This window comes from Moschus berezovskii, chromosome 10 (assembly GCF_049115385.1).
Source record: "Moschus berezovskii isolate FMDL1 chromosome 10, NW_MosBer_1.0, whole genome shotgun sequence".
Lineage (NCBI taxonomy): Eukaryota > Metazoa > Chordata > Mammalia > Artiodactyla > Moschidae > Moschus > Moschus berezovskii.
Window position 1 is genome coordinate 102,956,211 of NC_142469.1, and position 102,198 is coordinate 103,058,408.

A 102,198-nucleotide genomic window follows, 5' to 3' on the forward strand; every position below is an offset into this window, starting at 1 on the left:
GCTGTTTAGGGTGCATAAGCTTGGTTGCCAGCACTCAAAACATAGACAGAGAACGTTCTAGGGCATCTCACTGTGCAGCATGTAGCCCCCAGCCTTAACTGTGTCTGGCGTCCCTGAGTCCAGAGCATGTGTGATGAAACATCTGGTGGACTGTGGCTACCATACTGCTCAGCTGTCAGACGACCAGCAGTCTGAGCACAAGATGGTAACTGGCCTGGGCGTCACGGCTGATCGGGTGAAAGGAGGGGAGAGAGTTTCCATGCTCACCAGCAGAACTAAACAGCCTTCCTGCAAGAAAATAAACAATCCAACTTTTTCCATGTGTAGAAAAGAGCAAAGATGGCTTTGTCAGTCTGCGGTATTGAGTATGCCGGTCTCCTGTGAAAATTACCTCACTGACCCACCCTCAGTACAGCTGAAAGTTGGAGATGTGCCCCGGTCGGGAAGCAGGCCAGGGCCAACGTACCCACACCCGTACCCCCACCCCAGCCCCTGGTGTGGCTTGATGTGGGTGTGGGGTGGAACAGAGCCCTCGATCCTGGCCTCACCCGTGCCCACCATGGTCCCTGGAGCCCACCAGCTCAGGCAGAGCACAGTTTCAAGGAGAAAGGTGTCAACACATGGTCATCCTGTGATTGCAACACCAGGCTCCAAAAGCAAATCCTCGGGCACTCACCGCTGTCAAACAGATCGTCTCTAAGCACTGGTTTAACACATTTATTGAGGCCAACATTGAGTGATTGTCTATCATCGTAAGTGTATATGTAAACAAGCTCATGACTAGTTCATTTCCATAGACCAACACAGAGTCAGTGTTTTGGGGGGAATTTGGCAAGTTTCTCACTTTTCTGCAGTTCTTTTCTTAAGTTTTTTGGGGGACTTTCAGAATTACATGATTGCAGAGGCAAATAAAAGGGTCTTGATTTAGGATAACTTAATAAGAAGAGATAAGAAAGCCTTCCTCAGCAATCAATGCAAAGAAATAGAGGAAAACAACAGAGTAGGAAAAACAAGAGATCTCTTCAAGAAAATTAGAGATTCCAAGGGAACATTTCATGCAAAGATGGGCTCGATAAAGGACAGAAATGGTATGGACCTAACAGAAGCAGAAGATATTAAGAAGAGGTGGCAAGACTACACAGAAGAACTGTACAAAAAAGATCTTCACAACCAAGATAATCATGATAACGTGATCACTGACCTAGAGCCAGATATCTTGGAATGTGAAGTCAAGTGGGCCTTGGAAAGCATCACTACAAACAAAGTTAGTAGAGGTGATGGAATTCCAGTTGAGCTATTTCAAATCTTGAAAGATGATGCTGTGAAAGTGCTGCACTCAATATGCCAGCAAATTTGGAAAACTCAGCAGAGGCCACAGGACTGGAAAAGGTCAGTCTTCATTCCAATCCCAAAGAATGCTCAAACTACCGCACAATTGCACTCATCTCACATGCTAGTAAAGTCATGCTCAAAATTCTCCAAGCCAGGCTTCAGCAATATGTGAACTGTGAACTCCCAGATGTTCAAGCAGGCTTTAGAAAATGCAGAGGCACCAGAGATCAAATTGCCAACATCCGCTGGATCATGGAGAAAGCAAGAGAGTTCCAGAAAAACATCTATTTCTACTTCATTGACTATGCCAAAGCCTTTGACTGTGTGGATCACAATAAACTGTGGAAAATTCTGAAAGAGATGGGAATACCAGACCACCTGACCTGCCTCTTGAGAAACCTGTATGCAGGTCAGAAAGCAACAGTTAGAACTGGACATGGAACAACAGACTGGTTCCAAATAGGAAAAGGAGTACGTCAAGGCTGTATATTGTCACCTTACTTATTTAACTTATATGAAGAGTATATCATGAGGAACGCTGGGCTGGAAGAAGCACAAGCTGGAATCAAGATTGCCGGGAGAAATATCAATAACCTCAGATATGCAGATGACACCACCCTTAAGGCAGAAAGTGAAGAGGAACTCAAAAGCCTCTTGAGGAAAGTGAAAGAGGAGAGTGAAAAGGTTGGCTTGAAGCTCAACATTCAGAAAACAAAGATCGTGGCATCTGGTCCCATCACTTCATGGGAAATAGATGGGGAAACAGTGGAAACAGTGTCAGACTTTATTTTTGGGGGCTCCAAAATCACTGCAGATGCTGATTGCAGCCATGAAATTAAAAGAAGCTTACTCCTTGGAAGGAAAGTTATGACCAATCTTGATAGCATATTAAAAAGCAGAGACATTACTTTGCCAACAAAGGTCCGTCTAGTCAAGGCTATGGTTTTTCCCATGGTCATGTATGGATGTGAGTGTTGGACTGTGAAGAAAGCTGATCGCCGAAGAATTGATGCTTTTGAACTGTGATGCTGGAGAAGACTCTTGAGAGTCCCTTGGACTGCAAGGAGATCCAACCAGTCCATTCTAAAGGAGATCAGCCCTGGGTGTTCATTGGAAGGACTGATGCTAAAACTGAAACTGCAATACTTTGGCCACCTCATGCGACGAGTTGACTCACTGGAAAAGACTCTGACTCACTGGAAGGATTGGGGGAGGGAGGAGAAGGGGACGACAGAGAATGAGATGGCTGGATGGCATCACCGACTCTGTGGACATGAGTTTGAGTGAACTCTGAGCATTTGTGATGGACAGAGAGGCCTGGCGTGCTGTGATTCATGGGGTCGCAAAGAATCGGACACAACTGAGCGACTGAACTGAACCAATTCTCAGGGCTTCCCAGGTGGCGCTAGTGGTAAAGAATCTGTCTGCCAATGCAGGAGATGCAGAAGACTTGGGTTTGGTCCCTGGGTCAGGAAGACCCTCAGGGCACCCCCAACTCATTTTATAATTTTTCAGTTTTTTTTTTTTTTGGCCATGTGGCCTGCAGGATCCTAGTTCCCCAACCGGAGGTTGAACCTGCACCCCTAAATTGGAAGCATGGAGTCCGAACCACTGGACCACCAGGGAAATCCCTCAACTCTTATTTTAGTCTGGACCTTCCAACCTCACCAGCTCAGGGTCAACCTCACCAAGCAGAATGGCTGGAACGAGGACTTCGGGGAGCACAGAAGCCGCCGTGTGCAAAGTTAAAAGGTGGGTGCACAAGGCTCAGGGCCAGACCCTCTGAGAGGCTGACCTCAGGATGGCTTCCCCCCTGAACTGGACACCTTTGACCCATGCAGAAAAGGTCACCATTTTCCAGGGTATGTCTGGCCAGAATCCCCCTTCCTTGGCTTCAAAACCATCTATTAATTAGCCCAGTTTTTCTTAACCTTCTTATCATTACCATCCTTCTCCCAAGAAGCCTTTTCAGATTTTTTCCCCCCAATCACCCCCTCCTATAACATTTTCATACTGCAGATATACTGTCCATCTATGTGTGGATGAATCCCTTTGGAAGGCCATAAACCACTGTAACACTCTAAGGTGTTTTGCTTCCTGAGAACAAGTTTTTGTGATTTCTCTGCATTGAGAATACATGTACTAACTGTTACTGCCATACATTTTGTCTTCTATCATCAGAGGAATCCACCTGCCCAGAGAGGGCAGAACCAACTCACAAATAGCACCAAGATGATGGGCTCCTCACACTAGTCCCAAGGACTCTCCCTGCCAGGCTGTGCTGGACAGGGCGTTGGCCCCCGCCCCGTGCCCACTTCCCAAGCCTTTCTGCCCTCACTAACCTCCTTCTTCCCCTGGTTTCTTCCTCCTCCCCAGGGTTTTCTGGTATGCAAGAGAGACTCAGCTCACAAGGAAATCTCATAAATTTTGAACACTTCGTGAAACAAAACCTCATAAGTCTCTACGTTAGCAAGTCGATAAAGTCGTATATTTATTCATTTATTTATTAACTGGTTCGGTTAATCAACCAACAAACGTAAGAAGGTGATTCTGGGACTTCCCTGGTGGTCCAGTGGCTAAGACTCCGCACTCCCAGTGCAGGGACCCAGGTTCAATTCCTGGTCAGGGAACTAGATCCCACATTGCCACAACTAAAAGATTTCGCAAGCCACAACAAACACCCAGCACAGCCAAATAAATCAATAAATATGTTTAAAAAGAAGATGATTCTGTGTGCAGGATGAACGAGATATAGCCTTTAAGCGCAGGACGTGGGGGTTGAAGGGTGTAGAGTGACCTCCACACAGAGCTGGTGCTTGACCAGGTCTCAAGGAGCAAACATGACCTGCTTCAGAGAATTGAAGAGACTTCTGTGGGAAGACCAGGGGGATAGATGGACAGTGACCACTGGTTTTGGGAAACTGCACCAGAGTCCAGCATGTTGTGTGCAGGGTGAGTGCAAGACAGCTGGGGCCTTTCTTTGTCTTTTATTAGAGACTTTGTTTTAGAGTCTACTTTGCATGAGATGAGTATTGCTACCCCAGCTTTCTCATTTGTATTTGCATAGAGTATCTTTTTTTCCATTCTCTCATTTTCAGTCACTGTGTGTCTTTAGCTCTGAAGTGACTCACTTGTAGACAGCAAATAGACGAGTCTTGTCTTTTTATCCAATCAGCCACCTTATGTTCTTTTATTGGAGCACACAGTCCACTCACTTTTAAAGTAATTATTGATAGATATATGCTTATCGCCATTTTATTACTTGTTTTCCAGTTGTTTTTGTAGTTCTTCCCTGTTATTTTCTTTTTCTTTTAGCCTTCTCCCTTGTGATTTATTTCCTTTAGTACTATGTTTGGGTCCTTTCTCCTTAATTTCTATGAATCTATTGTAGATTTTTTATTTACGGTTACCGTGAAGTTTATATATGTTGACCTACACTGTATCTAGTTGTTTTAAACTGATAGTCATTTAAGTTCTAACACATTCTAGAAGGTCTACATTTTTACTTTCCTGTCTCACATGTTTGGTGGTTTTGATCTCATATTTTACATCTTCATGTCTATCCTTAAATGCTTATTGTAGTTATTATTGATTTTGCAATGTTTGTGTTTCACTCTTAATACTTACTTATTTGACTGGTTGATCCACTGCCTTTACTATATATTTGCCTTTACCATTGAGATTTTTTTCCTTTGTATATTTTCTTACTTTTTGTTATGTTGCTGTTCATCGCTCAGTCATGACTTTGCAACCCCATGGACTGCAGCACCCCAGGCTTTCCTGTCTTTCACCATCTCCCAGAGTTTGCTCAAACTCACGTCCATTGAGTTGATGCTGTCATCCAACCATCTCATCCTCTGTCCTCCCCTTCTCACCTTGCCTTCAGTCTTTCCCAGGACCAGGGTCTTTTCCAATGAGTCAGGTCTTCACATCAGATGGCCCAAGTATTGAAGCTTTAGCTTCAGCATCAGTCCTTCCAATGAATATCAGGGTTAATTTCCCTTAGGAATGACTGGTTTGATCTCCTTGCTGTCCAAGGGACTCTCAAGAGTCTTCTCCAGCACCACAGTTCAAAGGCATCATTTCTTCAGCATTCAACCTTCTTTATGGTCCAATTCTCACATCCATACATGACTACTGGGAAAACCATAGCTTTGACTATATGGACTTCTGTTGGCAAAGTAATGTTTCTGCTTTTTAAAACACTGTCTAGGCTTGGAGAAGGAAATGGCAACCCACTCCAGAGTCCTTGCCTGGAGAATCCCAGGGATGGGGGAGCCTGGTGGGCTTCCGTCTGTGGGCTCGCACAGAGTCGGACACGACTGAAACGACTTAGCAGCAGCAGCAGCAGCTAGGCTTGTCATAGGTTTTCTTCCAAGGAGCAAGCATCTTTCAATTTCATGGCTGCAGTCACCATCTGCAGTGATTTTGGAGCCCAAGAAAATAAAGTCTGTCACTATTTCCATTGTTTCCCCATCTATTTGCCATGAAGTGATGGGACCAGATGCTGTGATCTTTGTTTTTGAATGTTGAGTGTCAAGCCAGCTTTTTCACTCTTTTTCACTTTCATTAAGAGGTTCTTTAATTCCTCTTCATTTTCTGCCATTAGAGTGGTGTCATCTGCATGTCTGAGGTTATTGATATTTCTCCCCTCAATCTTGATTCCAGCTTGTTCTTCATCCAGCAGGGCATTTCGCATGATATACTCTGCATATAATTTTAAAAAGCAGGGTGACAATATGTAGCCTTGATGTACTTCTTTCCCAATTTGGAATCAGTCTGTTGTTCCATGTCTGGTTCTAACTGTTGCTTCTTAACCTGCATACGTGTTTCACAGGAGGCAGGTAAGGTGGCCTGGTATTCCCATCTCTTCAAGAATTTTCCACTGTTTGTTGTGATCCACACAGTCAAAAGCTTTAACGTACTCAGTGAAGCAGGTGCTTTTCTAGAATTCTCTTGCTTTTCCTATGATCCAACAGATGTTGGCAATTTGATCTCTGGTTCCTCTGCCTTTTCTAAATCCAGCTTGTATTTCTGGAAGTTCATGTACTGCTGAAGTCTAGCTTGAAGGATTTTGAGCATTACCTTGCTAGCATGTGAAATGAGCACAGTTGTGCAGTAGTTTGAACGTTCTTTGGCATTGCCCTTCTTTGGGACTGAAGTGAAAACTGACCTTTTCCAGTCCTGTTTTCCAAATGTGCTTGCATATTGAGTACAGCACTTCCAGAGCATCACTTTTTAAGATTTGAAATAGTTCTTTTTCACTTGAAGCAGACTCTCTAACATTTTTTGCAAGGTTGGTTTAATGGTGATGAACTCTTTCAGTTTTTGCTTGTCTGGGAAACTATCTCTCCTTCAATTCTGCATGACAATCTTGCTGGGTAGAGTATCCTAGTTTGTAGGTTTTCCCTTCCAGCACTTTAAATATATCATGCCACTCCCCTCTGGCCTGCAAAGCTTCTGCTGAGAAATCAGTTGATAACCTGATAGGGGTTTCTTGGTATGTGACTCTTTGTCTCTTGCTACCTTCAAATTTTTCTGTTTACCTTTAACTTTTGCCATTTTAATTATGATATGTCTTGGTGTGGGTCTCTTTGAGTTCTTGTTTGGTGTGCTTTCTGGACCTAGACATCTGCTTCCTTCTTCAGGTTAGGGATATTGTCAGCCATGGTGTGTTAGTCACTCATTTGTGTCTGACTCTTTGACACCATGGTCTGCAGCCCACCAGGGTCCTCTGTCCATGGGATTCTCCAGGCAAGAGTACTAGAGTGAGTTGCCATTCCCTTCTCCAGGGGATCTCCCCGACCCAGGGATGAAACCCGGGTCTCCTGCATCGCAGGCGGGTTCTTTATCGTCTGAGGCGCCAGATACATTTTCTGTATCTCTCCCCTTTTTACCTTTTCGGATCCCCAGTAATGCAGTTAGTACCCTTGATATTGTCCTAGACTCTAGGACCTCTAGTAGAGGTTCCTTAAACTATTCTCATTTTGTTTAATTTGCTTTTCTGTTTACTTTTCTGATTCTGTGATTTCTACTAATCTATCTTACGAGTCACTGTGCATTTTTCTGAACCACCTAATCTGGTCTTAATTCCTTCCAGTGTCGTTTTCATTTCCATTACTGTATTCTTCAGCCTTTGTTGGAAACGTGGTCTTTTGTTTGAAACACAGTCCTCTGTCTTCTCATTTCGTTTAAGTTTCTGCATCCGTGTCTATGAAATTAGACTCAATAGTGGCATATCTAGGTCTTGAAGATGTGTCCTTGTGTGAGAGCATCCCTGTACAGTCTCTGTGTGCCCAGTGGCTTTGATGGGAGGGCTGGAGCTGAAATGAGCACAGGCTCTGTCTTCTCCCTGGGTGCTTGGGCAGCTTCCACTCTGGAGGAGGGTACAGGCTGGAGTTGGAGGGGCTTAGAACTGGAGCCAGGTGTGAGCGGGAGCCTTCCCTATTGGCAGGGTGGGTCCAGGGCCCAAGGAGCTCGAGCAGGAGCCCTGAGGTAGCTGGGCTTCTCCCTGGTGAGCTGCAGGCTCCACCCTGGTTGGGGACCTGGCTGGGGCGTTCAGGGGTTGAAACTGCACTTCTGAGCGCCCTCGGGGTGTCCCAGCCGACCAGAGGCAAGGCCCACGCCGAGGGGACACGGCTTCCTCCCTGGTGTGCGGGCCAGTTGGCAATGGCGGTGTCTGCCTTAGCGGAGGGCAGAGGGGCTGGGAGACGTTCTGGGGCAGACTGGGCAAGCTGGCCAGAGCACCGGGCAGTTTCCAAGCCACTGCCTCCATGCCAGGACTGGGAGCAAAGACGTCTGTGCACGCTTTTTTTATTATTATTTATTTATTTTAGTTGGAGGCTAATTACTTTACAATATTGCAGTGGTTTTTGCCATACATTGACATGAATCAACCATGGGTGTACATGAGTTCCCCATCGTGAACCTCCCTCCCCCTTCCCTCCCCATCCCATCCCTCAGGGTCATCCCAGTGCACCAGCCCTGAGCACCCTGCCTCATGCATCGAACCTGGACCGGCGATCTGTTTCACATATGATAATATACACGTTTCAATGCTGTTCTCTCAGATCATGCCACCCTCGCCTTCTCTTTAAGAGAAGGCTTTTCATTTCTCACAGCCCTCTGGGGCCTCCCACTGGTTTGCAAACCAAATAAGGCGACTCAGCTTCCTGGTGTCAGGCCCCAGGGCTGCGGGGTCTAACACAGAGCATGAGCCCCTCACTCCTTAGGGAGGACCCCCCAGCCTGTGATGTCCCCCTCCTCTCCTGGGTCACCGCTGGGGGTGACGGTCCTAACTAGACTGCCTCTCCTCCCCTCCTGCCAGACTCCACCTGGCTCCTCCTCTCCAGCCTCAGTTGTAGGAGACCCACCCGCTGGTCTTCAGGAGGTTCTCAGGAAGAGCTGCTCTGTATGTAGCTGTGGTTTTGAGGTGTTCATGGGGGCGGGGGTCATGAGTTCAGGGTCTTCCTAGTCCTCCATTTTGATCCTTCTCAAATAACATAATATTGTGAATTTGTACTTTTGTACTCTACAATATGTCAGCCAGTTAAATAGTGATATTCACAATAAACATTGTATAACTGCAAATACACACACACAAACACACAGAGACCACCTACTTACCATAATTTTAACCAGCAGGGAAAAGATCAGTGTTTGGGGAACGACGCATGTGTGTTCAGTTGCCAAGTTGTGTCTGACTCTTCTGTGACCCCCCATGGACTGTAACCCACCAGGCTCCTCTGTCCATGAAATTCTCCAGGCAAGAATACTGGAGTGGGTTGCCACTTCCTTCTCCAGGGGATCTTCCCAACCCAGGGATCAAACCCAAGTCTCCTACGTTGGCAGGCAGATTCTTTACCACGGAGCCTCCAGGGAAGGTTGTGGAATTATGACACGTTACCAAAGTTACTTTAACAGTACCTCCCTGCAGCAGTGAAGTTTAAATGCTCTGGGGTTAAGTTATAGGATGAGATTTTAAACCATTGTAATAGCTGTTGCTGCTGCTGCTGCTAAGTCACTTCAGTCGTGTCCGACTCTGTGTGACCCCATAGACGGCAGTCCACCAGGCTCCCCCGTCCCTGGGATTCTCCAGGCAAGAACACTGGAAGAATGAGCAAACCCTGTGAAAGACACAGGCATTACACTGAGGATATCACGTGGCAAACACTCCACGTGAATAAGTATGGCCATTAGCTATGTTGCAGTGCAGCTAGGAAGACATAATACAAACATCTGGCTGAACACTACAAGTGATCACATAATAATGGGTGTCTCCAAACAGCCATGGATGCGGAACATGAAATAGGATTTCATATGTTAAGGTTTTTATTCCATGGTTTTTCTGTAGTACAGCTTTTCTCTTTATCAAAGTCAGAATTAAAAGCTAAAATTTAACATCCATGTATTTAGCTAATTAAAAGCTAACGTATTTTATTTGTAAACCACTAGAATTGCTCTATAAGTAGAACTAGAAAATAAAACACAGAATTGAATTTGAAGTCCCTACGCTTTTGTTAATATGGGCATCCAAATATTGAGGCTGTCATACATTTTCAAGATATAGATTCCATGTTAATTTCAAAATTTGATTTAGAAACATAAATGCATTTCAAATGGTCACAGATGTGAGAGTTCAAAAACTCAAATTTAAGACATACACATTCTCTGGCAGTAGTAAAGTATATATTGTATTTTTGAAGAATTCGCAGAACCCTTCAGAAAATGCATGAGTAAAGTCAAGAAAAAAAAGTTAATTTGACACTGTAACTGAAGTCTGCCTCGTGACAATCACAAAAGACAAAAACCAGATAACTATCCTGTTTATTATAATCTAAATAAACACCAGGATGTCTTAGATATACTGTCTGATAAATAGTCCAGGATATAACAAAATGATAAACACCATCTCCAAACAAAATTTCAAAGTATTTGACGTTAATGGAAAATAAAAGACAATAGTCCTGGCATTTGCCCAGGACATGCATTCTCAAATTCTTGTATTTGTTTACTAGAACTGAAGAGTAGCTTTCATCTCAAGAATTCCAGTGTATATGTTAAAAATCTTGAAAATAACCAGAAGTAAACATTCTGCCTGATTCTCTTCAAATATCTCTGTAAGAGGTTATGTACCCATCAATATTTAAAAACCAGCTTAAACAATTATACTTAAAAAATAAATCTTCTCAAACTTCCCAGGTAGTCCAGTGGTTAAGACTGAGCTTCCACTAAAGGCGATGCAGTTTTTCAATCCCTGGTCAGGGAAGTTCCACATACTGGGAAGTGTGGCCCCCCTCCAAAAAAAAAAAATCTTCTCTTTTTTCACACACACACACACACACCACACACCTCCCCACCCAACACACACAAATAAAGAAAAAACACCAAATCAATTTTGGGGTCTAAATAAATAGGCAGTATGCAACTAGTTAGCCTAACGTTCTTAAGCTCTAATCCTGTGATACATTTTTGGATATGCTCAAAGTTTTTTCATTTCAGTAGTAATGCAAAATTTTTAACGTAAGTGTGCTTCCTGGGCCATTTGGATGTCTGCTTTATGTCTGAGAATGCAAGGATGGCATTGTGTCTATTGATCACATGGTCACCAGGCACCAACGCTTTAAGTTTGGTGAGCTTAGCAGAAATGGACTTAAGAGATAAAAGAGGCATTGTTAAGACAGTAAAGGTAAAAAGCAAATTGCATGGCAGATGGCAGAAGGAATATATATTTTTCCAATACGGTGAGTAAAGGAGAGTGCTGGGAGAATTGCATTACCTCAAGGAATGGTGCGGAAGTGGGGAAAGGAAACACCTGAGCGGGAGGCAGGCAATGAGATGTTCACACAAGGAGGTGTGACCCAAAATCACTGATGCTGCCCACTGGAATCGCATTTGCCTCATAACTGTGTTTGGAGAAGGCAATGGCACCCCACTCCAGTACTCTTGCCTGAAAAATCCCATGGATGGAGGAGCCTGGTAGGCTACAGTCCATGGGGTCGCAAAGAGTTGGACATGACTGAGGGACTTCACTTTCTTTCTGTCTTTCATAATTGTGTTGATACTAAATGATATATTTATTTGATTTTATAGCTGTATACAATCTGTAAAAAAAATGAGCTGTTTATAAAGGCTTATATTTTTATATATACATATTAAATATAAAAATTTTAAATGTTAAAAACTGAGTCTCCTGAATTATTTCATTAACTCACAGAAAAATGGGTTTTCTTATCAAACCTTACATTCCTCTGAAATGTCCTCATCTCACGTCTATGGCCCTACCACCCTGAACGTGCCCAATCTCATCTGAAATGTTCTCATCTGACTTTTCAATAAATTGTCAGAGTGGGAACATTTCTGACAAGTGCTAAATTATGGGCAGAGCTGGGCCCCAAGGTTCACATCGTGCTGGCAGAAAATGCAGTCTTGCAATGTATTCTTAAACAGATGGATTTTTATCCAACAATATAATTGCCTATGGCTCTCCAAACAGAGGTTTCACAATGCTTGACTCCAGCATCATAGCAATAGAGAAAATAAAAATTATCATACTGATTTCATGTATTCATTCATTCAACTACTTATTAAGTCTATCTACAGGGCAGTGTCATGGGTTCTGGGGACTCCGTGCTGAATTTTAAAGCAGCACCATGGCCTCTGCCTTCGTGGAGCTTATGGTCTAGTGGAGAAAATCACTGGTAACCGAACAATCCTGCAGCCTAGGAAGTAATAACCAGTGATGGAATGTGTTCTCAAGTCACCCACCATCGTGAGGATGTTGTAACAGATGACCAAATCGGGTCTCAACCCAATACTCTATTGTCAAAAGGGGGCCTTGATCAGAAAGTTGATCAGCTTTCTGGCTGTCAACACAAAGCGCACAGCCTGAAAAGTCACACTTTCCCTAATCATTCTGAAACCCACTGGCTGTTCAGGGACAGAGTTGACCTGCTACTGCAGGTTGAACGGAAGTTTTCTGTTGATCCAGCAAAAGGAAGAGGAGGAGGAGGAAAGAGAAGAAGAAGGGAAAAGAGAGGAAGAAGGCATGGGAGAGAGGGAGGGAGGGGGGAAGAAAGAGAGAAGAAAACCGTGAGATGTGGCTGAACAGCACCTTCCATGCCCACACCCTCCATTTGCTCCCACCTCATTCAAAGCAAAAGCCAATGTCCCCCCAGAGACCACAGGCCTCAGTGAGCTACCCCCTCCCAGACCCCAACCCCTGCCTTCCAGCCACACGGGTCCCCTTGACCACAGAGCCACCAGGGAAGCCCACAAGGAGTCAGGCACTGTGCTAAAAGAAGCACCTGAATTATTTAATTGGTGCCACACCCTGTCAAGGGTGTTCTCACCCTTTGTTACAGATGCGGAAATGGATTCTTAGAAAGATCAGATAAAGATCAGCAGTCACAAAGGTGGCAAGGGGAATGGCCAGGATTAGGGCAGGATTCAAATCAGGAACGTCTGTTTCTGAAGGTCAGGCTCTCAACCATTATCTTACACCTGTTCGAGAAACAGAGGTCTGCAAAACGCCAAGTGAATGTGGTGTGGGTAGATGGCACTCCAGTGGCCTGCGTAGTCCAAAAATGATTGCCAGAGTATCTAGCAAAATCTAAAGAACAAGTGGACTGCATCAGCTCTACCATAATAACAAGGACGAGGAAGCAGATGAGAAGGGTGGCAAGAGAGCAAAACCTATCACTTATGAACTCACTTATGAATCTCCATGGGATGTGCCGAGCAGGTATGGTCAAACAAATTTCTATCGGTATTATTTCTTGGTTTTTATAAATATTGATCAGCAGAGAGTTTGGGGGTCTATTCTGACAACTATCTGAAGTACAGTTTATATATCACAAATTACAGGCAGACCCATACCACTTCATGGGCTTCCCAGGTGGTTCAGTGGTAAAGAACCACCTGCCAGGCAGGCGATGCGGGTTTGATCCCTGGGTCAGGAAGATCCCCTGGAGAAAGCAATAGCAACCCACTCCAGTATTCTTGCCTGGAGAATCCCATGGACAGAGGAGCCTGGCGGGCTACAGTCTATTGGGTAGGAAAGAGTCAGATGTGACTTAGTGACTAAGCAACAACCTTTACCTCGTCAGTTGAGTTGAGTTGAGGGGAGGGGGCTGCAGAATAAACTACAATGTGCATGAACAGAAGGTGGTTTGCTCCACAGGGAGGCAGCCCAGGAGGCATGGTCTCCCCAGAGGAGGGCTCTAAACTGGCTTCAGCACACAAACAAATGGACTCTTGAAGGCAGGTGTAGGCCAGGGACACCCTCGATTACTCTCACTGGGCAAGTGTTTATAATGAATCTTACCAAACGTTATTTATAACTATTTTTTTTTAACCTCAGTAAAAAGCCAGAAATGTCTTGAAACACTTTAACTTTCGAAAAATTTAAAGCAATTGAGCTACCTAGAGTGGTTAGCAACAAGCCTTTAAAATGAGGTTTAGATTTTCAGAGACTAACTTCTGTTCTTTGACAATAATTTGACGTCAGTTCAGACAGCTCCTAGATATTGATAATAAACTATGTCATCTGTCTATGGGATAAAGCTTTCTATTCCACTTTCCAGAACTAAGAACAGACGCCATCTGGGACTTCCCTGGTGGTCCAGTGGCTAGGACTCCAAGCTCCCAATGCAGGGGGCCCAGGTTCAATCCTTGGTCAGGGAGCTAGATCCCAAATGTCACAACTAAAACAAGTAAACAAATACACTAATATATATATATATATATATACCATCTAAATTGAGAAAAATGTTGGACTAAAGTCTGAGAAGAAATGTATAAAGGAAGGAGCAGGGGACTTCTCTGGTAGTCTAGTGGCTGAGACTTTGCACCCTAATGTAGGGGACCTGAGTTCAATCCCTGCTCAAGGAACTAGATCCCACATGCTTCGACTAAAGATCTACATGCCACAGTGAAGACTGACGATCCCACTTGCCACAGTGAAGACCTGACACAGCCAAATAAATGGATAAGAACATTTTTTTTTAAAGTGTTAAAAAGTAAAAGTAAAGAGCAGTTGAAGTTGACGGGCGCCTGGTGTGAAGCCCTGTGGTAAGTGTTAGGAATACAAAAGGAATAGAGACCCATCCCCACCATGGATTAACCCCAAGCTCACAGAGAGCAGAAATCTAGAAACAAATTGTTACAACATAAACCAGTGAGTTCCAGCACACTCAGTGGGCAGAGCGCAGGGAAGGGACCGATTTGGCCTAAGGTGTCCAAAACAGGCAAATCTCAGAGAACGGTGGATTTTTCCCAAGAAGAGAAACAGACAGAGGGAAGGAGTGAAATATTTAAGGAAATAAGAATTGAGACACAGAACCTACACAAATCGGATTACACGAATCGGATCACCTTCTTGTGGAAAGAAACTCCTTAGCAGGAAGTGGAGGCAATCAGATCTGAAAAGCCACAGCACTATTGACACCCCCACTCCACGCAGTCCTCAACTGCGGTTGGTAAAAATGTCTGAAAACTGAATATGGCATCTCAGTAACCAAAATAAATCAGAACAGAGAATTTGGGCAGGGGGAGAAGGAAGATAAGGAACACGGAGCCTGAGCTCTTGCCTAAAGGGAACAATTTTTTAGGTGAATAAGAAAGAGAACTGCTAATAGTGATTGAAATTGGCATACCGTAGAAATTCGCCTCTGGCAAATTTAGAAGCTTCCTGTTTGGAGCCCTTACAAGACTCTGCATGTAGCTAAATACTCTATCCAGATGGATCAGACGCACAAAACAAAGAGAGGAGTGTTCTTTCCCCCTGTCACATTTCTGCAGGATCCTCAATGCAGGGAACTTCTAGCTACCACTGTGGCAGCTTCTAAGGCAGCGAACAGGATTGCTAACTACAGTGGTGACTCTGAACTGGATCCTTTTGCTGCAAAGGGCATTATTGGGACACCAAATGAAACTCAAATGGTATCTGAGGATGACGGGGTAGGAAAGGACAACTGTTAATGTTCTGACTTTGAGGGCTGTCTAGTGGCTTTGGAAGAGAATGCCCTGTTTGCAGGAAACACAGACCAAGAACTTGGTGGTGATAAGGCCTCCCATCAGCAACTACCTCTCAGAATATTCTGAAAATTCCAAGGTTCCTATTCTGTAATTTCAACTTTTATGTAAATTTGAGATGGCTTAAAAATAAAAGGAATTTAAAGGTATAAAATTTTGCAAAGTAAAAGATGATCTGTTCTCAAATGAACAAAACTGACAAGCTAATGTACTCCTTTGGCAGGGGTAGGGGACCTTCTTGAATACCGTTCCAAACCACTCTTCTTTCAGTAAATCACTTTTTTAGCAGAGAATGCAGGGGAGAAAAGTGTAGCAATACTGCCATCTACTGATTTAGAGCAAATGTATTCAGGGTGAAGTGAAGTGAAAGTCTCTTGGTCCCTACGACTCTCTGCGACCCCGTGGACTTTTCAGTCCATGGAACTCTCCAGGCCAGAATACTGGAGTGGGTAGCCTTTCCCTTCTCCAGGGGATCTTCCCAACCCAGGGACAGAACCCAAGTCTCCTGCACTGCAGGCAGATTCTTTACCAGCTGAGCCACAGGGGAAGCCCCGGAGGTTTCTTCCAGTCAATGAAAGAAGAAAGATTTTTATGGGGATTGACTTTTAAAGGCTGTTGGAGAGCGAGGCAAACAGGCCCCTTAACCTTGAGACCACTGTTAGATTTAAATCTGAGACTCAGAGCAGATGGCACATGGCTTTTTGGGTTTCAGATGAGCCCTGGTCAAATGACGAGTTGAAGAGATACATTTAAGGGGTCCAATAGAGACACAACATTTCCCTGGTGGCTCAGATGGTAAAGAATCTGCCTGCAGTGCAGGAGACCTGGGTTCGATCCCTGGGTTTGGAAGGTCACCTGGAGAAGGAAATGTCAACTCACTCCAGTATTCTTGCCTGGAGAATCCCATGGACAGAGGAGACTGGCAGGCTACAGTCCATGGGGTTGCAAAGAGCCGGACACAACTGAAGCGACTAAACACGCAGGCATAGAGACACAAAATTTTCTTTCCTCATCCCACCCCTACCAACTTTGGAGAAGATGCATCCTCTAGGAAAGAGAAGGAATTCCTGGCTCTTGGAAGAGGATATCAGGCCAGGCCCCAAGGAGGGAAAAAAAGAACAAAGAAAAACCGCTAACAAGATCATAGTCAGCTCACAGGGCAGCTTTGTGAGAACTGAACAGATACAGCTTCTCGAACAGCAGAGGAGGCTGGACTCCATCCTAGTTTGCCCCTTCTGGCCTGATACCCTAGTAGACATACCTTCTGGTGGGTGAACATTTAACTATCCAAAAGTTAATAATTTTTCTTTTTAGTTTTTATTTTTTAGTTGAAGAATAATTGCTTTACACAATTTTGTTGTTTTCTGTTAAATATCAACATGAATCAATGTGAATTTAACCCCATTCCTACAAAACTAAAATATACTCTGACTGTATGATCCAGCCATCACTCCCCTTGTTATTTACCTAATGAGTTAAAAATCCACAAAGAAAACTGCACCAAGATGTTCATAGCAGCTCTATTTGCAATCGCCGAAACTCAGAAGCATTCAGTTGGTGAAGAAATAAGTAAACTGTGGTATATCCAGATAGGAATATTATTCAGTGCTAAAAAGATTTGAGCTACGAAAAGACATGGAGGAAGCTTAAATGCATTTTACTAAGTGAAAGAAGCTAATCTGAAAAGTCTAAATACTCATGATTCCAGCTCTGTGACATTCTGAAAAAGGCAAAACCATGGAGACAATTGAAAAAAAAATCAGTGGTTGCCAGCAATTTGGAGGAAGAAGATAAAAAAGTAGAGCAAAGAGGATGTTTAGGGTAGTGATTCTATTTTGAATGATTCTGTAATGGTGAGTTCACGGCATACGTTTGTCCAAACACATAGATCATATAAAACTGAGTGAACCCTAATGTAAGCTATGGACTTCCGGTGATGATTTCTCAATGTAGGTTCATCAATTGCAGTAAGTTCAGCTCAGTTCAGTCACTCAGTCATGTCTGACTTTTGCGACCCCATGAACTGTAGCACGCCAGGCCTCCCTGTCCATCACCAACTCCCAGAGTCCACCCAAAGCCATGTCCATTGAGTCAGTGATGCCATCCAACCATCTCATCCTCTGTCATCCCCTACTCCTGCCCTCAATCTTTCCCAGCATCAGGGGCTTTGAGTCAGCTCTTCGTATCAGGTAACCAAAGTATTAGAGTTTCAGATCTTTGGGGGCATGTTAACAGTAAGGGAGGCTGAGGTGGAAAGGCAGGAGGTATATGGGAAATCTTTGTACTTTCAACTTAGTTTTGCTGCTCATCTAAAGCTACTCTAAAAAAATTAAGTCTGTTTTTTTAAATTCCATCTTTATTTCACAAATAACCATAATGATAATTGAATATAACCAAACCAGAAAGAATAAGGGACAATTGAGCATATAGTTGACCACAACTTTTCAGTGTTACAAATTTGGGACTTCCCTGGAGTCCAGTGGTTAAGGCTCTGCCCTTCCAATGCAGGGGGCTCGGGTCTGATCCCTGGTAGGGGAACTAAGGGGCTTCCCTGGTGGCTCAGATGGTAAAGAATCTGCCTGCAATGCAGGAGACCTGGGTTTGATTCCTGGGTTGGAAAGATCACCTGGAGAAGGAAATGGCAACCCTCTCTAGTATTCTTGCCTACAATTCACATAAGATTCAACATGACATGTGGCACGTCAAATAAAAATATATTAAAAAAAAATAATAAAATTGTTTAAATAAAATAAAAATAATAAAGAGTTACAAATTCATGTGTTTTGAGTTCAGTTTTAATGTGGGTGGGAAGGGGAGCTCCGTGCAAGTGTTCAATGAAAACAAAATTGAAATATTGATTTCTTCTATTTCGTACCTTTCTAATCAGGAAATACAGAAATCTTACATTCAGTATTTAAAAATATAGAAAAACAATGTTTGTGCTTAGTTTAAAGCCTCAAAAAGTTGGAAATTCTCCTTAAAATTTTCTCTAAGTGCACATGTTCCTTACACAGAGACCAGGTGTTTGAGTACATGAGAACGTTTTGTACGGTTGTTTTACTGATGTAAATTTATTTCTCTTGTCATATTTCTTGAATCATTAGGACTTGACCTGTTTCAACTAATTCTATGATTTACACAAAGATCCATTACTCGTGTGTAATGCCAAGGTACTGGAAAACAATGAGTGAGAGAAGTGCTTACAGAGATTATGGACTGCTGTGAACTGAACTGGGCTCCCTCGGGAGTAACAGTGATCTTTGAGCCAAGTCTTGTCATTGTTCAGTGGCCAAGTGGTGTCTGACTCTTCTCGACTCTTTCTGACCCCTTTGCAACCCCATAGATTGCATCACCCCAGGTTTCCCTGTCCTTTACCATCTCCGAGACTTTGCTCAAACTCATGTCCAGAGTTGGTGATGCCATCCAACCATCTCCTCCTCTGTCGTCCCCTTCTCCTCCTGCCTTCAATCTTTCCCAGCATCAGGGTCTTTTCCAACGAGTTGGCTCTTTGCATCATGTGATCAAAGTATTGGAGCTTCAGTTTTAGCATCAGGCCTTCCAGTGAGTAGTCAGGGTTGATTTCCTTTAGGATTGATGGTTTGATCTCCTTGCAGTCCAAGAGCTGAGTCTAGGGTATTTTGTTAAGCCGGCCAAACAGAGTGTTAACTTCCTAGTGGAAGACTTATTCCATGAAGACAGCTACAACACTAAATTACCTGGCTCTGTGTCCCTGTGTCACTCCAACCTAATAAACATTCATCAAGGTATTCTATTTGAGGGACTTGCCTGGTGGTCGAGTGGTTAAGACTCTGCACTTCCACTGCAAGGGGCTCAGGTTCCATCCCTGGTCAGGGAACTAAGATCCTACATGTCTTGAAGTGTGGCCAAAAAAAAAAAACAAAAACAAGAAAATCCCTTGAAAGAACAAAAAATGAACTTTTTTTTGAGCTCATCAATCTATTAGAACCTGAGTTCCAAAAAATTTAACAAACTTCTAGCCATACTTATCAAGAAGAATTTTCTAAACAAATAAAAACTAAAGGTTAAAAATAAAGTTAGAAAAATATCAACATAATATCTCCAAATTAAACAAAAGCTGTTAAATAATAGCAACAACAAAAACAAAAGATATTGGCATCCCAGTTAGCACTGGTGGTAAAGAACCCACTTGCCAATGCAGGAGATATAAGGGACTTGGGTTCGATCCCTGGGTGGGAAGACCCCCTGGAGAAGGGAATGGCAACCCACCCTAATATTCTTGCCTGGAGAATTCCATGGACATAAGAGCCTGGCCGGGATACAGTCCATGGGGTCGCAAAGGGTCAGACACATGGAAGCAGTTTAGCATGCACACACACATGGAAGGACCACAAACTCTGGAACCAATAGGAACCACTGGGAATTTCTAGTCTGGGGGGTTTCAAACTGCATATTGAAGACCCACTTAGGGCCTGCTGCATGAACAGGAGGGTTGTTCATTGATCATCAGCTAGACTCAGGCCCCGAGAGTTAGCTATGAAGGGCCTTGAAGACACTTACATGCTGATGGGAAAGCTCAAGTAGTAAACAAGCAAAGGAGTGAGTTTCCGAGAGAACTGCAGACGGCCCGGGAAGGAAATACCACGGTTTACAGCGGATGGCCTGGGAGGGCCCAGTGCGGAAGGGTAGCCTTGGGAAGAGAAGAGCAGTTTCCCAGAGGGTGCGAACAGCTGGTGCAAAGGTACAAAGGAACTGAGAGGGGTCTTGGAAATGCAAAGTCCAGGCCCCTGGAGCCTGAGGGGTGAGGAGGATGTCATGGGAGATGAGATAAAAGCAGGAAAGAAACAGACCATGCAAGACCTTGAAGGTCTTGGGAAAGAATTCTGGGAACTTTGCTGGTGGTCCAGTGGCTAAGACTCTGCACTTTCAATGCAGGGGGCTGGGTTTGATCCCTGATCAGGGAATTAGATCCCACACGCCACAGCTAAAGATCCCTAGGGCCACAACTAAGGCCCAGGGCAGCCAAATATATATATATGTAAATTTTTTAAAAAAGAATTCTGCATTTTTTTCTAAGGGTAAAGAAAGGTCGCTGCTGAGTTTTCAACAGAAGAGTGGACACTTCCTGGATTATTCCAGTCGCTACAGAAAAATGAGGTTCTAGAGAGGCAAGATGGAAGCTGCAAACTCACTTGGATGAAATACAGGTAAGAGACTACAGGGTGAGAAGGTTATGTTTTGAAAGCAGAAGTGGCAAAGAGTTGCTGCTAAATTGGATATAAGAGTGAGAAAAACAAAAGACAAGAGCAACCTGGGCTCTGGGTTCAAGCTATTAGGGGCTACCATTTACTGAGATGTACATAGGTGTTCTGATTTATTCTATCCCATTATAGTTTATTATAAGATGTTGAATATAGTTCCAAGAGCAATCCATAAATCTATGTTGTTTATCTATTTTATTTACAATAGTGTGCATCTGTAAATCTCAGTCCAGTCAGTTCAGTTCAGTCGCTCAGTCGTGTCTGAATCTTTTTTTTTTTAATTTTTATTTAATAAATGGTACAAAGCACAATGCCAAAAACATTAGTGTCTGAATCTTTGCGACCCCCATGGATTGCAGCACAACAGGCCTCCCTGTCCATCACCAACTCCTGGAGTTTACTCAAACCCATGGCCCTTGAGTCGGTGATGCCATCCAACCATCTCATCCTCTGTCGTCCCCTTCTCCTCCCACCTTCAATCTTTCCCAGCATCAGGGTCTTTTCCAATGACTCAGTTCACCGCCCGCCTCAGCTCCCCATTTGTTTTCCATAAGTTTGTTTTCTATGCCTGTAAGTCTCTTTCTGTTTTGCAAATAAATTCATTTGCACTACTTTTTAAATTACACACATAAAGGGACACGACTGAGCGACTAAGCACCCAAGCACACACAAATGACATCACAGAATATTTCTCTTTCTCTATAGGTCCATCCATATTGCTTCAAATAGCATCACTCCATTCAAAAAGAGAATGGCTGAGTCATATTCCATTCCATATACACACATCTCCTTCACCCATTCATCTGTCGATGAACATCTAGGCTGCTCCCGTGTCCTGGCGGTTACAAATAGTGCTGCAACAGGACATGGGTTCAACCTCTGGTCCAGGAAAACCCCACAGGCCTTGGAGCAACTAAGCCCAAGAGCTACAACGATTGAGTCTGTGCTCTAGAGCCTGGAAGCCACAGCTACCGAAACCTGTGCACCTGGAGCCTGTGCTCTGCAACAAGAGAAGCCGCCGCAGTGAGAAACCTAGGCACCGCCACGGGAGTAGCCCCCACTCGCCACGAGAGAAAAGCGCGTGCGGCAACGGAGACCCAGCACAACCAAGAAAACAAATAAATAAAGGGTTTAATTATTAAAAATAAAACTCCTGCCAGGGAGCAGAATCGAGGTCTCATCACGGGACTTCTCGCCGTTCCCCGGGCCAGCGAGTGCTGAGCATCTCATCTCTGGTAACAGGACTGTTTATCTCAGCAGACACCTTGACCTTTTGGTTCACAGGTCACCCAACCACACAAGGCCACAAATAAATCTAATGGAAAGGACTGTCTTATATGGGGTTGGGACTTTGGGGCTATCTCTCTTGGAGAATGGGGAAGTGTTCCCAGGAGGAGAATGAAACAGACGCTGTGTCCAGGAAGGCACACCGTGCTGAGCCTAGAGTCCTGCTCATACCTCTGGGTTCTCTCTCCTGAGCATACGTGCTTCGCTTCCCAGCAGCACCCCTGGCCTGGTATTGCTGCATGGCTAACTTCTAGCCAGCGACGTGGGAGCAGAGTGATGCGTGCCAGGCCATAAAGCTTCCCGTGAGCAGCTCCCCGTGCCTTCTCCCAGGCTGCCAGCTTGCTCCTCACATGCACAGGAACCGTGGAAGCCATGCAGTTAAAGTGGCGGGGCCTCAGTAGAAGCCTGTATGTGAATTTCTAGTAAGAGAGCAGACCGTCAACCAGATCAAATGCTTGGAGCTTAATAGTAGAGAGAAACAATGTCTAGAATTTATTCATTCAGAGGCTCTCAATATAGCAACTAGCATGTACCTCAAAAACACAGTGATGGAACAAAGACACACCCAGGCAGCCTGGCTCCACACCTGTGCTGTGCCGCTCCCTACAAACATGAGGTGTTATCATGAACCACGGCTTCCGACATGCATGATGAGGGCTAGGAGCTAAAGATTCAGTTGGTTTTCTTCCTCCTGGTTTCCTCCTGGAGCCCCAGTGAAAGATGGAAGACAGTACTACCAGCAAATATGCTGGTTGGAGAATCTTTGTTTAAAGGATATAAACTTAATAGCTTTTGTAAATGCCATGACCATCCAGCATCATCAGTATGCGTTTGGCTATAATGATTTTAGTTAATCCACAAATAAATCCATAAAATGCTAGAGTTGGCACCTAAGATCATCTTTCCAAATCCATCTTACATGAAAGGGAAAGGACCAGAATCAGGTACACTGACCAGCATCACACAGGTCATGAAAGCATCAGGACTGGGGCCCAGGCCTCCCAGTACCACCCATTGCTCTTTTGAGTCGTGTGCAAAGGCCCTGTGGTCACAGACGCTCTGTGGGGCTGCTTTGTGGGCTTTAGTAACTTCTGAGCCTGGAGGATACATGTATTTACAATATAATGTTGCTGTTGTTCAGTCACTGTCATGTCCAACTCTGACCCCCATGGCCTGCAGCACACCAGGCCTCCCTGTCCCTTACTATCTCCCAAAGTTTGTCCAAGTTCCTGTCCACTGAGTTGGTTATGCCAACCATCTCATCTTCTGCCACCCTCTTCTCCTCCTGCCCTCAATCTTTCCCAGCATCAATGCGTTAACTGCTTGGTTGTATCCAACTCTTTGTGACCCCATGGACGGTAGCCCACCAGGCTCCTCTGTCCATGGAATTCTCCAGACAAGAATACTAAAGTGGGCTGCCATTCCCTTCTCCAGGGGATCTTCCTGACACAGGGTCTTTTCCACTGAGTCAGTTCTTCACATCAGGTGGCCAAAGTATTGGAGCTTCAGCTTCAGCATCCGTCCTTCCAATGAGTATTCGGGGGTGATTTCCATGATGGTCTATCAAATCACATCATTTAATAAAAAATGTTAATGTGGGCCCAGAATTGTGTGCCCCATACCAAAGACACACAAATGATAAGGGACTTTCTGCCCTGGGCCTTCCTGGAGCTCACGTTTTCATGGGAGCAGACAAAACATGACATGACAGCCACACTGCGTGGAGGTGCAGGATGCAGCCGGGACACTCGGGGGACAATCGTGAGCAGACAGAAGAGACGAGCCATTTGTTCTTTCCTTTCAAACTAAAGTTGAGATGCCTTATTTTTTCAAAGTGTCTTCCAGAAGCTGCTCAAGAGAAGCGTTCATTACTAATACAAGCACAAGTGGAACAGCACATGTGGCTTCCCGAAACACAGGCAAACCTCACTTTGCTTCCCAAGAATATACAGCTGACCTGTGTTTGAACTGCACAGGTCCACTGACACACACATCTTTTCCAATAAACACGTAAAGTACAAGATCCGAGGTTGGTCAGAGGCCAACTCTATATTATATGTGGATTTTTGACTGTGTGAAGTGTCTGTGCTCCTAAGGCCCCGAGTTGCTCAAGAGTAAAGTGGACTAACAGTCCAGGGAGAGCTTCACTACTCTCATACCTTCCAAAACCCAAGTGAATAAAATATAATCACTCAAGATGTGAGATGATGTTAGTTGCCCAGTGATGTCTGACTCTTTGCGACCCCACGGACTGCAGCCTGCCAGGCTCCTCTGTCCTTGTGATAAAAATCTTTTTTCCTAGAGTTAAGACAAGATTCTGTGTTTGGGTAATGTTCTAAGACGTTATGATTGGGACTTCCCTGGTGTCCAGGGGTTAAGACCACACTCCCAATGCAGGGGGCACAGGTTCAATCTCTGGTCAGGAAACAGATCCCACATGCCGCATAGCACGACCAAAAAAAAGATGCTTTAATGTTATAATTTATCATATAAAATGCTCTATAACTGGAGATAGAATTCATGTCTTCAGGGTTTTTAGAGTAAAATTTCAACTACGTATCATTTATTATTCCTTTCCTACCGTAAAAATGATACAGCATTGTAGGATTATAAACACTTTGGCACACCTATTTAATGAAGATCTCTTTCGATGGTGAACAGATGCTTTTATTGGCAATCAAAAAACTTCACACTTACAATGTGAAAATAAATCCTCCTTTAATGAATAATTAAATGAAAACTTTCCAGGACCTCACAGGATTTTTAGCAGGTACACGTACCTTAGAACACAGAACGTGAGCTTGATGGGACTGTGAGAGCACGACTGAAAACGAGACGTCATTTACAAAGCAGCTGCCTCACAGCTGTCCCAAAGAGGAGCAATTAAAGCAAGACACAAAATTCGTACTTCTACCTAGTTTTAAGATGTGACTGAGAGCATACGTCAGCCTTAAATTTTTTGATTTCGATGTTACTTTTTCAAGGCACTCAACAGAAACTCAAATCTCATTTTAGAATCACGGACCTGAGATTTGCAGGTCAAAGCTATAATTTCTCAGTGTCAAAGTTTCATTATTACACAACAGTTCTGCTTCACAAACACCCTTCGTCCTTCATCCTGCTCCCCTGTGGCACCGACCACGCTAAGTAAGGTTTCTGCAGCTCGTCTGACACTAGAGCGGGCTCTGCTGCTTCGGTCACAAGACCCTTCCTGGGTGAACAGTACTTGCACTTTCCAGAAGAAATGCTGTTTTTACCTTTTCTGTTTCTTTTCTGCTATGAAAAACAGGGCTAAACAGAATCTTAGAATCTTATTTTCTGCTGGGTGATTAAAATCTGTATTGCATATGTCATCTTAAGTCTCTTAAAATCCAAAACTTTAGTGGAGGACAGTATGCTTTCCCTTGTTGTCACTTGATACAATCAAAGCAAAAATAGAGCCCCATAGAAATTTCAACATTGAATTTTTTTGAGTCGTAAAGCTTAGTAAGAGTGCAACAGCTTGATGTCGGTAGACTCTGCATTATCTTTGATAGTTCATGATTTAGAAGACTGCTTGTAGACAAAAGCCCATCTTTCAAAAAGGTCCTGTTTCCTCAATAGTCTGTTAACAGAGTTCACTGCCTTGTTTATATATATAGGCATGTATATCTATACAGGATACATATAACCAGTGGTCACACAACTGCCTTTATATATACAGGCATATATATGTGTATGTAAGATCTATGTTAGCAGCAGTCACTCAGCTCTTAGCTGTGCTCCATGAAAGCCACTTTACTTGATATATAAAGGATGGCAATCATAGTCTCTGAGTCATTTTCAATCCACAAGCACACACATACACAGTTAACACTAGTCTCATAAATGCTGTTGACAATTCAGAAAGACTGCTTTTTAATTGAACTCTAAAAGAAAAGTTCCTTGAATTTAAATTTTTGAAAATACTTCAGTCTTCAATATTGAAACTGCTAAGTCACTCCATTTTTCCATGAAAAAAAAAAAAAACCCACAGATAATAGAGTAAGGGGGGAAAACTTTTTAAATGAAAAAATAAATTTGAGAAAACACCCTGTTACTAAATAGTTTAAGAAAGAAAACCTACAGAGAGAAAATATTCCAATAGAAAGGTAAAAAGCTATGTGGACTGCCACAAATAATAGCATTATTTGTAATAACCATTAGAAATAAATGAAATCTTCAGTAACTGGATTGTAAAATATATTAGGAAGTGTCCAATAGATAAAGTATTATACAGCCATTAACGATGAGGAGGGATATGATGAAGAACATGGAACACCTGAAGCCAAATACAAAAAGGATCCTGCTGCACTGAACAGCTCCAATCAAAAAACTAAGCAGGAACGTAATTTCCTGTGTCACTCAATTAGGGGTAGTCTTCCTTTTATTAGAAAAACCAATAAAGCAATATAAAGCTTCTTGATTGATTGTACCTTTTCTAAAAGAAAACAAACAAAAAAAAAACCCTCAAAATGGATGAAATTACTGAAAAACAAGTCTTTGCAAATAAATGTTCCGGAGCGGGGCGTGCGTCTCACTGCATCCAGAAACCAACATGTCTTTCATCACTTGGGAGGCAGGACCTGACCCAGTCTGGTTCTCCCGAGAGGGAGGTGTCATGAACAGACCCAGAAGAGGGGCAAGTGCCCAGCCAGAAGTTCTGTGGCCACAGCCCTATCACTGATTTTACTAACCAGGTCGTAATCTGTCCCTTTTAAGCGCTTAGACAACACACATTCCTATGTTTCAAGACAAAATTTCACAAAAGTCTTTATTTTTCTTGCTACAGAAAAATTCAGAGGCGCTACTATTTCCTTCTCATAATAAAGCAAATCTCAGCAATCAAGTCATATATATTTTTAATGACAAAATGGTTAGTGTTAACCCTATGCAACATGTGATCAGAAAATAATTAAAGACCATGGGGTGATAACTATAAGAAATAATACTGGACAGAGGATTACTAACAGAGCAATTTTCAATAGAAAACTGAGCATTTCCCTTGGAAAATAAATTTAATATTCTATTATTAAGCAACTGGGGCAAAAAAGATTAGATTTTCTGTAACTGCGATTGAACAGGACAGGCTTCACGAGGATGAAGTTTTTTGGATGGTTTTATGATGACAACTACCACCTCCTAGCTAGTTTAGCTCTCCAAAGAAAATGTTCAATCAAAAGGCTAAATCATATAAAGCACTTAACATTTTCAAACAGTTGCCTAATAACAAACTTTTAAAAGAGATTATCCATAGCAGTGAATTATTTTTATCAAATATTTGAACAAGCCACATTCAGAAACACTACAATGGAGCAGCTTACTGGTTTATCTGGTTCTCTGCACTACTACAAAAATAGTCAGAAAGAGCTTGGTGTACTCAATGTAAGGCTGACGGTTTACTTGCTGCAAGCCGTGTATCTTGCAGTTACATTCTCCCAGTTGATCACATTCCAAATGGCCTTCAGATAATCGGGCCTGACATTTTTATACTGAAGGTAATAAGCATGCTCCCACACGTCAATCCCCAGCAGGGGGATAAGACCTGTTGGAAAGAAGGGGAAAGAAACAAAAACCACGAGATTCAATCTACAACACTGCATCTTCTCGCTTTAACTGTTCTACGCACACAAAATTACCCTTTACCACATTCTCATCCACTTTTCAGTTTCTTTTATAGGATATATATAGGAAATCTGCCTAAGAATAAATATCCTAAAAGATTTTAAACTTTACTCTTTGGAAGAAGACAATGTGATAAATAGGAAAAACAATTAAAACAGACTTGGGAAAAATCAGCTAACCACAGTATTTAACAGGTGTTCTTAAAATCAACAGATTTATCCAAGAGCCAATTCTCAGTGGTCCTTACTAGGGGTCTCAAAAAGGGTATGATTCGTTTACAGGGGTGGCTATGTGTATGCTAAGTCACTCAGCTGTATTGACTCTTTGTGACCCCATGGACTGTAGCCCGCCAGGCTCCTCTGTCCATGGGGATTCTCCCAGCAAGATTACTGCAGTGGGTTGCCATGCCCTCCTCCAGAGGATCCTCCCGACCCAAGGATCAAACCCAGGTCTCCAGCGTGCCTAAGTACCTTCCAAAGATGCTATGCATTTGTGGGGGGCTATGAAAAACCTGCTCTGCTCCCCTGGGCTAAGGTTAGTCACAGAGAGCACAAAGCATTTATGATGTATACGTATGTAATAAATAATAAAAGGGAGTCACTTTTCCTGTACAACGGAAATTAACACAACATTGTAAACCAACTATATTTCAAAAAATATATAAAGTGTTTATATGAGATATTAATACAAGAAAAAGTTAACATGAAAAACTGAGTAAGACTTAAAGAAAAGATGCACATTTCAGAAATTAAGTAATTTAGATGAAAAACTAGTTAAATCTACAAAACATTCATTTAAGAAATCTCTCTAGGGACTTCCCTGGAGGTCCAGTGGTTAAGAATCCACACTTCCACTGCAGCGGGCATGGGTTTGATTCCTGGTCAGGGAACTAAAATCCCACAGTACAGCAAAAAAAAAAAGAAACCTCTCCAACTGTAAGCACTCCTCTAAGAAAACAGTCATCAACCAATGTGTCTAAATCTGTCGTGAGGTGTGCCACTAATCATTTATAATTAAGGCAACAAAATTCATATATGACTTGTCCCATAAATAAACTGCCATGACTTTCATTTATCTTTATTCCTATTGGCTTTCTTCAAGTGGGGAGAAGGCACTAGGATTCACCAATCCCAGCCTTCCGGGTCAGGTACCTGACTCTAGAGCACTCAGGGCTCACAAATCTTTGCTTTCCCAATTCTATGGCTCCCAAAAGAACAGCTTAGCTTCTGGCTAAATCTGGACAGATCCGGAGCAGTGAGTCACGGAAGGAAGTCTCCTGACATGTACAAAGGCAGAAAATATAGCTGAGACCCACTGCTGACCGATGCGATCACCTTTCATCAGAGTTCCAGCTGACTGCTGGATCCTTAGGACTACTCCCTAAAGAGCTGCTACTTCCATCTGGTTCAACATGAAAAAGGATTTCGAAGCCCAGCCTCTTCCTGCGCCAAAGCCCTCAGCAAGGCAGACTCTGGAAACCTAAGCTTTGGTCACAGTTTAGCCACAAGTGCTCAGCAGAGGGGATAAGAGTCCAAGGTTTGAAGTCAGACCCAGCCTGTGTCTCTTTTCCTCCTTCGTGCTATTTATCTAATCTTAGGCTTTTATTCTAGTGCATATAATTATTCTGTAGACTGATACGAATTCTCTATCAAATGAAGCAGAACTTATGTTTAAAATCTTTTTTGTTAACATATCTGTAAAATTACACGTGCTAATTTTATAAAATATCAAGGACCTGGAAAGCATTTTTGCTCACACAAAACTCTGGGTATCAGCTCCTAAGATCTGCTCAAAACGTATTCAGGAAGGTTTAAACTCTGCTAGTCTTCAGTTCACGATAAATGCTTTATAACGAACCATCTCTCAAGAATAAAGAATTCTAACCTGTTGTTCCTTGCAGGGGATCCTGGTTAGAACAAGCAGCAATCTGTAAGCGTCCCTGCTCCTTATTAAAGCCGAGCCAACCCCAACCGGAGCCTTGGACACCAACAGATACAGCAGTCAACTTTTCCTTAAATTTGGCAAAGGAACCAAAGTCACGTTTGATGGCTTCCAGCAATTCCCCTATTAAAAACAGAAACAAAAAAGTTTACAAAAACCACCCATGAATGAATTGATTACAACAATTACAATAAAATATTTTAGTACATATATCAAGTATTATTGTCATACGGCCCAAGACACAACTAGACAACACAGAAAACACTACATAACCCAGTGAGCCTAGAAAACACATTGTCATTCCTGCCCTGACACGATAGTCATCAGATCTCAGAATTTTAATTCACGTGTGTGTTACTGAAACACGTGAGAGGGATTTTTTTCACTCACAGTGCTATTTCCACAAGGAAAGAAACAGTATTTTCCACTAGCTTGCTTTCTTCCCCTCAACAGAAGATTTTATTTGGAATCCTACCCTACCTACTCAGTTTCAATTTGGGAATAGAATGTTATGGCTGAGATTTTCTTCTCTAAGGCAGCCTAGATCTTTCCTATCTTAATTACTACATCATTTTAAAAACAGTGATGTTGCCTCTTAAAATGAACCAAGGGTACACTTTAAGGGTTATCACCCTTTTTATTCTGTAGCAATACAGAATACAATTCTAGACTGAGCACATCAACGAAATCAACCAGGCCAAAAATATTACTTCTCATATTTTAATGGCCTAAAAGTAATCATCTAGGGACTTCCCTGGTGGTCCAGTGGCTAAGACTCCGTGCTCCCAATGCCAAGGTTTGCTGCCTGGCAGGGAACTAGATCCTGCATGCCACAGCTAAGACCCAGCCAAGCCAAAAAAATAAATATTCAATTTCTTTTCAATTTTTAAAGTAATCATCTATTATAAGCACAAGTGATGAGATAAAGGGGCACAGATAACACAAAAATGGGAGAGTGCCAAAACCTGTTGGATGAACACAGGTGTATCTGATATTCTGGTAACTCTCAACACCTCAAAAGTATTAAGTCACGGTCTGAAGATCTACCTCAGAAAAAATAAATTCTCCAGCTCCCCATACTTACTCCCCCAATCATCTTTACTTCCAAATGAAATTGCTTATTTCAAGTGCATAAGGTGCCTTCTAGAATATGATTAAAAATGCCTCAGAACCTTAAGGTAGATGCCAGAAGACCAGAGACAAAGGTGGAGAGCTCTGTTGATGCCCCATACCTTCCCTGGGATGCGAAGGATAAAGTTATGGGACTCCATGCACCATCCAGGAAGTCAAGTGAACAAGCAGAGCGAACAAGCCCATCGTCTCTGGACTCCCTTGTTACCTGCAGCTGTCCTGGAAAACCTATTTTTCTGGGACAATTTACTTTTTTGTCAGTTAGAAAGAGTAGTAAAATAATAGCAAAAGGCACTATTCTATAAAGGCCTAATGTTTAAAACAACCCTATAATTATCCCCATATCATACAGGTGAAGAAAAGTAAGATACGGAATGGTTAATATCTTATCCCAGGACCTAGAGCCAGTAAATGAAAATTCACCTTTCCTAAAAAACTCAGTCCTCCCCTAACACACAGTGCATTTCGACCAGGAGACGACACCACGCGAGGTATTACGTGTGCGCGTATGCATAATTCCCTGGGTGTATTCTGCATTCTCACACGTGCCCCTCTGAAAGTTACAGCTCTGTCGTACTCTCTGCCATGAAAGAGATGCCGTCATGACACCTCAAGGAGAATGAAGGCAACTTAAGAAAGTCAAGTCATTCCTACTGTGCACAAAATGGAGCCGAGGCTGCCCCAGTTTAAACCAACCTTTGGGTTCTCCACCGCCCTGAGGGCTCAGATTTGTCCAGAAGATGCTGTGATTGATGTGGCCCCCACCATTGAACTTTAATGCAGGCTGCAGAGCTATCTGAGCTGTAACATCACCTGAAAGGTTAAAATACAAACACATTTTCTTTAAATTCTTGCTCTTTATGGCAACCCACTCCAGTATTCTTGCCTGGAGAATCCCACAGACAAAGAAGCCTGGTGGGCTACAATCCATGGGATCACAAAGAGTCGGACATGACCGAGTGACTGAGCAAGTGGTCCCAAAACTTCACCATTTCAGTACTTTACCAAAAAAAAAAAAAAAGCCTTCCCCAAATTATGTGTCCCAGAGGATTTTCAGTTCAATCAATAATGCAGCAAACATCGAGTGAGCAAGAGTGGCAAAGCTAGTAGAAAATTCACTCCTGGGCTTCAAAGAACTCCGTTTTCTCGGATAGAAAAGATTTCAGTAAACGACCTAACAAAGAAAACAAGGACAGAAAACAGTGGAGTGCTATAAACTAAATGGTTCCATATACAGGCTATATGGAAAATGTTCAACTCTCCTTCTCTAGACACACAGCCACCTACTAGCATGGTTATACTACCAAAAAACTCAACTTATTCAAAACTGAACCGCTGATCTTCAACCCCAAACTCTTTCATCCAAAGGCCTCCCCCATCTCAGTGAGTGCCAGCTGTTTGCTCAGGGCATTTAGATAACATGGTGATTTGTAACTCCTTTCCTCTCACAGCCCACATCCTAACCAGAAGCAAAGCCAGAGAACATCCAGAGAATATCCAGTGCCAGAGAACACCCAGAACCTCATCCCTTCCTCCAGCCTCCGTGTCCCCGTCTCCCACTGTCTCCTGCTTCCACACCCACCCCTACCGGTCTATTCTCAACACAGTGGTCAGAGGGATTTTCTAAACCTCAAACTGATCATGGCACACCTGGGGTCAAACCCCTCCGCAGGCTGCTCTTCTCAGAGTGAACCCCAAGTCCTTACAATTGGTACAGGGGTGCGTGTCATACAGCCCTCTGTATCTCCCTGCTGGCCCAGCTCAGGCCACAGCGGCCTCTCCTGGCACTTAGATAGCCACCTGGCATGCGGCCAGCTTAGGGCTTCCACTGACCACTGCAGCCTTTGCTGGAGCACTCTTCCTGGAGACAGCCTCCGGATTCACCCCCAATTCCCTCTCAAGTCTCCACTGAAGCATCAACCACATCAGAAGGCTTCTCTAACCACAATATGAAATGGGCAATGCCCACCCGCCTCCAGACCACTTCCCGTACTCTGTTTTCCTCGATAGGACTTCAGCCCCTGACATACTACACATTTTCTTATTCACGTCTCTACATGGAAGGAAAGCTCCAATGAAGACATGGACTTCTGTGCACTGCTGTGTCTCTGAGGCTCAGCGTATTATTGCCTTACAATATAGCAGGCACTCATGATACTAAATGGAGTTTCCACAGAAAAAGAATTCTGACCTCTGTACTTTAAAAAGAATGGCATATTTGGAGCTCTTTTTTCTACCTTGCCAAACATGGAGGCAAAATAAAATATTTTTTTTCTATGCCTTGAAGAAGGTACAGACTAGCAAAACTATTAGGAAAGATGGGAATTTCCTAATTCAATATTAAGTTCTTATGACTCACAAGATCCCAAAGTAAAGGACACAGATAACCAAGCAGAACTCTGCCCTTGGGGAGCTTACATAACAGAAAAAGCTTTCTATTTCTGTTGTGAGGGTACATTCTAAGAACACACATAAGAAATGGCACTGTCTGAAACAATAAAGCCTCCAGTTTTTAGCAATTCAAAAAGGAGAAGGCCAATGATACCTAAATACACAGATAACCTTTGAGAGTTCTGTTTAAGATGCCAATTTTCATCGCTATGTTTACAAAATAATTTTCTGACAGATCAGTGCTTCCCTTACTAATTTTTCTTGGAGAATCACTCTAAAAATAAATACAGAATTTATATATATATTTTTAAATGCCAACAGTAACTACTTCTAATGGAAAAGAAACTTGCTTACTGAGAACTAGTTTCATCACAATCTCCTAAAATTTACATAATCATTTTTTAAATTTTAATAGAAATTTGGGGGGGCTTAATATCTTAACCTCAGATATGCAGATGACACCACCCTTATGGCAGAAAGTGAAGAACTAAAGAGCCTCTTGATGAAAGTGAAAGAGGAGAGTGAAAAAGTTGGCTTAAAGCTCAACATTCAGAAAACTAAAATCATGGCATCCGGTCCCATCACTTCACAGCAAATAGATGGGGAAACAGTGGAAGCAGTGGCTGACTTTATTTTTGGGGGCTCCAAAATAACTGCAGATGGTGATTGCAGTCATGAAATTAAAAGACACTTACTCCTTAGAAGGAAAGTTATGACCAACCTAGACAGCATATTAAAAAGCAGAGACATTACTTTGCCAACAAAGGTCCGTCTAGTCAAGGCCCTGGTGTTTCCAGTAGTGATGTATGGATATGAGAACTGGACTACAAAGAAAGCTGAGCACTGTAGAACTGATGCTTTGAACTGTGGCGTTGGAGAAGACTCTTGAGAGTCCCTTGGACTGCAAGGAGATCCAACCAATCCATCCTAAAGGAGATCAGTCCTGGGTATTCACTGGAAGGACTGATATTGAAGCTGAAACTCCAATATTTTGGCCACCTGATGTGCAGAGCTGACTCATTTGAAAAGACCCTGACGTTGTGAAAGATTGAAGGCAGGAGAAGGGAACGACAGAGGATGAGATGGTTGGATGGCATCACCGACTCAATGGACATGAGTTTGGATAAACTCTGGGAGTTGGTGATGGACAGGGAGGCCTGGCGTGCTGTGGTTCATGGGGTCACCAAGAGTCAGACACGACTGAGCAACTGAACTGAACTGAATATCTGCTTTTAAGAACATTTTCCTGAAGCTCAATGTTTTCTTTGGCTTCATAGTAGTTTTTTTCCTCTGTTGACTGCAATAAAAGTCAAGTATATACTTTTGTTTGAAAACAATTTATGATACTTACCTGTGATAAAATTGATGATGTTATTTTCCTTACACATTTTTCCCAAATTTTCAAACATGAAAATGTAACTCCATAATCGTTTTCAAAATTTAATTGTTTAAATAAACAAAAGTGCCACAGATACTTATAGGCAACACAGTAGAATATATTGTGATAAAGTAAAGCTTCTTCCCCAGAGGCTTTCACTAAACTAGCAAAGCTTCTACTGCACAAGGACTGACATTTAAGCTGCTTTTAAAATACTGAAGAGGCACTCACAGGTGTCATGTGTTGTCTTGCAGGAATAAGTTTCACAACTGGGATTTACCCAAGCCTCTCCCCATTACCACATTCTTCCCGAAGTTGTTTTTTCCCTAAATCGTAGAACCTCTTCCCATACTCAGAACCTTTTTCTTTCCTCTGACCATCCCTCTGATCGTCACAAGTAAATTTTCCAGAATGTGGTAACTTCCTCTTCTTTTTGTTTACCTAATAATCTCACACAGGACCAGACTGAAATGCTGCCTTTTCCCACTAGATGTCCCCAGTCAACAAGCTGCTGCTGCTGCTGCTAAGTCACTTCAGTCATGACAACCAACAAATTTCTCAGGACTGAAATTCAATTCGCAGATTTTTGAAATCTAGAAAACTGGTACTGATGAACCATGGGCAGGGCAAGAATAGAGACACAGATGTAGAGAAGGAATGGACTCCTGGACAGGACGGGTGGGAAGGAGAGCGGGGGAAGAATTGAGAGAGTAGCACTGAGGTACATACACTGCTGCTGCTGCTGCTAAGTCGCTTCAGTCGTGTCCGACTCTGTGTAACCCCATAGATGGCAGACCAGCAGGCGCCGCCGTACCTGGGATTCTCCAGGCAAGAACACTGGAGTGGGTTGCCATTTCCTTCTCCTACCATATGTGAAATAGCTAGCTAGTGGGAAGCTCCCTGCATTGCACAAGGAGCTCAGCTGGGTGCTCTGTGATGACCTACAGTGGTGGGTTGAGGGGGCGGATGGGGGAGGCTCAAGAGAGAGGGGATATATGTATCAGTTCAGTTCAGTCACTCAGTCCTGTCCGACTATTTGCGACCCCATGAATCACAGCACGCCAGGACTCCCTGTCCATCACCAACTCCCAGAGTTCACTCAAACTCATGTCCATCGAGTCGGTGATGCCATCCAGCCATCTCATTCTCTGTTGTCCCCTTCTCCTTCTGCCCCAAATCCCTCCCAGCATCATAGTCTTTTCCAGTGAGTCAACTCTTCGCATGAGGTGCCCAAAGTATTGGTGTTTCAGCTTTAGCATCAGTCCTTCCAATGAACACTCAGGACTGATCTCCTTTAGAATGGACTGGTTGGATCTCCTTGCGGTCCAAGGGACTCTCAACAGTCTTCTCCAGCACCACAGTTCAAAAGCATCAATTCTTCGGCGATCAGCTTTCTTCACAGTCAACTCTCACATCCACACATGACCACTGGAAAAACCATAACCTTGACTAGACAGACCTTTGTTGGCAAAGTAATGTCTCTGCCTTTTAATATACTATCTAAGTTGGTCATAACCTTTAGCTGATTCATGGAGAAGGAAATGGCAACCCACTGCAGTATTCTCGCCTGGAGAATCCCAGGGACAGAGGAGCCTGGCAGGCTACAGTCCATGGAGTCACAAAGAGTCGGACACGACTGTGTGACTAACAACACAACACAGCTGATTCATGTCCTTGCACAGCAGAAACTAACACAACATCGTAAAGCAATTATACTCCAAATTAAAATAAATAAAATGGGAGGGGGGGGCATTTAGGGAAAAAATGCACTTTTAACTGTGTTGCTTCAGCCACACGTACAGCCTGGAAAAAACAGTTTCCCTCATGCAAAAATGTAATAACTATTCTGTACAGAAACGTTAAGACATCGTATTCCCATAGACGGCCCCAGACGCAAAACACAAAATAAAGTTCACGCACGACGGGTTTTTATCAACTGAGCTCCTCTAAAAAAGAAAAACATCAACTCCGTATTATATTTTCACTCAATTCAAAAGAGTGGCATATAAAAGAAAATAAAGAGTGGCATACAAATGCAAGCCTGGGTTCCCCACGAAACGGCTGTTCTCCCTGTGAATTCTGCCCCCAGGTCCACGCGCCAGCGCGCGCATTGGTTCTGCCAGGCGCCGGGTGGGGGCACTGGTCTTTACCAGGCACTCCTCGCAGCGTAGCGCCCCGCCACCCGCTTCCCAAAGCGCGGCCGCCCGGCACCCACCCTTCTCCAGCGCCTCCCGGTACTTCTCCTCGGCGACGTTGAGGTTGCTCACGTAGGCCGCGTGGTGCTTGCTGTGGTGCAGCTGCATGATCTGCGCGTTGATGTGCGGCTCCAGGGCGCCGTAGTCGTACGGCAGGTCGGGGAGGCTGTGCTTCTGCCGGGAGCCCAGCGCGCCCAGGGCCGGCACCAGTCTCCTGCTCGTGCTGCAGAGAGAGCACACCCAGCGCGATCGGGCTCCGCGCGCAGCCACCTACCCCCAGCGAGCGCGTCTCCGCAGCCCGGCGAGAGGGCCCGCGCGCCGGGGAGGAGGAGGAGCCGGGGCGGCAGGGGGCCTTGGGACCGTCGGCCAGCCGGCCGTCCACTCTCTGGCCTGACACTGAAGCTGCGGTCCAGCGGACCCGGCGGCACCTGGACGCGCTCGGCCCACCCCCTGCCCGCAGGCCGGTGCCCTGGATCCCGAAGGTGTCCTGGAGCCTGCGGGGCCGGCGCGAGCGGGCCAGTGGGGGGCTGCAGCGCCAAGCCACCGAGGCCCCCGCCGGGGCCGCGCCCGGCCGCCGCGCCCGCCCTCCGGAGCCTCACCTGCACGCCGCCCGGGACAACATGGTGGACGCCGCCCGTGAGCCTCTCGGAGCTCGAGTCGCCGCGCCGCGCTGACCTGCGACGATGAGCTCGTGTCCCGGGCTGTGCCGCAAGGACACCGCCGCCGCGGCCCCGCCCCCCGCGCGCCTCGCGGCCCCGCCCCCCGCGCGCCCCGCGGCCCCGCCCCACGGCGCTCGGCTCGACCCGCCCCGCTGAGCGCGCCCCGCGGCCCAGACCCGGCGCGCCTCGGCCCCCGCGACCCCGCCCCGCTGCGCTCGCCTCGGCCCCGCCCCCCTGCGCGCCCCGCGGCCCCGCCCCCGCGCGCCCCGCCCCCCTGCGCGCGCCACTCCCATCTCGGGGGACGTGGGGTGCCGGGCCCTGGGGTCGGCCCCGCCGGCGCCTCGGGCCCAGTGCACGCGAGAAAGACAGGCCCGGAAGTCTCCCCGGCGGCTGCTCGAGCCGCGGGGGCCCCCACTGCGACCGCGCGCCTCCGGGCGCGTCTCCAAAGGGAGGGCCGCTGCTTTCCCCCCACCCGGGCCCCCCGAAGGAGATGGTACTGCTCTGGGCTCCGCCCCGTAAAGGCACCGCCCGGCGCGGCCCGCGGGCGGGGAAACCGGTCCCCGCGGGCGTGCCGGGGAATTGCCCGGGGCGGTGTGCCCGCTCCTTCCCGGACGCCGCCGCCGGGGTGGGGTAGCCTCGGGGTCCCGGCACCCCGCTGCCCGGAGGAAAGACTAGTGTTTCTGGGAGCCGCGTCGGAGCGCAGCCGTGAGCCGACGCGGTCTCGCCGGAAAGCGGGCCTTGGCCCTGGGACGGTGTAGGGCCGGTGCCTCTCCAACCACTGCCCGGAGTGAGCGTCTTTCCGAGTGAACCGACCTTGGGAACTCGGCCAGGCCTGATAATGGTGTTACTGTGCACCCGCCACGTGCCAGGGACTGCGCTGCAGAGTTTACATACATTTATCTTTGTTTCACCCCTAGGATAGGCATCATTGATTCCAGCTTAATGAGCCGGTTGCCCTGGTCACACCGTTAATAAGTGAAAGATCAGGATTAGAACCCAGAATTCATGCTTTGATTACCAGGCCTTAGCAGTGAAGTCTTGAGTGTTTGCTGGGAGAATATAAAAGAAGTACAACAGAGGATTCTTTCCTGCAGTGTCCTATTTCTAATGAGCTGTATCAGGTACTTTCTCGACAACTGGGGAAAAAAAAACAAACACCAATCCTGAATTCTATAAAGAAGTTAGAAAGTTTTACACTGTTATTGGCCTGAGTTGGGCCTTTCCTGAATAGAATAATATGTAATAAGCAGACACAGATAATAGGTGCTGAATAGTGTTTCAGTTACTTTCCTCCACCCCCTTCACAATTTTCACCCCACCTCTGTGCCGAGGACGACTAGGGGAACCGAAACGGGAACCACTGAGCCCGGCTTCACAGAAAGGGTAGGGCTTGCTGGCAGTCAAGGTGAATGTGAGGGCATGCTACCCGAGGGAGGAAATTCAAGTTGGAACCAGGTGATGGATGTCCTTAAAACTCAAACATGCAATTGGTAACAGGAAACTGAAAGGCATTTTAGCTGACATGAGGCATATTTAAAGTAGTTTTCCAGGCAAGGGAGTCTGCCGTTGATTTAAGGGGCAGGCTAGTTTAAAAACTGTTGTATAAATTCTAATATGAGATACTAAGAGCTGTTTTTAGGGTACAGCTATGGGAACTGGAGTAAAAGCATTTGGGAGAATGAAATAACAGAATTCAGTGATAAGTCAGTCGCTAATAAAAAGGCTTGTTCTAGTGAGAACAAAATATCACTATAAGGAGACTGAGCCCAGTCAGGCCAAATCAATGTACTTCTTTTTTGTACAAGTGATACTTTGATATTTAAATTTAATTCCCACCCCACCCCCCTCAGGGGGGACATGCCCTTTTGAGCAAGCGACAAAGGCTGGGGTGTGGGGAAGTGAGATTAGTGTCTCTAACATCACATCTGCCATCAGCTACATCCTTCCAGAACTCACCCCAACTACGAGAGTGACCAGGATTGAGACCACGGCTCGGGGGCTGCAGGAAGTAATGAAAATGTCTTACATCCAGTAAACAGGCCTCTTTTTCTTTTATAGTTGACAATTATCAGTTCAGTTCAGTTGCTCAGTCATGTCCGACTCTTTGCAACCCCATGGACTGCAGCACACCAGGCCTCTCTGTCCATCACAAACTCCCAGAGCTTGCTCAAACTCATGACCATCCAGTCAGTGATGCCATCCAACCATCTCATCCTCTGTCATCCCCTTCTCTTCCTGCCTTCAATCTTTCCCAGCATCAGGGGCTTTTCCAATGAGTCAGTTCTTTGCATCAGGTGACCAAAGTATTGGAGTTTCAGCTTTAGCATCAGTCCTTCCAATGAACCCAGGACTGATCTCCTTTAGGATTGACTAGTTGGATCTCCTTGCAGTCCAATGGACTCTCAAGAGTCTTCTCCAACACCGCAGTTCAAAAGCATCAATTATTCAATGCTCAGCTTTCTTTAAGGTCTAGCTCTCACATCCGTACATGACTACTGGAAAAGCCATAGCTTTTACTAGACGGACCTTTATCAGCAAACTAATGTCTCTGCTTTTTAATATGCCATCAAGGTTGGTCATAACTTTTCTTCCAAGGAGCAAGCATCTTTTAATTTCATGGCTGCAGTCACCACTATAAGACGTACTCATTCAACCGGCCTAAGAAGTTAGATTACAGTTGACTGGAGTCTGTCCCAGATTCCTCCAGGCAGCTCAGGATGTGATTTGCCACATCAGGGACCATAATTGTGGGTTTCCCTTCAACAAACTTCCTGAGACTACTTCACAGACATTTCAGACCCACCAGAGTCTAAACCAACATATTGGCTGAAGGAGGAAAAATGTAGGTTGAGATGAAACCCTTTGGAGTCAGTTATTAAGCAGATCCAGCCACAGTGTCTCAACCCCAGAAGTGTGTATTCCCTCCTGTAAAAGAGATTTGGAGTGGGTAGTCCAGGGCTGGGATGACAGTGCCTGCATGAAGTCCTCAAGGAACCAGGTTCCTCTGTCCTCAGAGTTGCCTTGTGATCCATGATAGCTTCTAGAGCACCAGCCATCTCACCTCTTCTCCATAAAGAGAGAGGGACAAAAGGTTGGCCCCAGCTGTCTCCTTTCGAGGATTCTACGTGGTAGATTCACCTGACAAATTCCAATTAGAATTTAGGTAGAAGGCTGCACCTAACTACAGAGGAGGCTGGGAAACAGTTGTTTAGCTATGGCCGTTCCCAATCTTAAAGAATGTGGAATTCGGATTGGAAATTAACAGTCTCTGCCACATATCCTTCTACAAGACATATTTTCACATGCTAAGTAAGGAATTCAGACCATTTATGGAATGACTTTAGCTACATTCTCTCCTTTTTCTCTCTCACTCTTCCTTTTCACCCCTTCTACCACAAACCTTACCCAGGCAGGAATCTCAGTGAGAACTGCTCCACCAACTTTCCTTTTGCGTAAATGAGGTTGCTAATAGGACCAAGTTGTTGTCGTTTTATTGTTATTTAGTCCCTCAGTCATGTCCAATTCTTTGCGACCCCATGGACTGTAGCCCACCAGGCTCCTCTGTCCCTGGGATTCTCCAGGCAAGAATACTGGAGTGGGTTGCCATTTCCTTCTCCAGGAATAGGACCAAGAATAGTACTTAAATTGCTAAAATGAAACCAGTGATCTATGCAAAGAGAGAAAATGATGGGAAAGATAGACTATCATTAACAAAGGCTTCAAAGTGAGCTCCCCACCCCCACAACATCAGGTTAATTATAATTAAATTGCATCTTCCAAGAATGTATTAACTCCTGGAAAGGAAAGGGGAAGGTTGGCTCAGAAAAGAAGTGTTTTATTGAATAAGACAGGTAGTCAGAGACCCCAGTTCAATTCCTGGGTCGGGAAGATCCACTGGAAAAGGGATAGGCTACCCACTTCAGTATTCTTGGCCTTCCCTGTGGCTCAGCTGGTAACGAATTCACCTGCAATGCAGGAGACCTGGGTTCAATCCCTAGGTTGGGAAGATCCCCTGGATGAAGGGAAAGTCTACCCACTCCAGTGTTCTGGCCTGGAGAATTCCATGAACTGTATAGTCCATGGGGTCCCAAAGAGTCGACACAACTGAGCAACTTTCACTTACAGTTTTGGGCTTCCCTGGTGGCTCAGATGTTAAAGCATCCACCTGCAACGCAGGAGAACTGGGTTCGATCCCTGGGTCAGGAAGATCCCCTGGAGAAGGGAATGGCAACCCACTCCAGTATTCTTGCCTGGAAAATCCCATGGGCGGAGGAGCCTGGTGGGCTACAGTCCACGGGGTATCAAAGAGTTGGACACGACAGAGCAAACAACATAAAGGAAGAAAGGAACTGACGTAATTGAGCAGATCCTCAGTTCTGACTGTCAGACCCTGTTCTGGTGCCGGGTCTGACACTGCACATCATGTCTTAATTCACAGCATCTCTATAAAGTGGCTTGCTGCTGCTGCTACTGCTAAGTCACTTCAGTCATGTCTGACTCTGTGTGACCCGTGGCTTACTACTTCTCTTTTGCACAAAGGTAGTAGTGACTTCGGCTTCCCTGGTGGCTCACCGGTAAAGACTCTGCCTGCAATACAGCAGACGCAGGTTCAATCCCTGGGCTGGGAGGATCGCCTGGAGGAGGGCCTGGCAACCCACCTCAGTAATCACGCCTGGAGAATCCCCATGGACAGAGGAGCCTGGCGGGCTACAGTCTATGGGGTCGCACAGAGTCAGACATGACTGAAGCCACTTAGCACAGACACACAGTAAGTGACTTGACCAAGGTCACACAGAGCCAGTAGACAGAGCTCAGCTTTTAATGTACTGCTCTCCCTGTTAACCCTAACATCACTGTGCCTTTAAACAGCCGCCACACCCCCTGCCCACCACACACATTCCTTGCACCCAATAAAACTCAGCTCAACCCTATTTTGTTTGTAGTTCACTGATTGAAACTTGGCCCTTCTGTGCTGTGTCCCAGCTTACTCCTGTCTTCTCAGCTCCTGACCGATCTCCAGCCTCCCCTCTTGCGTATGCGCCAGGTCCTGGCTCTTGAACCTGCAGCTGGAACTGGGCCTCTGTTCTCCCTTGCCACCTCTCGGTTGCCCCTTGGATCACGTTTGCTCCTTAGTCTCAGTGAAGACCCAGCTTCCTGGAGCCTCCCTTTGACCCTGGCCCACCTGGCTGACTTTCCCACCCTTGTCTATGGAATTAGACTCACAAGCCAGGCACCTGGGAAAGCAGGACAGAATAGGGGAAGGCTGAAGAGAAAAGTGGCCCCACATTCAGAATCCAGGTGGCGCCTCCATAAGATCCCTCCGTGAGAACTAGGCAACATCTGCCCCTTTAGGGGCATCAACAACCCACCATCAGCACCACTCCCAGTGTGTACTCCAGAGAAACAGGGCTACTAAGGTGAGCATATGCAGAGAGAACGAGATGTATTACAAGGAATTGGCTCATACGATTATGGAGGCTGGATATCCAAAATCTGTAGTCTGAACTGGCAGGCTTGAGACCCAGGCAAGCCAGTGGTGCAGTCCCAGTGTGAAGGCAATCTGAAAGAGGATTCCCTATCACTTAAGGGAAGTCAGTTTTTGTTTTACTTAGGCCTTCACCTGATTGGATGAGGCCCACGCACATTGTAGAGGACAGTCTGCTTTACCCAGAAATGCACCAACTTAAATGTTAATCTCATGCAAAGCATCCTCCAGGTTAACACCTAAAACTAACCACCACACAGGTAAAACACAGGGTGGGCAATGCATTCTATGTAAGCGGTGGGGAGATTTGTTAGTCATTACACCACAGAATTCCAGTTAACAGCCCAGGATTTATCATGGAGTGAGGCTGAATTCATGGCATAGTTCTAAGGATAACTCTCAAGAGCTACTCACAATGAATTGAGCCTGACCACAGAGGGCAATGACCAAGCAGAAGGAGCTCAGGCTGGCCACATCCCCTGGCCAGCGTTTGTTAGGAGCCGCCCTCCCACCACAGGTCCACTCTGGAGAAGCAGAGGGGGTATGCAGGAGGCGTGGCCTCATATACCATGGAGGTTTGTTCCAGAACTTGGTCCATGAGAACAGGATGGACCCTGGGTCCCGTCTTAGGCGTGTCCCAGAATACTCTCCATCCTGGTCTGCATCACCCTACCCCAGGGCCCGCTTACATCTGCGCTGGCCCTTTGGCGGGAAACTGGATAAAATCCTGTCAAATAAGCCTAGAGGGATCTTTAACCTTTGATTTAGTGTCAGAAATTAGTCAGCTATGTGTTGGGATAAGATGCCCTGTTTATGAAAGACGGCTGATCAGTTACTCTTGTAAGGAGTCTGAAGAACAGCCTCTCAGTGATGGACAAACCAGTAGCTCTCTTTTGTTCCACGTTCCCCCTAAACATTCCAGTCCCCCCTGAGCAGACATCTGAGTCCTGTCCCAGACCAGTTTAACACTTAATCCAGTTGTCAAGGATTGTACCCCTGAAACTAATGCAATACTGTAAATCCACTATCGTTGCTGTTGTTTAGTTGCCAAGTCACGTCTGATTCTTTGCGACCCCATGGACTGCAGCATGCCAGTGATTCAGTTATACATATATGTTTATCCATTCTTTGTCAGGTTCTTTTTCTGTATTACTGAGTATTCTGTAATAAGCACACACCCTGTGCTCTCCAGTACACCCTTGTTGTTTAGTTTAGCTACAGTAGTGTATATATATTAACCCCAAACTCCTAATTTATCCCTCCCCGCACCATAGTAAGTCAGACGAGGAAAGACAAACATCATATGATTCTGCTTATATGTGGAATTTTAAAAAATGAGACAAATGAATTTATTGACAAAAATAGAAGCAGACTCACAGACTCTAAGAAAATAAACCTATGGAGACAGAGCCTTTTAAAAGATAATTAAGGTACAATGAGAGCACTAAACCCCCTTTTAGAAAGGGGGTAAGGACAGGGGCACACACAGGCCAAGGGGTGCCTGTGTGAGGACATGGGGCATCGGGGAGCCCAGGAGACAGACCCAAGCAGAGGCCAACCTTATCCACACCTGCCCTCAGACTCCTAGGGGCAAGGGGCGAGCGGAATGGAGGAGAACCAACCCCAACACGCTGTCAAAGCCCGAGACAGCTCCGATATCTCCCAGTGCCGCCCCACACACACCTGATGGGAAAAGCTGCCAAACCTGTGCAGCCTGCCCGCAACAGGAGCCTCCCCAGCTCTGGTCCAGGCTCGGAGGTTTCATAATCTTGCTTTGAGTAGCAGCTGACTCCATTAGCTGGGGTTGGAAGGTGGATGAGAAAGGATTTCAGTGGGTGTTTTAACCTTCACGTTCTTCTCTTACTCATTCAACAACCCTGCACGGACCGTCCTCTGGTGCTAAGCCCGCTATGAGCTGGGATGTAGAACCAGTCACGTCCCCACCCTCAGGTGCTTTGTAATAGTCCTACAGAGTCTGTTACCCTGAAAGATTAGCGGTTCTGGGGGTGTGACAGCAAAGGTCTGAGGCTACCCAGAGACTAGAGTCTGGGGTCAAAGGCCAGAACCAGAGAGCTGGGGCTTCAATCTCAACCTCCACACTGCTGACAATTTAGACCAGGTAACTCTCCCGCTGGGGGGCTGTCCTGTGTATGTAGGATGTTTACCTACCTCCCCAGCCACTACCCACTAGATGCTGGAAGTCCTCACCCACCTCCAGCTGTGACATCCAAAGATGTCTCAGTTTGCTCATTGCAGGTGATGCTACCCCAGCCCTTCCACATTCAAGTCTTCTCAGCCTCATAACCATCCTGACCTGAAGCTTGGTTGGATGAGCTTACAATTAGTAGCAAGATAAATAACCTCTAAGAGAGATGAAAGAAGTTCTTGGTAACTGTTTTTAAGAAACAAACAAACAAAATAGCTGGAGAAAACGTGTACATTGGAACATAGTTATGCTGAATGATGACAACTATCTGGGAAAAACAGTACCTGCAAAAAAAAGAAAAAGATGCTAATATCCTCATCCACAAGTTTCTCAATTTTAAGGGTAAACAGTTGTGAAAGATTACTAATGTCCTTTGGGAGGTATGATTTGAGCAGCTGTGAGCAAAACACTGAGGCATTGGGCAAACTGGGAAACAGGACAGGGAACCAGAGTTTCTTTTCCTTTCTTGAGACATCAGTGGTTTGATGAAAGAGGGAGCTTGCACACAAGCCCACCACCCCTTTGATAAGAACAATCACTGGCTGGCGCCTGGGGCAAGTACAGAGGAAAGTCAGTCGTGTGAGTTGGTGAATGTGAAACAGGCCCTGGTCCCACAAGGGATGGACAGAGAGCCAGAGACCAGCCACCTTGAGTGGCCTGGTCATCCACTCCACCCTGACATACCCTGCACGACCCTACACTCTTGATCCACCCCTCTTCCGGAACCTTCCTCGGGTCAGGTGTGCAGGGGGCACTGCAACCAGATACAACCAACACAGCGCAGACAGAAGCAGCCAAAGAGAAGTGAAGAGTAAGAGACCAACTCTGCTCAGAGCTCACGTGCCAGGATGTGGGCAGATTTTGGAGCCAAGTGCTTACTGAGTCAATGGAAAGGGAGTCAATAGCAGCGGTGTCCTGTCCAGTTATAAGGAAGGTAAGGGCTATCCATGGTTTTCACACTTGGAGGGGCAGGCTGGCTTTAAAAGAAACATTCTGGGACTGCCTTGGTGGTCCAGTGGCCAAGACCTTTCACTCCCCAAAAACAGGGGGCCCAGGTTCAATCCCTGATCAGGGAACTAGCTCCCACATGCCACACTGAAGATCTCACATGCCACAGTGAAGATCCTGCGTGACGCTACTGAGGCCTGGTACAGCCAAGTAAATATGTTTTAAAGGACAAATAAATAAAAGAAACCTTCTGCTGCAAGGCACAGCCAAAATAAATCAATAAAGAAACCTTCTGGTGGTCTAGCAGGAGCCAGCACAGTACCGTTCTAACACCCTAGCTATGTTGAGTGCCATTAGAGGTGGACCCCGCATTAGGTCTTTCCAAACAAAAAGCAGTTAATCCCACCAGTTGGACACGTGTGTCCAGAAGCCAGCCTACCACACTCCACATAGCACAGCCTGGGGGGCTCACGAGCATCAGTTATACAGTAAGGTTTACCAACGGGACTCCTTCCGATGTGCTGGCACGAAGGGCAGGAAGACGGGGAGAGTCTTTCCCCCCAGTGGACAGCAGCGCCTACATAGTCACAGTAGCCGGGTCAGCTTTTCATGGGAGCCCAGCGGAGGTCAACAGTGGCATCTCGCTCTAGACCCAGCAATGAGATTCATTTCAGAGCGAGGCCAGCGTTGACGCTCAGCCCTGGAACAGAGTCCCTCCCTCGGGTTGAGGATGAAACAGAAGGCCTCTAATAGGTACAACACAACTGGGTTTTCTATTAGGGGAAGACCAACAGGAAAATAGGACAAGGCAAAAGGAGAAGAGGGCGGCAGAGGATGAGATGGTTGGATGGCATCACCGATTCAACTGACACGAAGTTGGGCGAACTCCAGGAGACGGTAAGGGACAGGGAGGCCGGGCACGCTGCAGTCCACAGGGTCACAAATGGTTGGAGACGACTTAGCGACTGAACAACAGGATGACAACCACATGTAGTAACAACAGCAGCAGCAACAGTTATTTACTGAGCACCTGTGTACCAGGGTCTTCACTGATGGATTTTGTTTATATTTGGTGTTTTTTTTTCCGGTGACGCCATGATCTTAGTTCCCTGACCAGGGATCCAACCTGTGCCCCCAGAAGTAGAAGTATGAAGTCCTAACCCCTAGACCACCAGGAAATCCCCCTAATTGGTTTTGTTTAACTCTCATGAATACTTTACCAATTTTTTGAAAATATAGAAACTGAGATTCAGAAAGATTAAGTAATCTCCTCAAAGTCACTGAACTAGAAACAATACAAGATTTAAACCCAGGTCTGTTTGACCACACGAGCCATGCTTTTTCCACTACACCATGCTGGTTCAGGCAGAATAAATATACTAGACAGTCCATATCAGTAACTTTCCAGACTAACACACATTACCCTCATCCTTCTATAGAGCACTGAGCACAGCCCACAGCCCACAAATGGTCAGGGCCAGATCGCTAACCATTGCCCCCAACGGCTGAGTCACCTTACCCTGAGTCGGGTGTTCAGTTCAATTCAGTTCAGTTGAGTCGCTCAGTCGTGTCCGACTCTCCGCGACCCCATGAATCGGGTGTATTTGCTCCCAAAACAGATTGCCAAGATTCACTTATTTATTAGTTATTGAAATTATGTAATTTAATTAAGTACTATGTAAACTGAACTGAACTGAACTGAAATTGATAAAATATGAGTGTGAAAAGAAAGGTAGTTATTTTCATGAAAACTAAATTGAATGCTTTGTGAAGACAAGAAAAGTGAGCCACTAAAAATAACTTCTGATCAGTTAGGTGTGGACAAAATATATATACAATGTTGGGAAAGTCGCGAATCAGTAAAAGGATCAGAATGCTGTTTTGTGCCTGAGTTCCCACTCCACTACAGAGAACTGAAAATGGAAAACACAGGCAAAACATCAATTTTGCTGACTCTTCATCCGAAACCTTTCAAATGAATATGCATTTGTGTGTTTAAAATGCATTATTTCAGGTAAGTATGTGACTTTGTATTCTGATTCCAACTTCCTTTCTATTGAAGTAAAGTTGATTTACAGTATTATGTTAATTTCAGGTGTAATGTAATTCAGTTACATGTACATATGGACATACATATATATATATAACTTTTTCAGTTATAATATATAATATTATATAATATATTACTATCAATATATTTATATATTTTATATATTATTTAATATATCATTATATTGTGTTATTTATATATTTTAATATATTACTATATATTATATATGATGTATATATTCCAGTTATATAATTCTTTCCTATTATAGGCTGGCACAAGATATTGAATACATTTCCTTGTGCTGTACAGTAGGCACTTGTTGTTTATTTCATTTATAGTAAGGTGTATCTCTTAATCCCAAAATCCTAATGTATCCCCCCTCCCAGCTTTCTCCTTTGGTAACCATAAGTTTTCTTCTATGTCTGTGTGACTCCAACTTTTCATTTATTTCAGTTCAGTTCAGTTCAGTGAGTCAGTCGTGTCCAGCTCTTTGCGACCCCATGGACTGCAGCACGTCAGGCCTCCCTGTCCATCACCAACTCCTGGAGATTGCTCAGATTCATGTCCATTGAGCTGGTGATGCCATCCAACCCATCTCATCCTCTGTCGTCCCCTTCTCCTGCCTTCAATCTTTCCCAGCATCAGGGTCTTTTCCAGCGAGTCAGTTCTTCGCATCAGGTGGCCAAACTACTGGAGTTTCAGCTTCATTTTTTTTACATATTAATTTATTTGGCTGTATCAGGTTTTAGTTGTAGCAAGGGGAAATCTTTGCTGTATCATGCAGGATCTTTAGTTTGAATGCATGGACTCTCTAATTGCAGCAGGTGGGCTTAGTTGCTCCAAAGCATGTGGGATCTTGATTCCCCAACCAGAGATAGAACCCAGGTCCCCTTGCATTGCAAGGCACATTCTTAATCACTGGACCACCAGGGAAGTCCCACGACTCTAACTTTTTAGATCACATGGAGTAAGAAGACATTCACCTCTTAGTGCTAAATGAAGAACATATTATCTCTGTGATCACACTTTTGAAGTTGTGTTTAAAGATTCAGGCCTTTGGAACATAATATCAGTGTTGTTAAAATTGGACTTCCCATTGGCCTGGTTTCCTCGCAGGTTCAAGCCTAAACTTTTCAAGTTCAAGGTAGAGATTTGTGTTTCTTTTCTCGTTTCCCTGGAACACGATGCCATCCCTCAGTTTTCAGACTGAATTCCAGGGGAGAAATCCTCAGTGACAGGATGGTCTCCAAAACCAGGAGAGGAAAGAGTCTGCTTTAAACAACTGCCAGGCGAGAGAGTGGTGGTCAGGTAGCAGCCTCGCCCCCACCACGAATCTCCCACCCCTCCAGCACGATTCTCCCACCCCACCACCACAAACAGTACCAGAACCTCCACACTTCTGCAGCTCAATCCCTGGAGAAGTCAGAAGCCACAAAGAGCTTAGTGGAAAAGGAAGAACACAAGAACAAGGCTGGAAGCTTAACCTCCACCAGCTTCCCACCTCTTTCTCCCACTGCAGGCTTGCTAGCTTCCCACAGGTTTGTGCTGAAAGAATAGAGTTTCAACATTAAACCAGAGTTCTGTAACATAGGCCTGGACACTTAAAGATCACACCTGTGTAAGGGAATCCTCCTGTACTGTTGGTGGGAATATAAATTGACACAATCTCTGTGGAGTACAATATGGAGAGTCCTTAAAAAACTAAAAATAGAACTACCATATGACCCAGCAATCCCACTGCTGGGCATATACACCGAGAAAGTTGTAATTCAAAAAGACACGTGTACCCCAATGTTCACTGCAGCACTATTTACAATAGCCAGGACACGGAAGCAACCTAGATGTCCATCGACAGATGTGTGGATAAAGAAGTTGTGGCACATAAACATACAATGGATTTTACTCAGCCATAAAGAGGAATGAAATGGGGTCACTTGCAGTGATGTGGATGCACCTAGAGTCTGTCATACAGAGGGAAGAAAGTCAGAAAGAGAAAAACAAAATATCGTACGGTAATGTATATGTATGGAATCTAGAAAGATGGTACGGATGAGCTTATTTGCAGATCAGGAATAGAGACACAGCCCAAGAGAATGGCTGTGTGGACACAGAGGGGAAGAGGAGGGGGAGACAGCCTGGGAGAGTAAGACTGACAATATATACGCTACCATGTGTAAAATAGATAGCCAGCGGGAAGCTGCTGTATGCCACAGGGAGATCAGCTTGTGCTCTGTGATGAACTGGGGGCAGGATGAGGGGGTGGAAGGGAGGTTCAAGAGGGAGGGGACGTTCGTCCACATACAACGCTCCACTTCACTGTAGGGCAGAAACTAACACAATATTAGAAAGCAATTATACTCCAATAAAGAACTGGAAAAGACTCTGATGCTGGGAAGGATTGGGGGCAGGAGGAGACGGGGACGACAGAGAATGAGATGGCTGGATGGCATCACCGACTCGATGGACATGAGTTTGAGTGAACTCCGGGAGCTGGTGATGGACAGGGAGGCCTGGCGTGCTGTGGTTCATGGGGTCGCGGAGAGTCGGACACGACTGAGCGACTGAACTGAACTGAACGAAGGCGGAGAAAGACTGTGCCTGTTCTGACGTAAAGTGATCATATGACTGTTTATTATCTAAGAATTTTTTAAAAATGGCAATGGGGACAGCATTTTGGTCCAGGGCAAAGATAAAAACAAACCTCCCAGGCCAATGGAATGACACAGCTGGGGACAAAAAGAAAGTCACTTTATTACCACATCCTGTGAGTCACTGTTACTCAATGTTTTGGTAACACACCGCTGCTACCTTGACCAAAGATCCTCCCATGTTTCTGGAGGACCTTCGAGTGACCTCCAGATTTCCAGCACTAATTTGGGTATTTTTCCCCATGAGTCATTTTGGTGGGGATTTTATAGAAGAAACATTGCTCATGCCAGCATTTTGCCTAAGAGTATCCATCCCCGGGATTTCCCCAGCAGTCTAGTGGTTAAGACTCCACCTTGCAGTGTAGGAAGCATGGGTTTGATCCCTGGTCAAGGAAATAAGATTCCACATGGTGCACAGTGAAAAAGGGAGAAAATGACTATCCATCTCCAATCAGCCCAAATGTGACCTTAGAATTTAGAAATGAGCATGATGGCTCAGATGGTAAAGAATCTGCCTGCAGTGCAGGAGACCTGGGTTCTGATCGCTAGGTCTGGAAGATCCCCTGGAGAAGGGAATGGCAAACCACTCCAGTATTCTTGCCTGGATTATTCCATGGACAGAAGAGCTGGGCTGGCTACAGTCCCTGGGACTGCAAAGAGTCGGACATGACGGAGCAACTTTCACTTTATGCAAAGTTACAACTTAGATTCTTCTAGACATTTAATGACTTCCTGAGTTGTCTTCAAACTTTTCACCAATTCCTTTAGAAGAGTATTAGTAAGAGTAGCTGCTCTGACAGACAAGCTCCCACTTCCCCAGGGTGGACATTATATATTCCAGGGTTCGTGTCCCCACCCTCCTCTCCATTGGTGGGCAGGTGAGAAAGAGAATGGGAAAGGTGTTAACCGGCCCAGCCTGGAAATGCCACACATCCCCTGCCCACAAACCATTATCGGGAGTTCAGTCTTGCAGCTGCATCTGACTGTAAGAGAAGCAGAACCAAGTAGCTGACTTCCGTGATGAGGAAGAGGAGGAAATGGGCTTGATGAGTATCTAACAGGTGACTGTCACACACACACACACACACATATATAAAGGATTCTGGTAATTGTAATAAATGTGAAGGTGTCAGTTAAGGAACTTCCCTGGTGGTCCCATGGGTAAGACTTCACCTTCCCATGAAGAGGACACAGGTTTGATCCCTGGTCGAGGACCTAAGATCCCACATGCCTCGCAGTCAAAAAACCCAAGCATAAAACAGAAGCGATAATGTAACAAATTCAATAAAGACTTTAAAAACATATACTTGATAAAAGTGATGCGATTAATATTCACAGGATACCAAGAAATATGATTATAATTCTACTAGTCACATTCTAAAGATCTGAGTAATGCAACCAATGCACACTTCAGTTGAATGCCTAAATTAGCCAATTGTTATGATCAAGGTTTGATCAAAGACAAACAGCCCCATCACAGAATGAACCTTTGCAATTCAAGAATAAATCCGAAATTTTATTCAAAATAATAAAATTATCCTCTTATTAAGACAATCAGGACTTCCCTGGTGGTACAGTGGATAAAAATCCACCTGCCAACACAGGGGACACCAGTTCGATCCCTGGTCTGGGAAGATTCCACATGCCTCAGAGCAACTAAGCCTCTGAGCCACAGCTACTGAGCCTCTGCTCTAGAGCCAGGGCTCTGAAACAAGAGAAGACATCACAAGGAAGAGTAGCCCCACTCAACAAAACTAGAGAAAAGCCCACACGGCAACGAAGGCCTAGTGCAGCCAAAAATAAATAAGTAAATCTTTTTAAAAAAAAGAATATTAAGTAGGTAACTTTAGGAAGACAATTATATTCTCTTGAGTCACTAAATGTTTATAAGAATTTAAGTAATGATAGTAAATAAGGGAGATGTATTTAGCTCCTTTAACATTCTTATATAATGAATATATGTTTATAAAACTGACTGATAAAATTTCAGTGAACACAGAACCTAGGAAGATTGTCACCCCACACCACATCGAGGCACTCGCTAGAGTTTGAAATTAATCTGAAAAACATGCCTTGGTAATATGACAGACGTCATGACTGCAGTTGAATATGGTGGTAACCTAAGCTCTTACACAATCACTCCTCCAGCACGAGGTCAGGGATGGCCCAAATGACCCTGTAGACAGCTCTTGACTCCAGTTTTCCAAAGGCCAAGGCTGAAGCCAAGTACATAGTGGAGTGTAGATAAATACCTAGGTCAAAGTCATACCATGGTTTATCCTTTAAAAACGTATTAAATTCTTACCTCTTTCTAATGCCTTCTAGTAAGATTCCTATAAAGAGCAAGCACATGGATCTGCTGGCTTTGATCCTGTACGTATTGGTCATTTGCTGTTTCCAGTGTCGGAGGCCTGTAAACACTTCTTACCCTCACCTGTCCCTTCATCTAGAGGCTTGGTCCCCTTCTCAGCATCGGCACTTCTGCCTGGGCCCTACTTGGATGTAACTAGCGAGTACCACCACGTGTCTCCCCGCAACCCTGCCTCACTGCTGAGCTCTGCTCCTAGAATGGGCCTCTGGCAACACTTGTTCATCTAAACACATCTCCATTTCCCATGCTTTCTGGACACGGCCTTGGACAGCCTAGCGTTCCTCATTAATAAAGACTCTGGGGGACTCCCCTGGTGGTCCAGTGGTTAAGAATCTAGCTGCTTATGCAGTGGACATGGGTTCGATCCTTGGTCTAGGAAGATCCCACATGCCACAGAGCAACTGAGCCTGTGCCCCACAACCACTGAGGCTGCACTCTGTCCTCCAAAACAAAGAAACCACCGCAATGAGAAGCCCATGCACCGCAACTAGAGAAAGCCTGCAACAAAGACCCAGTGTAGCCAAAAATTAAATAAATAAGTAAATACTTAAAAAAAAAAAAAGACTGGGGCCACTGCAACCCTCTTACCCTGCCTCATACCCAAACCTGCTCTCACTACCATGTGGCCATTCCTCCAGTGGGACAGAAGCACGACTCAAACTTACTGGATTGTTGGGCTCTATTCAGCATATACTTCCTAGGGAGCAAAAAGAAAACATTTCTCTGTATCTAAGGTTTCTCCTACTGAGAGGGAGGCTTCTTATTCAGCTCAAGGGTTTACAGGCAGAAAATAAGGAATTTCCAAGTTGGGGATACTTCATCATAATATCCGCCTAATGAAGTTAAACATCCAACAAAGGTCCGTCTAGTCAACGCTATGGCTTTTCCAGTGGTCATGCATGGATGTGAGAGTTGGACTATAAAGAAAGCTGAGCACCGAAGAATTGATGGTTTTGAACTGTGGTGCTGGAGAAGACTCTTGAGAGTCCCTTGGAGTGCAAGGAGATCCAACCAGTCCATCCCAAAGGAGATCAGTCCTGGGTGTTCATTGAAAGGACTGATGCTGAAGCTGAAACTCCAGTACTTTGGCCACCTGATGCGAAGAGCTGACTCAGTGGAAAAGACCCTGATGCTGGGAAAGATTGAGGGTGAGAAGAGAAGGGGACGACAGAGAATGAGATGGCTGGATGGCATCACCGACTCAATGGACAGGAGTTTGAGTGAACTCCGGGAGTTGGTGATGGACAGGGAGGCCTGGCGTGCTGCAGTCCATGGGGTCACAAAGAGTCGGACACGACTGAGCAACTGAACTGAACTGAGTCACAAGCTTTGCAGTAGCTGGGCTATCACTTTGCTAACGGTTTCTATTTTTGCACATGTCCCTAAGGGACGGCTGCTGTGCAGGTTTGGGTGGACTCTGAAATCAACTTGAATCCATCCAGGTCGATCACCCCTCAGTATCGGTGCTAACTGCTGACTCTCTGCACCTCAGCTGTCCCACCCGTGAAATGGGACAAACACAAGCCCTTACTTCGCGAGATGTCTGGCTGTGATGAATAAAGAAACATGTGGAAACATCCAGCAAAGCATTATGAACAGAGTCCCACCTCTCTTCCTCCCAACCCCGTATTCTTTTTCTCTCCAGAAACCCAGCCAGACCTTGAGCTTCCCTGAGTCCCCCACCAGGTGACGAGTCCCATACGGACTTTCCCCGTCCCAAGAGCGATGAGCCTGGCTTTGAACTGGAACATTCTAGCACATTCCACCTGGGCTTCACCAGTCCCTTCTGACTGCATGCAGCCAACTGCGCCCGCCCTGGCTGGGCCTGGGTAGTGATTTGGCCTTGACTTGGCTTTGAGCAGAGGGCTTGGAGGCACCTATTTCCATTTTTGCTTCTGGTTCCTCGCTAGGAGGTGCCCTTTCCCAGAAAACTCTGAAGCATTTCCTGTTCTGCAATCGGTTGAAAAGTTGTACCAGATGACTGATTCCAATGCCAGGGGGTGGGGTAATCCAGCCCTGGTGTGGCTCCACTTAACCACATCCAGGCTCGTCGGGGTTCAGGTCAGAAGCCTGTGCAGGAGTGAATGGTGGAGAGAGCGGTTGCTGTCCACAGAGTCTCTGTCTTGCCGGGCTGCTCCTTCCCAGGTCCTGGTTACAGGGCACAGGCTTTTGTTGGGGGTTGGGGCGGCATGTCTATACTTTCCAGAGTGCCTGCTTCTGGGGTTTATGTGTGTTTTTGTGTGTACTCTGTCAAGTCTGATTCTTTGCAACCCCATGGACTGTAGCCCGCCAGGCTCCTCTGCCCAAGGGGATTCTCCAGGCAAGAATATTGGTGTGGGCTGCCATTTCCTTCTCCAGGGGAATCTTCCTGACCCAGGGATCGAAACCCCATCTCTTGCATCTCCTGCATTGGCAGGTGGACTCTTACCACTAGCGCCACCTAGGAAGCCCCAAGCCAAGGGTCCTGAGATCCCCAACCAAAGTGTTTGACTGTGGTTGACTCACATGCAACGTCTGGGATTTTTAGCCGTGCTTAGCGAGAGTAACATGGAAATGTATGTCTACTCCATTTCCCCAGGGGTGGAACTCTGCTAGAATTGTATCAGTGAGACCAAGCCTCCCGAAAACTGACTTCTCTTGCTAAGTTCACGATTAACCTCCATCCAAACCTTGATTGTCTTGCTTGTCTCCTCTGCCCTCAATTCCTTTCTTGTCTCCTCTAATCTCAATCCTGTGCTGACCAAACGCTAACCAACCAGAGTCAGATGGCTGAGATGGTTGTGTCGATGACGTCATTAAAGTGGTAGCATATCTGCTGTTGTAGATCTCGTCACTGACGGGCACACTCGGGTTGTCTCTGTGGGGCAAGATGAGATCACAGACCCTGGAGCCATGGACCACCTGGTCAGAGAATGGTAAACTGGAGACATTCTGATCTCCAAAACCATGATTTAGAAATGTCACAAGAGGGACTTCCCTGGTGGTCCAGTGGTTAAGATTCCGCCCTTCCAGCACAAGGGGTGCGGGGTCCATCCCAGGTCAGGGGGCTAAGATCCCACATGCCTCGAAGTGTGACCAAAAAATAGAGAGAGAGAGAAATGTCACAAGATGACGATTAACCCAGGTTTCTTTGTTCCTTCCATTTAAAACACCCCTAACTCAAAGACCAAGGTGGAGTGGATCTGAGGCTTGTCTCCTACTCCCTTGCCTGATTCCCTGCAAATTAACCCTTACATTGCTGCAAACACCCTCTGTTAGAGTTTGGCTTTCTGCACTGTGGCCACACGAACCCTTGCTCAATTATATTAGAAAGGCGAGATGGTTTTGATGGGTGGCTGGGAACCAACTAGGAGAAAAGATGAAGGTCTGGACTTGACTGGCAGACACAGATGAGTGGGATGCAGGAAAATAGTTCGGAGGTTAATAAAGGCAGGAAAGAGCAATGAAAATAAATCTGATATTGGTCCTAACAGACCTCTGTAGCAGGCGGTCAGCACAGTCAGTATTAGAACAACTGCCCAGAGTCCAGCACGCTTCTCTAGACAGAAGAACAGACTGGCAATTTGTCCTGGGGAGTCAGGCATATGGTTTCCATGTGGACTGTCTCCTGAGCTAGTAGCTCTTTAATATAAAAAGGAAATAAAGCTTTCCTTTTTAAAAATTGGGGTTCTGTGGTGGCTCAGTTAGTAAAGAATCTTAGAAGAGGTTTCACTGAATGTTTGACCCAACAGAATTTATCTATTGCTCCCATAGGTTAAACCCAGTTGGTGAGACTAAACAGAACAGTATTTTGAAAAGTTCTGGAAATAAGGTTCTCCAAGCCTCTTATATTTTTAATGTACTGAGGTCTGTATAAGTTTGACTTTTTGAAAGTGAATAATGGAATTTAAATGTCTGTTTTACCACACTGCTAAACAATGAGGACTTGTGGTCATAATGTGCTGTCAAAACAATAATAATAAAACAAAATGCCACAGGAAGGTCAATTATTTTGATGTGTGGGTAAAGGAAACACAGTTCATATCTTAAGACTTTGAATAGTCAGCTCTCTGCAGGCGAATTCCTTTATCATATTACATATATTATATATAAAGGAATTACTATACACATATATGTATGTACATACATATACACACATATTTTTATCCTGAGAAAAACCTACTTTGTTGGTAACTTTCCATTTTCTTTAACTTGTTTATCATGCAAATACCCTTTTTCTCTGTATAAGTCAGCATGTGTTTTGCAATGGGTAAAAGGAATTCTGATGGACAGTGGTTTAAAATATTAAGGAGATTTTCATTTTACTTCATGAAAAGCCCGTCAGCTGGCAGTCCCTGGTTTAGTTTGGAAGCTTACCAACGTCATCCAGGATCCAGGGACTTTCCACACTCTGTTTTCCCACTTGGCCATCAGGGCCAGGGTCATAAGACGGTTTCTACAGAGGCGAGCATCGCGGCCCCTCCCAGCCTGTCACAAGAAGGAAGGTGGCGGGAGGCGGGGGTGGAGAGGGGGAACAGACACTTTTTCTCCTCAGACACGTCTCTCTCGTCAGAGGGCAAAGTCTTTCTCAGAAGCCCCAGAAGACATCCTCTGGTCTTGGCCAGAACTGGTCAACTGGCCACGTGTGCCCGCAAGACGAGCGGGTGTCACTGTTTTGTAAAGACCACAGTGTCCACAACTGACTGGGGTCTTAGCAGGGGCACCCTGCTCCTCTGGGGGCACCGGAAGTATGGAAGGGGCACTTCTGGTTGTCACAGAAAAAAAAAGAGGTGCTACTCGCATGTCATGGATTAGTTTAAGGATGCTGAATGTTCCAAAATGCACAGAACACTTCTACACACAAAACAAGATTTGTCTTACTCAAAATACCAATAGCAGTGCTATTAAGAAACACTGGGCTTTTACCAATGATCATTCACCCCATGGGCTGAAGGTATCACGACTCGAACACAATGTGGGGGCCAAGAGCAAGAAGGAGAACACGGCTCCCAGCAGAGGTGTCCTGGTACCCTGGCGGGGGTCGCGTGGAGGGTGCTTAATCATACTGGCATGTCGAATCCTTTTCAGAAAGTACTGTTGCTGCTGCTGCTGCTGCTAAGTCACTTCAGTCGTGTCCGACCCTTAGCGACCCCACAGACTGCAGCCTACCAGGCTCCTCCATCCATGGGATTTTCTAGGCAAGAGTACTGGAGTGGCCTGCCATTGCCTTCTCCGGAAAGTACTGTTACTTACAACAAATGGAGAGCAAGACAGGGAAATCAACTCCAAGGGCCGCCTTTATTTTTCCTAATGAAGACATTTCCTCGTAATTGGACAAGCCTGTTTCCAAGAACAAGTGAGTCTGAGTTCCCCCTGCCTCTAATATCTCAGGTCCTTGCTCCCATCAAGGATTCAGAATGACTAAAACCCAACTGTACAGCCACTATTTGGAAGACAAAAATTTCCTTTGAAGACTGTGTACCTAGTACAATAGTGGCAGGTATCTAATAAATATTTCTTGGGCATATGACAAAAGAAAGTGAAAGTGTTAGTCGCTCAGCTATATCCAACTCTTTGCGACCCTGTGGACTGTAGTCTTCCAGGCTACTCTGTCCATGAAATTCTCCAGGCAAGGATACTGGAGGGGGTTGCCGTTTCTTTCTACAGGGGATCTTCCCAACCCAGGGATCAGAACCTGGACCTCCTGCATTGTAGGCAGATTCTTTACCATCTAAGCCAATAGGGAAGCCCTATATGACAATTATGTTGATTCAAATCTATATAAGGAAGCAAAGCCCGGAAAAGCATTCAGCATTACGTTCAAGGAATTAGAAACAGTGAAACAGAATTTGAAAAATTGTACTAGTAAAAAATATGCTAGAAACCTAATATATATATATATATATATATATATATATATATTTTAGAATACCAGCGGAGTTCTTTGTGGTCTGCAAAGACAATGAAGACTAAATGTCCTTAGCTTTAATGGTGGTTACAGAATGTGTTAACTAACACTGAAGGACTGGACTGGGTTGGCCTACTGCAGTGCGGCTCACAGAAAAATTGTAAGAAAGTGAACGTAGTGCTCGCTTCGGCAGCACATATACTAAAATTGGAACGATACAGAGAAGATTAGCATGGCCCCTGCGCAAGGATGACACGCAAATTTGTGAAGCGTTCCATATTTTTTGGATGAAATTGGAGCCAATTATACAGAGTGAAGTAAGCCAGAAAGAAAAACATCAATACAGTATACTAACGCATATATATGGAATTTAGAAAGATGGTAACCTGAACCCTGTATACGAGACTGCAAAAGAGGCATAGGCATATAGAACAGTCTTTGGGACTCTGTGGGAGAGGGTGAAGGTGGGATGATTGGGGAGAACGGCACTGTAGCATGTATATTATCATAAGTGACCAGTCCAGGTTCGACGCATGATACAGGATGCTTGGGGCTGGTGCACGGGGATGACATGGAGGGAGGATATGGGGAAGAGGGAGGTGGGAGGGGGGTTCAAGAAAGAGAACACATGTACACCCGGGGCGGATTCATGTCAATGTATGGCAAAACCAACCAATATATTAACGTAAGATAATTTGCCTCCAATAAAATAAATTAAAAAAAAAAAAAAAAAAGAAAGTGAACGTAGAACCCACTAGCTTAGAAAATGCATCTACAAAGCCTGGTTTAGCTCCTCTATGTGTAAAACCACAAACCTCTGTATCTGAGCACACAGTCAGGTAAAGTAAATAAAGTGTTTACAGCTAATTGCTGGTGAGGAGCGGCAGATAGCCTGGTGAAGAGCAGTGGAAACAGCAGTGAAACAGAAAGGACGGGTGAAGCCAGGGCATTGACTCGCGAGAGAGCGCGAGGCGCTCATGGCGGAGGCCACGTGAGCGCGGAGCTCAGGAGCGCCCCTGCATCGCTGCTGCTACTGCTCCGAGGACTAATTCTGCCCATCTCCAGGCTCCCGAGACTTCTTGGGTGCAAAGATAAAAAGCCACACTTAACTGCAAATGCCTTTTTCCATATAATATTGATTTATTTATTTGGCTGTACCGTGTCTCAGTTGCAGAAGAAGGGATCTTTTATTTGAGGCGAGTGGCACGTGGGATCCAGTTCCCTGACCAGGGATGGAACCCTGGCCACGTGCATCGGGACTGCAGTCTTAGCTACTGGACCACCAGGGAAGTCCCATAAATACCTTTTGCTTTTCTTCTGTTTTCTCTATTAATACTTTATTAGGTGGCTCCTAAATCAAAGTAGGAGGGTTCTAGGTTATGGGCTGAGTAGGAGAAGGCACTGGCAAGCCACTCCAGTACTCTTGCCTAGAAAATCCCATGGATGGAGGAGCCTGGTAGGCTGCAGTCCGTGGGGTCGCTAAGGGTCGGACACGACTGAGCGAGGTCACTTCCACTTTTCACTTTCACACATTGGAGAAGGAAATGGCAACCCACTCCAGTGTTCTTGCAGGGAGAATTCCAGGGACGGGAGAGCCTGGTGGGCTTCTGTCTATGGGGTCACACGGAGTTGGACACGACTGAAGTGACTTAGCAGCAGCAGCAGCAGGCTGATGGGAAAGAAGTGACCGCTTTACATAAACCAATCTAAATCAATCACACGGAGAAGGCAATGGCACCCTACTCCAGTACTCTTGCCTGGAAAATCCCATGGACGGAGGAGCCTGGTAGGCTGCAGTCCATGGGGTCGCTAACAGTCGGACACGACTGAGCGACTTCACTTTCATTTTTCACTTTCACGCATTGGAGAAGGAAATGGCACCCCACTCCAGTGTTCTTGCCTGGAGAATCCCAGGGACGGCGGAGCCTGGTGGGCTTCCGTCTATGGGGTCGCACAGAGTCGGACACGACTGAAGCGACTTAGCAGCAGCAGCAAATCAATCACATGTGCCATTTAAAACAATAATATGTAAGTAACTTTCTTCATGGGCTTCCCTTGCGGCTCAGCTGGTAAAGAATCTGCCTGCAACCCAGGAGACCTGGGTTCGATCCCTGGGTTGGGAAGATCTGCTGGAGAGGGGCAAGGCTCCCCACTCCAGTATTCTGGCCTGGAGAATTCCGTGGACTGTAGAGTCCGTGGGGTCACAGAGAGTCGGACACGACTGAGCGATTTCACTCACTCACTCACCTTTCATTCTTTGACATCTCACTTGAAATTGCAGCTTGAAGCTGGCTGCATATTGACACTGCACTCGGTTTAACTCGGGTGCTCAATAAAAATCTATTGTTTATAGTTTCACGAAGTTTTTTGGGGGAATAGTTAATTTGGTTGCACCGTTAAACTTGTACTCCTACTACTCTTTGTCCTGCATTTACTGTAAATTGGAGGTGGTCCCACCATTTCAGATTCAGAATTTGACCAGTTCAGGCGGTGACCACCAGGTGGCACCACTATACAAGCATATGGTGATCCTTCTGTGCCACATGAATCCTCCCATTTCCCAGCAATCTGTCGGCTAAAGGCTTTATTTTCTTTTAATATCTTACAGTTTTATCTGTCAATTATATCTCAGTAAGGCTGAGGGTGGGAGGAAATTTTTCAACTGGTTTTAAAGACACAAGATTCAAATTCTTATTCCATGAATGCAAGTACTTTACCTTCAGAAAAATTTATTTTTTCCTGGGACCTCCTTGGTGGTCCAGTGGTTAAGACTGCACTTCCACTGCAGGGGGCACACGCTCAATCCCTGGTCAGGGAACTAAGATCTTTCATGCTACTTGGCATGACAAAAATTTTTTTAATTTGGACCTTTTTTTTTTTTGGTTCCCTGGGTCTTCATTGCTTTGTGTGGACTCTTCATTGTGGTTCTCAGACCTCCAGCTGTGATGCACAGGCTTGGTTGCTCTGCAGCATGTGGGATCTTAGTTCCTTGACCAGGGAACAAACCTGCATCCTCTGCATTGGCAGGTAGATTCTTAACCACTGGACCACCAGGGAAGTCTCAGATCCTGCTGTTCTTGATCTAGACTTTAAGAGATACCACCAAAGTAACACAAGAGAAGACTGTCTTAATGATGTGCCGTTTCATTCATTCAGCAAAAGTACACCTGAGCATCAACAGTGCAGCAGGCCCTGACCTGGGCACTTCACAGCAGAAATGGTCCTGTTTAAAGTGGGAGTGCACCTGCCTCATCTGAGTGGAATATGGCCAGGAATTAGCCATGATTTGCAGAGGGAAGTCCTGTCAACACACAAGGTTTTTAAAGTTCACTGATAATCCTTCCTGAATCAACTGTTTCTTTCTTTAACACCCATTTTTAAAATTTTATTTATTTGGCTGTGCCGGATCTTAGTTGTGGCATGTGAGATCCAGTTTCCTGACCAGGGATGGAACCTGAGCCCCCTGCATCGGGGGTGCAAAATCTTAGCCACTGGACCACCAGGCAAGTCCCAAAGCTTTCTTTATTGCATAACAGTTGTCTTCTAATTACCTCATTTATTCTATATTTATTTGCTAGTACCCTATTGTAAGGGAGAGTTTTTTCTCATCCACCCAGAGTGAAACTCACTATTCCTTTAAAAAAAAAAAAAGGCAGGGCAAATACTATTTTTACTTTTAATAACCAATTTTCCTAAGAAGCTGGTGTAAGTCATTTCCCATGATGGAAAACCAGCCCCCACCCACTGTGTCTCTTATCAAGTGTAACTGCAGAGTCACAGATTTTTATCTGTGCAGCACTTACAGTCAGTTCTAGTCATTTTCATGTTCATTCATTCATTCATCTGGCTGCATAGGGTCTTGGATGTGGCAGGCAAGATCTTCGTTCAATCTTCGTCCTGGCATAATGGATCTTCAGTTGTGGCATGTGCGGGCTAGTTCCCTGACCTGGGCTCTCAACTGGGTCCCCCAGCATCGGGAGTGCAGAGTCTTAGCCGCTGGCTGCGAAGTCACTTCAGTCATGTCCGACTCTGTGTGACCCCATAGACGGAAGCCCACCAGGCTCCCCCGTCCCTGGGATTCTCCAGGCAAGAACACTGGAGTGGGTTGCCATTTCCTTCTCCAATGTGTGAAAGTGAAAAGTGAAAGTGAAGTCGCTCAGTCGTGTCCGACCCTTAGCGACCCCATGGATTGCAGCCTACCAGGCTCCTCCATCCATGGGATTTTCTAGGCAAGAGTACTGGAGTGGCGTGCCATTGCCTTCTCCGCTTAGCCGCTGGACCACCAGAGAAATCCCTGTAGTCTTCTTCTGATGCTAAATTTGCCTTAATTTTGGCCTGTGGGAGACCCTTCAAGCTAGTTCCTGTGTCTTTTAAAAATTTACTTCTGAAGATTGAATATACCAAAGGACATGGCCAGACCAAGTATGAAAAAAGAAATTCTGACCCACAACCTGCAGCAGCCTGCCTGGGAAACCAATCCCCTTATTTCTGATAACCAGCCCCAGAAGCCAGCCTGCTGTAAGTCACAGTTGGAGGAAGTCAGGCTGCTATCACAAGTAACAATCCAAGAAGGTAAATAATAATGTATGACAATCAGCTCAAAATGGCCCTGACCTAATTAAAAACTGACAGCTTCTCTAATTTTTGTCCCCACTTCCAACTTAGAAAGCCAAATAAGCACCCCTAAACAATCAGACAGGTAACCTTGCTTCCGGATACCTGCTTCCAGCTTCTCTGTGCCAACAGCCTCCAGCAGGGCATACCTGAAGCCATTCTTTCTTTCCACTATGAAGCCCTCTGCCTGCCTCTGCCAAAATGCAAGAGATGGTGGTTGACCTGACTCTGAAGAAATGACTTTGCTTTTCTCATTTGGCTGGTCTTCACTCATGTCCACACATTACTGAAGTACAATTTACATACACATGAGGATAAAATTTATATCAGGAATAGTTTACATTAAGTGCGTTCATTTTTAGTTGTCCTGTTGGATGAATATTGACAAACTTATATACTTAGCTGTGCGTTCACGCTCAGTCACTCAGCGTGTCTGACTCTTTGCGACCCCAGGGACTGTAGCCTGCTAGCCTTTCCTGTGCTTGGAATTTTTCCAGGCAAGAATACTGGAATGGGTTGCCATTTCCTTCTCTAGGGGATCTTCCCAACCCAGGGATCAAACTTGCATCTCCTTTGTCTCCTGTATGACAGGCAGATTCGTTACCACTGCACCACCAGGGAAGCCCTATATATTGAATTATCACCACTGTAATCATGATTTAGAATATCTGCATCACCCCAAACTCCTCCATGTTCCTTTCCAACCAATTCCTGCTCTGTTCCACTCTGAGTCAGGCATGGATTTGACTTCTACCCCTATCAGTTAGTTTTGCCTGTTCTAAGTCCTGGTGACATATCTTTATTAGCCTCAGTTCAGTTCAGTTCAGTCGCTCAGTCGTGTCCGACTCTCCACGATTCCATGAATCACAGCACGCCAGGCCTCCCTGTCCATCACCAACTCCCGGAGTTCACTCAAACTCATGTCCATTGAGTCGGTGATGCCATCCAGCCATCTCATTCTCTGTCGTCCCCTTCTCCTCCCACCCCCAACCTTTCCCAGCATCAGAGTCTTTTCCAGTGAGTCAACTCTTCGCATGAGGTGGCCAAAGGATTGGAGTTTCAGCTTTAGCATCAGTCCTTCCAATGAACACCCAGGACTGATCTCCTTTATAATGGACTGGTTGGCTCTCCTAAGCAACACCTTTTCATTCAGGCATAACGTAATGTCTCATTCATCTTGCACTTTCTCTGCTCCAGCAGGCATCAGCCAATTCTCCAAGGAGCTCTGGTTCTATTTAGTGGGAATGGAATTTAGAAACCATGAGGGGAAGTTCCCTCAGCATTACTCTAAGGTGACCAGTCACTGTGCTCACCTGGGACACTTCCGGCTTTAACACACAGTGCAACATCTGGGCAAATCCCCTCAGTCTCTGGGAAACTGGGACAGTTGGTCACGGCCCAGTGCTCCTAGGCCCTTTGAGGGCACAAAACTAGTAAATCTATTTTTAAAATCATGTGCTCAAATTGATTTATCCACTTTAAATATATGTGTTGTGTGTGTTTAGTCACTAAGTCATGTCCAGCTCTTTGTGACCCTATGGACTGTATGCAGTCTATCTGGCTCCTCTGTCCATGGGATTCTCCAGGCCAGAATACTGGAGTGGGCTGACCATTCCCTTCTCCAGGGGATCTTCCCAACCCAGGGATCGAACCCGAGTCTCCTGCACTGTAGGTAGATTCATTAACACTGAGCCACCAGGGAAGGCCCTTACAGGTTTTTTCTGAACTTCTTTAATCTTATATTTGTATCTCATTTTCTCTTACAAAGTCTTATATATGAGAACATTAAAATATTTGTATTACCCAATATACATAGTTTCAAAACCACAGAAACAATATTACCATTAATTATAAACATCTGATTGAAACTGAAGATTCCTTTGCAGTTTTTTTTCTCATCCTACGCCATCCCACCACAGATAATTCTCTTAAAAGTACTGTGTCCAAAAGGCCTGTGGAATTCTTTTCTCCATGTAACAACATAGTTACATTATCAATGTGACTTAGAGTTAAGCTTATTTTAATGTGCTATCAACTTTGGGTTTACTTTTTAATGTTTATGGGACAAGCTTCTAATTTTCCAAATAGCCCGGAACATATTTCAAGGTAACAGATATCATCCTCATTCTGTTTTTCTGGCAGCATTGTATTCCACGGTATGGATATATCATGCCTAACCAGTTCCCTATTAATAGACATTTATTCCCAAACTTTCGTGATGACACTGTCACAAGTAACCTTGTCCACGTGTTCTTTCTGTATGTGAAGGCGTATTTTCAGAATAAGGCTAGGGTTAGACTTGGAACTCCAAGACCTAAGAATGAGTGCATGCATAATTTTGGCACTCTGTAGGGCTTGAATCATTTTTCCATTCCCCCCCAGAAAATGTATAAGCACTGATTCTCCATAGCCTTGTCATTTCAGTGTGCATTTCCATTATAAGTGAGCATGAACAGTCTTTTCTGTTTACCAGTCATTGCTGTTCTTCTGAGTGAAATGTCTACTCAGGTCCTTGCCTGTTTTTCTCTTCAAATTTTGGTCTTTGACCATCTAGAGTATACTTTGTTGTCATTCAGTTGCTAAGTCATGTCCTACTCTTTGCAACCCCATGGACGGCAGCATGCCAGGCTTCCCTGTCCTTCACCATCTCCCGGAGTTGCTCAAACTCATGTCCATTGAGTTAGTGAGGCCATCCAACCATCTCATCCTCTGTCATCCCCTTCTCCTGTCCTCAATCGTTCCCAGCCACAGGGTTTTTTCCAAAGAGTTGGTTCTTTGCATCAGGTGGCCAAAATACTGGAGCTTCGGTTATCAGTCCTTCCAGTGAATATTCGGTTGATTCCTTGTAGGACTGACTGGTTTGATCTCCTTACTGTCTAAGGGACTCTTAAGAGACTTCTCCAGCACCACAATTCGAAAGCATCTAAGCTTATACTGTACTCTTATCCTTATAAATCACTTCATTCCAGAATACCTCCTTTGGGGATAAACGGTTTGGGTGAAGGTGGATAAGGGGAGCCCAATGCAAAGACTATCTGACTCCTCCAGTAAGTGTAAGAGTCTAACATCTGCCAGACAACACCACGGTTCTGTGATAGACCAGATGGTCATGTAAGGGAGGGTATCTGAATGAAAACTTGTATTACAGGGTTCTTTAGGGGCTATTAATTGACTCTCATCCTATATGATGACACCCCCACCATGCCCTGATATAGATAATACCTTAACGTTTCAGACAGTGAGCCTGTGGACTCTGCAGTCTCTTGCAGTGAGGGAAAGTGTATTTTATTCAAGGAAGGGACAGAAAAACGTGTGACTGGAGGGCAGAGTCGGAGAAGGCAATGGCACCCCACTCCAGTACTCTTGCATGGAAAATCCCATGGACGGAGGAGCCTGGTAGGCTGCAGTCCATGGGGTCGCACAGAGTCAGACACGACTGAGCGACTTCGCTTTCAATTTTCCCTTTCATGCACTGAAGAAGAAAATGTCAACCCACTGCAGTGTTCTCGCCTGGAGAATCCCAGAGACGGGGGAGCCTGGTGGGCTGCCGTCTATGGGGTCGCACAGAGTCGGACACGACCGAAGCGACTTAGCACCAGCAGCAGCAGAGGGTAGAGTAAGCCATGGAACATAAATCATGTTAAGAAAAATTACATTGTTTCTTATTATTCCTCGCCTCTCATGGCAAGATACTTTCTGAAACAAACGAAACAAGACACAAAGAACTCAGGAGGTTCGTCCTCCCCTGGCTTCTGAGTTAGAAAGGTGCCCCTAGAGCAGCTGACAGAGGCACAACCTCCATCTGCCAGACAATAGCGCCCGGGTTTCGCCTCGAGATTTCAAGGAGCGGTGGAACCAAGCGTCCATTTTCAGACGGAAGAGAGGGCATCGGTTTCTAAATTATCACAACTTAGAACAGCGACGGCTCGCGACGTCTAGACTGACCGCACTCGCCGCCTAAGGCCGTCCTCAGGAGACTCGCACCTGGCCCGCCAGCGCGCGGAAGCATCGCCGCCGAGCGCTGCACCAAAGGGCAGCCAATCACGCACCGCCTTCGCCCAGATTCCTCCGCCGCAGCCGCAGGTGGCCCGGCGAGCGCGTCCACCCAGCGCCGCCAATCGCGACCCCCGCCGCCCTTCCCGTGATGCCCCGCGGCTGACCTGCGCCCTCGCGGCTCGCCCTTCCCCGCGGCCGGCTTTTCTCCCCGCCCCCTCCGCCCCCCGCGGCGAGCTTGTGAGGGCTCCGGCGGCCGCGGGGCGCGCCGCCGAGCGCGGCTTCTTCCTGAGCGGCGGCAGGCCTCCCGGCAGGCGCCTCCCCTTCGCCTCTCCTCCCCGCGGCGGGGCCCGGCGGGCGGGTCGCCGCGGCCGCGGCCGGGAGGCGCTCCCCGTCGGTGAGTGGGCCGGGCGCGAGCTCCGCGGGGCGGGGAAGCGGGCGGGGCGGCGGGAGGAGCGGGAAGGGGGTGGGGCGTCGGGGCCTCGCTTCCTCCCTCAGCGCCATTTTGTGGCAGCGAGACCCGCAAATAAAGGGGAGCGCCGGGCTTGCGGCGCGGAGGAGGAGCGCGGGGGCCGGCGGCGCGGGCGGGCGGCCTGCGCGGCGAGAGGACAGCGCGGGGTCGGCCTATGTGACTGGGCGGGCGCCGGCGCGGCCTCCGTCTGGAGAGGTAGGTGCGGGCCGCCGCCGGCCGCAGCGGCGGCGAGGACCTCCGCGTCCCCGGGCGGCTGAGGGGCGGCCGCCCGGCCCCGGAAGGGGCCAGCTGGGCGCGGGAGGCGGACTCGGGGTTCCCGGGCGCCCCGGCCTCCCGCTCGCCCCGCCGTCTGCCCGCTGGCTGGGACGACACTTCCGCCGCCTCGAGGCCCTTTCACCTCGGTTCTCAGGGAGCCGGGGGCGAGGTGGGCGCTCCCGCGGGGCCGGCAGCGCCGGGGGCCGTCCCCGCCTCGGCGTCGCGGGCTCCCCCCGCCTCCCTCGCAGGATCGTCGGGACTGGCGGCACCGACGAGCTGAGGGGAGGAAAGCCGCGGCCGTGGAGCACACCTCACGTCGCGCAGTAGCTGCCTGCTGCAGCTGCGTTGTCTTGTCGACTTCCATTTTTAAATGAGTGCATGCCTTCTGACTAAAAACACATACTGACTGAATTCGAAGTTTTCGTGAAATTTTAAAATCTCGCCTTGGATCCCTGTAAACCGTATTTCTCTTAATCAGTGGGGAACACGTAGTGGAAAAATGTCCACGTTTGTTTTGATGGAGTCAGGTTGGATATTTGATCCCAAAGTACTAGGTTAAAATCCGTAATAACCGTGTTGATAAGGGAAGAAATGATCATTTTGCCGAGATTAGAGAAAAGTAGATAAATATTTCCCCGAGCATGTTCTGGTCCTGAGTTCGTCTTGTTTTCTATTTCAGAATTTAGTTCCATCACTGAGGAGGATAAGTGGAAGTCACAGGTCTGTCACCACAAATTCTACCAGGTTTTTTTTTATTTTGGTTGAAGTATAGTTGATATACACTGTTGTGTTAGTTTCAGCTGTATAGCAGAGTGATTATCTACAGTGTTTTACTTAAAAATTTTGACCATTAAGTTTCGTATAACAGATAAACATATTGTAGCCATTTAAAACCCCCTTTAAAAAGAAAACTATTGTGAAAATCTTTTCAAGATGCCTAAATGTTACATATTTACATATGTCATTTAGTTTCATCTGATTAGGCAAGTTGGGGAAAGAAATTGCGGCTTGTGATAAAGATGATGTTAAATTTTAATGGTTTGTTTCGCTGTACTCCTACAATTCTTTCAGATCTTACATTACCTTAAGCAGTTAGCTATAGTTAAGTGATCAATATTTTCACTTCCCAGTAGCAGAACTTAGGCAAACTACCTAAATTTCTAAGTCCCAACTGACAGAAGTAATGATAATCAAGTGTATCCCAGGCCCGGCTATTTTTTTACTTAACTCATCTAACTTATAGAACTTCATCTGTTGGAATTTTGAGTATTTCTCAGAAATGAGTTGGTATAATACAGAAAATTCATAGTCTTGTGGCATGGAGAGGAAAGTTGTAATAATTATATTGGTCCAGTCCGTTAGGGCACTCAGAGGCCCTTACACATCTAAGTATGTATATATGTAATACACAGTTCCCCTGAAAATTTTGTTTATTTTAGAGGTCTTGATCATTTTCATACAATAGAACATTATCTTGCTCTTAAATTTTTTTTCTTAAAAATTTTCTGTTGGATCCTTTAGCAAAACAAGACCTAGACAGTCTTTGGTTTTATTTTTGTTTTTATTAATTATCTCCCACTATTCTGCCTCGAAAAGTCCTGTCTGAATCTTCTGCTACCGAGTGGGTTGTAACCCACCAGGCTTCTCTGTCAGTGGAGTTTCCCAAGCAAGAATACTGGAGTGGCTTGCCATTTCCTTCTTCAGGGGATCTTCCTGACCCAGGGGTTCAACCCATGTCTCCAGCATTGCAGGTAGATGAGCCACCTCTTGCTTAAATATATTCTAGTCTTCACTTTCACTTTTCACTTTCCACTTTCACACATTGGAGAAGGAAATGGCAACCCACTCCAGTGTTCTTGCCTGGAGAATCCCAGGGACGGGGGATCCTGGTGGGCTTCCGTCTATGGGGTCACACAGAGTCGGACACGACTGAAGTGACTTAGCAGCAGCAGCAGCAGCAGCAGCAGTACTAAGCTTACTAGAACAAAACTTCTCAATATTTCTTAGATACATTAGATACAAATGTGGTGCATCAGGTTAGAACTCAGTGCTATAAAGAAACGGTCTTAACTCTTGAAATTGTAGTTGGTGGAATTTAATTTTTCCTAAGTGCACGTTAAAATTCTCTTATGCTAATATTAGTATTTTATTTGAAATGTATTTGTTTGTAAAGCATCTTTATGGTACTTAAAGCATTGAGATGTGTAGCACTTTGTGAGGCAGGCAAAATTGGCATCCTCTTTGCTGATTTAGAGACTGCAATCTAAAGAAAATGACTTGCTCAGTATCACATGACTAATTATTATGAAGTTAAGAAAAGCTGGTCTTCCGATTCCTAGCTAGTACCCTTTTTGCTATTGTGCCTAGGTTAGTACAGTGTCAGATTATTAGTTTCTTGCATTTAGGTACTATTAGTTTCAGCAAGGTACTGGTTTGTTACTGAAGTTGTGTCATCTGGTACATGCTGAGTAGCTTTAGTCTTGTCTGACTTCTTGCGACCCTATGAACTGCAGCCTGCCAGGCTCCTCTGTCCATGGGATTCTCCAGGCAAGAATACTGGAGTGGGTTGCCATGCCTTCCTCCAGGGATCTTCCCAACCCAGGGATGGAACCTGTGTCTCTTATGTCTACCTGCGTTGGCAGGCGGGTTCTTTACCACTGGCGCCACCTTGAAAGCCCACACCATCTGGTACTACTTTATTAAGTGAAGTGAAAGTTGCTCAGTCACGTCCGACTCTGCAACCTCATGGACTATACAATCCACGAAATTCTCCAGGCCAGAATACTGGAGTGGGTAGCCTTTCCCTTCTCCAGGGGATCTTCCCAACCCACAGATTGAACTCAGGTATCCCGCATTGCAGGCATATTCTTTACCAGCTGAGCTACAAGGGAAGCCCAAGAATCCTGGAGTGGGTAACCCCTCTCTTCTCCAGTGGATCTTCCTGACACAGAATTTCATGACTTAGGATCATAATGAGAGCCTGGGAAGCCCTGGGATATGGGATGCTAGGCATCTAGCCAACCAGAACTGAACTTGCCATCATAATGTCGTTTCTCAGTATAAAGCCGTCAAGAGTAGAAGGTACTTTTGACATTCTAAACTTGAGCCATATTATTTGTGTTATCCACTTGGATAACAAACCTTTACATAAAACTCGAAAACCATGCTTTCTTTAGCCAGTCTTTTTTGACTTGCTAAGGGCAGCTAAATTGGTCAGTTTTTAATTTTTTTCTGTTTTGCTTTTCTGTGTTCTCCAGTTTGCAAAGCTTGATCATTATTGAGGATGGAGGAATGGAAGATTTACCTGTCCTCGTTGGTACCAACTTTTGAGAAGCACTAAAGTTGGGATCCTAACCCCTGAGTTTTTAATTTAATAGCTGTTTTAGTCTGAGCCGATTACCTAGTGATTCATAGCTTTACGTATATATTCATTTTTTTTTTCCCTTCAAGATTCAACACCAAATAATATTTCCAGTCATTCTGTTTTTCTGATAGATTGTTCTGAGAACCTGATATATCCATTGTCTTTATGAGTCTTTAGGTGGTTATTGTGCTTGTCACTTGTGCTAAAAAAAGTGCCTTGGGTAGTAATAAGTTTTATAGCACTTGTAACGTGAAAGTTGAAATTGAGAATCATGTTCTGTTTTGATTAAATAGTTGAATGTTGATTCTTTTAAATTTTAAGCCTGTTTCTAATTTGCCTTTTGTCACACTGTCCATTTAACTATTGTGGTATATCATGGAATCTCAAGGCAAGATTGACTTTTCATCAGCTAAGGATAAGGGAGCAATTTCTTACTAATTGCTGATTCTTTGATTTCCCAAGTCATATATTCCATAACATGTGAAATGATTGGTGATTGAGAGTCAATATACAGAACACAAACATACATACAAAACCTGTATTTATCCCTGACTTATACTACAAATTTATATACTTATTTTTATAAAGAAAATCTAGATATCCTTTAAACAGTGTGTAATTAAATTCTACCGAGTGTCAAAACTTTTTAAAAAAGAACATAAGCTAGTGTTAGAAGTGTAAGTTACTGTTTAGAATTCTAAAAATTGGAGGTCACCAAGTAGGGGCTTCAGTAGGTCTTAGAAACAGGAGCATGTTATGATCTTATCCTTCTCAATTTTCTCCTCAGAATCTTTAAGAAAGAGTGATTGAGTCTTTTTTGTGGTGACTTTTTTCTCTCCAGTGGGAAGAAGGAAACTAACAAATGCTTAACTTTTAGTGTCAGTTACTATGCTAAAGACTAATGTATGTTTTCAAAAATAGCACAGTAATTCTGAGCTTTGGCAGTGTTAATCCTTTTTGAGATGGGGAAAGTGAGGCTTAGAGGTTCTGCTGATTTTTGTTTTCAAAGTTTGCACCCTCTTCAAAAAAGTGGAGTTACTAGAACTTTCTTCATGTGTTTACCAGCCCCTTAAATATCCTTTAAAAAATAGATTAGCTTATTTGTTGCTAATTACGCTCATGGTTTTAAGAAAGAACAAATAAACCTGGAGGAAGTGTCAGATTGTACAAGCATATACTAGTTTATTAAACTGTAATTTATATTGAATATCACCCATGAAACTTTGTTTTATAACCAAAATTCTGAGTAGCTAGGATGCGTAGTAACCAGATAGGTAAACTACCTATCCGTAGTGGTAAACTGAGCTGTTTTCAAGCTGTCAATCATAGAACTCACAGTATCTGTTATATTGAGTTTATTCTCAAAATTTTACAATATGGTCATCTTGGGTAATTTGGGGGGGGATTAGATTGTCTTATTTAGTTCACTCTTACAATTTAAATAGTAAATGAAGCTGATTTATTTGTTCATATTTTCATTTACCGTATATTTGAGTGTGTACTATGTATTGAGACATCAGCAGTGAATGAAACAGTTCTTTCATGGAGCTTATTCTATCCCTGGGGTAGACAGATAAGTATACAAAATGTCAGCTTGTGATAAGAGTTGAAAAGAAAAATAAAGCCAGATATGAGGGGATAGCAAGGGATTGGTATGCACAATTTTTGGTTTTTGTCTTGGAGTATAGTTGATTTACAATGCTGTGGTTACTTTCTGCCGTACAGCAAAAAGGATCAGTTGTACATATACCACTTTTTAAAAATGCTTTTCCCCTGTTATTACAGAGTATTGAGTTGAGTTCCCTGTCTTATGTGGTAGGTTCTTACCTGTTACCTGTTTTATATGTAGTAATGTGTATATTACTGTATATACAGAATGCTTCTAAGTCACTTCAGTCGTGTCCGACTCTGTGCGACCCCATAGACCGAAGCCCACCAGGCTCCCCCGCCCCTGGGATTCTCCAGGCAAGAACACTGGAGTGGGTTGCCATTTCCTTCTCCCATGTGTGAAAGTGAAAAGTGAAAGTGAAGTCGCTCAGTCGTGTCCGACCCTTAGCGACCCCACGGATTGCAGCCTACTAGGCTCCTCCATCCATGGGATTTTCTAGGCAATAGTACTGGAGTGGCTTGCCATTGCCTTCTCCGATATATACAGAATAGGGACATACAAATAAGTACACATTTATATACGGTTGTTCAGTCCCTAAGTCGTGTCCAGCTCTTTGCAACTCCATGAACTGCAGCATGCCAGGTTTCCCTGTCCTTTACTATCTCCCTGAGTTTGTTCAAACTCATGTCCATTGAGTCTGTGATGCCATCCAACCATTTCATCCTCATTCTCTCCCTTCTCCTCTTGCCCTCAATCTTTCCCAGAATCAGGGTCATTTCCAGTGAGGCAGCTTTTCGCATCAGGTGGTTGAAGTATTGGAGCTTCAGTGTCAGTCCTTCCTATGAATATACAGGGTTAATTTCTTATAAGATTGACTGGTTTGACTTCCTTGTTGTCCAATGGGACTCTCAAAAGTCTTCTCCAGCGCCACAGTTCAAAAGCATCAATTCATCAGTGCTCAACCTTCAGTTCAGTCCAGTCACTCAGTCTTGTCTGACTCTTTGCGGCCCTATGGACTGCAGTACGCTAGGCTTCCCTATCCATCACCAACTCCCAGAGCTTACTCAAATTCTTGCCCATTGAGTTGGTGATGCCATCCAACCATCTCATCCTCTGTCATCCCCTTCTCTTCCCGCCTTCAGTCTTTCCCAGCATCAGGGTCTTTTCACATGAGTCAGTTCTTCGCATCAGGTGGCCTAAAAGTATTGGAGTTTCAGCTTCAGGATCAGTCCTTCCAATGAATATTCAGGACTGATGTCCTTTAGGTTGGACTGATTTTTATCTCTTTGCAGTCCAAGGGACTCTCAAGAGTATTCTCCAATACCACAGTCAGAAGCATCAGTTCTTCGGTGCTCAGCTTTCTTTATGGTCCAACTCTCAGATCTGTACATGACTACTGGAAAAACCATAGCTTTGACTATATACTAGTGAAGTTCAAATGGCACAATTTTTCTTGAATTTTTAAATTAAATGTGTTATTTAATTTAATATTTACCTACTGTTTAGCTCTGGACAAATGGGGAGTTCCAAGGAAATGTTAAACTTGACATGTGGATTCCAAGAGGTTGCAGTCTGGTGAATGCACATTAAAGTCACTCCTCTAGTGAGGGTTTATTTCCCAGATGATTGGATTTATTAGAGTCATGTTAGGATAGTCACTAAGCAGCTATCTATAACTTGCAACAGAGACTATAAACGGGGTGATAAGGTGCCTAAAGTAGGCAGGGGCCAGTTTAAAGAGAAAGAATACTGATTTTTAAAAAGTAGAACTACAGCCATTCTTCATAGGTATTAGTTGGTCAGAGGGGCTTGATCAGCCCAGAAGCAAATGATACATACTCAGGTTTTTGTTCATTACATCCAATGACAAGATCATCAAAGAGGGAAGAATTAAACCAGTTAATTGATGGCATAATCAATATAGGTTTTTTTTTTTTCTCTAAAACGTACTGATTCCTTCAACTCTAAGTGTACTGATTTGAAGATCAGGGTTCTGAAAATCAGGGTTTAATGACAGTATGATTAAAATATTTGACATTTGAGTTGGGATTGTATGTAATATAAAAAATGGTATTAAAGATCATCTTTTGATGAATCTCAGATATTCACTAAAAGTCAAGTAGCTTTTAAAACTCAGTTTTATACTCTAGCTTCTTTGGTTATTTTTTATTGAGGTACTGACATTGACATATTGTTGACATACATTATTTTCAGGTGTACAACATAATGATTTGCTATTTATCTACATTGCAAGAGGATCACTCATAAATCTAGTACCATTCATCACCATGCATAGTTACAAAATTTTTTGTGTGTGATGAGGCCTTTCAGGTTGACTCTTTTAGCAGCTTTCAAATATATAATAATACGTTACTATAGGCACCGTGCTGTACATCACATCTCCATAACTTGCTTATTTGGTTAACTTTTTAATAGTTAACAGAGTTTGTAATAAGAATGGGTAAGTAAAATAAACTAAAAAGAAAATTTAAGATTTAAGGGGACATTTATGACTTTGCTACTTGAAGGGATATCTAGGAATAGCAAGCTAATTTTGAGATACAAATTATTCTTTGACATGAAGTTAAATAATGTCTGTAATATAGGAATATTTTTATTAAGGTGTAAATACCTTCATTCTTGCATTGTATAGTGGTAAATTATGACAGTGATAAACTTGACCTTACTGTAACAATATTAATTCTGTAAAAGGCAAGGCTTAGCAACTGGTGTTACCCTTCTGTATCCTTTTAACAAGATGCCTGGGATACTGCCTGAGGCCAGTATATGACTTCAGCACAGATCTGTCCTTTCTGCTGTGAGATATGTCTTTCACAGGGCAGTTGTAAGAATGCATTGAAAAATTGCATTTCTTTCAATCCTTTGTGGCAGCATTACAAAGAATGATGAACTTTTTTATGAGAGAATTCTTTAAAAAAAAAAAAAACCACCTAATGACAATAATAACGTAAGATGTTAACGAAGGAAAACCTGGGTGTACAGTTTACCAGAACCCTGTAATACCTTTGTAGCTTTTCTGTAAATCTAAAACTAGTCTAAAAGATGTGTTTTAATTAAAATAACCTAATGATTTGGTCATAACTGAGTTCAGTAATAAATTCTTTTGCAAAAGCCAGTTTATTTTGTTTCTACCTTAACTGGAAGAAAATCAGTTGACATTCTTCTCTTTACTCCTTTTCTAGGATTCAAGATGACCAACGAAGAACCTCTTCCTAAAAAGGTTTGCTTTCTCAGCAGTTTTTAAGCACTTTATTTGAATAATAGAGTTGAAAGGACTGTCCATATTGTTTGCTTGTTTTCTCCCTTGCTTTCTATCAGTTATATAGCATTGTGGGTATATAATGTGTGAGACATTGTATCTATATGTAATGTAGATTAAGAACATTTTCAGCCTTTCAAAAACTTGTAGTATCCCCACGATCTACTTGTAGTCTTTATCATATTTCTGTTTCCAGCTACATAGCTACAAATAATGTCAAAATAGGAAAGTATTTTACAAGATCCTCTAAGTTACTTATTTTCTTTTTCTTCCTAACTTAAATCCCTTTGGTTTTAATGCAAAACCACTTTTATATTAAAAAAATAACAGCTAAATTCTACCTTTTCCACTGGTTTTATTTTCTAGTCTCACTTTCCTTGTTTTATTTTCCTGTGTTAATTCACTTTAGGCACTTTGACACACACACAAAAGAGGTTACAAAGGAATAACATTTTCTAAGAGGAATTTATAATGCAGTTGGGAAAGCAGGAATATGTGCTTACTAACCAGTGAGTATTTAAGTGAACCATTTATTGGATAGTAAACGCTATGGAAATTTTTATCCTAGAAAGTCAAGTGCTTTAATAATCTGAGAATTACTGGGTGCTTTCACTTAGGCTTAGTAATATATTCTGCTGCTAGTGATTTTTCCCTCTTTTTGTTTCTGATAGTAACACTTACATTGTGGCAAATGCTACAATTTGAACCGTTTTTACGAAGAAAAATGTTTTAATAAGGGAAATTAATAAGAATTTTATATTAATTAGGATAGGTTCTGCTTTATAGTCTTCTTTTGCTTAGAGAAAACAATGTTTCTCAATTTACAAAGCAGTTTCATATTATTAGAATATCCTCATCTTTAAAAACTTTGTTTTGAAATAAACTGGTACAGTCCACATGCTCAGATTTCACCAGTTACGTGTACGTTTTTTGTGTGTGTAGTTCTGTGCAAGTTTATCACTTGTAACTTAATGTAAATACCACCGCAATCAAAATAGTTTCCTGAACCTGTATTACCATAAGCCTCTCTTAGGCCTCTCCTTTCTTTATAGCCACATCCATCCTCTCCCACTCTATTCTTAACTCCTGGCAACCACTGATCATTTCTTCATTTACGTAATGATGCTACTTCACAAGTGTTGTATATGTGAAATTATGCTGTATTAAGTATCCTTTTAGTTTTTTCACATAGCATAATTTCCTTGAGCTTTCTCCAAGTTGTATATGCCAGCATCTGTTTCTTTTTATTGCTAGAATCGTACTTCATGGTATCATAGTTTACCATTCACCTGTTGAAGGACATTTGGGTGGTTTCCAGTTTTGGGCTATTACAAATAAAGCTGTTGTTAACATTTTTATACAAGTTTCTGTGTGAAAATAAATTTTCATTTCTTTGGAATATGTGCTTAAGAGTACAAATGTTGGGTTGTATGAAACATCCATTTTTGGTTTTAAAAGAAACCACCAAATGACCTCCAGAGCAGCTGTATCATTTTACATTCTCAGCAGCAACTGTGGACACTGTCTCTGCATTGTCACTCCATATTTGGTATTGCCACTATTTTTTTATTTACTTGTTTTAAAACTTTTAGAAAGAGCACTTAGTTTATATCTTAATTCTCTTCACAGGTTCGACTGAGTGAAACAGACTTCAAAGTTATGGCACGAGATGAATTAATTCTAAGGTAAAATATTCTTTTACCAAAAATATAAAAGTCTTTCTATAGAACATTATGTTGTGATTTTATACTATAGTGTTTATATCAGATACTATTTTGTTTTTAATGTTAACACATCTTCAAATCATTTAATACACTTTTTCTATGGCCTGTTCCTTTGTTGTATAAACATTGGGGAAAGCATAACACTTTATAAAGAACTAAAGCACTAGCTTGGGTAACTTCTAGACTGACAGGTAACCTGAATTTTTTTCTTGTAGAAGGCACATATTCAGAACTCTAACTAGAGAAGCATTTGTACTTCATGTATATAACTTGGTATGGGGAAAGACACTGCTCTCAAAGCTTTCAGTTTAACAAATGAATGGACTTGTTTTGATGGTTTTTTTTTCCCTTTTCCATGTAACATGTGGAAAAGTTGTAGCCTTCAAGTATATTCTTCTCATGAAAGAAATACATTATTTACTGATGAAGCAAAGTTAATCTGTCTTGTGACTGTGACTTTAGTCACCATTATATCCGTCATTTTCTTATCTGCAAGTTTAAAGAGTTGGATTTAATTACTTTTAAAGATGACATCCAGCTCCAAATTTCTATGGTTATCTTATAAATGTCTTACTAAAGCAGACTGTCAATTATAGCATGATATTACTCATTTTTTAAATGTAAGAAATGAGAAAAGGGGAACACACATGTTTTGTGTTTTATAACTTAAATGTATTCTTTCTGCATTTTAGCACTGTCGTAGGTTTTCTATGGAATAACTTTTAGATAAAAATAAAATTAATGCTTTTTAGGGCAGCCTGCAAGTTTATTGAACTTTTTCCTCTAGAAATCTCAGGGAATTTTTACTTGCTGAACTGAGTAAATTTAACAGGTTGCAAGTGGGGGGAGAGAAAGGTGGTTTGGGCTCAGTGGTAAAAAATCTGCCTGCCAGTGTGGGAGGTGCAGGTTCGATCCCCAGGTCAGGAACATCCCTTGGAGGAGGAAATGGGAACCTACTCTAGTATTTTATCCTGGGAAATCCCGTAGACAGAGGAGCCTGGCAGCCTACAGTCTGTAGGGTTGCAAAGAGTCAGACGCAACTTAGTGACTAAGCACACACGCATGCAAAATAGACACAGATGACATGCTCCATTGTTTGTTAAGAGTCTGGTACGCTCTTTCTGCTTAGCTCCTCTATTGTGGACATGCTCTTTATCTATCTTTGCCATCGTCTCATGCATAGGATAGTTTTCCTGTTGCAGTCCTTTATATTCCTGCACATAAAATTTAAATATTTAGTTTTTTAAATTACTCTTGCCATTTTTTGCTGACGTAGATGCTCATGATACATTATTCATGTGTTGATGTTCTCCCTCTGTCTGTGGTACGGTTATGACTTTTAAGTAGGTTTTTCTTCCTGTCTTCTTGATAAGGATGTTTGCGGTTGAGCTTTTGTATTTGTCTTTTCTTCTGAAATCTTGCTTTAACCTCCATAAAACATCTTTATTCCTCCCGAAACATTGAATGAATGAACTCTTTGTGACCCTTGTTGTAGAGGCCATAAAAATAAGCAGGCCCTTGGCTTTGTCTTTATATAAAGAGGATTAGCTTGATATTATGGAATATTTTTGTTCATTATGGTATAATGTTTATGAATCTCAAAGGTTTTAAAGATTATAAAAATATTTTCTAAAATCTAAATTTTAATTAGGTGTAACTAAGAGCAGCTTGAAAACATATTTCTTCAGTAAGCAAGGTAGCAGACAGCTTACTGTCCGGAGCAGTTGCTTAAACATAAGACTGGGGAAAGTTTGTTATCTGCAGTAGTTCCCTAGAGCAACTAGTGTGTGTGTGTATATGTCTGCGCACACGCGCACTTAGTCGTATCCGACCCCATAGATTGTAGTCCGTCAGGCTCCTCTGTCCATGGGATTATCCTGGCAAGAATACTGGATGGGTTGCCATTTCCTTCTTCAGAAGATCTTGAGATCTTCCTGACCCAGGGATTGAACTTGAAACTCCTGCATTTGCAGGTGGATTCTTTACCGCTGAGCCACCTGGGAAGCCCTGAGAGGTTGTTGTTTTTTTTAATGGTTGCACTGGGTCTTCGTTGCTTCATGCAGGCTTTCTCTAGTTGAGGAGAGCGGGGGCTACTCTCTCTTTTGATACACAGGCTTCTCATTGCGATGTCTTCTCAGGTGGAGCACAGGCTCCAGGCAAGTGCAGCACGTGGGTTCTAGAGCATGAGCTCAGTAGTTGCGGCCCATGGGCTTAGTTGCTCCAAGGTGGTGGGATCTTCATGGATCAGGGATCAAGCTCGTGTCCCCTGCATTGGTAGGCAAATTCTTACCCACTGTGCCACCAAGGAAGTCCTAAAGCCTATATATCGGGGGTAGAGGAGTGTAATGAAGAGAGATCCAGATGGCGTATGGCATTTGTGCACGTTGTTTCGCGTATGGCATTTGTGCACGTTGTTTCTGCCAATTAGATATGCTTTTGAAAACAGGATGTTCTGTTTTTTATACTGTACAGAAAAGGACACATCCCCTTTTTTATTACTTTGAGAGAAATCGCATGCTATTTTCACATAAGAGCTGAGATCACCTTCAGTCCCTTATAATTAGGTGCGTTTTAAAAATGCCTTTTGTCATACATCATGACCAAGTGGGCTTTATCCCAGGAATGCAAGGATTCTTCAATATCCGCAAATCAATCAACGTAATACACCACATTAACAAACTGAAAAATAAAAATCATATGATTATCTCAATAGATGCAGAGAAAGCCTTCGAGAAAATTCAACATCCATTTTTGATAAAAACCCTCCAGAAAGTGGGAATTGAAGGGACATACCTCAACATAATAAAAGCTATATATGACAAACCCACAGCAAACATTATCCTCAATGGTGAAAAACTGAAAGCATTTCCCCTAAAGTCAGGAACAAGACAAGGGTGCCCACTCTCACCACTACTATTCAACATAGTTCTGGAAGTTTTGGCCACAGCAATCAGAGCAGGAAAAGACATAAAAGGAATACAAATTGGAAAAGAAGAAGTAAAGCTTTCACTGTTCGCTGATGACATGATCCTCTACACAGAAAACCCTAAAGACTCTACCAGAAAACTACTAGAGCTAATCAATGATTACAGTAAAGTTGCAGGATATAAAATCAACACACAGAAATCCCTTGCATTCCTATACACTAATAATGAGAAAATAGAAAGAGAAATTAAGGAAACTATTCCATTCACTGTTGCAACAAAAACAATTAAATACTTAGGAATATATCTACCTAAGGAAACAAAAGACTTGTACATAGAAAACTATAAAACACTAGTGAAAGTAATCAAAGAGGACACGAATAGATGGAGAAATATACCGTGTTCGTGGATTGGAAGAATAAATATTGTAAAAATGAGTATACTACCCAAAGTAATTTATACATTCAATGCAATCCCTATCAAGCTACCAACAATATTTTTCACAGAACTAGAACAAATAATCTCACAATTTGTATGGAAATACAAAAAACCTCGAATAGCCAAAGCAATCTTGAGGAAGAAGAATGGAACTGGGGGAATTAACCTGCCGGACTTCAGGCTCTATTACAAAGCCACAGTCATCAAGATAGTATGGTACTGGCATAAAGACAGAAATATAGATCAATGGAACAAAATAGAAAGCCCAGAGATAAACCCACGCTCCTATGGACACCTTATCTTCGACAAAGGAGGCAAGAATATAAAATGGAGAAAAGACAGTCTCTTTAACAAGTGGTGCTGGGAAAACTGGTCAGCCACTTGTAAAAGAATGAAACTAGAACACTTCCTAACACCATACACCAAAATAAACTCAAAATGGATTAAAGATCTAAATGTAAGACCAGAAACTATAAAACTCCTAGAGGAGAACGTAGGCAAAACACTCTCCGACATAAATCACAGCAGGATCCTCCAAGACCCACCTCCCAGAATATTGGAAATAAAAGCAAAAATAAACAAATGGGACCTAATTAAAATCAAAAGCTTCTGCACAGCAAAGGAAACTCTAAGCAAGGTGAAAAGACAGCCTTCAGAATGGGAGAAAATAATAGCAAATGAAGCAACTGATAAAGGATTAATCTCCAAATTATACAAGCAGCTCCTGCAGCTTAATTCCAGAAAACTAAGTGACCCAATCAAAAAATGGGCCAAAGAACTAAACAGACATTTCTCCAAAGAAGACATAAAGATGGCTAACAAACACATGAAAAAATGCTCAACATCCCTCATCATCAGAGAAATGCAAATCAAAACCACAATGAGATACCATTTCACACCAGTCAGAATGGCTGCTATCCAAAAGTCTACATGCAATAAATGCTGGAGAGGGTGTGGAGAGAAGGGAACCCTCTTACACTGTTGGTGGGAATGCAAACCAGTACAGCCACTATGGAGAACAGTGTGGAGATTCCTCAGAAAACTGGAAATAGAACTGCCATATGATCCAGCGATCGCACTCCTGGGCATACACACCGAGGAAACCAGAATTGAAAGAGACACATGTACTCCAATGTTCATTGCAGCACTGTTTATAATAGCCAGGACATGGAAGCAACCTAGATGTCCATCTGCAGATGAATGGATAAGAAAGCTTTGGTACATATACACAATGGAGTATTTCTCAGCCATCAAAAAGAATGCATTTGAATCAGTTTTAATGAGGTGGATGAAATTGGAGCCAATTATACAGAGTGAAGTAAGCCAGAAAGAAGAACATCAATACTCTATATTAACGCATATATATGGAATTTAGAAAAATGGTAACCTGAACCCTGTATAAGAGACTGCAAAAGAGACATAGGCATTTAGAACAGTCTTTGGGACTCTGTGGGAGAGGGTGAAGGTGGAATGATTGGGGAGAATAGAATTGTAGCATGTATATTATCATAAGTGACCAGTCCAGGTTCGACGCATAAATTTTCCTCTGTTCATTTCTTTGCATTTGTGCTTTTTTAATAAAAATACTTTTTTAGAAAATTAAAAAAAAATAAAATTATTTTAATGAAAAATTATAAAAAAAATAAAAATAAAAATGCCTTTTGTTTGAGGTGGACAGCATATCTGAAAAGTAGCGGTAAGTTTTTCACTCAGCTTTTATAATCCAGGCATCATGCTGAACATCAGTGATACACTGTCCTGTATGGTGTGTGATCTGACTCATGGGAACACCTCTTGTTATATACTCAGCAGAGAACACTTTTCTCTGTATTTCCATTTATCTAACGCCTATAAGTTCAAGAAGGAATAATTTTAAAGTGACTAATTTATTATAGGTTTATTATGGGTTAAACTAGGTTTATAATTATCTTAAAATAGGAGTGTGTGTGTGCATACTCATTCATGTCTGACTCTTTGCAGCCCCATGGACTGTAGTCTGCCAGGCTTCTCTGTGAGATTTTCCAGGCAAAAATACTGAAGTGGGTTGCCACTTCCCACTGCAAGGGTTCTTCCTGACCCAGGGATTGAACTGGAGTCTCTTGTGTCTCCTACATTGACAAGCGGATTCTTTACACTGGTGCCACCTGGGAAGCCCCCGTTAAAATGGGAGAGACATTAAAATCCACACAGTGGAATTAGTATTTAAAGTTAGTGGATGTGATTTTCTAGTATATTTAGTAAAAGCAGTTTAAACGTAACTAATGTGACTTTATTTTTGTGTTAGGTGGAAACAGTATGAAGCATATGTGCAAGCTTTGGAGGGCAAATACACAGATCTCAACTGTAAGTTAGAGTTTTAGCTTCCTAAGGCCTATGTGAATATTTCCTTTTAGATTGTTGTTATAAGCACAAGATAGTTGGTTTTACTAAGTAATTTTTATTCGAGAATTTCATTAAGGACCTATGTCCAGGCACTGTGTTTGGTGCTGGGAAGTAGAAAGATGGAGACATGATCTCTCTTCTTGATGAGTTCACAGTCATTGGAGAAGACTGACATACAGTAATCTTAACAGTAGCATGACTTCAAACTGAACAAGGTTCTGCGTGCACAGATAGGGAAATTCACAACTGCTTGAAACTTTCCTTGATGTCGCCCTTCCACAGAAAACTTGGAAGTGAAGCATGAGTTATTACTCTAGCAGGGGAAAATGTAGAAGCAACAGGTATTAAATTTATGATAGCTTAAATTGTAACACTAGGATATAGCTGTGTATTTATGGATTTTTCAGAAATCTACTGAAAATAATAAAGTTTATAATTTTAGACAATTTTAGTCTTTGTTACTTTTTACCGAGTTTCAGAGTAACACATTATTTGTGAGTACAAAAACCAATACAGTTTTCCAGGTTCAGAAAGATTAATCTTTTAAGATCTCAATTACTGTGTAATTATGGTATAATCCATAGAAGTAGTGAATAGTGTTGTTTAATGGCTGAGTCATGTCTGATTCTTTTGCAACCCCATGGACTGTAGCCCTCCAGGCTCCTTCTGTCGGTGGGATTTCCCAGGCAAGAATACTGGAGTGGATTGCCATTTCCTCCTACTCCAGGAGATCTTCCCAACCCAGGGATCAAGCCCACATCTCCTGCCTTGGCAGGTGGATTCTTTACCAGTGAGCCACCAGGGAAACCCTTGTGAAAGCTAAAGTAATAATTAGCTGTGCAGTTACGGACATGTTTATATTGATTAGGTTAAACAATACTAATCAGGACTTTGTGAATACATTTGTAGTATAAACAAATGCAAATAATGGAATTCCCTGCTTTTTGGGGAATAGATTAGACTTTAACAGCATAATTTCATCTAGCCTTATTAGGTGGCTCTGGACCAGTTTAACACCACTAACTCTTGAAAAGGCACTCATGATCAGGAATGAAGTTTATTGTCATAAAAGTTTAGGATAGAAACTAAAGACTTGAATTTTTTTACCATGGTTTTTATTATCCTTGACAAAGGGAGTCAGAACTTTCATTTGGTTAATTCAGTTTGATCTTTAAATTATGTTTCATGATGTTTTGGGATTTTTTTTTTCCTTTTAATCATCAGCTAATGATGTAACTGGCTTAAGGGAATCTGAAGAAAAACTAAAGCAACAGCAGCAAGAATCTGCACGCAGGGAAAACATTCTTGTAATGCGACTAGCAACCAAGGAGCAAGAGATGCAAGAGTGTACTGTAAGTATTTCAAATGTTTTAAGCCTTTATGGGGGTTTGGGTTTTGATTCACATTATTTCGTGTTAACTCACATTAAGTTAATTTTATATAATTAATACTAATTATACATGCACATTTTGTTAAGGTAGATATGTTTTGAGCTTCAGTGTGCTAAATGTAAAATTCTGATAGGTAACTTCTCATCATTGGATTTAAAGTAATTTTTTGTGGCCAAGAAGTCAGAAGTTTAAGTTATTCTTTGAAATCTCCATAATTGATGAGAATTAATATATTGGTTTAGATATCTTTAAGTAACATAATACCTGAGGGTATAAGCACCATTTACTCATTTTACTTGGCAAGGTTTCTCGTTAATTTCTCCTTTGCTGTCTTTACCTCATTCTACAGAAAACTAAGTATCAACTTCTGTTGTGTCTCCTTTTAATTGTTGACACCTTTCATTTGTACTGTTTGCCATGTCTACATAGATCTGAAATCTAGTGACATATTTGATCCTTTAACCCTGGTTGAATTTAGATACAGTTTTGTCTTCAACAGCCTTAGCCCTTGTTTTAGTGTTTGTATATGTAAATTACATAAGATAGAGGCAGCTCTATCCTTGTTGTTTTTTGTTTTTTTTTGTTTTCGGGCCATGCCACGCAGCTTGTGAAATCAGACTTCCCTGATAGCTCAGTTGCTAAAGAATCTGCCTGCAGTGCAGGAGTCCCCAGTTTGATTCCTTGGTTGGGAAGATCCTCTGGAGAAGGGATAGGCTACCCACTCCAGTATTCTTGGGCTTCCCTTGTGGCTTAGCTGGTGAAGAATCCGCCTGCAATGTGGGAGACCTGGGTTCAATCCCTGGGTTGGGGAGATCCCCTGGAAAGGGAAAGGCTACCCACTCCAGTATTTTGGCCTGGAGAATTCCATGGACTGTATAGTCCAAGGGGTCACAAAGAGTCGGACACGACTGAGTAACTTTCACTTTCAACCAGGGACTGAACCCAGGCCCCTGCCATGAAAACGTTGAGTCCTAACTTCTGTGCCACAAAGGAATTCCCTGTTGTTTCTAATCTTAAAAGCTGCAGTTTTCTTGGAATTTTTTCTGTAATCTCCATTTGATAGATATTAAAATCTAATGCATAAGGCAGTATTCTGGTCATTGGAGGTTAATAATCTATGGGGCACACATCTATTTCTTTCCTTCTCTCACCATTAAAATGTTCTTTAGGACTTAATCACAGTCTTTATTCTTCCTGTATAGACATTGTCCACATTTGGACAAGTCTTCAGTCCCTCTTTCTTCACTTTTTCAAAATGACTTCTTTACCTGTTAATTTGCTAAAGAAAAGAGTAGCCTCTTTTATTGTCTCTATCTTCTCAGTGCTCCTTTTGTTTCTGCCAGTTACTTTCCATCTTCACTGCCACTACATTTTTTCTGTAAGGTCATTGTATTAAGAAAATTCTCTTTCTCACCACTCTTTATGTCTTCACTTTCCCCAGCTTTGGCTTTTGGCGTTCCCTCGTTACCTTTTTTTTAACTTGGGTACTTGGTTCAAAGAATCTTAACAACATTCTCAATATGAGGGGTTTTGTTTGGTTTTCTGTAACACCCCTCCAATTTTTTTCCTCTCGGTATTTTCATATCTAATGGCGTGAGTAGTACTACTCAAGTGCCAAGTCCCAAAACTGGTTAATTCTTTCTTTTTGTGATATTCAGGATTCTTGGTTCAACCCTTTACTCACTAATAGGTTTCCCTGTTGACACGGCACTGTGCTAGATGCTAACACGTGCAAAGGATGGATCTTGCCTTCCAAATGCGGGCGCCTGGTCGGCAGTGTGAGTGGGTGGTGCCAGTGATAGCGTCTCAGAAAACCAGTGCGTCTTGGTTTCTGCCTCTTGAGTCCTCCCTGCTCTTGACATCCTAGTCCAGGCACTTCTTAACCGCTTACCTGGACAGTATGTGCTGTTGGCTCACCTCAGCGATTCTACAGCCATCCCATATACACGGGGGGTTTTGATCATTTCATTCCTAATCTAAGCCATGGGTGCTGCCTCTTCACCCTTCTGTCATCTCAACCTAGATTTAAGATTTTTTTCCAAGTAGAACCTAACTTTCCAGCCACATTTTTTTTTTTAACAGCTCTTCTCTGCACATCCCAGCTGAAGCACTTACTGATCTTTCTGTTAGAACACAGTGAGGTTTTGCAGAAAGGGCAGCAGGAGCAAAAATCACAAGAAAATGGCAAGCTTATAGTAGCAGATGAGGGCAGTTCATTTTGTAAACTTGTAAAATTCCTTAAGCTAAAAGAAAGAAAATTAGTTCTGTTTGGTGAAGTAATAATTAAGTATAGCCTAATCCTCTTAATATATTTGTATCTTTTACTAAATTTATGTTAGACATTAATAGCTGTTTTGGAAGTGTTATTTTTAATCCTATTTAAGGTTTAGAATGGAGTAGGATCTTGAACCTGATCTACTTTGGGTGTGAAGAAAGTGATGCATTTAATGCTAATAAACTGTATTTCCTATTTTAAAACTGTGCTGACAGTACAACCAGAGTTGAAATTGAAGTTTTCATATATAAGTAGAGGGATTTAGTAAGGTGGGAAAAGCCTTAGACTGAGAGTCAGGAAGCTTGAGAATAAGAATTCTAGTTCCATTACTGACATTGAACTATAACTGTGTCCTTGAACAATTGGCTTCTTTAATCTCTCAAAACTAAGCAGTTTGGACCAGGTCAGTCACCTTCCAGCTTTACTATGCTGTGATTCAAATCTGCTTGGAGGGAAAAAAGTGAATATATGCTTGATTTTGGGTTAAGGTGCTATTTATAAAGCTGTAATACCAGCTCATGTAAATATGTAAGTACTATGTATTTTTAAATTTAGAAATGCAAATACGTTTTAAGTTGTAATCTTGTACCTGGTGTAATGTTAGGGAACAGTTTCCCAAAAGCAGATTTGTATGAGTAAATCACTATACTTTTAAATAGTTAATATTTTAAACTTTGCCTTTTTTTTCCCCAGTGGGCATCAGCATTTTTAATAAATACAGCAGCGGGGTGTTTTTTTGTTTTGTTTTGTTTTGTTTTGTACTGTTTTGATTGCCAACATGTTGTCTCCTTATATTTAAAGTTTCCAAATATGGAATGCAGTCAAATGGCCTTTTTTCCTACGTGGATAACCTTAAATAGTTTTGTGAGTGTTCTTTTTGTGGGTTGTTTTGTTTTGTTTTGGAGGTTTTTTTGCTGCAAGGCTTGTGGTATCTTACTTCCCTGACCAGGTATTGAAATCAAGCCCTGGCAGTGAGAGCAACTGAATCCTAACCACTAGATTGCCAGGGGATTCCTAAATAGTTGTTCTTAATTTGTACTTTCTTTTAGAGGATTTTAAGATAGAAGGGAGAGGGGCTTAGTAAGCAAGTTGGTAAACCAGTGAACAGAAAGGGATTTTATCTCATCTTCTTAGGTATGTTTCCTTTGATTTGGTAGTAATGGGGTTTTTTTGCTTTGCACAGACTCAGATCCAGTACCTCAAGCAAGTCCAGCAGCCTAGCGTTGCACAACTGAGATCAACAATGGTGGACCCAGCGATCAACTTGTTATTCCTAAAAATGAAAAGTGAACTGGAACAGACTAAAGACAAACTGGAACAAGCCCAAAATGAACTGAGTGCCTGGAAGTTTACGCCTGATAGGTAAACAAATCATACTCCCCAGTCAAGACTTCCCTGACAGTCCCACTGCGAGAAAGCTGTGGTGGGACAGCCACGTACTCGTTTCCACACCAAGACTCAGACTTTTTGAGCCAAAAAGCCACATTCTTATACTATCCAGCTTGTAAAGGTTAATGTAAAACTTACCAGATGAACCTTGTGTTTCAGCTTTTTTCTCTTCCCCCTCCCCTTGCTTCAGAGGCCTGATGGCGTCGGACTATTCCGAAGAAGTGGCCACCTCCGAAAAATTCCCCTTCTAGAACATGTAGACACTTGAGAAATGTTTCTGTTTGAAGAAAATAGAGGGAGAAACAGAAGTCTTAAGTCTGTGGCACACTGTGTCTTCAGACAGTTTGGAGGAATGAAAACCTAGAGATTTAAAACCATGAATTGAACATGTAAAATTCCAGTAAATGTAAAGATGGAATATGCATCGCTCTTAACCTTGAGCATAGTGACTTAGAGACACTGTATATCAGTTTTGCCAATAAGACTGTGGACTTCGTGATTGTTGTTGAACTTCTGGGTCACACTCAAATGAGGTGAATTTTGCCTTTGAAGGGTTTATTTGCTAAGAACCAACTTAATAGTCACGAGTGAATCAAATAATAGATGTCAGTACAAGTAGTTCATCTATTTAACCATTTCGTTTGGGGCTCTATATTCCTTGATTGAGCCTTAAATCAGTGTGGTTTTACTCAATGATTTGTTCTTTGAATGGTTGCTAATACTGTAGATAATCTTACCGAGGACTGTACAAACATGAAGGTGTGGTGTCAAACTTCAGGTTTTAAACTGTTTGAAGCATTATAAACATTCATTTCACAACTAGATTGTATAAGGATATTGGCTGTGATGAGACTCACTGCGTTTTTTTTCAGTAGTGAAATTTATTAAATTCCCATTCCATTCAACAGGCACATGTTGAAAGAGCATTGTCATTGGTGTTAATGGGGGAATGTGTTCCTTCATTGTACTTGGGCCTTTTGTATTGCACTCTTGATATTAAATTAAATGTGCCTTGAAATAGTTGTTTTTTTTTTTTAAGTTCAAGGATTACTATGATGATTTTGTTGTACTTTTAACATTTTGATTGGGGGGCGCTGTGGAGAGCAGATTGATTTTGAAAAAATTGTTGCTGTGCTCTTCAAAGTGAAGGAAAAGGCTCTGTGTCTCATTTTTTAAAGACCTACTTTTTTCCAGCTGGTATCATAAAAAAACAAAGAGACTTGACACTTGTTGCTTTTTGACACCTTGTCCCAGGATATTGCAGTAGAAATTAATGTGGGACAGCTTTACAGGGTGCCTGCCAGAAGATTGGGGACAGAATATATTGGAACTGTGGGCTGGCCTAAGTGAGACATTTCGTGAATTGAAAAAAAAGTATAGTGATCATTTCTAGCAAATTCATTTGCTCATTTAGATAAATGAGGCATTATTTTCTTCATGCTTCCATCCAATCCTGGAGGTGAATTTTTTCGTCAGATCATTCTATAAGTCACCAATTCGAATTTTCACTTGGTGATAATGGAGTCTAAGATGAGTGGAAGATAAAATGTTCCAGATTGTCCCAACGTTTAAGTGCAGTTTTAACGAGGGTGACTTAAGTTCTCTTTTAATCATTCCAATCAATTGTAAGTATCTTGTATGTCTGTACTTGAGGGAACTGATTGTGGGGCAGCGGGCGGGTTGAAGAAGTGCTTTGTGTGACTTCACAGCAAGAAATCTGCTTCTAAGATTCTCTCTGTGGGGGTTGGAGGGTAAGTAACCACATCTGTTCGAAATTAGCTTATTGTACCTGAATTAAGGCTTTTGTATATATTTTATGCCATTAAAGATCACAGTAGAAAGGGCCTACATATTTTCGGTAGGTCAAGAGATAATTAATTCATAAAAGGTATTATGTACGCAAATTTAGCCAAGCATTTTTGTTTGCCACTTAAGTAACAGTCATGTTGAGGTGGGTTTTTTTCTTCTTATTGTTAAAAAATGTTTAATTAATGAGATAACACTTGCTCATGTATAAGATTTAAACAGCGTAAAGAAAAGTAGAGGTGTAAAAGAAGTTTTATTCCTGGGTGACCTTCCCCTTACCCTTTCTATTCCCCAGGAATAGTGACCATTTTTAAATTTCTTCGGTATCAAGAAAATTTGTATGCATATACAGTAATTATATGTGTATTGGTTTTAAACAAATGCGGACATGCATGTGTACATACAGATGATTTCTAGCATGACTTTCCCCAGGCCCCCTTTATCCTTGGGCTTTTTTCCCATTTTTTTTAGTATATTTAGGTTACTTACCATTCTTAATGGTTGTATAATATTTTCATTGTATTAATTTATTTTAACCACCTATAAATGGAATTTTGTAAAAGTTAACTGTAAGCTAGAGTTCGTTGGGTGGTGTAACTACATCATTAATTTGAAACAAACAGTGCTCAATCAATACTCTGTCTGGAATAATTCAAATAGAATGGGTTGTGTGGGTTGTTTTTCACTTTTTCATTGTTTAAATTTTGAGAGAGAATGATCCCCTGAATTTACGTTGTCCGTTTTAGTTAAAATATTTCATACATGTGACACTGTGTATATTTTAGAAGTTACAGGGACATGTTGCAGAATTTTGACAGTTCAGTTTGCATTTATAAACAGTTAGTTGTGTGTACACCTTCAGAATACCCTCATCCCTTCCCCTTGATAACAAAGCAGTATACAGTGTCCGTTCTTTCTCTTAAATTATTTTCTACTTTTTTCTTTGTGAGTTATTTGATTTTTAGCAATGGGTTAGAATATTTTGTAATTAAAAAAAAATTACTCCAGAGCCAAGTTTCTTGAAATTGGATTCTTATTTTTTGTGATACAATGAACACAACACAAATTTTACACAACATGGTAAAGTGGCATAAAAAGTACAGAACGTTTAAAGAAAAGATTCAGTGAAGATTTGTTTTAATAATTTTAGAAGTGATGGGATTATTTTAGAATATTTATTAAAAGGCGTGACTTCATAAATGAAATATTTTTGCATTAGAATTTGGTACTTTTTATGAGGTTAAGTTAGGTCACAAATTGCTCTATTAATTTTACAATTGTTTGTGTTTAAAAAATTGATATAAAAGATTTCTCAGGTTAGTTGGTAAGCTGATGTTTTCACAAGAAAACAGAGTTGGGGGAGCATAGGCAGTGAAGTGGAAGGAAGGCCACTGTCTCTGATGATAGTGCCTGTTTCTTCATTCCTTGCTTGATTTCTAAACTCTTATTCAGTAGAGGCTAAAGTCTGAGGATGCTAATAGGCAATACGGAGCTGTAATAGGAAATAAAGGAGCTGTAGTAGCAACAAACAGATATCAGCTAATAAAGTTGCCATGTCGTGAGAGAACCTTTCCCACATGCTAACTCGTTTTCATGTGAGGCTTTGTGCAGTAATAACCCAGGTTTGGGGCCTCCCTGGTGGCTCAATGGTAAAGAATCCCCTGCCAATGCAAGAGATGTGGATTCGATCCCAGGGTGGGGAGGATCCCCCGAAGAAGGAAATGGCAACCCACTCCAGCTTTCTTGCCTGGAAAATCCCATGGACAGAGGAGCCTGGTGGGCTATAGTCCACGGAGTCAGAAAAGAGTCAAACATGGCTTAGTGACTAAACACCACCAACAGCCACCAGGTTTTACTTCAGATTTGTGTAAGGAAAATATATCACAGACTTTCACTTGAATCACATCAGGCTGAAACATGTGTTATTGATAAAAGATACCTTGCATCACAAACTCCAGTAACAGTGTCTCAATAAAACTTGATTACTTTTCTTTAGTGTCAGCATTAACAAGAGGAGTTCTGATTCAAGCATACAATTGTGATGTTACCTTCAGTTCAGTTCAGTCGCTCAGTTGTGTCCGACTCTTTGCGACCCCATCAATCACAGCACGCCAGGCCTCCCTGTTCATCACCAACCCCTGGAGTTAACCTTAGAGATTTGGAAAGGAACAGTTTGATATTCTTCCGATAAAGCTCAGAATGATCTTACTGATTAAAAATTCTTTTTACTGACACTGTTCTTTTAATGGGCTTTGATTTGCCCGATATATTACTTCACAATGCATCTCCTCCTTATTAGTAATATATAGAGGATGAACCTTGATTGATTTTTGCAGTTGCTGTATGTATGCATGTAGAAAGTATGGCAGTCCTGATTTGGCAGATATTCACATATTTGCATTATTTATGCTGCTGGTGCTGCTGTTGCTAAGTCGCTTTAGTCGTGTCCGACTCTGTGTGACTCCATGGACTGCAGCCTACCAGGCTCCTCCACCCATGGGATTTTCCAGGCAAGAGTTTTGGAGTGGGTTGCGATTGCCTTCTCCTTATTTATGCTAAGTAACCCCAATCTTATTTTTGTGTCCTAAGGATAATCTTTTCAACATGAATAATGTCTTCACCATATATCAGTATTAAAATTTCAAAAACTTATAGCCCAGTTTAAGACAGCTCAAATATATATATATATATCGTATAAAGTTAAGTGAGGGATTGATAAATAGAAATAGTCTTGAGGCTTTTTAAAAGCAATTACTGAACAGGCCTCACTTAATGCAATAAATGTTCTTGTGGAACCTGCCTATTAAGAGGCATCCTTATAAACTCTGGTCTAGCAAGAATTTACTCTCCTTTTTGTATTTATAGGTACTGATTTTATATATTAGGTAGAAGTTTACATTTGTGGTTGATGTTGCATTTACCCTTTCAAGAACTTTTCTGTTCCATAAAGCTAAGTGCCTTAGAGTTTTATTAATATTGATATATTTGAAATGTGTGTCAAATAACTGGCCTGTTTCTATTTCAAATTATAATTGGGGATAAAACTTAGATTTCAGAATCAATTACAATGTAATAGAAACAAAGTAGCCACTTAGGTACTTTTTCTTCAGGTTTTATCTTTGCTGCATTGGCAAAGTACTGAAATGTACAAGATGGATGTGTCCGGAAAAGAAGGTGGTAATTGTAGGCAGGCGTCTGCTGTGACATAGAGTTATATTCTGTATGTGTTATATCTGTTGCTGTAATAATTTCAAACAAAGAAGGTTGTCAAGAATTTGTCTTCATTTTGTGATGAATGGCTCTTTCCTTTGCAGCCAAACAGGCAAAAAGTTAATGGCGAAGTGTCGAATGCTTATCCAGGAGAATCAAGAGCTTGGAAGGCAGCTGTCCCAGGGACGTATTGCACAACTTGAAGCAGAGTTGGCTTTACAGAAGAAATATAGTGAGGAGCTTAAAAGCAGTCAGGATGGTAAGGGGTTTTTTGAAAAGTTTGGTTAACTTTGCACTGGCTTTAAAATACTGCCAGGCATGAGTATTATAGATTAGAGTCTGTATATGCTAATCTCTGCCAGTGGTTCTATGAAATTATAAGTGAAATATTTCCAGTTGAGTCAACAAAGCCATTTAATTTAGTGGTGGTTCCCCCTCCCCCCACCCAGTTGGTTGTTGTGCAGATTTCATAAGTTTTTGGTTTTTTAGGGGTGGGGTTTGGAAAGACAGGAGGGCTCTTGTATTAATAAGGCATTATATAGCTATATAAACTTAAATTCGGTGCTTAAAAGGATATATTCAGTGCTTAATATCTTGACTTAACCGATTTCTGTCAGTGTAGATCTTGGAAATATTTGGCCATGTCCAGGGATCTAAAAATATATAATTGATTGTGGAAGAATTCCCTAGTGGTCCAGTGGTGTGGACTCAGTGCTTTTAGTGCCTGGGCCAGGTTCCATCCCTGGTCAAGTAACTCAAGTTCCTGCAAGCTGCGAGGCATGGCCAAAAATAAGAAATAAATACAGAGATTCTGTTTAGTGAAAAAGATGTAATATTTATTTGCCCAAAGAAATGGAACTTGTCGGCCACCATGCTGGTCTAGTACAGCTGCATGTATGCTCTTTCTCCTTTGTGAAGAAAATTAGAAAGAAAAACACCCAATTTTTCTAAAGATTAAATTAATTACAACTTTGCAGTTAATTGCAAAGAAAGTCAGTAGTCAATACCTTTAAAACTGCCTCTTCAAAGTGATGGTTTTTAGCTCTTACTATTTGTAAATACAGTAAATAGGAGTCTTTTTGTATAGTAGTGAGGGAATTCCCTCACCCCAAGACCTTTTTAGAACTTTATAGACATGTGTGTTTTTATCAGTTTCAAGAGTTATTTTGTCTGAATTTTGTTCTTGAATGTGGAATAATCCTTGCTGACAGCATAGGCTTCTTTGGAGTGTTGGAATCAAGGGCTTCCCCAGGGACTACACCTGCCGTGGAGCTGCATATTGGCTAGGAGGGTGAGGAGTCGGGCCAGGCTTGTGGGCCCACAGGCAAACAAACATGGAACAGATTTTGTGGGCTGTAACCAGTTTTATGTGACCAGATAGTTTGGATCATTGTAAACTTGGTTGCTTTTTATATATTCAGGCTTTTGCTTTCTCTCACAAATAAACTTGTTCTTGAATGGCTATTTTTAAATTACAAGAAAAATTTTAAAATATTTTTTGTGATTTTAGAATTGTATTTGTTTACTTAAACATTTATTGACTGCCTCGCTTTGTGCAGGCACTAAGAAGTATTTTAAAATATATTGTAAGAGATATTAAAGTAGGTTTGGCTCTCCTTTGCACAGAACTGAATGACTTCATCATACAACTTGACGAAGAAGTAGAGGGTATGCAGAGTACCATTCTAGTTCTTCAGCAACAACTGAAGGAGACACGCCAGCAGTTGGCTCAGTACCAACAACAGCAGTCTCAAGCCCCAGGCCCGAGTACCAGCAGGACTACATCTTCTGAGCCTGTAGGACAGGCAGAGGCCACAGGTAAAGACTGCAATCGTCTGGCCAACGGACCAAGTAATGGCAGCTCCTCCCGGCAGAGGACGTCTGGGTCTGGATTTCACAGGGAGGGGGACACAGCCGAAGATGACTTTCCTTCTTCTCCAGGGAATGGGAATAAGGCCTCCAGCAGCTCGGAGGAGAGAACTGGCAGAGGAGGTAGTAGTTACGTAAACCAACTCAGTGCGGGGTATGAAAGTGTAGACTCTCCCACGGGCAGTGAAAACTCTCTCACACACCACTCAAATGACACAGACTCCAATCCTGACCCGCAAGAGGAGAAAACCGTGAGTGGGAAAGGTAACCGAACTGCGGGTTCCCGCCACGTTCAGAATGGCTTGGACTCAAGTGTAAATGTACAGGGTTCAGTTTTGTAAAAAACAGAAACAAAATTTCCAGCAAATTTTTATACAGTGTCATTTAATTTGGAAGAGGATACTGTCCAGTTAAGGCATACTTTTGTCACAATTTGCCTTTTTTGTGGGTGGTTTTTTTTTTTCTTTTTTCTTTGCTTCAATACCTCTGCCACTTTGGAAATGTAACAGTTAATTACTTTGAATGTTGCTAAAAGGACATTTTGTGTAGGGTCAGGTTATTTTTATATGAGTTAATGTGAAGTTGTAAATGGAACTCTTTCCTTAAAGTATAACACAGTGATGTCTGTGTGAATCTGTGTCTACCCTAGAACCTGTGCTGTGTGAGGGCATTCTTACTCATGCTGTTACTATGCTTATGCACCATTCAGACTTGTCAGAGTAGATGTGGGTTTATGACTGCCAAGTTTGCCCAGAACAGTAGTTTTACCACTAAAAGTTGGACTTGTTGAAGGAGTCCTATAGTAGTTTCAGTGTTAGATACAGTTTTTCCCACCGTACATCTGTGCATTTTCTCTTTAGGTGATTGAATGTTTAAGAAATTTGTGTGCATAGTTACTCAGTTTCTATGAATTGTTGTATCCTGTTAATGCATATTGCTCTGTGACTCCAGTATATCTTACCTGTACTGACCAAACGTAAATAAAGATTTTTATTGTAACTCCTTCCATTAGTTGGTTTTTTTTATTTGTGTGTGTGTGTTTAGCATTTTTTTTTTTTCGTTGCATAGCTACTCATTTTTCCACATACCACAAAGGTGGATGGAACTTAAGTCCATGCTTAAATTTAATTGTAAACTTAATTTAAAAAAATTTTATCCCTTGTTTTGGGAAATGAACTTGGAAGTGGAAGACTACACTTTGTTTCCTGACTTACACAAATAATTGTTAAAATATTTGAAAATTCAGAAAAGTGTAAAGAAGGAAATAGTCACCTAAGTATTTGTTAGGTTTTAATTAAAAAAGTAGGCTTTGTGAAATGGTTTCAGGTAATTACGATTTCAGGTATCATAAGTCAGTGACGTTTTAAAATCTTGTCCACTTACACGGATTTGTACTAATAACATCTGCTAATATTATGTGATAACAGTGTGGAGTGTTATAATGAAGGCGAAATATTTTAAAGAGGTAAGAAAGTTTGCTTCATTTCCTGTCATGTTTTAAACATTAAGTATCAAGGTCCAGTTGGGGGTGGGAGGAAGTCTCGAGGGAGGGGATATATGTATACTTGGGATATATGTATACTTAATAGCTAATTCATGTTGTACAGCAGAAACCAACAAAAATTGTAAAGCAGTTATTCTCCAATTAAAGTACCAAGGTCTGTGGAATGGAATGGCTCTAAAATAGCTTTTCATATGTGTGGTTGAGATGAAATATGATTTTTGCTGAAAGCAAAATATTTTGTTTTATATATTATTTGATATAATCAGGGAACCTCGGAGAGTTAACGGCATTTGAAACTGACATACAACTTGAAAATAACTCCTTTGTTTTTGCTTAACTGGCATTCAAATATATCTGGTCTTAATGGTGTAGTAAAATACTGCACTTGTTTTTTGATTAACCTTTTGTGCAGTCTTCAAGTGTTGAAAAAGATCCTACACAATTTTAAATGAATTTGCTTATAAATATTTTGGTATGTACTGAAATACTATTTCTTTGGTGTATTAAGTACTGTGGACTTTGGCTTTAATTTTTATTACGTATATATTTTTAACTTGCTGAATTTAAACGGAATTTCTCTTCCTTTTTGTGATATGTAATCACTGGTGTGTGTAGGAAAAAATTTTTCAACTAGTGATAGAATTGTATGACTAAATTTAATAGGCCTATTATGTATCATTACCAATTCTCAGATTTCTGTTGAATCTGCGTTAATGACTTGGGCAGAGCTAACTTAAGGTTGTTCAGTTGGTATTTTCCATTTCTGGAGTTGGATGCTTTATTTGCCTGGTGTGCCTGATAAGAGATGGTAAGCCATAATCGAGGTTGAAAGTGACCTAGGTTTTAATGGGTTTGAATCCTGGCTTTACCATTTATCCACTTCATGACTTGAGTGAACTCCTTTATCTCTGTGGCTCCAGTGTTTCCCTGTAAAGAGCAATAAATGAGTTAATACATGAAGTGCTCTCAATAGCACCAAGCATCAAGTGACTGCTCACTACAAGTTCACATGACTGTTACCTTGAAGTTCCAGTCCTGATAACAGACCATCTCCTTTGGTCATACTCCAAACAGGAATTTTTATTCTTTGGGTAGTTTCCACTGATGGAACAGGACCATAGCTTTAATGTATTGTATCTTGGAGGGAAAAGTCAAAAGCCGCCTGCATTTATTATTTCATTCCTGAGTTTTAAGTGTCTTAATGCTGGACAAGGGCAGGTGCCTAAGCATTCTTGAATATGGAGAACCCAGCTTTTGGCAAAAAGCTTGCCGAGTACTGCCAGAGAAGGGTAATTTAATGGGCAGACAACTTAGTTATAGCCCAAGATTGTAAGAAAGTTTCTGTGTCTCTACTTGAACATTATTTTCAGAGTGTTTTATGAAGGTAGCAAAAAAATGCCTTAACATTTTTTGACATGTTTTAAGTACTTACATGCCAGAAACTGACAGGTATTTTATATGCATTATAATTTTTATCATCACTCCATGAGACAGCACTTGTTATCCCCACCTACACAGCAGTAAATGTGCTTAAAATGGTCCTGTAAAAAGCAAAGTGTTGGCAAATGTTCGAGCTGCCCTTCAGGTGCTGTTATTAAAGCTCTCCTGGACATGTCGACCTCAAAACTGGCTGCTGACCCAGGTCTGATGCCAAGAGCTGATTCTTGACTCTGTCATTCTGCCTCCCTTCATCTTCTAGAGTAAGAGGAAAACAATGTACCTGAGCTTCTAAGGAGGATACTTCACCAGCTGCCTGGATGGTCACTGTGGTAAACGGGTCGGAAACAATCCCCAAACGGCATTGCAGTATGGAAAAAACACAAACCATGAAGATTCTAAGTATATAGTTCAAGATACTAGCTAAGGTAAGAGGGTTTAGTTAATCTATCAGAAGCGGTTAATTTTAGCCCTTGAAGGAAATGATACCAGTTTGTGGACAAAAGGATTGAGACGACTTCACAACATCTGAAATTACTAGGGGATATACCAGTTGCCATCTCTTCACAGATTTAGTGGGTCCACTGCTCGGATGATTTTAATGAGAAAAATGTAAAAGTGCTTGTTACATAGGGCTCACTAGTCTAGTTTTCTTGACCTCTCAGCTATGTTTGATACAACAGAGCACTTAGGTTTCTGGGACACTTGCAACCATAATGTAAATTCATTCTGGCAGTTTTCTCTCAGATGTTTCTTACTGCTCACTAAGAGTGGTTTGTTCCCTGTGCCCAACCATTGCCTGCTGCTCTTCTCTGCTGGCACTTCCCTATTTGGCCCATATATAGCTTTGGGGTAGACAAAACTGTGAGGACTCCCCTGAGGATTAGGTGCTGAGTGGCCACTCAACAAAAGCAAGCAATTGTCTTCTCAACTTTTGCTGTTAGGTTGGTTGGTTCTGAATAGAGCCTCCAGGTAGGAAACAAGTGAATACATTTCTTGCATTCAGAAGAATATAGTCATTCAGATGTATAAGGCACTGGACTTATAGAATGTGTTAGTATTCATTGATACTTAGTTATAATGTGCCAGGGGCTATGCATAACGGGTAGAGCAAGATCTTGCAAAGACAGAATTAGGAAGTTTAATACGGTAAGTAGGTAAGTAGAAAGACAAATGTAGAACACGCTCAGAGGTACTAAATAGGAAGTCTTCCTGGAGGAAGAGATGTCTAAGAGTGCTACATGGTAGGCTGGTAAACAGAAGCTCAGATTTGAAGAGAGATAGAATAAAGACTTGAAGTGGGTACAATGGGTTTGGTTTAGGCATGTTAAATTTGATGTTCTTATGGCAAATTTTCATAGGGTCTGTCAGCTCAGAAGACAGATTAGGGAGAGATATCCAAGCAGTCAGTAAAGGGGCAAAGTAAGCCTGGCTGAGAGTGGCCAGAGATGTAAAGGGACACTGGTATAGAACAGAGCATGAAATCGAAGGACAAATTCCTTAAATTTCTTGGAGACTCCTGTTTCAGGACAGAACACGTTCCAGTCAGAAGACTGCTGATGCCATCAGGGTTCCAGATGCTGAGGATTCTCCTGACCACCATTATCCAAGCCCTTCCCCACAGGGCCTGTGCTTTAGTTATCTGGCCCCATGTGCATATCTTTGCAGTGTCTTAATGTGGGTTCCCAGGACCTAATGAATTTTCAATCTACTTGAAAGCTCTTCAGGAGGATCCCCCCATCTTGTCAACAGTTTTCCCTCCACAGCCTGTAACTAAATTTTCTTCCTCCAGTGTTCTCAACAAGTTATACTGCCTGCCTAGAAACTTTGCTTCCTAGCATATTAGGCATTTCTCTGATTTACTGAACAGAGTAACTTCCTACTAGGGAGTCAGCCTAGATGAATCAGGATGCTTTCAAAACAGCTTACCTAACTAAGACAGGCTTAAACAATAGTATGTGTTAATTGTTCAGTTGTGTCCGACTCTTTGAGACCAAATAGACTGTAGCCTGCCAGGCTCCTCTGTCCGTGGGATTTCTCAGGCAAGAATACTGTAGTGGGGTTGTCATCCCCTTCTCCAGGGGATCTTCCCAACCCACAGACTGAACCCAGGTCTCCTGCATTGCAGGCAGATTCTTAGCCGGCTGAGCCAACAGGGAAGCCAGGACTTAAACAATAAGGAAAACTTGTCTAACATGGTTGGAAGATCAGAAGTTGAGTGAAGTCTGGAGTTGCTCTCAAAGATGTCCTCCAAAGGCCATAGTTCTGTTCATCTCTGCTCAGATGTCTTCAGAGTGTTGGCCTTGCAATCAGGCTGGCTCTTCCCGTGATCAAAATGTGGGTACAGCAGTTCCAGGTTTCACACCCAGACACCACAATGTCCATAGGAAAAAATGATCCATCTCTCTCTCTCAGAAGTGAGAATACCTTTCTCAGAGCGACCCAGCAAGTTTCCTTCCCTTCACATTTTTGTGGCCGAGATAAGGTCAGTGTACATTACAAAACCACTGGCCAGGGCTAAGACTATTTAGAGTAAAATGAATGTTTAGGATCCAATCACTATATAACTGGCCTCATGGAAAAAAGGTGAAAAATATGTTTTTTTTTTAATAGTTTAAACAGGGTAAGTCTATTCAGCTTGGAAATTACCGCCATCACTGATTACCCCACCCTTTACTCAAACACCTTGTCAATACAGAAATTTAATGGTGGTTTAGTATCAATTATTACGCAAACACTTGTAAAACTCTGTGTCTATTGCCAGCTCTAACCTCTTTGTATGCAACCCTTGGGCACGGTTAAAGCTCTCAGATAATACCATGAAAAATGAATTAATATCTATTTGATAAGCATTAAGTAAACCCGTATCGTGTGTCCAACACTGTCCTATTGCTAGAGAGAATAAGACAAAGCAAGACTTCTGTCTGGGAGACTAGATTTTTGGAGTGAGTCCAGGGCAAAATCGCCAGAACTGAGGCTGGAAAACGGAGCCAGGTACTGAGGTTCCTAGAAGTCTGAAGGATTTTGAACTTTGCCCAACAGGGGATAGGAAGTTGGAAAAGGTTTAAAACAGAAGTCATCCAACTGTTATTACTGTACATGCTTCTTGCCTTCCAGACTGTCTACACGGTTAACTAGGGGAAATCCTTTTGATCTGTGGGACAGAAATACTTTCCTCACACGCTCGCTGCTATGGCTGATCCTCCAGGATAAGAAAGGCAAGGGGGCCAACCCCACAGAAGGGCATAGAGTCCTCCCACTGTTTGCAGAGAGGAACCAAGCTAACCCCCTACTTGAATGATGGATTACGGATGCCCAGGCAAAACAAAGAGGAACTTGAGAAGCCCTGAGAGCAAAAAGCACGCATCAGAGAGGCCCGCAGGTCTGCAGCTGGTTGGATTCGCACTGAATTCTCACTCCTGGGCTGAACGTGGGA

General features: G+C 43.1%; 2 protein-coding genes and 1 non-coding gene across 6 annotated transcripts; 2 read left to right on the forward strand and 1 right to left on the reverse strand.

Moving 5' to 3' along the window:
• Nucleotides 1-26,756: 26,756 nt before the first annotated feature.
• On the reverse strand, nucleotides 26,757-37,330 carry SOD2 (superoxide dismutase 2). Its single transcript, XM_055433109.2, has 5 exons — nucleotides 37,172-37,330; nucleotides 36,593-36,795; nucleotides 31,305-31,421; nucleotides 29,421-29,600; nucleotides 26,757-27,456 (listed from the first exon to the last, which is right to left on the reverse strand). The coding sequence occupies exons 1-5, from the start codon at nucleotides 37,192-37,194 to the stop codon at nucleotides 27,311-27,313; spliced, it is 669 nt and encodes a 222-aa protein (XP_055289084.1). The 5' UTR covers nucleotides 37,195-37,330; the 3' UTR covers nucleotides 26,757-27,310.
• A 21,673-nt stretch (nucleotides 37,331-59,003) lies between these two features.
• LOC129561358 (U6 spliceosomal RNA) lies at nucleotides 59,004-59,110 on the forward strand. Its single transcript, XR_008686977.1, has one exon. It is a non-coding gene; the product is annotated as a U6 spliceosomal RNA (small nuclear RNA).
• An 8,488-nt stretch (nucleotides 59,111-67,598) lies between these two features.
• WTAP (WT1 associated protein) lies at nucleotides 67,599-96,824 on the forward strand. Of its 4 annotated transcripts, none has more exons than XM_055433675.2 (9): nucleotides 67,599-67,830; nucleotides 68,840-68,880; nucleotides 76,337-76,374; nucleotides 78,043-78,098; nucleotides 83,784-83,842; nucleotides 85,106-85,233; nucleotides 88,731-88,909; nucleotides 94,057-94,211; nucleotides 95,579-96,824. In XM_055433675.2, exons 3-9 carry the CDS (start codon nucleotides 76,345-76,347, stop codon nucleotides 96,160-96,162), a joined length of 1,191 nt encoding a protein of 396 aa, XP_055289650.1. In that variant the 5' UTR covers nucleotides 67,599-67,830; nucleotides 68,840-68,880; nucleotides 76,337-76,344; the 3' UTR covers nucleotides 96,163-96,824. The 4 variants fall into 4 exon arrangements, with proteins under 4 accessions (XP_055289650.1, XP_055289651.1, XP_055289649.1 ...); XM_055433674.2 differs by lacking the exon at nucleotides 67,599-67,830 and adding an exon at nucleotides 67,918-68,100; XM_055433676.2 differs by lacking the exon at nucleotides 68,840-68,880.
• Nucleotides 96,825-102,198: the final 5,374 nt, after the last annotated feature.

Bases quoted from the DNA above. Each gene is read 5' to 3' on its own strand.
- SOD2 (XM_055433109.2), bottom strand. From the start codon at position 37,194: ATGTTGTCCCGGGCGGCGTGCAG. The intron at 36,796-37,171 runs GTGAGGCTCCGG...CTCTCTCTGCAG, and splicing joins TTGTCCCGGGCGGCGTGCAG to CACGAGCAGGAGACTGGTGC. The intron at 31,422-36,592 runs GTGGGTGCCGGG...TTAACCTTTCAG, and splicing joins CCGGGAGGCGCTGGAGAAGG to GTGATGTTACAGCTCAGATA.
- WTAP (XM_055433675.2), top strand. From the start codon at position 76,345: ATGACCAACGAAGAACCTCTTCCTAAAAAG. The intron at 85,234-88,730 runs GTAAGTATTTCA...TGCTTTGCACAG, and splicing joins AAGAGATGCAAGAGTGTACT to ACTCAGATCCAGTACCTCAA. The intron at 88,910-94,056 runs GTAAACAAATCA...TTTCCTTTGCAG, and splicing joins TGGAAGTTTACGCCTGATAG to CCAAACAGGCAAAAAGTTAA.